Source organism: Juglans regia, chromosome 5 (genome assembly GCF_001411555.2).
Source record: "Juglans regia cultivar Chandler chromosome 5, Walnut 2.0, whole genome shotgun sequence".
Lineage (NCBI taxonomy): Eukaryota > Viridiplantae > Streptophyta > Magnoliopsida > Fagales > Juglandaceae > Juglans > Juglans regia.
The window spans coordinates 2346616-2490794 of record NC_049905.1 but is presented as its reverse complement, the minus strand read 5'-3'; the positions used below and the strand labels follow the sequence as shown (position 1 = coordinate 2490794).

Sequence of the window (144179 nt, the reverse complement as noted above, 5' to 3'; positions counted from 1 at the left end):
AAAGAGAGATGATTTTTATAGTTATAAATGTATAAGTGTCGTGTATTTATTTAAAAATAAATAAATAAATATGAGATCAAAAACTAATTTTTTAATGATATTAGATCTCATTTTTTTAAAAAAAGATTGTGCGGTGCTTGTATAATTCATAATTATATCTAGTATTACTTTATTGTTAACGCATGAAAGTGAGGGAAATCAACAACTTAGCTCAGTTTTCCCCGAAACAAAGCCTTAAAAAATACAGATTTTGGTCCAACTTTCTTTATGGTACATATACATAAATAAAATTTGCTCTAGTAATGATACTCTTGATTATCTTAAATCTTATCATTTTTTATGTGACATATCTTAAATAACAAGTGATAATTAATGAAAATGATCACTTAAAATATAATTAAACGATGAAAAATTGGTTGTCCCTTTAGATTGCTTGTATATACTGATGAACTTCAGGATTGCCATATATGCACAATCTAATCCAATGATCTATCACAACTTCACAACATCTAGATCCGTGAATGAATTCAGTCCATTCGATCGACCACAATTCACCCCTAAAATCTTTTTGAAAAATGATAAATACACGTCACTTTTTATAACACTTTACATAATTATGTTTTAAAATGAAGAATAATTTCGTAAAATACCTTATAAAAGTAGTAGCATTTTATAAATATATTTTTGTTTTAAAATATATGTTATGAAATATATTGTGTTGTGTAACTATCATTGGTCAATTCTTTTTCCATGTAAAGATCCCAAGATGGTGAAATTATTGAGGTATTTCGTTTTTGGGCTGTTAGTCGGATGCTCATTAAAAACGACAAAAACAAAGAAAGAGGTCACGGAAGATGGACCCCATATATGTACAGTTTCAGGTCCATTTATAGATTCAGATAGATCTGTACCCAGGTTCACTAATGAATTCATGAGGACAAAAAAAAGAAAAAGAAAGGAGCTTGTGCATTGAGAAGGGATGATATTTCTTTTTGTTGTTTATTTGTAAACACTACAACATATACTAGTTTTTGTCAAGAGGAACAATGGTCAGAAAAAATATATCCATAGTGACAAAAAGATTTTTCTCACCAAATTGATCTGTGGCAGCTTGGTGGCATATAACCGGTGAAGTAAAGCTCTTTTTTCACCAAAAATTTAACTCATGACAAAAAAATATCTTTCTCCACAACATCAAGGGCAGAAAAAACATACAAAATTTCGTGACAAATAGTACTAGATGGCAGAAATATATATTTTTCACAAAGTATTTTGTCAAAAATACTTATTTATGAAGAAATTTTATCATGGGAAATAATTACTTCCCACAAAAAAAAGTATTTGCCATGAGTTTCATTCGCGGCAAATGCTAAGAGATTTCAGAAAAAAAATAAAATTGTCTAATAAAAAAAAAACACTGAGCCAAAAATAATCATAACAAATAGTCTAATAGAGGCTATAATTATTATATCCGAACCAATGAAAGATTATAACTAACCCAAACAACTACATTTAATTAAAATTTGTTTATAATTAAACTACCTTTAATTTATTTAATCAATGAAAAAATGCATAACTTTCCTAAACTAAGCTCTATCACACAATCCATTGTTCATGCATAGCACACTCAACATAATCAAATCTGTCCAATTATTGGACTTCAAGTTCCTCATGTAAATTCAAATCTATAAACCATTGCATTTAGGTAAAATCTAACATATTTGCCGCCCATACACATACTCAATTTATCAATTATAAAACTTACTAACATATTTGCTGCACATCTACATCAATCCAACACAATTACAAATTTTAAAATTTTAATAAGCTTCATTCATGGCTCCACACAATTCCCAACCTACACATTATTTTTCTTGGTTCATTGAAACCAACACATTCAATGTATAAATCTTGAATTTTATTTATACACCAACCCTAAACACAATCATAAAGATTTATAAGTTTCATTCATGGCTCAAATCAATTCCAACCCAATAAACACAACTTGCCTATGTCCAAGCATTCAAATACAAGATCATTTAATCAAGTGTGCTTATTAATCTAAGAGATAGGGAAATAGAGGTTATACCAAAACTCTTGGGGCTAAGAATGTCTCGGATGGTTGGTGGTGAAGCTGCCCGTAGCCTTGAGACAAGAAAAGTAGCTGTAAGAACAAGAACTTAGCTTAAAGAGGCAAAAATAGCTTAAGATCAAACAAATTATAGGTAAGGAGAAGTGAGAACAATGGAAACATAAAGGTCTGCCATACCTTAGCCCATATTTGTTGTAGTGAGTGAAGCCACTCCATTCCATCAATACATAACACACTTGGCTACTTAGCACCAAATTCATGAATTCCTCTACACACTTCCATATACATAATTTCACTAATAAAACATATAGCATGCTTGCTGCTCATGTAATTTAATCTTGTAAAATTACACTTACTTTAGTTGACCATGCTTGCATATAGCATGCTTGCTGCCCACTAATCTAGCATGCTTGCTGCATATAGCAAAATTAGACTATGTTGAAATTTTCAAGAAAAATCTTTGTCCATAAAAGTATATGAGCAGCAAAAGAGTAAAGAATCCATCTTAAGTTTAAAGCACAGAGAATATCAAACAAGAACATTGATAAAAGGCCTATAGTCTGAAATGGTCATTTCATAAAAAGTTTAATTGCGGAAATGATGACATTTCAGTAACACTACCTTATTTCTTCACTTTTTTATTCTATGGATCCACTGAAATCAATAAATTAAGTGAAATGCAAATAAAAACATACAGTCTATGCCAACTTTAAGTTATCCCTCAAATGCAGAAAGGCATAAATCACAGAAGCATAGTGAAAATAAGTAATAAAATTCATTCTCACTCAAATGCAGTTTCTTCCCTAATGAAAAGCTTAACCATTGATGCTGAATGAATGCTTTTACCTGAATTGAGAATACATTCTCAATAGGCATCAAAAAAGGTTTGTCAAGCTGGCGTACAGGGTCAGTAATGTATTCATCCACAGCATCCATTAATTTCAGGATAGCTTTTTTGCCTATTTCTTCATTTGTACCTTGTAATGCAGAATCAAAATTAATCTAAGTGTGGAAATATATATATTTAAACGACATTCTCAAAAAGCCACCCTACCACGTAGCTCCATTTCCACAAGCTCCAGTAACTCAGGATCGTCAATAGCATCGACCTTATTTAGAAAACACACAAGTGATGGCACACCAACCTGCACAAATGCATTCACAAATCCTCATATAGTTTACTCTAAAAGCACCAAACAATGCATAAGCTAAACAAATATGATGGATAAAATTTACAAGCCACCATTAGAAGGATGCTCACATGGCAAGCAAGCAGGATATGTTCCTTGGTCTGCAGCATGGGGCCATCGGGGGCAGATACAACAAGAATACCCCTATCCAGTGCAGCACCCGTAATCATGTTCTGCAGATAATGATATAGGTGCATGGGGGCATACAAATTTTAGATGAAGAGAAATGCTATAAATTAGAATTGAGGTATTATTAATATTCAAATTGAGTAGATGAGCAAAATAATAATAATGAGAGGTCATATAAGAAGCTATTTGATCGAGTTTTTCATTTTCACCTACTTTTTGTTCACATCCAAACCGATATGTGATTTATTTACATAGTCACAAGGGATGTAAGATGTTTAAACAAACACTCGTAGAAGTAAACATAAGTTAATGATTCATGAAACAAGAATAAGCATATATAGATTGATATAATGTGAAAAGTGAACATAGCTCATTAACGAGTTTGTCCTGCAAAAATACACTAAAATAATTCACTTGAGACACAAAGGTAGGATTTTTACCATGCTTAAGGGCTGGACAGCTAAGGAGGCATCCGGGAGGTGCTCCTGCGTCCATGGGTTGCTCGTGGTGGTCCTGCGTCTTGGCTGGAGGCGGAGATGGTGGCTCACGGCGGCGGGGAAGGCCACTGTAATCAGAAAACCGTGGGGCGTGTGCCGTGGAGACCCGCGAGAGAGACCGTGCGAGGGAGAGAGATGCGGGAGCTGGGGTGGAGCTGGCGGAACCGTAGGGCGGCTGAGGGAGGTGATGGCCACGGCTGGAGACGGCGGAGGTGCACGGATCTGTTGGGATCCGAGAGGCAGAGGGAGAGAGAGAGAGAGAGAGTCGGCGAGAGGGAGGGCTGAGGGGGAACACCCACGGTGGCTCGACGGCACGGGGAGCCGTTCGCGCTGGCGCAGTAGGGAGGAGAGGCTCGAGTCTCGACAGTCGCAGGGAGAGCGAGAGAGAGACAGAGAGAGGGAGGAGACTATCGAGGGGGGTTTTTTGGGGGAAAGGAAGAAACGAGCGGGGGATTTTATTTTAGTAGAATTTCCGGCGGATTAGTATCGCCGAAATAACTTATAACACCGCCGCAAATAAAAATAACCCATATTTAAAACTTTATTTGTGGCGAAAAATGTCGCCGCAAAACATAACAATCTCGTCGCAAAAAACTAATAACTCACGAGAAGGATATTATTCTGGTAAGATGATTTTCGGCAAGAAAATGTCGCCGCAAAAAACTAATTACCTTGTGGCAAAAACTAATAACCCACGTAAGCAACATATTTTTGGTTGGTTTATTTGCGGCGACTATTACTCGCCGCAAAAGCCCTTTGTTTCGTGGCAAAAAATCATTTCCCACAAAGTTTTTCTTGCCAACATGATCTCGTGCCAAAAAGTTTGTATTTTTTTCCACAAATAATTTTTGTGTCATCAGCCTACTATTTGCCACGATGGTATATCATGGAAAAAGAATTCGTGGGAAAAGCCTATATTTGTTGTAGTGAAAAGATACACGATTTCCATAACAACATGAATACTTTTGAGTTTGACTTGATTTTCTACTGAAAATGTCATTTCATAAGTTAGGCTTAACTGTTCTTCGACCCTACTAGACTATGGCTTGAAACTTTGCTCGAAAGTTCACTTGATGCTGTTCAACACATCGCTTAAGTGAATGTTCTATTGTAGGGCTTATCGCGTCATAGACTATATATACATATTTTTCTTATGTATTTTAGAACTCATCAGTAGCCATATATTATAGAGAAAGAAAGAATCTTTTTGTGAAGAATCCTGAGTGTTCATTAGGTATATTGAGACTTTAAGATTAAGGATTTTGTGATTGATATTTTGTACTCTACTTTTGTTAATAGCAAATTCGTTAAGACTGACTTCACCAGTGGGCGTAGTAGGCTCACATTGTGTCGAATCATTTAAATCTTAGTGTTATTTATATGATTGTCATTATTTCTTTTTGTTTGCTTATGTTGTTAGACTTCAAATTAGTCTTTGATAACTGATTTATACCAACAATTACTTTAATTGCAATTACACTTGGGTGATGATACCCATCGTTACCCCCATTAATTTAAGTGTTAGGAACTAAATTCCTAAATATATATCTCAGTACCACATTAGAAAAATTTTATTTATAAGACAGATATAATATACATGATAAAGTATTTAAGTGATATAATTTAATTTAAAATAAAAAATCAAAAAAAGTTATAAATTAAATTTTATCATTTAAATAATATAAATATTATGATCAACCTATCTCAATATAACTCGTAAAACTATATTTAAATAAGGATTTTGCTAGATACAAGCGAGTTCGTGCACCATATCGCGTACCGATGATTTTTTTTATTTAAAAAAAAATGAAAACAATTTTTTTAAGATAAGAAGAAAATCTCATATATCATAAAAATTATTTTCATCTTTAATTCATATCATTTCGTTAAACATATATATTATATATTAATATTAATATACAAATTGATATACAAACTTGTATGCAATTAAATTTTTCCTTTAAAAATAAAGATAGCAGCAAGGAGTGCATGAAATGCATGGTCCCCTACACCATCCCATTCTGCTTCATCTCCTGCAATCGTCCTAGTGTTTCATTAAAAGAAACAATGCATTCTATTCTTCTCGTGTGTCACAGATACCCAACTCAGTTAGGAGTACGGGCTATAGAGAATTTGGGAATCCAAGTTTTGTTGATGTACACGTGTCAAACACCCAGTAAGCGAGTCCTTGGCGAGAGGATTTTGCTTCCTCTCTCTTGCTGGCTCTCTTTAAACCTCCTTTTCGGGAACATGTTTGTTTGTAACGAAAATGCTAAAATTTTCTGCAAAATTATGAATTAACAGCTTCCTGGGCATCTGTGTACCACAATGATACCATCCCCAAGACGGAGGTGGACAATAATGACCGTACACGTGGATGCTAATTATTAACACCATTTATTTGGATGGACAGGGTCCCATAACTTTGGATTCCCAGCTGATTAGTGTCATTCGAGTCATGACAAACCAAAGATGTTCTGGATTCGGAAACAAGAAGGATGTGTCTATTTACAAGCACATACTATTGCAATTCCTTCCTTCAATTAATTACACTTTTCTATGGCAGAAAAAACAGTTCAAAAGTTAAAGTTGCTCTTCCAAAGTTGCAGATCCCTTTCCATTCATTTCCTTTCTTTTTCTTTTTCTTTTTCTTTTTCTTTTTCTTTCTACAAATTTAATTAAGTAGCCCCGATATTTTTTTTTATAATTTAATTTATCTTGTAATTTCCCCAAAAAGGATAGGGGCTTTTATTTTTGTAAATAATTTGATTCATTTTATGTAAGAAAAGTGTTACATTTACAAACAAATATTATAAAAATAAACTTATAAAATAATGTAATTTTATGTAATACATGAGATTTACTTTACAATAAAAATAATTTAACAATATGACATATATATACTGCATTAAATTAAGTCATTTTATAAATTTATTTTTATAAAATTACTAAATTACTAAAACATTTCTGTTCCTGATATATTCAATGTGATTAATTTGCCTCTAGTTAAGTTTCCATCAAAAACAACATCTCGAATTGAAAAATGATTTATACAAGTTTCAAATATTCCTCTATAAAATACGTAGTTTTACAAAAGAATTATTCAAGACTTTATATTTTAGACTTGTAACAAGCATTCTGTTTTATTTTGTCTTTGTTTTAGCTACTCATGTTCAACCTTCAGAAAAGAACGCAAAAGAGTGGTCACAATCAGCAGGCAATGCAGTCAATAGTGCTGTGTTTGGAGGTAGATCTCTCATGATCAGTGGAACCCATCATCTATGACAAGTATGTGGCTTACGCTCATTTCAGACTGCATCAAGCACTTTACAGCCTGTGTTGTGTATACTTTAATTGATCAATTAAATGAATTAAAGATGAAAAACGATATAGAATAATATATATTCAGTATTTTTTTTAAGAACCCAGCTTACAATATTCTATTTTGATATATGCATTTGTACGTAGAGGTGAAAAAAGAGTGAGATATTGAGCAAACGTACATTTGCAAATCAAATCATAAAAAGGATTCCAAATTTCCATATACCATAACAAAAAAAAAAAGTTCTACGTGAATTTTGCATATAGTTTTGAACTCATGATTATACCTTATACCACTCGAATTTAAAACTAAAGAAGTACATATTCAGTCAAAAGCTTAATGTGCGACTGAAGATATATAGTACCACCATATGATCTATTTGAAATTATCATGTACGAGGGGCCGGTCTGATGGTAAAAAGTTATAAATACTCCGCAGAGTTTGAGTCATAATTTAATCTAAAGCATGGATTGGATAGTAAGATGAGATGAGATTATTTTAGATAAGTTGAATAAAATATTATTAGAATATTATTTTTTAATATTATTATTTTGAAATTTGAAGTTGATTTTGTGTATTTTTATTTTTGACTTTTGTTACATGTATTTTTTATTACTTTTAAATATTTTTAAAAAAATTCACAATATTATTAAAAAATACTTGCTTAATCATTGAGTAAAAAAAAATCCAACAGTAGACCTCAGTGGAAGCTACTAGCGGGATGTCCATTTTCTAGTTGAAAAAGTTGAATTGTTTATTATATTTTGTGTGAAAATTTGAAAAATTTGTAATGATGAGATGAGATGTGATCGTTTCTCTATTCAAACATGCGTGAGATAAATGTTTTAACTACAAATAAATTTTATAAAAATAAATTAAAAAACTGATGTAGTTTAATATGATATGTTAGATTGTAAATTTACGTAATTTATTATAAAATAAATCTAATGTATCATATGAAAAATATGTCAATTTGTAAATTTATTTTTGTAAAATCATTTTATAACTGTAACACTTTTTAAAAAAAAAATGCATAGAGATTAATCAGCCTATAGAATTTTCTTATAAACCGGATGGAAGGGATATTAGGACTGAGAGGGCTACGAACGTAGAGCCCATAACCATGACCACGTGGCAGATAACTTCCAAGAAGTTGGAGAGCTAATCCATAGTTGGATGTGATCATCTTAGGGAAGATAACTTCTACAAAATAAGAGATATCCTCCCCGATTAATAAGGAATCATGCAGAATATGTACACAAGAATGATAATTAGAGTCAGTTGCCATCACGTTATGTTTATGTCCTTCTATAATCAACACATGAGAGGTAACAAATACTTTACTCCATCTTTATATATGCTTATTCTCATACTCTATTACTGACTTAAGTATTAGAATCTTTTTAGGGCGACTAATACCGCCTCTTTATTGTCATAGATTATCTGTGTAATTGTTAGTGTGAAATACATCATTTAAACGAGATGTAAAAGGTTTTCTTTCAACTTATTTATAAAATAAAAACATTTATTAAACATATATACTTGAAAATATAAATTAAAAAACTAATACGTCTCTCTTAATCAAAAGATCACGTACTTTTCATATATTCAAAAAATACATAATAATTTTTTTTAAAATGAATTGAAAGGAAAACTCGGCAATAGTCATAGGGAGTGACGGCCAATGTGAAAGTGCGTGTGGAAACTCTCGAGTCTCGCCCTCGCTCTCGCTCTCGCTCTAAACTGAGCACTGGCTCTGGCTCTCTCGAGTCTTATCAGTAAGCCCTCTCTTTCCATTTCTCTCTCTCTTTCTCTTAGCTATGGCTTATTGTGAAGCTACTCGCTTGGATAGCATCGTAGGTCCCACTTCTAAACGTGATAATTTACCTTATCCACCCACTGTCTCTCACGTGCCGCTGCTTCTGTCTCCTCCGCCCCAACCTCTCTCTCTCTCTCTCTCTCCACCTTTTCTCTCATGGATTTATATCATGCCATTGCAGTGGAACAAAGAAACCAGACCCACCTTCACTGATCTCCGCCTTTTTTCTCTCTTTTTTTTCCCTCCCAAATCCCTCTTCTCCCCCTCCATCTCCTTTTGTTCTGTATATATATACAAAAAAAAGGTACGACCAGCTAGTACTATTTTCCGATCCTGATCGATAAGCATTGTATGCACCAGAGGTTCCAGACCCACCGGTACCAAGCTATCAACCATAAAATAACTCCCTTTTGCGCTCGCGCACACACACAGGGGCAGAGGGAAATGGAGATTGGCGCGAGCATGGTTGGTCAGATCAGCAACGTTGAGAGGGGGCAAAATGGTAATAATGCAAATATTGGCTGGGATATCTGGGAGCTTAGTACTTCAAGGTGGGATTGGAGTAGTTGCACCAGTTCGTTGTACACCCCCACCACAGCTACCTCCGATGCCACCACCCTCCCGGCGGAGAGTTTCAGCACCACGCGTCAGGATGTGACTGCCTCTCACGCGCTCCAGTTCCCTCACCACCACCAATTGCAATATTACCACCACAACCACCAGCATCATCAACAGCCGTCTCTCTACTCCGGAGCTGGGTCTCACTGCCAGCCGGACCCACAACTCATGTGCTTGAAGCTGGGAAAGAGGCAGTACTTTGAGGATACTACTCTTTTGGCTAATCGCCACATGGCTGGGTTATCATCATCTGTAGCCGGCAAGAGAGGCAAACCCTATTACGGTGCCGGAGGTGTTGGTATTGTTGGAGGGCCCTCATCCTCTCCATTGTTACCGCAGACGGTGCCGAGATGCCAGGTGGAGGGGTGCCACATGGCCCTTCTGAACGTCAAGGATTACCACCGGAGGCACAAGGTCTGTGACCTACACTCAAAGGCACCCATGGTCGTCGTTCTAGGGTTAGAACAGCGCTTCTGTCAGCAGTGTAGCAGGTAACACAATCATCTCCTCCTTCCCACGGCGTTCCATGTTAATCCTTTTCGGATTTCTGTAAACCTAACCCCCCCACCCCCCGAAAAAAAAGAACCCATATTGGAGCAGAAAATATATATACCATATTTGCAGATCAGTATGAAAAGAACAAGTATATATTACTGGGGCTGATGGGTGTGACTGGGTGAAAACGAGCGCAGGTTTCATCCATTGTCAGAATTTGACGAATCGAAGAGGAGCTGCAGGAGGAGATTAGCAGGGCACAACGAGCGAAGAAGGAAAAGCGCTCATGATTCCGCCAACAGGAACTCTGCTCAAGGTAAACAAACAAATAAACCACTTGTTTCAGCCATTTTTATTTTATTTTATAAATTAATTAGTTTCTTTTTATGGTATTGGCATCAATTTTTCTTTTTAATATCATATATTTATTAGTATGTAACCGCATCATGTATATCTAAACTCTACTGAACTTGTTATTAATTTGTCTCCTAGAGGATGCTATTTTGAGTAACATGACGTAGTACCTGACACAGTTTATATATATATATATATATATGGATTATCTAGGGCAAATCATTGCCAGGGCGGGGTTGAACCCCCAGGAAAAAGCATGCATCAATGCTAGCTCCGGCTTTTAATATCCTGAAACACTCGTTAATATTGATGATGATGATGATGATGATGATGTACCAGTTACTTTTATCCTAAAATATATCTTAACAGATCATAACTAGAAGACAAGTCAGTTTATGAGTTTATTTTTGTATAATTCCCTTGTCATTTATATAGTATTTCTCTTAGTTCTTAATCCATTTATTTACATGCACTGTTGAAGTACTGTTCTTCATCTGACCAATTGACGGACTATGTAGAAAGATCATGATGTCCTTCCATTTCCTTTACATTGTATATCTAGTTATTAAGGTATTATATAATAAATATATTGCACGGCTAATCATGTCCACCATTTAGCTCAAATTACTTATTCTGACAAGAATTATCCATAAAAAGGGGAGGAAAGGATACTATCAGGAGATATTAGATAGTTTTGATGAAGTTCCTTTAAGTGGTAAAATTTACTTGGACACCCCCTAATGCAGGGTGAGTTTTTAATTTCTTTCTATCCTCTTATGTGTATGATAAACCCAAAGCAGGTAGGTTATTATTTTTATCTGATTACATGATGGACTGATCTTTGCTCCGTGCTAGCTGATACTATTTTTCTGCACATGCGTGCAGTACTTCGTAAATTCATTAGGTAGAAAACTTGGGGTTGTGGAGGAGAGGTACGGTCAGCTAGCATTCTAGATTCTAGGTAGATACAAAATATGTTGCCTTAATTTTAAGATTACAAGACGATATAAACGGGCCGGAGATATGGAGACTCGAGACAAGCTAGCTAGACAACACGTTATCATGTATATATTTAGCTAATTATTTATTAATTCATGTATTCCATCCCAAGGGAATACCTGGATTTCAGTCTTGTTAATAGATTATATGCATCGTTTCAAGCATCAAATATAAATATAGCATTAATTCATGCCCAGCTTTTGAAGAATTGAATCGTTAGTTTGTTTTATCAAATGATCATACGAACACAAAGTCATGTATGGAAAATACAATTATATACGCCAAATCCATTGACCATCTCAAAAGTAGTGTTAGAACTGCATCATGCAGATCGAATGATTATAGTCCTAAAGTGAAATGATTTTGGTGTATATATATATATATATAGCATTTGCAAGAACTTGCAGAAGGAATTTCGATAGGGGTAATGTGTTTGAGATAAGCCATGAAAAATGGCGCAACTTATAATTAGAAGTTGTAGTACTAATTAATTAGTCTCTTCCATGTGCACTTCTTCACCTACATGTAGGTAGATCTTATTCGCAACAAGTCAACTAGGCAAACAACTCACGTTACTGCATGCAAATTAGATGAGAACAAGATAACTGAACAATATTGCAAATTTGTTCTCTTGTCAAATTTACAGGTGCGGGATTACTATGCTCATCATCATCATGGTCGACAGGACGTGCTCTCTCTCTTCTGTCATCTAATACTAATTCTTCGGTCTCTCCGGCCGATCTCTCCTCAAGATCCAGTGCTGCACTCCACGAATTAATAGCAGAGCACCGTGCAGGCATCCTAGCTCGGCAGCTCATTTTGGATCAAGACTGGTACACACAAAGCCATGGAATGGAGGACCTAGGCGAGACCCAATTACCAAGGTCATATACCCTCATACCCGGTCAGCAGCACCAGATGTTTCCCGAGCCACATAGTTGCAACCACCAGTTCCATGAAAGTGACACGCATGTGACATTAGACCTCATGCAGGCTTCCAGCTCGGCATTTGGATTACTGTCTGCGAGGGGGAAAAGTAAGGAAGAGGCCGAAGAAGAGTGTTCCAACCTCTGTTTTAGCGGGATCCAGAGTATATCTGTTTTAGCGGGAGGACACCGAGATCAGTGAATGAGACCAACTAGTTTTTAAGGTTTATGACCATGATCATTTATTTGCTTCATAAATTCATCAATCATAATATTGGAGGATACTGTGTACTGAATAATTTCATATTTGGAAAATATTCTCTCATTCTACATATGCTTTCTGATACTACCTGATCATCAGGCACTACGTACGAAGTATAATCGTGATCTATTAGATAATTGACAACCACGAATTAAGGTTATTCGGTATATATCTCTTCCTTGGTCATCTTTTATGTTGTCTTCCGAACGCTTTACAATTAAAAGACACATACCATGCATGAAGACTATGAAGAACACCATGTGAAAGGGCTCCTTAAAGTTGCAAAGAATCGGCAAAGACAAATCTAGCAAGGGATCCACGGCTAGCTCTTATTATTGCAGAATTTATGCCAGACAAAAGTACTTTCTTTCACCGAGTGGATGCATGCTGCATGCATGACCCAAAAATGAATGAGCTCATGTGATCCCCAAATTTTAACCAATTCGACATGAGATCCCAGTACTCCCGAGTTGGATGCTTGGATATATCCATGAATTAGATTTTTTTGAGAGACATTGAACGGACTATATCGTATAGTATAACACTATACACTAGTAGCTATAATATACCATACTATATATAATATACTATATATTATATTATATTATATATTGGTATATTTGGAGGAAATAATTAATGTGTTCAAACAGACTAGTATGGTGTTCGAACATTGAGTGTACTGCATCAGGCTTTGTTCAAATGGAAAAATCTCGTAGAATGTGTTTAGAGGGAAACTTAGCGCCAACGTCCATGGAATATATACCCATTCAAACGGATATGTGGCATACGGAATCAATGCTTCCCTCCTTATTTGTCTTCATTTAAAAGAATTTGCATTCGAACGCTTGCCATTCAAATGGGTAATGGCTGAATGAAAATGAGCTCAATTTAGGCGCTATTGCGAAATTTTTGTGTTCAAACGAGTAGTTGGTACATTACAAATCCTACATGGAATTTATACATTTTCGGCGCTGTGAAAACACCGCAATAACCCATATACTCGTTGCAAATAATTTCTTCCAGCGTTTTTTCCCTCCAATCATATTTCACGAATCACGCGGATTGCAAGAGAGGAGCAGAGAGAGCGACGGGCAGCGAGAGAGAGGAGAGGTTCTAGAGAGAGAGGAGCAGCTTTTTAGTTGTGGTACTAAGGATTTTTTTTTTGTGGATTTTTTTTTTTTTTTTCGAATATATAGTTGTTTTGGAGATTTGATTTATGGTTTTTCTCATAAAGATTTATCTACATGTAGGTATTGGTGATTTGTGGAGATTTATTGGATTGCACAAATTTGAGGTAAAGTTTCTAAATTAGTGTAAGAAAGTTATGGTGAATTTTAGTAAGAAAGTTTGATATGTTAATGTTAATGTAACATTGTTAATGTTTTTAGTATGTTAGTGTGATTTGGGGATGAATAATTTGGTATTTGTGACAAAAATAATTAGTGTAATTAATGTACTTGGGTATTGATGTATTTATGTATTTTGTGTGATTTGTGAAAATAATTAATGTGTGATTTGTGAATTAATTAATTTAATATTGTTAATGTTGTCGGTAATTTATTGTGATTTGGGGATGAATAATATGGTGATTTGTGATATTGTTAGTGATATTGATTGTGATATTGTTGGTTTGTGAAATTAATTTGTTAATTTGTGATATTGATTTTTGATATTGATTTGTGATATTGTTGGTTTGTGAAATTAATTTGTTAATTTGTGATATTGATTTTTGATATTGTTAGTTTGTGAAATTAATAACTTTAATAAATACCCAAATTAAATACCCAAGTGTAATATGAATTATTTGCATAAAATTTTCAAATTATAATAATATTAATTATTTCCATAAAATACCCAAATTAAAATATAAAACATTAACTTGTCCTAACAAAAAATATAAACCAACAAACCAATTTCCTATAAATTAAACACCCAAATAATATGAATTATTTCCCTAAAATACCCAAAAGAAAAAAATACGATTATTTTAAAAAAATACCCAAATTAGAATAATATAAACCAACAAACCAATTATCTATAAATTAAACACCCAAATAATATTAATTATTTCCATAAAATACCCAAAAGAAAAAAGATGCGATTATTTTCATAAAATACCCAAATTAAAATAATGGATCGTATTTTCATAAAATATCCAAATATAAATAATACAAAACAACAAACCAATTACCTATAAATTAAACACCCAAATAATATGAATTATTTCCATAAAATACCCAAAAGAAAACAAATACGATTATTTTCATAAAATACCCAAATTAAAATAATATTTGGATATTTCCATAAAATACCCAAATTAAAATAATATAAACCAACAAATCAATTACCTATAAATTAAAATAATATACTTATGCATTTGTATGTACTTTTGGCATTTAATTATTCACGTATAAATATAGTTTGAATTATTTCTCTAAGTTTATGTTTTATATAAACTAGCGGTTTGGTTTACTACTTAGGAGTCGAATGTAAGTATATATTATTTTGATATGCAATTGAAGCTTAGACCCGTTCGAGAGTTGTGGTCAGAATATTTGGGTACAACTCTTGAATTGTCCAAAGTGAACAGTTTAAGATTTATCTATCATCTATATGACATATATATTCAGTCTAAATTCTTGTGTTAGTTATAAAAATTTTGGTTCAGTATTTCCTTTCATTCTTTGGGTGTGTGGTCTGTAAGTTGCTCGGCCATGAATATGGTCGATGACCTTTTGCGACCAGCATATTTGGAGAATTGTAGGGAAATGCTACCAAAATTTTGATTGACATGAGAGTTTTGGACTGAGTATATATGCAATATAAATAATAGTCTCTCAAATGAGATATGACAAACTACCTTATCAAAATAGAGTCAGCGAATATGAAAAGACCCTTGATAGTGTTTATCCATGAATTAGGTTTTTTTTAAAGACAGTCTTCGAGTAACGAAAATACAATAAATAAAAGTTGGATGCTGTTGGGAGATAGACTTATCTCAACTCATTTCATCTCATTTTATTTAATCATTATAATTTTTTTAAATCTCCACACAAAATAAAATAAACAATTCAACTTTTTCAAATCTCAAAACAAAAATAATATTAAAAAAATATATTTTAGTAATATTTTATTCAATTTTTAACTTTCATCTCAACTCATGATCTCAACTCATCTCATCTCATATACAAAAACAAACATAAGTTTCATTTGGATGTATTTCACTCATATGTGAATTCTAATAAATAGTAATAAACTATTTGTAAAGGGTGATGCTACAGCTCCCGCTGGGGGTGTAGTGTTATTTTATATGTGTTTTATTTAAGTAATTTTTTATATAGATCTTTTATTATTTTAAAATATTTTTAAAAAATAAAATAAATTTAAAACATCATTTAGAAAATATTTTTTTATCAGAAAGTAAAAAAATATATATTAAAAAATACTTTCTTAATCATGAAGTAAAATAAAAAATTATAAAAAATATTTTTAAAAAAATAAAATAAACTTAGAACATCATTAAAAATACTTCCTTAATTAGAAAGTAAAAAAAATTCATTAAAATATACTTTCTTAATCACGAAGTAAAATAAAAAAATATTTTTATGATTTTTTATTTTACTTCGTGATTAAGAAAGTATTTTTTAATAATATTGTGAATTTTTTTATTTTTTTAAAATATTAAAAATTATTAAAAAAATCTATATAAAAAATAATTTTTTAAAAAAAACACATAAAAAATACACTAATCTCTAGCGGGAGCTCCCAGCGGGAGATATAGCATTTCCCATTTGTAAATAGTATAAAAATAGTTGTGTACATGTAGTAATTAATAATATTGATGGAAAAAAGAGAAATACAACATTTGTTCAAGGAAAATGTTTTATACAGTTTCAGAGTGTGCAACTTTCGCACATTTATTTAAAAAAAAAAAGAAGATAAATTTGAGACTTAAATGAAAAAATAACTCATTTTTTAATAATAAATATATATTTTTTCTAAATATAATACATAAGACTTGCATACTTAATGACTTATCTACCATTACTTTAAAGATACCATTAATTTGTAAGTGCTATGGGTTTTTCGAGGAGTGAAATTCTGTGATTGCGTACGATTATTATAATAAATCAGTTCTTGTGGCCATAAATGGTCTCCACCATTAGGGGTGTAACCGATCTAGTCTGATCTGGTTTTGAATAAAATCTAAAATTGAATCGGTATGAACCGGTTTTATATTTTTTAAAACCGATTAAGTACCGGTTATCCTCCTAAACTGGTACTTCCAGTTTTATCGATTTTCTATCCGATTCGGTCTGATTTTCCTATTTTTTTAAAACTATTAGTATAGTTATAAGTTATATATTAGTATTAGTTATAAATTATATATTCAATATTAGTATTAGTTATAAACTTTTAGTATTAATTATAACTATAGTCTATAGTCTATATTAGACTATTAGTATTATTTATAAATTTATATATTGTATTAACAGTTAATGTAATAATTTATAAATTATAATATGAAATTATAAATTAACATTTAATGTATAAATTTATAATTATATATTATATATAAAACTTATATATAAAAATATTTTTTTTAATATTTTTTTTATCAACCGGTCCGGTCCAAAAAATCCCTAAACCGGAACCGGACCGAAATTGGCCAGTTTTCACATTTTAAGAACCGGTTCCAGACCGGACCGATTCAAAACAGATAAAACCAGTCCGATCCGGACCGATTTTCCAATTTACCGGTTTGAATTTACACCCTTATCCACCATAATACTTCTTCCTGATGGATATATTATTGCAATTAAATTTTATAGGTCTCACGTTGAAAAAGTGGGAAAATATAAATTTCATAGGCCGAAAAAGATGGAAAACAAATCTTACAATAAAATACATGATTTTAATGGAAATAAAAAGATTATATATATACACACACACTAGTAATAGGATAACGTCCAAGGGACGTTTGCCTAATTTAGTCAATTAAAAATATTATTATATTTAAATTATGTTAAAACTCTAATTATTTATATAGTTTTATTTTTTAAAAAATATTTAACAAAATTTTATCATTTATTTAATGATGAAAGATTAGTATTTTATAAATTAAATTTGATAGTTTATTTATGATATGATATTTATATTTAATTATCTATTTTAAATTAGTGTTTAAATTTATACCATTAGATCAAATTTAGAGACTTATGATGAAGGGTTAGATTCCAATTCCCAAAACTTTCATTTTCCCTTTCTCCCTCTCTTTCCTTCCGCTGCAACAGCAACGTCTTTCTTCTCTCTCACCCGATCTCCTCTCCCAAGCAGTCGTGCGCCACTGTGCTATGTCATCGGCTTCCCCTCACGTCGGTGACCAAACGCCACCGTCGAAGTCCCTTGGCAGCTCCTCCCTTAGCTGCACGCGAGCAATCCGAAATGGGTCTCAACGCACGGATTCTTCACCCTTGTGCCACCGTGGCTTAGTTCCAGCTCCACTAAGCACCACCACCGAGTTCCCCTCATGCTGTGGACCACTTCCATGAAACTCACCACCTGTAGCTCCTCCCTAGCCCCACCATGCAGTGCCTCTAAAAGCACCGATTTCTCCTCATAGCGTTGCCTTTAGCCAAGCCAACGCCACCTCACCACCACGACGGCCTAGATCTGCCGCCTACAGCCCACAACGCCACCACCAGCCTTCCACGGCACCTCTCTTGCTCCTCCATACCCAGCTGAGCCTCTACCTCTTCCTTTTTGTGATTTTGTAAATTTGTAAATTTTGTGATTTTGTAGAATTATGATGATTTACGGTGAATTTGTGATCATTCTATGGTGATTTTGGTTTGTGTATGCTGTGATTTACTGATCTGTTGTGATAATTTTATGTGGTAATTTTATGATAATTTTGATAAAGAATATTACTATGAGAATGTAAAGAAGGACGAAGTAGGAAAATATAAAATAAGAATATTGTTCATTACTCTTCATTCAGAAACACTATTTGAAGTATAAGAAGATAAGATCACCAGCTAGCCTGTGATCACAGATCCAGACAGGCACTGAAACCCGGCCAACCACTTTTTGGACCTATGAGTTACTTCAGAGGATTATTGCAACTACGAATTACGGTCATTTACTTTTGCATTAATTGGTTCAAAATCATGATGTACTATAAAAGAGAAGTACTACACTTTTATTAATTATAAGATTTATTTTATTAATTATTTTTAAAATTAAAAATTAAAATTTTATAATTTTCAAATTATCAATAATTGAGATGTATAGAAATTATAATTTTTTTTTTAAATATATTTAATATTTTCTATTATAAAATATAATCACTACACGTTAGCGATTCGGAACAAGCTAGTTTTCATAATTATTTTATTTTATGTAATTTCTATATTCTCGGAAAACAAACAAAACCTTAAGCATGCATGCAAGCTTCCTTCGAATTAAGCAAAAAACCAGCAACTAAGCCAAAGTTAAAAAATGATCAGATCAGATCCGATCATATATGGCCCACAATTTAAGTTTCCCCGAAGATGCAACGAGGCTTCCTAATCAAGAAAACTAACCTTAGTGATCACGGCCACCAAACATGCATATAATTTTCACGTGAAATTGACAGACAATATCGATACTACTAAGTTTGAGAATAAAACAAACACCATATTTCAACATCAGTTTAATTCATATATATATATATATATATATATTTATCGACTGGTACGTACCACATGATACAAAAGGCCAAAGGGTACGTACGTACGTACAACTTCATCTTAGAATGTCATGTGCGTGATCACTTAAGAATCATCCAAGTACTCAAAAATCTTAAATACAAAGATTTTAAGATTTCATATCTTCTACCATAATCATCATAAACCACGATTTATGAATTGAAAAAATATTGGCCAAAAAATCGAGATTTCTTATAATTTTTGGCTAAAATATTTTCAATGATATGGAGAAATAAACCAAGTATATGTACTCAATTAAATTAAATATTAACTATGGGTAGTGTTATAAATATAGTAGAGTTTACACGCTCGATTTGTCTATGATCTGACTTTATATTCTAAAAATTATTAAGGAAATCAGCTTGATACTTGTACAAGATCCCTAATTTCGGTATGGTGCAATTAGGGCTGTTCACATGACTTGACCCGACCCGGAAAGACAAGTTCCGACCCGACCCCATATTTATATTTATATTTTTTTAAATTTTTATTTAGGACCCATAAAAGTGCATGGTATTTTTAATTTTTGGGCTTCTTTAATCTTGAATATGACGTCACATGACAACTTCTGATTACTGCACACGTTACATTAATCTTGTGTCGTTATAAAATATAAATGTGAGTTAGATGCAATTTGCCACATTGAAGGTTGGCTTGACATAGACCAAATCGTTTACTGCTAACCAGATTTTTATTCTCCTAGATACTGACATGTTGCCAGAAATTAAAGAAGCAATACCAAATTCAATGTGTTTGAAGCTTCCTTACTTGATGAGGGGTTTGGCATTGTCATCTTGCTGGTGAAACAAACAAACACACTTGAATCTATTATTGGTCGTTAAATACATTGTCTTGTAAACTACTTTTATTATGAGGAATCTCTAACACATTACAAGCTCAACAGAGTAGTATAATTCAAACTCTTATATTCAAATGCCACCTAGAATGTTCTTGCCGAAGTTGGAGTAATTAAAACCAACATTGACCTTCCATTATCCTATATCTAGAGGGTCATATGTGAAATTAATCATGCTTTCTTTATCTTGAACTAGGTTCGAAGGAATTTGTCTGGTTCCAAAAACCATATTTTATTCAATATTATAGAGATTTCTAGCCTTATATCTTTTATATGTCAATCCAACCTTGGCAAGCGTCGCATGTGGAAGTGCCATTATTGTCTCCCCTTGTCTAAAGTTTTTCCTCAAGAAGTTATACACAAAGTTGACAAGAATCTTCTTAAACAAGGATGATTTCTGCTCTGCCACCATTTCTGCTTCTCCCAGGAGATAAACCACACCATTTTCCTTGGCATTCTGCACAAACTGCAGCTCCTCTTCAATCCCCTAGATTGGACAAGAGACAATTTGATTGAAGGAATTTGTTGAGCTAGCCGTATTGAATGAACGGAGGCAACCTCATGGCACCTGTGATGAGCTACGTTGTTGGCCCACTTCCCAGCAGCTTGATATAAACTTGTGGATAAAGAATGCTATTCAATTGCATCCTTCATGCTATTTAAGGAATCTTCACTGGACCTCATTCAAAATATTTTTCAAAGTTATCTCTACATAGAAAAAAAAAATATGTTAAAAATATAATCAATTGAAAGGACTAATAGAGATTGATTATACCAAATGTGTTCACCTCTTTTTTTGTTGGATATTTCTCATAAATGCCATTCATATTTAAACAGAAATTAGCTGATATTCTTTCCTTGGCAATATTCTTGCTATTTGCAACCAGACTGGTTCATGTACCATACCCCATACAGAGGACCATGACATTGAAAATGTTAAGAGAATTGAATTGGATTACTTATTGATTACTGTGGAAGCTATTAATAGTTATTATACGGAGGACCAAGTTCTAATCAGTTCACGTAGAAGGCAAGAACCAGCACAAACATTACAAAGCAAGCCTGAAATTATCATCAGGATTTGGGTTTACCCATCTGAACCATTTTAAAACTAGAGGATCGACTGGTTCTAATTCCATGCAATCAGTAGAATATGTTAAAATTAAACGCTTCTCTCTCTCTCTCTCTCTCTCTCTCTCTCTCTTTCTCTCTCCATATATCACTAGTGGAACCTCTTTTTTATATTAAAACTAGAAATCCACCATTTTGATTTGGGAAATGCACACAACACATTAAACAATCTTCATCCAATTCTTTCACCATCTTAATTTAATCAGCAGAATAAGAAATCTAGATAGAAAAGAACTAAAACCATTCCCAAGTTGGGAATTTAAATATTAATATTATATATATACTATATATTTACTTTAGGTTTGGGCTGTTCTTGACAAAAAAAATTCCATACTTCCTTCACTTAAACCCATCATCCACACCCCTAGCTCCTATTGGGTTCTAAATGCAACCCTATGACCGGGGCAATCATTTCCAAGCGAAACGAACAACTTCACAAAACCTTACTAAACTTACAACCAACATCTTTCAAGTTTTTGCATTATCAAATATGCCAAGAGATTACATTAAATATTACAAAACTTAAGTACCTCTTTTCGATTGTTTGAAAAAATGCAGAAACTCTACCATTACAATGGTGTTCCTTTTGTAAAGAGCTCCAGCTCTGGCTTGTATTCTCATGGCGAGTTGACAAGGTGTGTCGGGTACGAGGTAACCCTGAATGAGTTGACGACAATTTAAAGATGGCTGGATTTGGTGCGCTAAGGCTCAGAAACTGCGCCATGGTTTGACGTCCCACAACATTAGAACCTAGGGAATACTCTTTGTTTGGGTTCAAATCAGCCAACCCAAACCCTAACCCTAACAGTTCAAATAATCCTTACCTGAGAAAGTGAAGATGCGACAGAGAGTGGAGATGTGAGTGAGAGAGCGGCGAAGGCTAGAGTTGTGAGATTCGAGATTCAGTTTGAGAGACTGAGAGAGGACGGAGTTGGGACTTGGGAGATAGAGAGAAGAATCGAAGATGGGGGGGATGGGAGACAAAGACCCGATTATGAGAGAGTGAAGTTCAAACAAAAATGTAACCTTGGCAAACACTGGTCTTAATATTTTCGAGTATCGGCTAATTATCCCGTATCGAACCGGAACAAAACGGAAGCGAAATCATTTACCCATTTTTTTGTATTTCAGGTCAATTAATTCGGATCGAGTCAAAAATTCGGGCTGGGTCGGCAGTACGGTTTAAATGTGGTATTAAGATTAGAGAAAATATAAATGTAAGCCTACTGTTTATGGAAGCCGGCACACACCTAGTATATTGAGTGAAGAAAAAAAAAATTTAGCGGTGAGCTGCGGTGTGCGACTGATGCGCAGCACAGCCCTTAAGATTAGGACTAAAGGCATGCCTCAACAGCTAGCTGGATCGAGTCCACGTTCCCCCCCGCCCCAACTGTACATTTTTTGGTCGCACGTTGTGCTTGTGCAGATCCAACCCACGTTGTGCTTGTGCATTTTTTGGTCGCAATAATTACTCTCTGTACTTTGTGTCAGCCGAAGTTATAATATATGACTTTTTTGGCATGAGTCTTATCTCAAATTGACTAATTATAAAAAATATAATTTTTAAATAGATAAATTTCGTATAAATATTTATAAATAAAAAAAATCCTAACTTAAAAAATATAAAAAAAACTATTTTTTATCAATATAATTTACTTTTTTACAAAAAATTTATAAGAAATTTGGCTGTTATTTCTGATAAAATTAAATATACGTGCCACAAGTTATGGGCATCTGTACAGAAAAGACATTTGAATTCCGATCGAGGCTAATATTACCAGTGCAGTTTCTGCGTGAAATTCAGGGATGTATCCATTTGAAGATCATCTTTACATTTCTGGGAACGGAAGATTAATTTCTACACAGATCCGATAATGAGAGAGAGAGAGAGAGAGAGAGAGAGGGTGATTAGACTTTTGGGCCATCGAGCTGATTGATTTCTGTATAATATAAGTTTGTTCAGTACATGCAATTAAACGGCATGCTAGCTAGCTAGCTTACCAAAGGAAACAGCTTCGGGACGGCTTGACCAGCCAATTTCATTCACTATTAATCCCAACAAAAATAAAAAAATCTATTAATCATTTTAATTTTTATTATTATTTTATTATTTATAATATAATATTAAATAATAATTTATAAATAAAATATAATAAATAATTTTAATCACTTAATATCATATCATAAAATAATAAAAAGATAATAAAAATTAAAATGATGAATTACAATACTCTAAAATCTTTCTTGCTGCATGCATGGCAAGTTTTTACGTTTTTATATATATATTGCGTTCTCGATCGCCCGGCCGGAAAATACACAGTACGTACCACAAAACACTGAATTATATTATGAGTTATCAGTTACCCAAAATAAGGAAAGTCAAAACCTGCAGCCACAGCTCCATCGATCTGCAACCAAACAGACACTATTATGGGAAAGTTTCAGTCTTCCGTCCACAGTTTCCCTGCATCAGCTTTTCCCTAGGTGATGAAAAATGAAAAGTGCAAAAACAACTTGGGAATCTGGTATTTTCCATGCATGGAGGATATAACATTGGATGCTCCATATATATATATATATATATATATAGGATCGATGTTACAAACACCAATCTTGACTAAGCGCCGAAATTCAGTGGGAAAACATGCATGAAAAGTAATCCAGAAAAAGAAAGGTAAATTAAACAAGCCGTGATCAATGTATTATTGCAGATAATCTAATCCTCCTTCCATTTCGACACAGTCACCCACTTGAGAATAAAAGCGAGCTTGACGATGCCCAAGAAGGCGTAGCTTGATAAGGTCGCTGCCTGAAGCAATCCAACGACATTCTTGGAGGCGACAAGGTCACTGTTACCGACGACAATGAGTGAGCTCCGGAGTCCGGCGGTGATCCTATGAGAGGAAAAGAACAAAAATCAATCCAAGAAAACCAAATCCTCCAGCTGCTCAAGATAAATTCCATTTTATTGTTCTTTTAATTGCTCCACCAATTAGTTGCTGATCATACATTCTAGCAATTGCTTAAGAACGTATAACGATCACAATAGAAACGTTGCAATAATGGGTGTTTTCCTAATTTCGAAACTGTAAATAATTCATACATTAATTCATTTTTTCTTTGAACGTTTTTTAATATATAGAGTTCTAGGTTTGAATCATCTGATGCAATTTCAGGTGAACATGAGAGACTTACTCGTCAGATATTTATCAGAGGACGAATTCTTTTGAGCCTTTCCGGGTTGGGATGTCTGATTTTCTTGGTTTTGTTGCTGAATTTTCCGCCGGCGACGATTGTGGTCGGCCAGTCTCTTCCGGCAGCTGCGTTTTCCGTTATCGAACTCCAACAGAAGATGGAATCTGTGAAAATTTGCATGAAACAGTCATCAAGCATTCGTTAACGAATAATGCAGTGATTAAAAAACAAAGAGATAACGTCGCTGCTATTAGTAAGATGTGAAGTTTTACGGACAGAAATGCCGTCGGGATCTCCACATGTACTTGAGCCCCAATCATTGGGCAATTAGAAGCACAACTTCCAGGGCCATTTACGTCCTTACGTTGGCGTTTCAGCTATCTTTGGGATTGAGTCGACAAATTAATGATTGCTCTAGTTGTACATTTCCGTTCTGATGCGAGTGAAAATACGAATGCATGATGAGGGTCTTTCCGTCAATTCATGGTCAAATAGAGGGCATTTTTTTAAGGCTTTAATTAGACAGACAAAACCCAAGGGGTATATTTATCAACAAAAAAATAAAAACCCAAGGGGTATTCTCATCATGCAAAGTCTGCATCAGAAAAAAGACTGAAGAAGGAAGCTCAAAAACTATTATGAAGACGACGATGATGGTGATTCGAGGGTGGTGAAATATGGCAATAAATATGAAGGGTGAATTCCGTCAAATCGACACAACCTACTACACTGCTGGCAGAATCGCTGAGTCAACCCGGCGGTGATGACGGTTGAGGCCTTGGAGTGGTACTCGCAGACCTTGTGACGACGATGGTAGTGCTTGGCTTGGCTCAGATCGGCATTGCACCCCTCGGCCTGGCACCGGGGTGAGTTGGTAGGACCGGACTCGACCTGTCTGGTCCGGCGGTAGACCCGGTTCACGAACTCGTCCTCCGCGGAGGAGAAGTACGTACGGCCACCAAGGTTTAGGCCGAGTCTGGAGACGAAGTCCAAGGGTGGCCGAGAGACCTCTTCGCTCTCGGGGACGACCAGGTACCGGCCGCCTCCTCTGGTTCCGGTGGGGACGGGGAGGGGATCGAGGGAGAGAAGCTGGGTAGGTGGGTAGTGCGACGCGCTGGGTGGGTAGGCCTGTGGGTCGAAGAGGGAGTGGTGGGGCTGGGGATGTGTTTGGGTCTGTTGCGGGATGAAGGGAGAGAACGCGGTGGTTGTGGGTTGAGGGACGTTAAAACTGTTGTCTTGGAATGCTTGGGTGTAGTGGTCGAAGATTTGAGGAGTTTGGTCGGAATCCGAGGCTGGTTCTTGCTCGGCCGAAAGCATGATTGTGCTGGCCGGATTGCCCCATTCGTACTTCAGCATTTTGCCGTCAAACAGTCTCTTCGTCCGGCTGGCTACCACGTTGTTTCTGCGCACGGTAAAAACGAGTTGAGAGAGAGAGAAATTAGTGGATTGGGTAAAGAGAGCTGGAGCTTCCTCTTTTGGAGTGGATGTGTGGGTTGGATTCTATCAACAGTAGAACTCACCTTCCGAAAGAAGTTAGAGCGTGGAACTCAGTGATCAGTGAGAGGATTGAGATCCTCGAAAGTCTGAAGTTGCCATTTGCACAATCTATTCATGCATTAATATATACCATGGCGTGAACATCAAGTTTCTTTCTTTTATTTTCTTCCCTTTCTCTTTGATAAAGGCTTTCCCAAGTACTCCCTCTAAAAAGCAGACCCTTTTGACCATTCAGCTATGTTTTTCTTTCTATAGCTAGCTAGACTCAGGCCGCTTGTTGCAGAGAGAGAGAGAGAGAGAGTAGTAAAGGAAGGGGGGTAGGGGTTGTTTTGTTACGTAATTATTGATGATTTACCCCAGAGAAGGTTACACAATTGCTTGGAAAGTCACTGCAGTGAAATTCTGTGTAACAGTAGTACGTAGGGACGAGGGTCCCTACAGCTACTTCCTAAGTCCAACTAGTTAGGAATGGAGACTTTTGAGTTCTGTTCTCATGTGTGCGGTTCCTCAAATGCATTGCCACGTGGTGAGCTACATATTAATGTCTGGTCCCACCATAGATCTGTTTTTGCCTTTGTCTAATTCACTAGTTTGCAGTCTGCAGAGAAGATCATTACCCATAATTCATGGCTTTATGCATGTAAAGAAGAAAACCTTTACAAGAAAGATTTTTCACACGGCTCGAAGGGATATATAATTTGTTTTCCCATACCAAGCAAGTAACATGAACTTATAATGAATACATTATTAGACTACATCTGAATATTGAGATAATTTCAAATATTTTATAATTAATAATTGTGAATAGTTTATAAATAATAGTAAAGTTTAGAATTAATTATACTTTACTCTCTTCAACTATCACTTAATACACAATATACTTCCGAAATTATTAATTGCATCAAATTAGACCATTTTACTTTCAAGATATCTCAATCCTCCCATTTCGTCTACAACGAGCATTAAATCGAATGGAAGACTCACCCACGTGCTTCTCACATGCTAATCTTTTAATGTAAATATAAAATTACCCCTCATTCCATCGGCTTCTATTTCTTTAAATTGAATTTCATATCCGAAAATCTCTAAACTCCTTGGCCAAACTACTCGAGAGAGGTTAAACTTGTTTGAGAAATTTGATTGAGATTTCAGGTTCATAGTACTTGTCTCAAGGACAGAGCTCTGCTACCTGTGTGTATATATAAGAAATATTTTAACTAGGAGAGATTCACATGATAAAAATAAACTTATAAGCTGACATGACTTAATGTGGTAGTTAGATTGTAAAATAGATTTAACATATTATATGATTTGAAAGATCTTTTTATAAGTATAACATTTTAGATATATATATACACACGGTACTTGGATCGTTCAAATTTCGTAGCCACTTAAGTATTTTTATTCATGGATACAATGGTGTGAACTTTTATCATGTTTCTCGACAGTAAATTAAGGTGCAAAAGTGTATTTTTCTTTTTTAAATCTATGCAAATTAACTAAGATATGACTCCTACATGCGGTAACAAAGCATTAGTCAAATTATATTATGAACCAATATTAAATTAATTATCTTTGTGACGACCATTTTCTTAATACTTAAACCAAATAAGAAAACCCAAAATCGAAACATTCAAATTTTTCATTGAGTTACTCTGATATCTTCTTTGATCATTATCATATATAAGTTTGGATTAACCCATCAGTTTTTGCCTCAAATGGTTGACTCAATCTCTAATAATAAAGCTCCATATTTGCAACAATTACAAAACTTAGGGTGTGTTTGGCTATTAAATCCAACTTAACTCATTTCAAATCAATCATTGATGAGACTCATTATTTGTTCAAATTTTTATCTCAATATATTTCATACATTTCAATTTGAAAAGTTAAATCTATCTCAACTTAAAATATTTACTCAATAAAATTTATAAAATATTATTATTCACAATTCAATTCAATTCAACTCAACTTATTTCAAAATCTGAATACAATCTTAAGAAAAAAAAAAAAAAAAAAATTTCACCACAAACCTTAACTACTACTCTCCACCAAACTTTATAAAGTTGAACTATACAAGCAATTTTTTCTTGTAAATTGATTGAGTCAATTGTCAATGAGTACTCTAGGTCAAGTCCCATCATGGAAACTCCTTAAATTGAGTGGAAGTACTTGGCATGATTGGCTTAGTTGAGAACTTAATTATGTCCAATTTTTCAATAATTTTACATTATTATGCATGTACCCATCTAAGTCAACAGTATATAAACAGTACTATAAAAACTTTAAATTCCATATTTCTATTACATGCAAAATTCCTACACGTGAATCTGTCTTATCCTTTTCAGCAGCAACCAAATTGCCAGACACCATTGTCACCCCCATCATGACTAACGTGAATGTCAGTCCTCCTTATGGTTACCATCCAACAACTCGTTGGAATTGTACCATCAGCCATTACGGGTTTAGAGCATCATCGTTAACTTGACTAAATTCATTTTTAAAATTTAATCGATATCATATTTTTTTATATTTATTTATTCTATTTAAATTTAATCTTCACATTGAATTATCCATTCACTATCTATATAATAATAAAATATTATTAATTTAATAATTTTTTTATTTAATTTATTTTTATCACATTTTATATCTCTACCAATTAAATGTTAATAATAATTATATTCTAATTAAATTAATATTAAAAAATCATATTTTCAAAAGTGATTTAATACTAATAAAAAAAATATTTGATTAAACTCATTTAAAATTTTATCTAAATTCTTTAATTACAAATCAAATAGTATTTTTGTTTGGAGTGAGAAACTAATATTTTAATGTTTGTTTGGAGTGAGAAATTAATATTTTAATATTTGGTGAATCAATTATGGTTCTCCATATTTGGCCAACTACTGTAGTAAAAGTTTAAATTATTTTAGATTTGTCCAATTCAATTTGGGATATTTTTGACATTAATTATATAAATTTTAGCCAACTTCCTTATTTGGCCAAGCCAATTAAGATGCTCTATATCTTTCTATCTTCCCAGCAGGTTGGTGACAGTTTGTCTGTCTTCCTTCCCTATTTTCGTTCTCCTTTTTGTGACTTTAAACTTGAATGATCTTTCTCAATATTAATTAATCCTTTTTTAGGATCTCTGTAATATTATATAGTAGCCAAAAGGCACATGCACCCGGCAGTTTATTCCACTTTCTCCGCAAGAGAATGTTCGGATGCACGTAAGATTGTATGGACTTTTGCGAAAACGGTGGGAGTGAGACACAAAATATGTTGATTCTTGAATTGAGTGAGTTTTTGAAACATGTTTTTATTGTGGTTTGAAAAAATAGTGCTGGGACTATATTTGTTGAATGAATCATGCGTCATGTTTTTCACACATATAGACACGAGACTCTCCCTTCTAATTTTTGTATAATGTGCAAAAAACTGCAAGTTTGTTTAATGTGAGACATCAGATCATCTGCTTAATTCGTAATAAAAGAGCTTTACATTTTAATATACACTATAAGAAAATTATTTATTTGTGATTTCTTGCGAAAATGATTATTTCTGATTAAAATGAGTATATTTTTGTTATAAATATATAGTCATTATCGTTACAAATAATATATCACAAATGCTCTTTTTTTTTTGTAGTGAATACTCTACATCAATCCATATTTTATTTTGTAAGATATTTTTATAGACCAAATATTTCTCGTAGTAGCATAAATTTCTAACATGCTTTTGACATTTAAACTGATACAAGTCGATGAATCATCATTTCTATGACAATTGAACACCGAGAAGAGACGCTACCAAGTCTTGTATATTGCTTCCTTCTTGCAAGCTCCAGCTAGGAACCTCAATTATGGAAATAATAATAATAATAATAATAATAATAATAATAATAAAAAATAAATAAATGACAGTGATAGAGGGTAAATCAAATGGGAGAACTATGAAGGGAAGTTTCTCATTAGAACAGCCAAACCACTTAGAAACCCTTGCTTTTAGGGTACCACAAAATGCCAGGAAGGCGATGTGACATATATAATTATATTATTCAGTGGCCACGAAACTTCCACATTTCTGGAAAAAGTTCAAAACTAGATGGCCCCTCAACCTGACAGAAAAGTTTTCTACTACATGAATTTAGGGAGTAAAAAAGCATAGCTAGCGAAAAATATGCCAAATTCTATCACTCTTTGCTCATATTGTCGCATTACCCATCAACTATCAGGCCAACTCTTGTTTTGCAAAGTATCAAGTTTAAATAGAGATGTCAAATCGTTTTAACGAGTTGTGTTTATATCGTGTCAAGACATATATATTATACTATGTGAGTTAACCTTAACCCGACCTGTTAAGTTTATCGTATCAAAATCTCAAATCCTAACACGACCCATTAATATAACGGGTCGTATCGTGTCAATCCGTTTTAATCCGTTTATGTAAATAGGTTAAAGAGACCTAAAATTAATCCTTTTGAACTAGTTAAGTTTAGTATAATTTTATATAAATGTTAAAATCACAATATCTATAAAAAAAATATAAAACTAACTACAAGTTTAAAATTACAATCCAAACAATAAAAATATCGAAATTAAAATTCCAACAATCTTATTTTTAGGTATAAGGGTATAATTGTAACTTTAACTTTCTTAACGGATTGACCCGTTATCAACCCGTTAAGCAATCGCGTCTTAACGGGTCAACCTATTTTGACCCAAACTCGTTAAAGCTAAATTCTAATCCATTTTTATCGTGTTGTGTTGATGTTGAGTTAACGGGTTGTGTCACATATTGTTACCCCTAAATTTAAAGATAGATGGTTAATGTCACATCATCATAATGAGATGAAAGTGAGATGAGAATGCAGGATAAAGCAACCTCCAAATGTAAAAGAAACTAGCCGAAAGCTGTTATTCATGGTTGTAAAATAAAAAATAGGAGAGAACCACCACCAAATCTAGTGAACAAAACAAAAAAGAAAGCAGCTGCCAAAAGGTATTATTCGTGGTTGTAGAATAATATGTCAAACAAACATGGGAGAGGTACAGCCTCCACCAAGTTTGGTGAACAAAATGTAAAGGGAAACAAGTCAAAAGCTATCATTCATGCCTGTAGAATTATATACCGTACTTTTAGGAGACTAACACCACCAAATTTAAATGTGGAAACATGGTCCCATATAATATGCTATGGGACACTTACCGGAGAGTTAGTTCACAATGGTGTCTGCACATGTTTACATTGTCAGTAATGCAAAGTGACACTGATCACTGAGAACGGCATGTTAACAAAAAAAAGTGCAAGTTTAAATTAGCTAGGATCGAAAACTAAGCATAACCACAAAGATTAAGATGTCAAAAACATAAGCAACTTCTAGGTTTGGTATCATACATATAACTTGTTCTTATATGGGGTTAAATGCTGCAAATGGCTGGAACCCAGCGCCATGAGCAGCAGATCATATTAGGGAAAAATGTTGCAGAACTAGATTATATGTTATTTACAACAGTTGAGAGAATGCTAGAATCGTGAGCTAGAAGGAAAAGAGATGAAAGTTCCATCGTTTCTGCTCAATTGGGGACTCGAGGTGAGGTTACTGCCACAGGATAGACTACAACTTCCTCAATCACACTAGAGTATCTTGTTCTTCTCTTCACCGTTATGTAGTACAACTAAGTATATTTTTCTCTTGTTTGAAAGAGTATGAAAATGAAGAGTAGGAGAAATAGATTTGAGCTAATGATCCTCCTTGACATACATACATACATACAAGTTAGATATATACATACATACAAGTTAGGTGAGATTAACATTGTCAAGGTCCTAATTATTGGCCCATTCAACACTAGGAAGTATACAAATTAGGTGTATATGCAGACATGCATACATACTGAACATACTGAAGCAATAAGTTCTACAAGATCGAATATTGCCGTCAAACAAGAAAAATGAACTTTGGGAGTCCCACAAACCCAATCACGAATATGACCAAAAGCAGTACTTGAAACAGACAACGCACTCATGGTTTCTGTGCGTTGATGATGGCTGCCCCACGCTGCTGCACATTGGTGATGAACTCTTTCTAACCTTTGAAAACCAAAAAAAGAAAAGAAAAGCTGGGATTTTACTTTCATGAAACACACCACTTCCATGACTTTTGAACTGAAAGGATTTTAAGTGTATGAATTCAGTCAAAGTACGATACTTATACATCAAGCAATGCATTACAACTTTAAAATTTTTCAATCAAGTTTGAATAATCAATACCACCTAGATCTTACAAACCGGGATCCATCAAGTACAGTACATGGGTACGTAGGCAAGAGTCGACACCCCAAATATTATCTAAAAGACAGTGTGAGGAGAGCCCAATTCCCCCAGGCGAGAGATACCGATAATCTGGTACTGGAACAAACTACCTCCAAGTGATTCATACATATCAAACCAGAATCAATAAGTAAACAAGTTGGCTATTTGGAGCTAACAATGATCATCAGTGACAAGTTCTCTGAAGGTTTCTCTCCACTGCTGGTGGTGACAGTTGCATGGTTACTGTCGAGTCGAAGAGTGATTGCCCCAGATGATTACGTTCTTGATGTCACTAACATGAACATTTAGCCTCTCAGATATTTGGCCTAATTCTCTGTTATGATCAAGTCATATAAATCATGTGTTGTTTTTTCTTGAGGATAGAAGGAGCAAATTCTTCCGAGATGAGTGCCTTGGTGTTTGCTAGGTTAGCGACGAGCACCTGCATGACAAAAACAATTAAAATGCATCAATTAGCAAACTCGTATTAACAATCTGGCTGGAAAACAACCATTTACAACTTCACTCTACTGATCTTAGTCAGACGAATATGATCTGGATTTTAATGAATATGTCGTAATTGATCTGGCTTTCAACTTTATATAAAGACACACAAGGCTTCAGAGGATCAATAGAAACAAAATTAAAAATCTTCAATTTCAGACAATTTTCTCTAAATGGTGAAATAAAACCAGTGGGTATGCCAGTGATTATGTATAAAAAGTCATAGTGAGAAACTGAATAGAATATTGAAACAAAGTTACATGCTAATAACAACAGAACAGGGGATGCTAAATCTAATCTTAACTTCATGGATATCATTAGTTCAAAGCAGATGTGGCCATATATGCACAAAAAGATAAAAATATGAAGGTTAACTAATACATTTCAAATGAGTGTCAGATGGTTGTAGGAGACACTTAGTATGATACCTGAAATGTGTGGGTGATGAGTTGCAAAAGGGTTTTGTTTAGTCCTGCATTGATTGTATAATAAATGGATTTGGGTTATAAAATGTTATAGGGAGCACTATTAATGACTAGCTCGTTTAGGATATTGTGTAGATGTGGCTAGCGTGTTCTTGAATCATGACAAATAAAAAGTTATGTTTGAAACTCAAGCACTTGCACACAGGAAAGCACTAATCTTACACCTAAAACTCTCACACATCTCCGCAAAATCTTATGTCCAAAAACTCAAGTGTATTAGCACATAGGAAAACACTAATCTTGCATCTAAAAGTCAAGCACAAGCATACACAAATATAAATATTATGTCATCATTAATTCCGATATGACAGATATTACACCTTTCTTGAGCTCATAAAATACGTCATGAAGAATTAATATAAAATTAATTTCATGTGGGCAATTTATGGGGTGTCTCAATCTGCAATCCGCTACTCCAAGGCTGAAGCTTGAGCCTTGTAAACTGGCACATTTTTAGACATCCCAACCTTCCTCTCCAAACCTTCTTTCTGTGGGAATCCATAAAAAATTCCAGCAATATTGACATTTCTACAAGCTTTGATAACATCTGACCCTATAACTTCGGGAAAAGGGGTGCTCTCCTATCTTTTGATTAGGAAAGCGTCACAGGTAGCGACTGTTATTAAAAACACAGGACTCTGCTAAGTGATTCTATCGTTGGGGTTCTTAGGAGCTTCCTGTTCATCCACCACGTTGATTTTTCCTTCTTCTATGAAATCTTGGATTTTTTGCTTCAAAGTCTAGCTTGCATCCGTCACTTCCAAATCATTCCCGTAGGAGGTTCGAACCCAGTTTTTTCTGATCCTTCGATAAAACTGTGGTGGCAACCACACCAGTTGAACCACATCCCTTAAATGACATAAGAAATCTCAAGGGAGGAAATAATTCCATCCACATTGAGTTGGCTCTCAACTCTCAAGTTATGAGGAACGCCTTTTAGTAGAGGAAAGACAGCATCAATCAATTCCATATTCACCCCATTCAAGGCTTCAGCTGCAGGTTCAGTACCAAGCAAGTGCAGAAACATTGGCTGATCAGGGACTAACATGATCCCCTTTCCATCATTCGTACAACAGCATAGCCTATTTGCCTTGTTGAACACAATCATAATATATGCTAAACCCGAAATGAACTATTTCCATGTCTAGAAAAAATGGGAAATCACCAACCTATATAATCAACAGTCAATTATGCTTGCTCCTTGACTTGTAACAACAACAATATATATATCAAGCTTCCCATTCAATCTTCACTCTTTCCAACTATACTTCTCACAGCTATAAGTGCCCACATCATTGTAAAAACATGTAAGATAATTACGATTATCAAAATAACAACACACTTACAATTTTAATGGATTACTTTGGATAATCTATAGAAAGGGAATTTAAACTCGTATTTAAAGAAAAAGACACTTGCCAATAGCTGTGAGGAATCAGATCACATCATCACGAAACATGGATCAAATACAACCATAATTTCAAATGAATCTGAGGAAAAAACTCTGTACATTCTGTTGTATTAGATTTTAAAAACATTGCGACAGAAGTTTAGAGAACTAGGGTCACCATACTATCATTTTAATAGATAGATGCACCAAATCCAATAAATTTAACCAATCATAATTAATGACATTTAAACTTCCATCAACAAAATAGAAACCAATACATAGGTTAGTATCAAAGATGCGGGGAGGAGAGAGAGAGATGGAGTGTTGAGAAATAATCTCATATTACCTGTGGACAAGGTCTTGGGCATATTTATAATGAATGAGCAATCATCTCTTGTAAAACCGGTTTTATGAGATGAGTTAGGTCCATGAATTTTTTCATGGTATCAGAGCCTACCACAGTACAAATGGGGCCCACACTACTTACCCTGTGACAAGGACTAGGAAAAATACTGGTCTGCACGTGAAGGAGGATGTTGAGGAATAATCTTACATTGTCTGTAGACAAGGTCTTGAGCACGTTTATAAGAAATAAACAATCATCTCTTGTAGAACCAGTTTTATGAGATGAGTTAACCCATGAATTTCTTCATAGAGGATAAAGCATGGTTGCACAAATTTGGAGAAATTGAATCTTGACATTTGGATAACATTCACTATTAAGTTTCTATTAATCTGAAAGAAATGTCAAATGAATGTTTCCAAATTCAGCTTAAATTACCAAACATAAAACTGAAAATTGCAGGACTCAGCTATTGAAGTTAGGGATATCATAATGTATGCCTTTGAATCCCAACTGAGTCTCGTGATGATTACAAAACGATTTATTTCCAGCAAAGACACACAAAAATTAAATAAAACAAAAAAAAAGGTATTTCATTGATCAACATGCCTGCAGCACCAGTAACTAGTACTCGACCTTTCGCTGTCTTTAGAGCACTAGTAGTGGACTCAACAAAACTATATTTTGGCCAAAATTTAATTACGTTGCATAAAAACTCACTGTAGTGGACTCAACAAAGTTACAATGTTTTTAACTTTGTTCATTTTCACTGGCCAAATATGTTGAGTCCAAGTTGCTAGCAAAATATTATTTTGGCATAAAAAATTCCTCTTTCTCGCGCCCAAATCCCAAATCGTCATCTCCCATGATCCATTTCGCAACTTCTTTGCTACATCACCCATGACTCCGTTGAAGTTTTCAGATCAACCAATTTCAACATCAACCATATTTGGAATAGTGTAAACCGAAGGTCTTTCTTTCTTTACAATTGCAAGTTCTTGATCTAAAAACGTAAATGCCATTTAGTACAACTGAAGACATCATAGGAATATTCAACTCAAAGGCAATAAATCCATTCACCATCTTTGCATAGAGCTCTATGAAATTCTACTCCTAGATGCTTCCAAAATTTCGAGGGCAAAGTCGAAAATTTCCACTTCAGAACCCTAGCTTCCTATCAGTAGAGAGAGAGAGAGAGAGAGAGAGAGAGAGAGAGAGAATAGTTTTTATAGACAGTTTTGTGTATTTGTCAAAATTAGAACATTCAAATTAAAATTAGAATTAAAATAAATAAAAATGTCAAAACTAATATTTTAATAGAATAGTGATAGATTTAGAGAGTTTGTTATTTGATGTTGTTGAAAAGTGGCTAGCTAAATTTGTAAAAATGAATTTCCTAGTTAAATTTTGCTGAGTCCACCACTAGTGCTCTTAGGAAGCTCCACATATATCTAATAAGCTTCCAAAATAAAGCAATACAAAACAAAACAAAACAAGAAGATCCGTATAAACCAATTCAATATGCTTCATCTTCCAAACAACAAGAGGATCCATTAATGTGTATCCTACTAGATTTCTATAAAAAAAAAAAAAAAAAAAAAACCCTATCTTGGAACATTTATGGATTTTACATTTACATCTTATACGCGATCAATGAAACAGAGAATCTTAACAACATCTGAACAACAAGGCATTCAGGTAACGAACACACTATTAGAATAGATGATAGTATTAGAACAGATGATAGTGCTACGGCATATGTACAGAAAAATAACCTTCTAGAATGAACTGCAGACAATTGATATTGATTTTCTGCAGTACTTGTAACTACTTTTATTCTCTTTTGCTTTGTATAAATACCTGATAAACCATCAATGAAATGCACTGAGTATTGAGCAATACCTTACTCTGTCATGGTATCAGAGCATCAAGACTAGTTGTTGCACGATTCCATGGCCCTGTCCAACCTACCCCATCCTTCCCCAAACACCTCCATTGCCTCCTCCTTCTCCCACATTGTCACCACCAAGTTAACTACTGAAAATTACACCTTATGGAAAGTTCAGATCAAGGCCTATCTTCGAGCTCAAGATCTTTATCAATTTATTGATGGCTCTTGCTCCCCTCCCTCTGAGTTTTTACCCAACTCAACTGAGCCTAATCCAAATTTTTCTTCATGGAAACGAACCGATCAACTTGTTCTTAGCATCCTTTTTTCCTCTCTTTCCGACTCTATCATTGGTCATGTCCTCTCCTTTATAACTTTTCAGGGAACTCTGGTTATCATTGGAAACCATGTTTGCTTCCCATTCTTAGGCCAAAGAATTTCATTTTCATTTGCAATTAACCAATCTCACTCAAGGAACCCAATCAATCACTGATTATTTTGCCAAAGTCTGTTCTCTTGCAGACATTTTAGCAGCTACTGGTCATCCCCTTCCTGATAAAGAATTCGTAACTTACTTGTTAATTGGCCTTGGATCGGCTTATGAATCCTTTGTTACATTAGTCACGCTGAACCCATCTCCTCCCTTGAACTCTATCAACTGCTTTTAGTCCATGAAAGTCGCATGTCCCATTCTACCATAAACTCCCCCTTATTTGATGAGCCCACTGCTCACTTCTCTGCTACTGGTGTGGTTGTAATCAGCGAGGGCGTGGTTCATTTCGAGGTGGACGCCAAGGTCGCAGTGGCAAAGGTCGATCTGCCCCATTTTCTCGCGGCGATCGTTCCTCTTCCCCTTCTTCTCAGGCTCCCGTCCAACCTTTTGTCTCCACCTGTCCCACTTGCTAGGTCTGCAACAAAACTGGTCACATAGCTCTATAGTGTCGCTATCGGTTTGACCTTGCATATCAACTTGAGGCTCCACCTTTGTTCTCCGCCAAGTATACAACACCAAGCTCCTTCTCAAACTCCACCTGGTATCCCAATTCTGTTGCAACCCACCATATTACAAATGACCTCAGCAATATCATCCGAGCAGTATCATGGTGGTGAACAAATCTATGTGGGTAATGGCTCGAATCTTCCCATCGAGCATTTCGGTGACTCCTCTCTCAACTCAAACTCCTCATTTCTTCTTTATAATATTTTACACGTACTGTCCATCACAAAAAAACTTAGTTTTTGTTTGTCAATTCTGAGTTGATAATTGTTGCTTCTTTGAATTTCATACTTCCCATTTTTTTGTGAAGGACAAAACAACCTGGAAGAGCCTCCTCATAGGTCCAACCCGTGATGGCCTTTATGTCTTCCCTTCTGCGATGTCCCCTGCTTCGTCTCCATCCACTCATCTCGGCGAACACACTTTGGTAGCTCAATGGCATTACAGATTAGGCCACATTTCTCTTCAGCTTGTTTCAACTATCTTGCATACCAACCACTTGAAATTTTCGCACAAAGACCCATATTTTCAATGCTCTACGTGTCCTCTTGCAAAGAGTCACCAACTCCCCTTTAGTTCAAGTCGGGCCTCTTACACACGGCCTTTACGATTAATTGTAGCAGATCTTAGGGGCCCAGCTCCCTTTTATTTCTCGTAACGGGTTTTGCTATTATATATCTTTTGTGGACCAATATACACGTTATACATGGTTTTTTTCTCTGAAATTAAAATCGGATGTTTTTCATATTTTTAATTCATTTTTGCCTTATGTTGAACGTCTCTTCAATACAAAGCTCGTTACACTTCAAACCGACTGAGGTGGTGAATTTAAACCACTTACTCCTATGTGCCAAAATCTGGGCATTACTTATTGTTTTTCGTGCCCTCATACCCACTAACAAAATGAGCTCATAAAACGTAAACACAGGCGCATTGTAGAAATTGGGCTTGCTCTTTTAGCCCATGCCTCACTGCCTCTCACCTTTTGGGATGACGCATTTCAAACCGCAGTCTATTTAGTTAATCTTTTACCCAACTCAACCCTTCAAAATAAATCCCCCCATTTTTTTGTTCATCATCGTATTTCTGATTACAATTTCTTAAAAGTATTCGGATGCGAGTGTTAGCCCAATTTAAGGCCATATAATAAAAACAATGTAGTTTCGGTCTAAATCTTGTTTATTCTTGGGCTACAGTGTCAATCACAAAGGACATAAATGTCTGGATCTTACAACCCACAAACTCTATATCTCACGTGATGTTAAATTTGATGAACTCTCATTTCCTTTCTCAAAATCACGGGCCATCCCTCCTTTATCCTCTCAGACCATTCCTCAGGCCCACCTTCCTCTCTTCTCGTCATCCATTCTTGGCCCAGGGCCTGGCCCATCGAACTTATCTTCTTCAACACACTCACCTCCCTCCTCGTCTACATCATCCCCTGTCATTCATGTTACTCCATCTTCCTCTCCGATTCATATTCCTCCTCCCCATCCCTCCCATGTCTCACATCCAGCTTCGGCTTTAGTCCCTCCTTGTTCTCCTATCATTACACGCTCTCACACACATTCTTCATGTCCTCGAATTGCCACAAATGGTACTGTGCCGTACCCATCATGAAGTTGTTTCACCACCACTGTTACTACGTCGGACAACCCAACCGGCTTCTCCATGGCCTCTAAATTTCCCGAATGACGTGATGCCATGACTAAAGAATTTTCTGCCCTCACCCAGAACCATACCAGGACTTTAGTTCCACCCAATCGCTCTTCTAACATCCTTGGATATAGGTGGGTCTATTGCACAAAATTGAAAGCGGACGATTCCATTGAACGAAGGAAAGCCAGATTAGTTGCCAAAGATTACCATCAACAAGTTGTAATCAACTATGATGAAACTTTCAGCCTTGTTGCCAAGTCGCCCACCATCCGTTTGATCCTTGCCATTGATGTAGCTCAAGGATGGCCCCTGCGACATATTGATATTGACAATGCTTTTCTTCACGGTTCCTTAATTGATACTGTTTTTATGCAACAAGCTTAGGGTTATATTGACCCTGTTCATCCCACTTATGTATGTCAACTTCATAAAACCATTTATGACCTTAAACAGACCCTAAGGGCTTGGTTTGCCCAATTGAGTTATTGGTTAGTAGGTTATAGCTTTACTGCCTCTAAAGCTGATCCATCCCTTTTTATCTTTAACCATGGTGATACATGCATCTACCTATTAATTTACGTAGATGATATAGTAATCACATCCACCATTTCTTCTACCTTTGATTCATTTATCTCTGATTTAGGAGTGGCCTTTCCAGTAAAAGATTTTGGCCCTTTGTCTTTTTTTCTTGGATTAGAAGTTGACTATTTGAAAAATGACATCCTACTGTCTCAATGTAAATATATCAAAGACATTTTTACCAAAAGTAAAATGCTTCATGCGAAGCCCATGCCATCTCCCATGGCTGCTTCCCTAAAACTGTCCAAGTTTGACTCTCCAAACCATGAAGATGATCAATACTTTCGTATCATAGTAGGAGGTTTGCAGTAGCTCTTCTTCACAGGACCTGACATCTCTTTTGCTATAAACAAAGTATGTTAGTTCATGCACTCACCAAAATAGCCTCACTAGATTGCAGTCAAGAGAATACTTCGGCATCTCAAGGCCACCATCAATTTTGGCTTGTTCTTCTCCAATACTTCTCCTTTTACTTTGCATGCATACTTTGATGTGGACTGGGCAAGATGCTCAGATGGTCATTGTTCTACTGGAGGTTTTTGCATCTTCCTTGGCAAAAACCTCATCTCCTGTGGCTAAAAAAAACAGAGAACATTTGCGCGATCAAGTACGGAGGCTGAGTACAAGTATCTTGCTTCGACTGTTGCTGAGGTAATCTGGCTTTAAACTGTAATTTGTGAGCTTGGTATTCCTTTATCTAAGGCCCCAACCTTATGGTGTGCCAACACACTCCGTGTTTCCTACATCAGTTCAAAAGATCAGCTTGCAGACGTATTTACAAAGCCACTGGTTTTAGAACATTTTTTCAGATTTCTGACAAGTCTCAATGTGTTGTCCACCCCATTAGACTTGAGGGGGTATATTAGAATAAATGATAGTATTAGAATAGATGATAGTGCTACGGCACATGTACAGAAAAATAACCTTCTAGAATGAATTGTAGACAATTGGATTCTCTGCAATACTTGTAACCACTTTTATTCTCTTTTGTTTTGTATAAATACCTGATAAACTATCAATGAAATGCACTGAGTATTGAGCAATACCTTACTCTGTCACACACTCTGTAAGAAATGCAGAATAAGAGATCTCTCTGATCCAAAGAAAAGAACCCATGCTTCCGTTTGTTTTCGAAGAAAAGTAAGCCTCATTTGTTTTTACAGTTAATCTTAACCCATCTCATCTCAACTCATCTAATCATTTCAATTTTTCTAATTTTTCACCAAAATATAATAAACAATTCAAAATTTTTAAATCATAATTCAACCTTTTTAAATTTCAAAATAAAAATAATATTAAAAAAATATTCTAATAATATTTTATTCAACTTTCATCTTAACTCATCTAAAAAAACAAATTAGGCCTAAAGGAACTTAAAAGAAATTTGTATCTAAAGCTTGAAGCTGTCCTTGGGAGAAAAACACCCGTCAAACCACCTCAATCAATCTAAACAGTTGGCCTAGACTTTAGCCGAGAGGAGGTTTTGTAATGAAGAATAATGATCTCAGATATAAAATCACAAATTTTCTCATTTTCTTGCATATCCTCAGCTACCAAAAAGATAGAACATTGAAAATAAAATCATGCAATGAGAAAAGAATTGTACCTGGCAGTGACTGGAATCCAAACTGAGGTTTCCGCCATTGTTGCAAATAATGGTGCTTAAAGAGAAAGAGATGGAGAGCAAACGTGACGATGATAATGAAAAGTAGAACAATGGTGGATATATAGAAAAATAAAGTAGGGATATCGAGAAAGTAGGATCGAAGAGTGACGGCAATCGATGATATAGATAAGTACGATGATTATGATCAGTAATAAGAATGGGGAGACTGCAACAACACACTTACGCATACATAAAAGAGATGTTAGCGGCACTACACTTTTCGAAAAAGAATAAATATAGATAGAAATCACTATTAGGAGCATTCATTTTACACACATGATGTGACATCATTTAGACCACACATCTCTCCAAGTGAGTGTTGGAAACAATCAACTAGAAGCAGCCATGCAATGAGTGCAAATTATACACTACTATAGTGACTTCTCTTTAGAATTACTCGACGTGCTTTGAGATTTTGAACTCACAACCCTTCCATGTTAGCTTCTACAACGTTAAAAACTTCCCAAATCATTACGTCCTAAATTACAATTTCTTTTCTAAATTTACATCCAAGACTACTAAAATCAACTATTTGTATCTTGAATTATAACAGTTTGAATAGTAAAAACATTTCATCTCATCCTCTTATATATTATTTTATTATTATAATTTTTTAAATTTTTATATAAAATATAATAAATAATTTATATTTTTTAAATCTTAAAATAAAAATAAAATATAAAAAATAATATTTTTATAATATTTTATTCATCTTTTAACTTTTATCTCAACCTATACTTAAATTAAAAAAAAAAATGATAGTATGATTTTGATAATTTGAGGGGTAATAAAAGAGACGATAATTTAAGGATGTAATATGGTATAACCCTTAGATAATTAAAGAAAAAGACCATGAAATTGAATTAAAAATTTTCGCTAAAATCAAAATATAATAATTAAACAAAACTTTTTACAAAATGAAGAAATCTTACGAAACATATTTTTTCCCTTTTCCAAAGGCTGTCATATTAACCTTCTTCACTGGAGAGTAGGGAGCCATTGGGATAGAGCCATTGAGTGGAAGATGATGCAGAGGTTTAAGGCAGCCTTATTGCTGAGGCGCAATCCTCACTTTCCTCGATTCCTCAACCAATACAGAGCCCTCTGCTCTCTTCCGGACAGTGCTGTTACCGATGAACTTGACGACCAAGTCTGTTTCTTGATTACCCATTCGCTTGTTCCCTCCGTTTAATCCAAACCATAACACTCTCTCTCTCTCTCTGCAGGTATTAGTTGAGGGCAAACCTTGGTCCAGAACAGCGATTCTGAACAGACCCTCGGTGCTAAATGCTCTGAGTACCGCAATGGTATGTGCTCCCATTTCTTCATATACTTGTTTTTGTTAAGTCATTTTTCCATATACTTGTGCAAGTGTTTCTGAGCCTTTTATTATATCTTATCTCAATTAGATTGGATAAACGGGTTTCTTTGCGATTTCTTGGCTCTTGGGTTGGGCCCCAAAGTGTAAACCTTGAAATTCAGGTGTTATCTAATATTCAATTGGTTCAGTTGAAGGAATTAATATCTGGGTCTTTGTTCTTCTGGTGTTTGGTTGAGAACCGTTATGTATGATTTGTCTTTAGCACGTAATTCTCTGTATCTTTATTGTTATATGTCCTCCAATTGGTTCAATTACGAGTATTACCTTCATCATTGCTTTACAGTGTTCAGGTGGCCACTATTATGCAGAGTTATATAGCTTAAATTTGCTCCCTAGTGGCTCAATTTTTTTATCTTTTGTTTTCTTAAATAGTGTTTGTGTTGTTCTGTGACACCAATAAGAAAGATTTGTGTCTTGATGATGTATCTTTGGTTTTTAGGGAGCTAGATTGCAAAAGCTGTACACATGCTGGGAAAATGATCCTGATATTGGTTTTGTGGCCATGAAGGTAAAACTTTTGATGTTGAAACGGTTATTGGATCCATATATTTGTAATATTTTGAGTCTGAATCATAATGTTTAGTTGTGATTACTTTTTGCTGAGTATCTACTTAAACATAGTTTTGCATTTTCTGAAGGGCAGTGGCCGGGCATTTTGTGCTGGTGGAGATGTTGTGACACTTTATCATCTCATAAACACAGGCAATAAATTCATCTGGCTTTTCATTTTAAGATTTACCTGGAAAAATTGTGCGCATAAATTTTTCATAACCAAATTTTGCTCTTCATTGTTTATGACTTGGAGAAAGTAAACCTTAATTAGAGGGAGATGGGATGGGGTTGGGTGAACCTAGGTTAGATCCCTTGGTTCACTCTATACTTGTTTATATGTCGAGAATCTTGTTTTGGAGTTGATGTTTGTTTCCATTCAACTTTTGACCTTTGGTTCCTTCTACGCAGGGAAGATGGATGATTGCAAGGAATTTTTTAGGACATTATATACTTTCATATACTTTCTAGGTACATATTTGAAGCCAAATGTAAGTGTTCTTTTTGTTTTTGTTTTTGGTGAAGCATTAGTGGTTAATATACTGTACACTCTTCAGTTTAGTCGGTGCTATATTTCAATCATATCTTTGATATGGTCATTTTTGCAGAGTTTTCTCTGAGGTACTTGGTCCGTTACACTGTGTACTGATCTTTTGCTCAAATTTCTTTAGTAGTTGAACAAATTTTCTTCCTGTTCTTATCTTTGTGGTCTGGCATTCCTCTGGTTCTGTACTTGGATCTATTTAAATTTTCTGGTGCATATTGCATTTGAGAGTTTGTGTGGTATTTTCCTTGTGTACTAATCATAACAAAGTCCCCAAGCCATGAATGGATCTGTCTAATTTTAGCTACACCAATCATAATAGGTATGTTGATTGTAGTGCTGTAATGATCTCCATGCAGGTGGCGCTTTTAAATGGCATCACTATGGGTGGTGGGGCTGGAGTATCAATCCCTGGGATGTTTAGGGTTGCAACTGATAAAACTGTATGTAGTTAGATTGCTTTTACTTTTATCCTGTTCCCGCTTTTCTAGTTGTTCGTTTTAATGATTGTTTTTTTATTATAGTTTTCTTACTGACTTAAATTCTTTTGAGCTAGAATGCACTCCCTACATCAGACTAGTTTATTAGTATTGATAGTATTGTCACAAGCAATTACTTTTGTACCATAGATTATAATATATTTCAGCAGATTTGCTTTGATGATTGCCATTAATGAAAGGTCCGTCTTTCTGAGAGATGAAGCAGTACAATCTTCTACTTTCATTACCATACAAATACAGTAGTGAAAATTATATGTTTAGTTCTTTTGTGGTGATGTGCTTGTGAGAAGTGTTAAATTTCTTACTTGTTTCGCATCTGTCATTTGATGTTCACGTTGTGCTTCGAGAAGTTAAAAAACAGTCCATTCTCCCAAATCACAGGTTTTTGCTACCCCTGAAACTCTCATTGGTTTCCACCCAGATGCTGGCGCTTCATTTTACCTCTCACGTCTCCCTGGTCACCTTGGTATGCTTGCAGTACATTATAGTTTTTCCTTTGTAATCTACTTGCTTACCATTCAATATTTTGCGGCTTGTTTGTTTGATTTGGAGACATTAAGTGAAGTTTTTATAAGTCTCTTTCTTGTCCTCACATCATTCTATGATGATATCAATATTTTAAGAAGTTGAGTGATATACTCGCTGCCCTTTTGTGAATATGCCTCTTATCTTTATGATTTCCCTTGAATTGGAAGAAATATAATGGACAGATGAACTTAAAAGTTTAAAATAGCCTTTGAAATGACATAAAAATACCTTTTTTTTTATTGGCACCGGGTATCTGAGAACAAAGTCCCAACTAATTCCGGGGATGCACAGGCCCTCTGCAAGGAGTTTCCCCGCAAGCGCACTTCAAGTAATTCAAGGGGAAGCATACCACCAAGACCAAGATTTTGACCACTTGAGCCAACCCTTAGGGTTAAAATACTTTTCTTTTTGGGAGAATGGAAGTAAATAGCGTGTGCAAATTTATTCATAGTTTGCTTCTTCTCATTTCTAGAAGCACGCTGTGGCAGTTCATTAGCAATGTTCTTTAAGGCCTAGTTTGGGTACTGAATTATTACCTCATTACTATTCATTATTTTATTATTATTTTTCATTACTTTTCACTACTATTCAATATTCTATCATTATTTTTTCATTACCTTTTTACTACATTCACAGAATACCTAAAAATACCTTATTACTCAAACGCAACCTAAGTGAATTACTTTAGGAATCTTGTGATGATTTTTTTAGGTTCATTGTGCAAAACGATTCCACATGTACCAGAGGCGTGCTACTAATGCAGCAAAAGTTGTTCATTTATCCTTCAAATTGGTCCAAAGTCTTACTATAGTGTCGAGGTATTGTCATGGCTGTTTTTTTTTCAGCGCATAAGGAGCTACACTTGATTCAAGTCCACCATAAGATTAGACTTTCATCAATTATTAGACTGGAAGTGGATGCTAAAATGGAAAAATCTTCTAATCATAAGCTTATGTTGGATATGACAACTAGCTAGGTGGCTTTAGTTCAATGTCTTTTTCCAAGTATTTTATAAGATTAACCTTTTTGGGCACTTTCTGCTCATCAAAGAATGTAATTAGGAATTAATTTTGGTGTTCATAATCAATTAACATCTATTTTTGTTTAAATTTAAAACTTCATATATTTTTTTCCGCAGGGGAGTACTTGGCTCTTACAGGAGACAAACTCAATGGATCAGAAATGATTGCTTGCGGGCTTGCTACACATTATGCACATACTGCAGTTAAGTTTGTTGGATAATCCTTATTTTTCAAATTATCTTTCTTGCTTATGTAACATTAGTATGTATTGCTTCTTTTTTAATGCAGAGGCTTCCATTAATTGAAGAACAACTTGGAAAATTGGTTACTGATGATCCTTCAGTCATTGAAACTTCTTTAGAAAAATATAGTGACCTTGTCTCTCCAGATAAGCAAAGTGTAATTAAAAGGTATGCTTTATTAAACCACCTGATGGAGATATCTTCAGTTATAAATATTTATGATGACATGGAACTCACCAAGGCACATCCTTGGGGATTAATGGATACATGATCATATCTACCAGAACTGTGTATCGGATAATCCCAGAGAAACTCCTAGTGCAGAACCAAACCCAGAATGTCTAAATTTACAGCTCATCCCAAGCCCACTCTTTGACCGCCAAGCTGAATCCTTATGGGTTTCATTATAAATTGAGAAAACCAACCATTTATGTCTCTCTTAAACAGCCATTTAATATGTCATTAACTTTGGGTGAAGCTCTTGACATTAATGCTTATTCCATCTACGATATTTTAACTTTGGAGGGAACTTTTATGTGTTAATATTTAATGCTCATTCTGTCCACCGGATGAGTTAACTTTGCTGAACTTATTCTGCCATTTTTTCTAGGATCGAAATGCTTGATAGAACTTTCTGCCATGACACAGTTGAAGAAATTATCGATGCTTTGGTAAGCATATTTTTCTCTGTATGTTTCTATTTAGTTCAGAGCTATTAACTATCTCACAATGGATTGAAAAGCATTTTGCAGAGGTACATCTTATTTGTAGATAATTGAAGTTTGTTTTTAACTGGTTTACTTCTTTTTTCTTTTTGCCTATATCTATATGTAGTGTGTGCTGGGGTCTTAGTTTCTGACCTGAAGGTTAGGCCTTGTGAGTTGCAGTTGTTGAGTTCGAATATGATTGTTTCTTTATCAATGAAATAATTTATTACTTATCAAAAAAAAGATTATGAATGTCTTTATATAATTATCCAAAATATATTCCTCTAAATTTGAGACCCTATAATATTCTAGATAAAACTTCTAACTGACCATTTAAAATAAATAATTTTATCAGGAGAGTGAAGCAGGTAAAACAAATGATGCATGGTGCATTTCTGCCCTAAGGAGATTTAAAGAAACCTCACCATTAAGTTTGAAGGTTTCTTTGAAATCAGTGAGTTCCTTATCCTCATGGCTTAGCCCTTCTCTTTTTCTTGGTTTTTTCCCTTATGAGAAACAATTTCATTATGATGTGATCCAACATACTGGCTCAGATACGAGAAGCTAGATTTCAGACCCTTGATCAGTGCTTGATCCGCGAGTACCGAATGTCACTCCAAGGGATATCTAATCAGGTTTCAAGAGACTTTTGTGAGGTAGAAAATATCTTGATTTAATTTTAGTAGAACAAACTTTGATAATGTTAATCAATTCATTTGTTATATATTTTCATTAGGGTGTTAGGGCACGGATGGTGGAAAAGGACTTGGCACCAAAGGTATAATCAGCTGCTTGTATTATCTTCATATTTGGACAATTGGAGTTGCATTATTGTCAAGATTATATTATTTTCATGAATAAAAAACGTGTAAATTGAATATAGGTAGTGGCGCAATATCGATAGTACTTGGGTTAAATCATGTCTAGATAATTTTCTACCTATTGTCTTTAAATTTGTAAAACTTCCATGTTTCTTGAATATATGCAGTGGGATCCGCCGAGTTTGGAACGAGTGTCTGAAGACATGGTGCTGCACTACTTTTCCCGGCTTAACGAGTTTGAGCCTGATCTGGAGCTACCCACAAAACTTCGTGAAGCATTCACATAATTCAAGCATTTGTAGGAACGAGTTCCTGGTCGTATGTTTACAAAAGCTCATTACGAAGGCATTTGAAGAAAACTGTCCGAGTTGTAGGAAATTATCAATACAAACGGAAGAACACTCCCACCATTTTGTAGCCTGTTGCCAACTTTGGATGAAAATTTGAAAATTGAAAAATGAAAAATAAATGGGTCACAGACTTTGCATGGATAAGTAGACATCGACTACAATGAATGTTAATGCTTGCAGGAGACACTGATCAAAGCATGTTTCTACCCCTAAAGACTCCTATTTTTTAGTTTTGTTATCAGGGGTCTCGCACTCCACACCCTATCAAAAAATAAAAGAAAAAAACTGTCGGGTTTGGAGTGTGGAGATGAATGATAACTGATGTATAGCAAAATCAACTAAAAGCTATCCGAATTTAAACATCAAATGCTATCAGAAATCGTTAACTGAGAATAATTTTGATAGAAAATCACGTAAAAATGTGTCACATCAATAACTATGATCGGAAATGACAAAATCTAACATTCTCGTTAAATGATGTACTTCCAAACTAAAATGTTACATTGTATATAATTGTTGGCCAAACAATTTATGGTGCCTGTGGCAAGCACAGCACGGATATTATTGCTTTTCATCTATTTGTTCCATTTTAACCAAGGTGCTCCCCCGTTAACTAAACATGTATGTATTGTTACATTGATGCTACGATGGGAAGCCAGTATTGTTGATGTGTTATATTCAAACATTTAAAAAAAAAAAAAAAAAGTAACAGAAATGAAGGAAGAAAATTTTTTGAGTCCTGTATAATAGGAAATTTGAAAATTCTACAAAGGCTGAATTTCCAAATTGCTTTGCTCGCCATTTTTGGGCGCAGATGGTTCGGACTCCTTGTTCTCGCGAGTGTCCATCTCTTGAACCGGTGGAGGGCTAACAACAGTCATGTTAACTGCGGCATTATCAGATAAATGGTTTTTCATCTCCCTGTGCTCCTGACAAATGGCACACCAGTGGAAGCAGCAGTGCACCAGGCAGGGGTCGCATGGCGAGTTCTGCCAAAAAAGAGAAGCAACATAACCAGTCAGCACGCATCCATGAGCACATCTATGAAATACAGGTGATGGCATGTGAAAATGGAAAGTCCCACTTGCTTTTCTGTCCCAAATGAAACTTCAGGATGTTCAGCAATAAAATCAGAAACTCAAAAAGTCATGATCAGTTGTCTAAAGCTGTACATGGCCAAGACCAAGTTACTCTTCTCATCAAATGATCACACTCAGCACATCAGGGTATATAGCTACAGGTTTGTTTGCATGTCTACATGTATCTAAAGAGGCCTGGATAGCTCATCTCTTCGCATCTCCCCTCTGGCTTGAAATTGGTGAATATATAAACTAGTTCATGTGCCAATAATTCCTTGTTAACAAGTGTGAACCACACGAAAAAGTAATTCAACAACAAACCAGCTGCTTTGCACTTTTCCAACAAACCGCATCCATGTTCCCACACCAGAACCATCATCAGATTGAAAAAACGAATGCAAACATAAAACAACAAGAAAAGATTTTAGTTTCAAGAGATCCCACAACTAAATTGAGGTTACTGATTGTAAAGAAACAATATCCAAAATCCAAATGCAGAAGCAAAAATCCTCAAACCAGCCTTTTCTGTTAAAAACTCAGAAGTACCCTCCCCTTGAAAAGAAGTCACAAAAAAGCAGACTTCTCCCAGCAGTTATTCAAAGAAAAAAGTCTAAATCAAAACTGGTGAAACAAAAAAATCTCCCATAAATTCATACAACATAGAGGAAAAACTTTCATATATGTAACAACTATATTTGTTATATTCGGAAAGCTAGATCTAACAAAAGTTATCCATTTCCACATAATAAATTGAATCTCATTAATTATGAGGAAAAGAAATCTTGCCAACTGTAACAAGTGGAAAAACTGAAAGTATAAGTGGACTAGACATGAGTATCTAATTATATGAAGATGATTTCCAAGTTTAACTCTGACTGATCTGGCTTTAGGTTTTTGCAAGTGATAAAATTCAAGATACTATGGAGAGAATATTGAAATTACCTTGAGATGATATTTCTTCTGCAATGATTGTCGAAATAAACCAGTGTAGATGCCACACATCCACCAACTAAATAACAGACCCTCAGCAATGAGAAATGATGTCTTAGGATCAATACCGTGGAACAGAGCTGTTGCTGCTGCAAGTGCAAGTCCACCTTCGACACACATGCCATGACAAACACATGCATTGGTCCATGGAATATCTTGCAAATTTTCAACATTACGCCCAAACAACACACATGGGCAGAAAAGTCCAGTCCAGCCTGCAAAACAACCGCAATGATTTTAGAATGAGCAACATTCATGAAAAAAACACGAGGAAGTTACGCTCCTCCCATTTCTAGCCCTTTTACTGCATGCTCGGAAATCTAAGCAATCTATGATCTAAAAAAATTTAGTGGAAAAATTAATATCTCCAAAATGCCACTGCCTGCCAATACGAATGATGTATCCAATCTAATATTAACAATCAACAAGCACGACTTCTAGAATTACCATAAACATCGATTATGAATTCCATTAGATTGAAAAAATAAAATGAAAGGGCTTATAAGTCAAGATTTGAATGCCAGCTCGATAACAGTACAGCAATGAGGCTCTTACAACTTTCAGTATCTTCAGCACAGCCACAAATCCCAGTTGTCCAATCTTCATCAGCAGGTGGCTGGTAGCTTTCAGGCAGTGGTTGACCACATTCATTACATCTATGAACAACTAACTGAGAAATAGGAGATGAAATCAGCAACTAAAAATAATCCATCAATAAAAATCAAATTGTAAGCGATAACACCATGCATTCTCTGCTTTGGAATGTTAACCTTTTGCGTTGGGAGACGAGGCGCAGGGGACTAGGGGTTTAAGGCAAAGCTGTAGCTTTTGTTTATTGTTGTGGAGTATTCAAAGTTAATACAATGTTCTAGCAAACATCTCTCTCTCCGCATGGCGTTTGTGCAAAAGAATAATATCTAGCAATTGTAGGCAAGTTGCAAAATTGACGCTAAATTTTTTTATAGGTAGAGAGAGATAAAATGCCCACATACAAAAGTACAAAAACTTCTTTTATAAGTAAAAAAATACAGAAACTGGAAACTACGGATGTACAAATCAAATCACTACAAATATAATATTCTCACGACGAAGAATCAACGCTCCATGGTCGAATGCCTTATATTCGGCTGGCAAGAAAAACATCAAAATGGAGCGAGAAATAATAAAGCTTGACCATACAAATAACATATTGCTTTTGACCGTTTCCCAAATAACACTCCTTTCCATTTTTCTAGACAACCAAACAGAGAAAGAGAAAATTCCGTTACAACGCCAAAAAAACCAACAATCACAAACAGAGAATCAAAATCCAAGCAAAACATCGTGCCGTCGATCAACAGAATTCAGTAGAATACATATATATATACGAAAAAATAAAAAGATATAACGATTTCTAAAAAGAGAATTGAGATTTGAAAAATTGGAGGACCTGAGGGACTTGAATGGGTTGGTTAAGCTCTCCAGGGGTGATCTCCTCCAATGGTGCTTGATCCTTCTTCAACTTCACGTACCGCGACTGCAAGTGCGTGGTCCCATCAGCCATCTTATCTCCCCGGAGAAAAGTCAACAAAAACAAAGAGATCAGAGGGAGGAATGTGAAATTAGAGAAACGGATAATGCGAATGGAAGAGGGAAATGGAGACTTCAATGCTTCAAACTATCCTTTAATTCACAGTCGAAATCCGGAGTTTTTATTTTTAGATTATTCTTCTCGCCATTGTCATTTACAGATACAGTTTTGATAAGTTGAAACAGTTTTCGTAGTTTATAAAGGAAGTTGGAGAATGTTTTATAGTCTAATTTTATAAGAGAAATAATTTGTAAAAATGTCATATAGATAAATTATGCGCAAATATTTTATAAAAAAATAGATCATATTTTAAAAAGGTGTATAAAATAATATTATTATCTTAATAAGATTTGCTTATTTTATAAACAATTTATTTAAAATTTATCTATTTAAAATTTATATCTAATATTATTATTTTATAAAAATAAATTTATAAATTGACGTGTATTAATGTAATAAGTTAGATGAAAAAAAAGTTTGGAAAATACTAGATATCCCGCTGGGTCTAGCAAGTGTATTTCTATGTATTTTTTTTATGTTTTTTTTATATAAATTTTATTAATAATTTTAAATATTTTAAAAAATTAAAAAATATTATTAAAAAATATTTTCTTAATCACGAAGTAAAATAAAAAATCATAAAAAATATTTTATGATTTTTATTTTATTTCGTGATTAAAAAAATATTTTTTAATAATTGTTTTTTTACTTTCTGATTAAGAAAATATTTTTTAATAATATTCTAAATTTATTTTATTTTTTTTAAATATTTAAAAATATTAAAAATTTTATATAAAAAATAATTTAAAAAAATACATGTAAAATAATACTACACCTCATCAGAGCCCCCCGCGGGACTGTAGCGTGACCCAAAAAGTTTTAAACTAGATTCACAAAAAAATCTTACGAACTGATTTGATGTGATTCATATATTCTATTTTATAGTAAAATAATCTTTATAATCTAATGAGTCAAATTAAATTAAATTACATTATAAATTTATTTTTAGTTGCGTAAACGAAGCATTTCTCTCGAGTTTTTTCCAAGTTTTTTGTTTAAGCCAGCATTTCTCAATATTAATTATACCGAAAGGATGTGTAAAATTGCGGGGATGAACTTTTTCTTGCTTGAAAATAAGAAACAAATTAAATAATTTATAAATTTTAATTATCGAATTTGGATGAGAAAAAAAAAAAAAATCATCTTCAGCGTAATTACCAAGCACGAACAATCCCATGATTCCCATATTTTAATGAGGTGGTCGAGGTAATTCGACCTCATGCCTCGACTTCTAATAATTTTTTAGTCGATTTCTGTTGCTTCTTCTTTTTTAGATTTTCATAAATTTATAATTAAATAAAAATCTACGACATAACTTTTTTTTTTTTGGATAGAATCTAGGATATAACTTGGGAAGCGAAGAGATGTTGTAGTCAGTAGGGTGGGAAAGAGATGGGAGGAGAAGCCATGCATATCGACCTTCCCACCATTCAGTTCAAAACTTCTTCCTCTAACGTTCCTCCTCTTCCTCCTTCCTCCAATTTAAACCTTCCAGTTTCAGCCACTTATACTGGGTCGCTTAGAACATCTTGTTCTGCTCCCAGCTGCTCCTGCCATGGTGGGAATTCTGGGCGGATACAGACCGTAGATGGGAGAGAAGAAAAAGAAGCGATTGGGTCTCTCTGTAATCGTGTTTTTGCACATGTTCCATCGCAATCGGAGGTTGAAAATGCCGTTGATGCTCTTCGAAAGTGAGTAACAGTGTTACATTTCTGCTTCTTTTGTGATTACGTACGTTTGTGCTTTTCAGATTTTCTTGGTTAAGATTGAAAAGCTTGCATCTAACCACAGTTTCAAGAAAATCCAACTATTTTCTTATCCCATCTCTATTTTCTGCTGCTGCTTTTTTTTTTTTTTCACAAAAAAGGGTCTCTTTTTTCTGCTCTTGGAAATTCAGTTTGAAGATTATTTTAAAGTCCTTGTCAAAACTCCATAAAACATATGATGCATGTTGAATTTTGTGATGGAAATATTGGCATCCTTGGTGTTACTGTGAATGACTGCAGTAGTCGATGAGATCATCTGCGTTCTAGCACAAACTTCTGTTTCTCAAGTTTAACTCGTCTTGGAGGCAAGTTGTTAATCAATTTCGAGGTGTTTGTATGGACAATTGGTTTTCATTCATCATAAAAAAATTTCAAACCATTTTGAATCGAAGATTGATTATTATCTCGTTTAGAGTGTAAATTTTCTAATCATATTGCTATTGCAACCAGTATTATGCTTGGGAATTCCTCATCTGGGTCCCAGTTGAAATGGCTTCAGAAGAAGCTGGATTGTTTTGATGCGAGACTATTGCTGTCTCATGGATACAGAAGAGTTGCTAATGCTTTTCGCTTGCTGCAAATAGATCCTTCTGTCAAGGTACCTTCTTGGTTTTGGCATTACAGTGGCATTCTTTAGACTTGGGAAGGTTCAATCCTCCTTTGGATAATCTCTGATATTGATATATTTCTTACCAAAAGCAATACTAACATGATTGATACATAAGCAAGGGAGGGAGTAAGCAGAAAATGATTGCCTCAAAGATAAGTCCTTTGCAAGTGATTGAACCTTGTGAAAGTCCTACAACAAGACCTTGTTTGTGTTCATGTGATGATGTTGATTTTTTCATGGGGTCTAACTTGTTAGGATCTTTCTCCTTTTATCTCTTGATATCCCACATTGTTTTGACTATAAGGAGTATTATTTCGTCACCACAAATGTTATTCCTGTGGAATTTAGATAACTATCTATTGATCAAGAGATGTGATTTTCTAATACTTCAAAGTGATACTATTCAGTTTGCATTTTTATTTTGTCTGGACGGACAGCAGGCATGTTTTTGTTGATTTATGTTTCTTCAAGGGATCTAAATTTGTTGTAGGGACTAGTGGTTTCAATAGCATCTGATAAATCTGTATGGGATGCGATTATGAAGAATGAGGAGGTTCAAAAACTTCGAGAATCACACTACACAGGTTTGCACTCTGCTCTTCACATATTTGGTTTGGTTGATAGACTTTTTCAATATAGTTTCTTTTCTTTTCTTTTTTTTGGCCAAGGGACTTGTTCAATAAAAAAGTTTCTATCTTCTGTCTAATTTCTGGATGCATCTCAACCGCTAAAAAACTTTTGGGTATTATCTATTGCTGGTGGTGCGATCAATTATTTCAGTAAAGCATACAACTTTAGAGTAGATGTGCAGCGTAACAACATGCAAAATCTTAAGTGCAATAGAACTATGGGAACAAACATTGCTGTTGTCATTGGACAATACAAAACAGCTAAATGGTGGTGCCCTTGTTGCGATTAATTTGAGTTGTTTGAAATTAATTTTCAACCTTAGGTTATCATGAGAATATATGAAGGAGCACCCCGTTAGACCTGAACAAAACTCACAGCATTGGGTCCTAGATTTTAATTGTGATATTTTGCGTCCTGTTTTGGTTGACTCAGTGGTTTATGTTGCTTGATATTGTGTCTTTTATAAAATAGGATAGACTGAAGAAATCGTTTTTTTCCCTCATTCTTGGACTACGTTTGTGATTGAAACAGAGAAGTTGATGATTGCCAAAAAGATATTCCCTAATATTTGTAAAAGAAAGGATAAGATTGTTACTCGCAATAAGTGCTTCTTAGAGTACAGAAATTGGAGGTTAATCTGAATTTGTATTCTGTATCTACTGCCCTGAAGTATCAAACATCGTCACCATGCACAAAGATGATGGAAAATTGTTTTAAGACCTGATTTTGGCAAGATGTGATCAGATAGTCCTTTCTTTTTTGGGTTGTGAGACTTGAGAGTTAACACCTTGGAAATCCTCAATACAAATTTCAGGATACCACTTTAATCCAAAAGTGTGCCACAATAGGTAAAAATCCAGCGATTTTAGATTAATCAATCACTACTCTCACTACTATCGGAAGTTAGACCCTTACCTCTCAATCATCATATTACTCATATGTGAATATTCCAACACTTGCTTTCTAGTTTCCACAACTAATTCGCCTGCGTTTTTCCCCTGCAGGTAATTATGAAAGGCCTCGGGGCGTTAATGAAGAACCAGACTTGGCTACAACCTTGCAGAGGTGGATTTTGGATGTCACAAAAGCAATAGTTATGGAGCTCATTGAGAAGCTTGTGTCACTAGTGGATGAGCTGTTTCAACTTCCTGGAAGGATTCAGCCCACAAGAGATAACAATGAGCAGATGGAGGAAAAAATTAGATCGTCATTCCTTCTCTCTGTTGTGATCCTCTTGATTGTGATTGTGGCTCGAGCCCAGAATGCTTGATCATCAAAACATCAGAGCAAGAATGTGGGATTGATCTACAATACATACTGTACATTTGATCAACATAAAAGAACTACCTTTAAAGTAATTAATTTTCCTCCTTTTATGTATGGTACATGAATTGGAAAACCTTGTTGTTGTTTGTCTAATAATCTCTTGAAGACCTATATCTGTTTCATAAAAGTCTTGAAGGGAAACCCACATCATTATGGGTATGCCCAACTAAATCTTCTATGGCTGCTTGGTATGCCTCCAATTGAAAACCTTTCTATGTACACCTCAGATTGCAAACCCTGCTTCTGAAAGACAGCCAGGATCATCTTCCACTCGCATGATACGAGGTACACGTCCATGGGGGCGAAGAGCCTGATTCATTTCGATAAGATCAGCAAATCGAGTTGATGTTTGTCACGTTGATGTCGTTATTTTGACATTTTTCACCATTGATATAAATATTAAAACCTAAAAGCTCTTCTGCCTAGATAAGCAAAAGAACAAATTAATGTTTATACTTTATGTGCAACTACATTACCCGAAAATGATGTTAAATGTTGTAGAGTCCATGTAATGTATTTAGAGAAATGCTTTTGTTATCTTATAAAAGTAAACTTACAAACTGGTAATTTCATATGATAAATTAGATCTGCTTCACAACACTACTCTTCTCATAAATTTATATCTCTTGATTAGGAGTTTGATCCAAAAGAGTTATTGATGGATTAAAGAATTTGTTTTGCTACTCATCATCCTCATATACTACACGTCATATTTATTTTTATTTTTAAATTTTTTTGTTTTATTTTTTATAAATTAATTGATTTATTATACTTATCATCCACTACATATTTAATAAAAGAAAAAAAAAATTATATATAATTTGTGATGTGAATATACTGAATAGGATTTTTCTTAAAGAATAGCCCAAAAATCAAGGGCCGAGATTTCCACAATTCGAGTGAATCGATTGTTTTAGCCGAAACTTGGGCTCCAGGCCCACAATCTGACACTAGGCTCGCTCGCTTTTTGAATTTCTCAGCTTCCGCGTGCGGCGTCTCCGCCCTCATCAAAGAACCGCATGGGTCGTACGATACGACGTCGTCTACTAGTTCCTTTCAGTTGTTTTTGCTTTGCCGTTAAGAATTCCCTCTCTTTCTCTCTCTCCTCAAATTTCTCTTTCTGTTGGAGAAACGAATCTTCCAAAACCCTTATTAAACGATTTTCATTTCAACTGTTTTTTTCCCCAAGAACTGCTGCCTTATAATTGGAATAATTTTTCAGGTAATACTTCATGTAAGTTATCCGAAATTAAGGGTATATTATTGCTGATTTTTAATTAGTAATTTTGTCTTTTACCCCAAGCTTTCTTTTATTTTTTGGTTGCTTGCTATTAATCTTCCTATGGCTATGGATTTGTTAGAAATTGTTTCCAATGAGGGAAGCGGGAAACGAGGGACGGGGAGAGCCGAGGGCACCGTTGGTTGTGAGTATCGCCTTCTTAATATATTCTCGACGTCGTTAATTTGAAGAATTCTGTACATACTTAGTTTTCTCGCTAATTTGGTATCTAGAAGGTTTTTTAATGAATTGTATTAATATTTGAGTGTAATTGCGGCTGTGGGTTTGGTGGTATTGAATTGCGCTTTGGATTTGGAATCTGATGGAGTTGGAGGGGCCCTAATTTGGAGATTTTGAAAGACAGGACTCCAATTCCTTATTTTTAATTTCTTGGACTTGATTTTCCGCTGGCAAACTTTGATGTAGGCTGTGTTAGTGCTAATTTGTAAATGTCTCCGTGTCTTCAGAATTATGCAGAAAATTTGTTATGCGACATTTTCTTGTTTTCCAATGTACTAGATTGATTGTTGTTAGTTCATTGATATGGATGTTTTGTATTTCACCCTTAGTGCTTCATGGATTGACTGGTCAATATTGCTTTGCTTTCTGCTGAAGCTGTAGCTGGGTGAATCAGGATGTTAAGAGAATATAGTGTGATGTTTTAATGAGATGGGCGACTCTGAAGCCCTTTATGAGAATTAGGAAATCAATCTTCTAGTTTGACCCTTTTGACCGAGAATTTGGGAAAAATTTCCAAATAGAAATGCTAGAACTTGGTAATGATGAATTATACAACTTTTAAAGAAAATCCACAGTTCTTCAAATAATGGAGGAGGTGTGATTGTTTTTGTGAGCGTGGTTTATTGATGGGTCAGTTTCAAGTTATAATGCTCTGAAGTCTCACTTTTTAACTGTAATGCATGACACTTTTTAACTGGAAATTTACCGCCTTTGTCATCTGTTTCATTTTGGAGTCCTACCTGGGTTGGCCATCTCGCCCATCAATATCTGTTGTAATCATTGGGGAGGCTGTTAGTCCTTTGTCTGCTGCATCTTCATCGAGATGTTGTGTTTACCCTATATGATTTATGTTTCTCACTGCAGCTGTCATTATTGTTGCATATTTGTTGGCAAATAAAAGAAACTCTCTTATTGTAGCTATAACTAATTTATTTTCCCTAGTTGATTTATATACTGAATAAGAATTATTTTATATTTTATATTGAATGTATTTTGACTGGGTAAGCTTCCATCTTCAGGCGCCAAATGATGATTTGAAGAATAGTGGCCTCATTCCCCAGCTATTTACCTCTGTACCATCGCTCAATGAGGCTGCCTCCTATATTGCACAAACAACTTCTTTATTTACTGGTTGTTTCTCTGATTTTTCTGGTAAGTTTCCTTACCACATATGTGCATTTATCATCTCTTTCATTTCGTTTTTCTGTTTCTGGCAGAAATGCCTGTAAATACATTGTTTTGTACTCTTCTTCTTTTGACTTTTTCTGTAAATATGTGAACATAAAAACATGCTAATGCAAACTAATCAAACTACTTGAATATGTAGTTGGATTTTTATGACTAAACTAATCAGTTTGATGCATAGTCTGATTATATAAAAGTTCTATAAAAACATTGCAAAAAGGATTTCGGAATTACTTGCTTATGTTTCTATATCTAAGTAATGTTCTGAAATCTCCTTTTCTTTTTCATTTTTGAGCCTCTCCCCACCAAGGAAGCCTATGTATGTGACCTCATCTAGTTTATTTTTTAGCCTTAGTATTGTTTTCATGGTCATCTTCCTTCAATGTTCTATCCCGGTTAATGTTGGAATTAAAGATTGAGTAATTTAACATTCCATCAAACGATTTAGTGCAGATAATCCTTTAAAAGATGTCCTTACTTTCGTCTCTGCATAGAATTCAAAATGCATCATATTTTTGCTTTGCTCATGCCCTTTAGTTACCTAATTGCAAGTTTTTCTTTTTAACCACCAGCTGTTGCCATGATTGAACTTCTATAATTTTTACTGAGTTATTTTGAAGCATTGACGTTGGCTTTCTTCAATTGTATGCTTCTGTTATTTTTGCAGTAGAACCATCCCCTAGAGGTTCTGGGAACTCCATTCTACATGCACATGAATTAATAACGCTTTCTTCTGGACAAACTGGGGGATCTGTGGCTACTACCAATGATCAGCCCTCTTCAAGTGGAACTGCTGCTCCTGTACATGGTGAAATAACAAGAACCTCTTCTGGAGAGTCATCTCCCAATACTAGTGCACTTGTAAGATCAAATGGTACTGGACAAAATGGAATTTCCCTTTTTAAAAGGTATTGATTCTTTAGATACCAAGTCTGAAGATCTTAAACTAAGTTAATTAAGGAAATAGAACATGATTTTAAATATTGACCAGATCCGTCTTAGCGTATAATGAACTTAACAGAATTAATCCTTCATCTTGATAAGTTTAATATGCATGAGCACTTTTCCCAAATATATTAGTTAGTGATTGTCTTTTTGATTGAATCCAAACTTCGGGCATTTCTTGTTGATCCTGAATCATGATTTCCTTTTATGTGTTGCTAAGGTTATGTTTGGATAGTGTGTTGAGATGAGATGAGATGAGTTGGCATGCAAGTTGAATAATATTGTTAGAATATTATTTTTTAATATTGTTATTGTTTTGGGATTTGAAAAAATTGATTTATTTATTATATTTTGTGTGAGAATTTGGAAAAGTTATAATGATTAGATGAGATGAGATAAATATCAGTTGAGATCAACTCTGAATCCAAACGGGGAAAGTTTTTTGTAATGTGACTATTAATGAAAAGTATAAAACTAAATAAGTTAGTAAAATTCTTCTCTCTAAATAGGGAAATGCACGACTTTTGATAGGAATATTTTTCTATGAAAAATGCGAGGGTAGTTTAGGAAATGTAAATAAACATATGTCGGAAGTCCTAAAAAGGAAGACAAGACATTCAAATTGGGACAGAGGAAATGTTAGCTGGGATCAAATGCTTAACTAAAAGAAGCTTGGCTTTAGTTGAATAGGCACCTATTCTGGTTGTGATGGCAGTACGATAGCAGAAGGCCTTTTTTAGGATTAAAAAATGCATTTAGTTCCTTTCTTTCTTTGTTGTGCATCCCTGTTACAAATGCTGGTCAAGGCATCCTGATTGTGTTAATCAATAATGATACTTTCAGCCTTATTGACCGGGCACGACGGACTGTCCATGGGTCTGCAGATGATATAGGGTGGCTACAACGTGCTTCAGGAATGCCACCAGTTGAAGATGGGACCGAAAATTTCATAGAAATTCTTGACAATATCCGGTAGAGTTTGCTGCCCTTCTATTTATATGCCCAAGTCGTCCTTGCATTGTGTTTTGTTGTTATATCAGTTGTTTCAACATCTGTCAGGCATGGTCTGCACAAGTTGCCAAACTCGATGGTGTACCTGCTGGTTCCAGGTAGCATTTGTTATTGAGAGCAATTGTATGAAACTGAGAACCGTTTTTATTTTTATTCTCTGAATAATGTTGTGGAAATTAGAAGTTTAATTAGAACTTTTAAATCCTGCCACTGTGGCGTTCTAGACCAAATATGGTGCTTTTGGCAGGTTTTCACACAATTTAAGCTGTGCTAAGGGAGTAGGTACTATTTTCATAATTTCTTTATACTATTGAATAAGAGTTTAGTTTGGAGACGTCATTATCCATCTAGGGAGCTTTTATCTGTGATAATTGTTTGACCTATCAAATAATGAACTCCAAAACTGCTGTAGTGATGTTTTTTTTATTAGTAAAACCAATGTATTGATGTTACACAATGAGAGGCTCATTTTTAAGATCTATTTGATAATTGTTTTTTGATAAGTAAATAAAAAAAATATCTGCAACTGATATAATTTAAATATCTTCAACTGATATAATTTAAATATCTGCAACTGATATAATTGTAAATTAAGGTTTTGGGTTTTAGATTTAGTGTCAACATGTGGACTTTTTTTGGGGTATTTTGATGTTTTCTTGAGCTTCATGTAACTTCGGGAGAGGGAATGGTCTAATTGGTTCAAGAATTAAAATTTTTAAAACGTCAAATGGCTTGAGAGAGACAGATGGAGGGTGAACATTGAACAGGAAGTTTCATTTTGGACCCTGAGTTCAAGCTGTGCATGACACGAATGCTAGAGTTAGGGATCATTCTTTGATGCCATCCACTGTTATAGTTTCTCTGAATTTTAGTTTCCACTTTAGAATTTTTTGGAACTTTGGTATTAGTTTTTTGCTTGTCAAGTTTGGCTAACTAGGCATTTGGCAGGTCTTTTCAGCAACCATGGACCACTTTATTTTGTTAATACGAAAACGAGTTTCTCAAAGATGGGTCTGGCCTGTCATATTGCCAAGATTCACAGCGAGGTACTTGGTCATGTCAAACTCATCTGCTCTTTCATCATGTTGATTTTGGACTAAACGTTAAGCAATTACTTACCAGGCCTCAGTTGAGAAAAACGCCAGAGAGATAAAAGAGTACATTGAGGAAATCTATTGGGGTTCCAGGAAACGTGTTTTGCTTCTTGGACATAGCAAAGGGGGAGTAGATGCAGCAGCTGCTTTATCATTGTATTGGTCTGATTTGAAAGATAAGGTTGCTGGATTAGCATTAGCACAGAGTCCGTATGGTGGCAGCCCCATTGCTTCTGATATCCTGCGAGAAGGACAGCTTGGTGATTATGTCAATGTGCGGAAACTTATGGAGATTCTGATCTGTAAAGTGATTAAGGTGTGTTGAGTTTTGCTCACTATATTTTCTGCATGTCTGATTTATTGATGTTGCTGTTTTTTCTTTGGGGGGGATGGAATGGGGCGTTGTTCCTTGGTCATACATTATTTCTTGTATTTAAACTGAAAAGAAAAGGAAAGAGTTTTTTGAATTTTACATGCCCTACATTACATGGGCTATTAAATTGTTCCTATATTCATTGTTTATTCTCTTTCTGACTCCCTCCTCTCTTAGAAAATTCACTCTTGTTTCATTTTCATTGTTCTTGGGCATGGATATGAATATATTTTCTTCCCCGGTAGAATATTCATTGATATGATTTCTCATAGTTGCAGATGTGTGAAACCAATTGTCACCTTCTCTTTTGATATTTCTTTCACAATATTTTTTTTTCCTGTATCTTTCAATAAGAGTAAAAGGTGTAGAAATTATCTTTATGTACAGTATCATTGATCTTGTGTTGCTACTCAGGGAGGTAATCATTTAGCTTTGATGTATCAGATGACTGTTCCTAAGTTCATTTAGCGGCTAGACATGCAGTTTGCATGTCCCCATATTTATATACACTTAATTTACTAAAAGGGCCACGTGATGCAGGAGATGGCTAAAAGTGCTAAATACATAAATAACATAAAGTGTCAGAATATGACACCTTTCCCACTTGTGGAAATGCGTGCGAAATACATATAGCTTCTGAAAAGAAAATCATGTTTAGATTTTCGGGTGTTAGGCAAGAGTATAGAATTTTGAATAAATTACTTTTGTTGTAATCTAGACTAGTTTTTCTTTTGTAAGAAACGCTGCTGAGGTGTTCTTGACTTCAGACAATGAAGCTGTGACCGAGTTGAATTTCAGTAACTTGACTTTAATCACTTTTCAAATGAGTCTGCTTTTAAAAAGTATAACTTCTATGTATGGTAGGTTTGGCTAATACATAATAAGAATGATTTATGGGTCACTCCTTGCATGAATAGTTTGACTGAGTAAATATGCCAAAAGCAATTTAATTGTTGACATATCATCTGATGTTCTGAAGGGTGACATGCAAGCTTTGGAAGATTTGACTTATGAAAAGAGGAGAGAATTTTTGATGAAGCACCAATTGCCGAGAGAACTCCCCGTGGTTTCGTTCCACACAGAAGCTGGCATTTCGCCTGCTGTTTTGAGCACATTATCTCATGTTGCACATGCTGAGCTACCATCTGTAGCTGAACCTACAAAACTCCCTGTGGTAATTCCCCTCGGAGCTGCAATGGCTGCATGTGCCCAGCTGCTGCAAATCAGGTATGGCGAGAAGAGCGATGGGCTCGTCACGTGTCGTGATGCAGAAGTCCCTGGATCCATTGTTGTGCGGCCGAAACGAAAATTAGACCATGCTTGGATGGTGTATTCATCATTGAACGATGACCCATCAGAAGCAGATGCCTCCCAAGTGTGTGAGGCTCTTCTGACGTTACTAGTGGAAGTTGGGCAGAAGAGGAGGCATGAATTTTCGATGAAAGATGAATGAGGCCAGTTGTATTGGTTTTCATCTCATTGTCATGAGGTGGTTGTTCTGTCAGCCTCCTGTTTCTTTTCTTAACCACTTTGCTCTCTCTTCTCCATCCAAGCTGAAACTAGTTTAGAGCCTGTTATTTGTTTGTACATATATCAGATACCTTGATAAATAACTGGGGGGGTCCACACGAATTAAAATTGTAGAAAGCAAAACGTGCTGCTATCGAACTGGAAGGGTGTGGATAATGTTGTGTCGATTATGATCCTTTTTCCTCTCTCTCTTTTAATTATTATTATTATTTTTTTTTAAGAAGTTACATATTTGGAAAATTAGATAAAAAATGAAAAGAATAAAACTGATGAAAAAAAAAATTGTTGTTAGTTGTTGGTGAGACCTTCAAAAGAGGGACTACCTTCTAAATTAAAATTAATCCTTTATAACTCCCAAGTCCTCAATCGTTTCCGCTAATATTATTCACAATTTCTTGTTTGGCAGATTTGGAAATTAAAAATGGTGCCTTAATAAAAATAAATGCAGGCCTAAAATTCGAAATTGTTTTTAATTGCAGTTTATCAGATTTCAAACTGCCTATTTAATATTTTAGGAGAAAAAAAATTAGAATTAAAAATTTCTCCGTAAAAGAATTAATAATAATGTTAGATATAGTTATAGAGTATGTAAGTATTGTATAATTGTTTTAAAGTTTTATATTAAAAAATTAATTTTTATTATGTATATATCATATTTAATCATTTTTTTTTAAAAATTAAACAATAATAATTATCACTGCAAATATCATTTTCTTAAAAAATCCTCTTAATAGAGTATTGGTCTGAATGAAGTATTAGTCTTCCATCTGCGTTGACGGGATTGTTGGGGTTTGGTATATCCTACCCTGCTTAGTCGGGGTATGGGGCTTTGTAATCTCTATTGTGGACAGATGTAGTATTTTCTCTAAAGATCTAAGTCTTTAGAGATTTACTGTCTGGACTAGACTATGTCAATCACGAAAGTGTACTAAAAAGATATTAACGATTGTAATTGATTTACTTTTCAAATTAATTTTATAAATCCTCTCTTAATAAAAGTTAACATCCGTTTACTCAAAAAAAATAAAAAATAAAAATAAAATAGAGCTCGCGGCACAGCGGAGACCTTCTGCAACAACCTATTGATCCTCACTCTTTTATAGATAATTGATCCAAGTCAAGGCATGGTGCCCAGAGCTCTTTCCACAGGTTTTACCAATCAGACTCCGCCAAGTCACCAACTTCGCTCCCACTTCTCCGTGACGTAGTCACCAGTCACCACGTTTAGATTCCTCGAACAGGTGGACGAACACAAAGGCCGCCACGTTCAATACCAAAATTACCCTCCTAACTTTCTCAAAATTCCGTGCATGGTCTTTTATAGAATCACACAAAATCTCGCACATTTTTCTCTCTCCTACTTGAGCTTCGGAGAGGTATAGAGAAACTGGAGAAAGTGCGTCGTTTGAGAGAGAAACAGCCTCGAATCCATGCTGTAACACAGAGATAGGGAGGCAGATATAGACAGAGAGCTTTGATGCAGGTTTGGGGAAATTAGGGGTTGGAAGCTAGAGAAGAACATTATTTTTGGTGGAAAGTTTGAATTAGGGTTTTGAGGAATTGATTAGTCTAGGGTTTGTTTCTGTATTATCTAGTTTTGATATTTATATTAGGGGGGTTCTAACCTTTCAGTGGTATGGTAATACCAAATTTTGGTGTTGCTTAATGCTAGTGGAGCTTGTGGGGGGTAGATGCTAGGGTTTCCATGGGGAGCACAGGTGAGCCAGACCGAAAACGGCGTCATTTTGGCTCCATATCACCCACGGCTGCTGCTACTCCTAAGAAGCAACCTTTTTTGCCCATTTCCGAGGACAAAAAGGTTAGGAGCGTTTACTTCCGTAGTTTCTACTTTCTAATTTTTCGAAAGTTATATTGTGTAGCTCAAGAAATTTTGTGGGTTTATTTTGACTTTATAGTGTTTTGTGTATTTGGTACATGTACTTTTATCCTTGTGTTATCTGGCTTGTCTGAAAAATTTATTCAGTTGAGGTGGTTATGAATTGCTAGCTTGTTACTAGCATAGAATTTCCATTTCTAGCTTGAAACCACATTTTATGAATGTTGGATGCTAAATTGGATGACCGCAAATTTGTAGGGATCTTTTTTCTTTATTTCTGGTGGTTATTGCCTTGTATATACTTGATGTTGATTATAATATGGTGCTGTGCTCAGCATTTTTGGCTTCTGGAATTTGGTTAAATTGGTGATAGCATTGTGCTTTTAGCTGTGATGGAGATGTAAAGCCTACTTTTTTAAGGGGAAAAAGTGATCTGGCTGTTAGGATTTTGATCATACAATTGGATCACCAATTTCGGAATGACTTCATCCTTTGTCAGTTGGAACCTACATTTGCATTTTTATGACGATACCATATTAACATGTTCACACCACGCATTTTCAGCTGCTTTGGGGTTGCAAAAAGATAAATGGTCTTCTTCATTATCTTTATAGTTTTTAACTTATGTTTTCCATTTGTGGTGATGTAGCTTGATATTACTGTTCTTCAATATCAAAATCAAAAGCTTGTCCAGAAGTTAGAAGCTCAGAAGGTTGAGTCTTTTTCACTTGAGAATAAATTCTCTCTATTGAAGCTGAAGCAACAACCATATGATTCCACGTTAGCAGTGGTCAATAAGTCTTTGGACAAGGTAATAATTATTTTTGTTTATATTTTTTGATCGGTAATCAAAGATAATATATTCATAAAAATAGGCATAGCCCAGGTACACAGGAAGTATACATGAAAACACACCTAGCTAGAAGAAACAATAGAAAGAAGGAGATCATGGACACTACGTCCGTTACAAACTATAGCCCCCGCCCATAGGAACAATGTCTTAAAAAAGAAACTTTAAGCTCGTCCCTTGTTCTCTCTTGATCATCAAAACATCTAGCATTTCTCTCCCTCCAAATGCACCAACACAGGCATATTGGTATCAATCTCCAAATTGCCGCTACCTGAAAATCTCCGTGTAGTCTTGTCCAGCTAGCGAGGAAATCCACCAATCTCCAAGGCATAACCCAAGACAGTCCGACTCTTAAGAAAACATCATCCCAAACAGCCTTAGCCACCTCACAGTGTAAAAGCAAATGATTGACAGACTCCCCCTGCTTCTTACACATACAACACCAATCTAGAATAATGACCCGTCGTTTCCTCAAATTATCAATGGTAAGAATCTTGTCCAAAGATGCTGTCCAGACAAAGAAGGCTGCTTTTGAAGGAGCTTTCGTCTTCCATATACTCTTCCACGGAAATATAGACAAATCGGGGTTCGTAAGCTTTTGATAAAAGGAACTGACCGAGAAGATACCTTTCTTAGAATGATTCCAATACAACTTATCACCGGAGCCTCTTGGAATACTTACAGAATATAAAGCCACAAAAAACTCCGTAAAAGACTCCAATTCCCAGTCATGGGCTGCCCTAATGAAGTCAATATTCCATTGAGGGGTGCCATTTGCTGAAGAATGGAGAAAGGCAATCGATGCCTCCTTAGCTCTTGCAAGCGCAAAGATGGTAGGAAAAGTATCTCGTAGACAATGGTTACCACACCATATATCAAACCAAAAACGGATACGCGAACTATCGCCTACAACAAAATGTTCCTGCTCACGGAATGTCCCCAAAGACTCCTAATGTTTTTCCATAAACCCACTCCATAAGTGCCTCAAACCTCATTCGAACATCCTCCCCAAGCGTCCCCAAACTGAGAAACTATGACCTCCCTCCAAAAAGCCTCACTTTCATTTTGGTACCTCCACAACCACTTACCCAAGAGGGCTTGATTGAATTTCAGTAAGTGGCGAATCCCCAAACCTCCCTCAGAAATTGGGGTACAAACTGTAGACCAATTAACCAGGTAGAATTTGAACTCTTCCCCCAAACCGCTCCATAAAAAATCCCTTTGTAACTTCTCAATTCTATTAGCCACCTTTGTAGGAAGCGGGAACAGAGACAAGAAATAGGTGGGTAAGTTAGAGAGAGTGCTTTTAATCAAAGTCAACCTACCACCTTTCGACAAGTAAAGCCTCTTCCAAGCAGCCAATCTATGCTCCACCCTTTCGACTACATCATTCCAAATCCTTTCAGATTTAAAAGAGGCACCCAATGGTAAACCAAGATACTTCATAGGAAGTGAAGATATCTTACAACCCAAGGTAGAAGCAAAAATTTCCACATCGGGGACGGCCCCCACTGGCACTATTTCCGACTTAGCGAGGTTAATACTCAATCCTGACACTACTGCAAAGCAAAGGAGTAACGCCCTCAAGTCTTGGACTTGACCGAGGTGTGCACCACAAAAAATAAGTGTGTCATCAGCAAATAACAAATGAGAAATGTTAAGAACACCATTCCCTACCGAAAAGCCTTGGAGTAACCCACCATCCCCTCAATCATCTTACTGAGAGCTTCCATGACAAATAAAAAAAGTAGAGGGGAGAGCGGATCTCCCTGTCTTAGGCCACGAGAGGAGTTGAAGAAACCCACTGGAGAGCCATTTACCAAGATGGAGAAGCGAGTTGAAGTGATACAAAATTCTATCTATTTCTGCCATTTCCCCCCAAAACCACATCTTTCAAGTAAATAAAGAATGAACTTCCAGTTGACATGATCATAAGCTTTCTCCATGTCTAGCTTGCAAAGTAGCCCAGGCTCTTTAGACTTAAGCCGACCATCCAATACTTCATTTGCAATAAGAACCGAGTCAAGGATTTGTCTACCTTTGACAAACGCATTTTGCGGCTTCGAGATTAATTTTTCCACCACCGAGCTTAGTCTATTTGCTAACACTTTGGAAAGAATCTTGTACATCCCGTTCACGAGACTAATGGGGCGATAGTCCCTCACATCCCTAGATCCCACCTTTTTAAGAATGAGGGCTAAAAAGGTGGCATTTAGGCTCTTTTCAAAACTAGCATTAGAATGAAATTCAAGAAAGACTTGCATAAGATCTTCCTTGACCACCTCCCAACAGGCTTGAAAAAAACCCAGGGTAAACCCGTCCGGACCGGGAGCCTTATCACTTGACATACTTCTGATAACATTGCCCACTTCCTCTTCTGTAAAAGGCCTTTCTAACCACCCTGCACTGTGCTGATCTAGAATATTAAAAGTCAACCCATCCACTCTCGGTCTCCAATTATGCTCTTCTGATAATAATTGTTGGTAGTATTGTTGAATGTGGTTTTTGATAACCGTCTGATCTGAAGAAGTTGCCCCATCTACCATCAGTGTATCAATAGCATTATTCCTCCTGTGAGAGTTAGCCATCCTGTGGAAGAATTTCGTGCATTTGTCCCCCTCCTTAAGCCAGAGTACCCTTGATTTCTGTCTCCATGAAATCTCTTCCATCAAAGTAACCCTTTCAAGATCAGCAACTACCTGGTTCTTACGGATTTTGTCAGGATCAGAAAGGGATCTAGCCTCCTCCTCACCTTCCAAGTCCTGTAATTCCTCTAAAAGAGAGCGCTTTTGCTGAAGCACATTGCCAAAAACTTGTTCATTCCACTGCTTCAGGTCCTGTTTCAGCTCTTTCAACTTTTTAGTCATAATGAAACTGGGAGAGCCTTGGAAACTATAGGAAGTCCACCATTGTCTAACCCTGTCTACAAAACCGTCAGTTTTTAACCACATATGTTCAAATTTAAAATATCTTCTACCCCCATTGATGCCTCCACAATCTAAAATAATAGGGAAATGATCAGAACATAAACGGGGTAATCTTCTTTGAGCCACATCCGGAAAGTGTGACTCCCAATCGGGTGTTAGCAAAAATCTATCGATCCTCGACCATGATGGGCAATCACGGTTGTTGGACCAGGTAAAAGTGCCTCCTGATAGTGGAATGTCCATGAGCTCCTGTTCTGAAATAAAATCAGAGAAATCTCTCATGGCTGAAGTGATACGAGAAGATCCCGACCTCTCACTTGGAAAACGAGAAGTATTAAAGTCACCCCCTATGCAACTCGGTAGCTCCCACCAACTGATGATTCCCGCCAGTTCTTCCCACAAGAATCTTCTCTCTGAATCAAGATTAGGGCCATAAACCCCAGCAAAAGCCCACTTAAAGCCGTCTTCTAAGTTGACAAAAGAACAAGACACCGAGAAATCACCCACACACTCTTCCGCCCTTTCCACCACCCTTGTGTCAAACATAATTAGAACACCCCCGGAAGCACCTTTTGATGGTGGGTAGGACCACCCAATATGTTGTCCTCTCCATAAACTGCGAATTACTTGTCTAGTAATAACTTCCAATTTAGTCTCTTGTAAACATATAATGTCCCCTTTCCACTGGCGAAGTAAATTTCTAACTTGGAGCCGCTTATTAGGATCATGCAGCCCCCTCACATTCCAAGAAATTATTTTTGGTTTCATGGGACAACCATCTTCCCCCTCCCCTTACTACGCTCCCGAGTAGAACTCTTCTCACCTCCATCCTCTTTCATAGCCCAATCTAACCTTTTGAGTTCTCTTTCCCTTTTTTTAGCCGAAGCCAATGATTGATCAGACTTTGCTTGGGCATTCACCGCCTCTACAGCTGTAAGTAAGGCCATAAATTCAGCTTCAAAATCCCCATAAGAAATTCCTACCATGTGCTTAATGTCCATTGCTCTCCGGATAACCCAGTCTGACACATTGGGATGAAAGGAATAGAGTGGAGTAGGTTCCTCCTCCCTATCCCTATTAGCCGTATACAGAATCAAAGAACCAGAGTTTTCGAGAGAACCGGACTCTTCTACCACCTGTTCCAACACAATGTTTACTGTTTTCGCAGCCAGGGGAACAGAAACCAGCCCAGAAGGAGCTGACGTCTCTATCTGTGCCTCTACTAAGTCCGAAAATTCAACTACCTCCAACAAGGGAATATGAGACGGCACTGGTAGCGTATTCATCACCAGAGGGTCGTGAGGAAGGCCAGAACATACCGGCGGCGAAGTCTGAGCCACCACGAAAGGTGGCGGCCCCTTCGAAAACGCCCCGTGTTCCAGCGAAGCTTGCGCAGGGCCACTGACTTCGTTGAGGACTTCAGTGAACGTATCAGAGGCTACCGGCGTCTGCGTCTTCGGGTTCTGTTCCAGGGATACCGACGTTTGAGTCGCCAACGCGAGGATTCCGGCAGGACTAATAATCGGATCTTCAACTCTACGACCTACCGACACCACTTTAGGCAGCACAGAACTCACCGGCGGTCCCAACACTGCCACCGTCGAACTCGCCTCCACCGACGAGGAGGCCTGACCCGTCGTCAACGGTAGCGACGACATTGGGCTAGCGCCATGGGCTTCCTTTCGTCTCCACGCAGGCTTCGCACCCTGGGCTACGGGCTGCTGGGTATGAATGGCAGGCCCAGCAGAAATAATTCCTTTCCCCTTAAGCCCATTTTCGACCACAGGCCCATTACCGAGGCCTTCAACTTGGCCCCCCACAGAAAGCTTCTCCCTCTGAAGTCCCTCCTCAACACACCTTTTTAATATACCCATATTAAGTATTAATCCACCCACTTGCTTCTCCATCTCTGCCAACGCCAGTAGCAAAGTTTCCATACTTGGCCCCGACAAAGGCCTGCAAACACTTGCTTCATTGCAGAGCAGCGTCTTCACCAGAGGGCCAGAACCCTCTGCAAGTATTGGAGCTCCAGACAGAGCCTCCTTGTATGAAGAAAAAACTCCATGCCCCTGTGGTAGTGGAGGAGGCAGCGTCCATGGGTGGTTCCCTCTGTTATCCCTTCCCAAAACAGAGGAGGTCGCGGTAGCAGTAGCAGCGATTTCCTTCAACAACTCACCGAAAATCCTCCAACCAACACCTTTCCTCCCTTCTGGAATCACAAGTAAGCCACGCCGTTTCTCTTGACTAAACTCTGATAAGGAGAAGAAACTCCCATATGAGTTGCGTTGTCTCTGAATCACCAACGCATGAGAACCAGTTCTACGCGACCTGATGAAAACAGAGGGACCCTCTGAAACTATACCTTCCTCTACCATGCCAGCCAACCACCCCAAGGAGTCTTGCTCAATGAAGATGTGATTCACCGCGCGACAACTGCTCTCGGTGATTCTCCACCACCTTGCATTCGTCTTCGTAATCTCAAAACATTTTTTATCAATAATAACATTCCTACTCGAATCCATCACAAAACAACTACTCATAAAAACCTGTAAACTCTAGGCTAACCAACACTGGTCCCAACTACACAGCAAACTGGGCAACACACTAATCACCACAAGGAATTATTGCCATTGAAGAGCAAAAACACCAACGAAGCAAAAAAGTGTACGGAGAGAAAACTAGTTTCTAACAGAAAAAACAATAATATTTTTGTTTACATTGCTGTGCTCTTCAATAATCTTGGGCAGTTTTTTTTGATTTTATGTCTGCATAATTGTAGTATATTGCTTGATGGTAATTGTCTCTTTTCTGAGATCAGCTGGTGAATGACTTGGAGTCATTTTCCATCAAAACAAGAGAGTTGAGCAGTGAACAAGATGGCAAACATCTGCCAGTTATTGATGGTGAGGATCAACTGCCTTAAATATTGTTTTGTTTATTCTTTTGTGCTACTTTTATTTCATTGAATGATTAGTTTATTCTGAGTGCCTCAGAATTAGTTTTCTTATGCTTAATAGCCTCTTAGCATTGAAATTGGTTGTTTAGTAAGGAGTCAGTAAAATGCTGTTGCCTCTTCTTCTAGTACCTAATTCCTTATTGAAGTATTTTGTTTTGGTTCCATAAAAGGATGTGAAGGGTACTTTCAAACAAGAAATATTGCTAATCAGAATACCTTTCTCAAAGGCAGTGATGAGACAAGGAATCAAGTTCTCAAAATTCTTCTAATAGACTTATGGAGGACAGCTCCTTTGTGTTTATTGTGGAGTATTCAAAATGAACACAACGCGTGGAATTTTGAAGACTAGGAGATATCCTAATAAGAGTTGTAAATCACGTTGCTTAAATCATCACATGATTTGTGAACCTCCCATTAGCATATAGCTCTTCCGACTTTGTAGATTTTCATATTCTTGTTCTCACTCCCATTCTTAACTAAGTGCCTGTTTGGGATTTGTGTAGGTAATTGAGATTTTACTTGTAGAGTTTTTTAAATAATAATGTACTTATTTACTGATGAAAAATAAAAATGTGAGAGTTTTGTTAAAAAGCTCTACTATTGATAACATACGCCTAAAGCACTTTTAAAATTGTTACGGTGGTTTTCCGCAATCTCTGGAGGTGCTTTTCAACAAAATCTTCAATTTGGAGCTTTTTAAAAACATGGGGTTTTAGATTTTTTTTTTTTGATAAGTAAAAATATTATATATATCAAAAGGAGTAACCAAGTACACTGAATGTATACAAGAGAACACCTTGCCCATAATAAAAAAACCCCTAATAATCCAAAAATCCTATGAAAAACAGCCCAAAATATACCAAACCTGACCTCAACCCCAACCCCAACCCCTTGTTTCCCGTCTCCACAATGCCCTCCCTTTAGACTTCCCTCTAGTTGAGCTACCACCCTTAGCGTCGTAGTTAATTGCCCAAGAAAGACGCTGTAACTCCCTGCTTTTCTTGAAATTTGATTTGGTTTCAAGCACGTGGCTTGCCTCAATCGCAATGATTAGTTCTTTAAATTGGTCTTCACATCCACCATGTGAAATTCTCACGAACTGCTGAATCTCATTAACTTTAGGTAGAATCCAATCCACTCTTGGAGGAAGAGAGACCAGGGGAGCGACATTATCCCCAGTCCTAGTATCCAGCAGCACTCCCGACTCTAGGCATTCCTTTACACAAGGCACCAACGCCAAATCTATATTCAAATTCCATACCATGTTAGCAATTCCATTGGTTCTCTCCAATGGTATGACATCAAGTCCCTTCACCTCTGGTGACCCTTTATGTGCAACTTCAGCGGGTCCTACATCTCCTACAGACCTTGGCAGTATAGCATTTACCTTCAATTCCGACAAGGGAGCCATAGTTTTTTCGGGTACCAAGGGTGTAGTACCGACTATCGGTCTATCCTATATTACCTGAGACGAATGGCATTCCATTACTAATGTCTCTACGCTGATACAAGACGTAGACCCACTTCAAATAGCCCAGATTTCCTTTTGACCCGCCATACTTTCCTGGATTTGGTTACAGGGACAAGGCCGAATCCGATTTTCCATTTTCCTTTATATGAGTTTAAAGGATTTGGGCCTATTTTAGTCTTGTTTCTTACAACCTTGTTGCCTCCAGCTGAAAGCAGATCTATTTTTGTAGACTAGAAAGCTATCGTTGCCTTCAACTTGACAAGTTGGGTTTCCATCTCCTTTAAAGAATTATGCATTGTGACAGGCTGGTTCTGAGGTGTGATCTGCCGACCACTTTCACCAATCCCCTCACTGTGAACCCCCGAAGCATGACCCATCTTCAGAGCTGCCGCATATGATCGCCTCGCCACCATGGATGTATTTGGGTCTTTATGATTCACCTCCAAGTTGATGTTCTCATTCTCATTTTGGTTTTCCTTCTTTGACCCATCAGCAAAAAGCATATTCGTAGCTCTGCATAATTCTGTAGCAAATTTCTCACTAAGTGTTCTTATGTATACTCCCAATGTGCTTGGGTTCTGCCCTAGTGTCCTTTAATGAATATCAATGACATTACTCAGAAGGCCTCCATATTTGTAAGAACCCAAGAAACTCCAAATCAGTAGAGATGGTTGCAAATTTAAAAATTTTGTAATCTTTGAGTGAGCCTTGTTTATATTGTATTAATGATTGGAATGGCTTTCTTTGTTATAGAAACCATTTTCTAATTCAGTATATTATGCAGTAAAACCTCAAATTTCCAGTATTCATTTAAGGACTCCAATAATCAAATGGTGCTTCTGAGAGTTTGTATGTGACATGTTTGTCTTTGTTAGAGTTCCTATAATTCTCGGAAGCAGCAGAACATAGGACAGTGAAAAAATGAGAGACTTGAGATTGTGGTATTCTAAAATGTATCCTATGCTATATTTGTCTAGCCTGTCAAACATTTGTTTATGTGGATGCCGCCTTTTTTGCAATGTGATTGGCGATTCTAATGTGAAGTGTAAGTTCTCTTTCAATCAAGGGCATAAAGTTCGAACTACATGGAGAGTACCTGGAAATGTTATTACTATAATGAATCGTTGTACTCTTTATGATCGCTGCCCCCCCCCTCTTCCAGATTTTAATTTAATCATTGCCATCACTATTGTGCAAATCGACTTGTGGATAAGGCTCTTTTGAAATGCTTTTCAGATGGGGTTCCCTCAACATTTAAGGATGCTTTTCTTAGTCGACTCATAGAAACAGGTGCAACAGAGAATTCTTCTACATATAATTGTGCAAATCATGTGAAAGAAGATAGCGAAACTGCCACTGAAAAGACACAGAACATTTTACGCAACATAGTAGCTGCCATTGATAACCTGCGGTATCTAAAGGATGGATTATCAGCTGCAGTGTGGAAAGAACTACCAGAAGATGGTACGGATTAATAGGGCTAGATGACTTTCACACTTTCTGTTGTGACCTTGTTGGTCCTCAAGTTAGCCCTCAGTTCTATTCATGTACTTCTCCTTTTGCTAGGTGCAAGCAGGCAAAAGACCTCCCATGATTTAGAGAAAGAAGTTAAGAACTTGAGAATGGAATTTAGTGATCTTCATTTGAAGCACAAATCACTTGCAAGGGAATTGCAGAGACACCAAAACGTTCATGCAAAAAATAAAGCTGAAATGAAACATTTAAGAGGTAACTTTCTTATTATATATCTGGTCAGTTATTTACCTCTCAAAAGCATCAATCATATGAGTGAATACTAAATGAGAAATGTGAGTAATTTGGATGAAACATGGGGTAGACTCATTTCTCAGCAAGAAAGTGAGTATTTGAAAATTGAAAATTGAAAATTGGTTGGAATTCAGAAAGCTCACCCCCCCGCCCCCAAGTAAGCTTAAGATAATCTGGAGGCTAGTGGGGGGAGGCAGATATTGGGGCTTGGTATGCATCGATATAGGCAATGACAAATTGATACCATAAGTGTAGCAGATCAGTAGCCTGATCCGAAAAATAAAAAATAAAAAGAAGAAAAGTGTAGCAGATCAGTATCATATATATGCAATATATTTGCCCATACAGTTGCTTTGGCGTGCGTGTGAAAACTGGATTCAGTGTGTCGAAATTCAAAATGCACTTGGCATGAGTCAGATGGCAAAATGTCCTATTGTTTGTCTGCCAAGTATATGACAGTTAGCATTGTCTATTGAATGGCAAGGGTATGCTTCGGATGTAGCAATTTTGGCTATATCACTATTTCTATAACCTATAATTGCGATCCCTGAGCAGCTGTCAGTTACACCATTTACTTCTATTTGAACATTGTATTCAAAATGCATGAAAGATTAAAGTTTTTTTTTTTTTTTTGATTAGTAAAAAAGATTTTAAAGTTTTCTTGTGTCACTAAAATAGCATGCATTGGCAATGCTCTTGTATACGTCCTCTATACTTGGGTTTTTGCTTATTCTTATGACAATAAAATTTTGTTCACCAATTAGAAAAAAAGATTGAAGAAGTTCAGAATTGAAACCTGTGATGAGACTGGAATGCATGGTGTAATAATTTGCAATGATTAGTTTACTAAGACAAATTTCTTGGGATGTGAATGTAGTAGAGTAGATATTAAAGGGCTTCCTAACAATAAATTTTTGTCTTTCCTCTTTTATTATGCATTTTTTTGTAGCTTCTAATGGAGGTGTCTTTTCAAGAAAACTTTTTTTCCTGTGCTGGATACAAATTGGCATTTATGCTTTCCAGTTGCAGTATTAACATAGCCCCCTAAGCAATAAAGGTTTTCCAATTGCATTATTCACGTCATCCTCTTCTTTTGTAGATTTTCTGAATTCTCTTCTTTGACTTAAGAAAATATCTGATGAATTACTTATCATATATATATATATACACACACTTATCAAAAAAAATATATATATATATCTGATGAATTCTTGTTGTTCACTTTTCTTTTCTTTGATTTACTTATAAAAATATCTTTTGTATACCTACAGTGTACTCGGGTGGTACCCCTAGTGCTCTGTAATAATTTGTGGCAACTTTACTTGTAAAAAGAAAAACAAGGGTGATATCATGAATTTCATAAATGTCAACGCATCTGACATACTCATCCAAAAACAAAGGTCATATTCATATTACATGGCAGAAAGAGTGAAGCATATTATTTTTACAAGTTATAAATTATACATTTTTATCAATCTCACAAACGAAATTCAAGAATAAGATTAGTTGATGGACCAAGAAAAATGTCTGGGGATCAACTGCTAGCAATATTTAGAGATTTGAGCCTTCGAGCGCAAGTGTTTATTCTTGAGAGCTTCCCCCTTCGTGCGAGGTGAAGGTTGGAATTATTCTACTCTAGCTTCCAAGTACCCTCTTTTAATTTTTTTTTTTTTTTTTTGTTCACTAAAAAAATGATAGAAACATGTGTGAAGACCATGCATATGCACATTGATCCCTTAAATTGCCTACTGTCCTTCAACATAATGAGACACATGCAATTGGTACAAGTTATGCCATTCTAAATTCCAGATATTTTAAAGCCCCCTCCACCCAACCTGAAAGAAAAAGAGAACCTTTTTTTTCCAAAAAAAAAAAAGACCGGGTTGATGTAGGCATTGATTTTGATGCTCTGCTAGGCGGTGAGTGACTCAATTTTGTTGGTTTTTGAAGAGGAGTTGGAGGTTGCACTTTCAGAGCTAGAAGAAAATAATTGCAATTTAGCATCTCTGAAAGCACAGAGAAATGCTGCAAAAGGGGCATTTTTCCCTATCTTGAATCTAGGAAATAATCAAGGTGCTGGAGATAGAGTTAGAGATACACAAAAGGATCTGCATGATATGGAATCCACTCTCAAAGAACTAACAGTAAGTGTTGACTTGAGACAATTTTATTCCTTTGTCTTGGACTTTTTTTTTTCCTCTCTTGGTCAGCATTTTGAGAAAATTTTAAACTGGAAGAGACGTGCACATTAATTGGGTTGAGCTCCACAGGACCAAGCTTCATGTCGGCTTACAGAACTGAAAGGTCTTCATGATGAAAGGATAAAAATATTGCAGCACTTATCTAGTTTGCAGGTCACTTTCTATTACATTGATGTCTCTGCTGGTGTCATACTTGCAAATACTTCTTTCTAAAGAATCATTTTGAATAACAGTTCTGTTTATCCAGTCACATAATTAGAATGGGGATATTTCATGACAGAACATGTTGAAGAATGTTAAGTGTATTTCCTCTTCCAATGCTTACCTCCTGGTGAGAGATCAAACAGAAAAGTCAAAATCAGAAGTTTTGCAGTATCAGGCCTTATATGAAAAACTACAGGTTGTAACTGGTCGGTAGTTTCATTTATGCCTCCATCCGTCATCTTTTTTGCAAGGGTTTTGGTTCTGAAGCTTACCATACTTTTTCCTTGGTGATTGTAGGTTGAGAAGGATAACATTCTGTGGAGGGAGAGAGAATTGAATATTAAAAATGACATTGCTGATGTTTTCCGAAGATCATCTGCCGTTGCTGATTTCCGAGCTGCTGATCTGGGGATAGAGATACAGAAACAGATTGAGGAGATTAATATGATTGAATCTAAGCTAAAAGAGGCCTCAAGAGAACCAGGTTATAATAAACATGATGCTTTTCTTTGATCATTGAACATGTGCTACTGCATCTCTGAAGGGTTATGCTGCAATAATGATGAAGATACTCTGTGTTGCAGGAAGAAAAGAAATCATTGCAGAATTTAAAACCTTGCTTTCTTCATTTCCTGAAGACATGAGCATTATGCAAAGTGAACTAAGTAAATACAAAGAGGCTGCTTCAGATGTTCATTCTCTCAGGGCTGATGTCCAATCTCTTTCTTGTATTCTTGAGAGGAAGGTTAGTATTCTTATCTGTTCAGTCATATTCTTAGATGCAGTTGAAGAAGCTCCTTTTTTCTCTTAGCAGGTGAAAGAATGTGAAGCCTCATCTGCAAGATCTGCTGACCAAGTTGCAGAGATGCAAAAGCTGCAAGCTTTGGTACGATATGTTCTTTCTCTTGTATCTGGATGCCCCAAACTGTCAAATGGATATATATGTGGAATTTCCGTGAAATATTTCTCATTTACATTTTCACTCGTTCAAGAATTGTACAACTTACAAATGACGTTTTTTTGGAAGTTCATTTATACTGTGGAGGTACCAGTTTGAGTATGTGCTACTTATTGGGGGAAAATAGCTCTGTACGATAATTTTATAAACTTGACCTATACAATGACATTTGTTTTAAGGATACTTTTGTTAATAAGCTAAAAAGGGCACTAGCCAAGTACACATGGAGTATACAAGAAAAAACCCTAGACAGAAAAACAAGATGCATAAACTTGTGAAAACTAAACTAGAAGGACAAAAAATGGCACCCATCAATTGGTAAAGAGCATTCAAAAAGACTTAAGATCCATCATCGACTTCTCAATGTCTTTGAAGTTGTGGCTATTCCTTTCTCTTCAGATACACTACATTGAGTGACGCAAAATTATTTTCCGCAAATATTTTCTTTGGTGACTCAAACTTCCCTTTCCAACTCCAAAATAGACCCACCTGGTGAGGCATAACCCGAGCTAGCCTGAAGAGGCCATTTATCAAACTCCATAGAGAACTAGCTATCTCACAGTGAAATAACAGATGCTCTATGGTCCCCCAATCCTAATTACACACACAACATCAGTCAACTATGACAAGATGCCGTTCTTAGGTTGTCCACGGTGAGGTATTCCCTAACACTAGTTGAGGCTAAATATCCCCTTCTCAGGTGGAGCCTTACTACACCATATGTTCCTCCAAGGAAAGGTGGTGCTATCATGGGAAAAAAGGCATCTGGAGAAAGATTTAACTTCAAACACCTCTTTTTTGGAAGGGCCCCAAAACATGTTCTCACCTCCCACGTCAACTTGGTAGAATATACCTGATTTGTAAATTGTCTGCTACCGATGCTTCCTTGAAGTGTGCTATATAATTAAGTGGTTGGTTCCTATACCACACACCAAACCGAATAAGTGGCTTCAAAATCTGATATTGCTGCTTCAAAGGAAGGCAAAGCAGGCTGAACTACAAGAGTGCATATGGCAGCTATCACACCCATCCCTCCTAATATTTTTCTAAAGACCAGATTCCCCTGCATCACAACCCCGTAGTGTTTGGAGTGAATTTTTTGATCATTGAACACAGGCTCCTTGGAGACATGACTTAAATGAGGAGGCCATCCTCTCACTGGAAGGAATAGCAATTATGGGGAACTATATGAAGTAGAATTTTTTTGTAAGAATCCTATGCCTGTTGATGTTTTTCATTGATGTGTTTTCACTTCCATTCCTTTATCTGTACTGATGCAATCTCCTGTTTGGTACAACACATTCACGCTGTGAGCAGAGTTGTTTTCTTGAGAAAATTATGTTATTTGTTTTCATATTGAATCTTTGGTTTCAAAGGGGCCTGTTTGACCCGTTCTTTATCAATTGAAGTATACAATCTACCAATGATTTGGCTTTAGTTAGTTTTCCTGTTTTCTTTTTCAGGTCCAAGATTTAAAAGAAAGTGATAGGGAGTTAAAGTTGATTTTGGAAATGTATAGACGTGAATCCACTGATTCAAGGTTAGAGATTCTGCACAGATCTTTTTCCTTTAGTTCACATTTATAATTTGATATGCTTATGATTGCATAATGTCAATATGGTCTAACAACTAAATTCTGCATAAAGTAAGTTTTGCGCATTCAGCTCAATTACTTTTTATGGGTGGCTTGGATAATGTGAGGTATATTAGTTAGTGTGTGGTATCATGATGTCACTGTTCTTAGAAGCTTATAAGATCTGCAGGGATGTCATGGAAGCCAGGGACTTGGAATACAAGGCATGGGCTCATGTCCAAACTTTGAAATCCTCTCTTGACGAGCACAACTTGGAATTGCGAGTCAAGACAGCAAATGAGGATGAGGCCATTTCCCAACAAACACTTGCTGCAGCAGAAGCTGAGATTGCTGAGCTGAGGCAGAGACTAGAAGCTTCTAAAAGGTTTGGTTTACTATGATGAGGCAAAACATTTTATTTGACCTGCTGTTACTGTTGAACCTTCTTTTTAGATTTTTTTAACGTTTTTTCAATTCAAATATCTTCTATGAAAACCATTGTGTGCATGTTACTCTCTCTCTCTCTCTCTCTCTATATATATATATATATATATATCTGGGTATCTGGAAAGCTGCTTTCAAAAAAGATCCCGACAGTACCTGGGCTATGCCTCTTTCATATCAATAAAATAACTTATTACTTATCAAAAAAAAAAAAAAAAGATCCCGACAGTAGATAACTCTATTAATCTTAGAAAGGTCATTGATAGGTATGTTTTGTGAACCGAGTAGAACCTGTTTTGCTCCAATGGTTTTTCTGGAGAGCTTTTCCTGGTAGTTGTTGTTCTTTTCCCTTTATACCTTTATTTGGGATATATAGGATGAAGCTTGGGTGGTGGTTGATATGTTGTGGAGTGTAATAGTTTGAATGTGGCTCTGTTATAACTAATGCAAGCTTTTGTGAGGAGTAGATATCATAATGTTTATGGTTGTTTAACAACCAGGGATGAAACTTAGGCTCTGTTTGGCAACACAATTGTTCTCAAGTATTCTTAGACATTTCCTTTCCAAACATCACTCAAAACACAAAACACTTTCAATTTCAAATCTTCAACTTTTTCGTCTAATCATTACCTAATCATTACAACTTTCCTAAACTCTCAAACAAAACACAAAAAACAATGCTACTTTTTCAAGTTTCAAAATAAAAATAAGATTAAAAAATAATATTCAAACAATTTTTAACTTTATAATATTTTTATTCAACTTTTTCTCTCATTTCTCCAAACCCAATAAAATATCTTAACTCAAACCATTTCACTTCTATTCACAGATATACTGAGATATTCTAAGTATCCAAATTGGCCCTTAAGCTTTTGTTTCTAGGATAATGTTTTGAACATTACACTTTGATTGGATGGCTACATCAAGTGTCATTTTCTTTTAGTTTTTTGGATGTTTTAAATCTGGGAGCTATTTGTAATCTTCCAATAGAAGGCCCAAACCACATGGCCTATATTCCAAAAGAACTAGTCAATGATACAATTGGAGCCCCATTGGAACCTTATAAAGAGTAAGAAATCATTCTCAAGCAATGTGTGATCTCATTCACCACCTATCCTTATCCTTATCAAATGGGGTATCTCACTATTGTTACATTCTATTATCTATTTTTCTGTTTTCTCTTGTACCTGGGCTATGCCCTTTGTGTTTTTTTTAATGAACTATTTGACTACTCGTATAAAAAAATATTTATGTTTAGTTGTTCTCTTGTATATTTCTAGTTTACTATGGATCTGCGCTTTGGCATGTTGAATGTATTTTTCTTATCAAGAAACAACCATTAGTTGTTACATTGTTGTGAGAGCTTTGTGTTACGTAAACCTGGTTGGTATTGTGTTTGAAAACTTAAATGCTTCGTTTTATCATTTAGGCCCCATTTGGTTTCATAGATGGTCTCATCCCATCTCATCTCAACATCCACCATTCAAACACAACACTCTTCAATTTCAAATTTTTAGCTTTTCAATTTTTTCATCTAATCATTACCTAATCATTACAACTTTCCCAAACTTTCAAACAAAACACAAAAAACAATTCAAACTTTTCCAAAACAAAAATAATATTAAAAAAATTATATTCTAATAATATTTTAACTTTATAATATTTTTATTCAACTTTTTCTCTCATTTCCCAAAACCCTATAAAATATCTTAACTCAAACCATCTCACTATTATTTACAGATTTCTCATCCCATACGTGTAACCAAACAAGGCCTTAGTTTCCTGATGATCTAGAATATTGTATGTTATACTTTCTTATGTAAGTAATAAAGCTTCCCTAATAATGCCAAAAAAAAAAACAAAAGGTGCATCCAGGTACACAACGTGTATACAAGAGTCATCTATTTTGAATTAGAAAACGGTACAGAAAATCATAAAAACTTAACCTACTAAAGTCTTTAGAGGCTTTCAAAAGAAAAAGAACATAAACTCAGAGTTTTGAGCTCCTTCAATGTCCATTTGCGATCCTCAAAGTTCCTCCCGTTCCTTTCCCACCATGTGCACCATACTGGGCAAGTAGGAATCATGTTCCACACTACTCTTCTGGGCATGATCCAAGTAGGAACCATTTACGTCCTATTTGACCATTGGTTTTTTGTTGTTTAAACATGATAACGGTGTAAAAGAAGTACTTTAAAAATTCAAATTTAATTCTGTTTCAGGGATATTTCTAGACTTACTGATGTCCTGAAGTCCAAGAATGAAGAAAATGAGTCATACTTATCTGAAATAGAGGTTAGTATCCTGGAATCTAAAAAATCTGGGGACTTATAAACAATCATAAAATTGATTTAATTAATGTTGTTTTTCTTCAGTCAATTGGACAGGCATATGACGATATGCAGAATCAAAACCAACATCTGTTGCAGCAAATTACAGAGAGAGATGACTATAACATTAAGGTAATTTTCTATCACGCAATTTTCTTTTAGGGGAAAATACACAAACTCCACTCGAACTACCACCCAATTTGAAATCACTTGCCAAATTATCACCTTCGGCAATCACCCTTCAAACTCTCAAAAAATGCAATGTACCCCCCTTTTTCCCCTAAAATAAAAAAACTATTCTTAAAGAATCTTAAGAAAAAAAAGACAATGCCCTATTACATTCAAAAGAATTAGTTTTTAAGAAAATAAATTTTTAAAAATAAAAAATACACTTATAAGAAAAACATTTTTGAAAAAGCTGAATATTTTTTACAGAAATAAAAATTAACTTTTAAAAATAAAACTGGTCTCTTAGAAAAGGTTTTTTAATTTTTAATAAAAATGATTTTTTAGAAAACATTTTTAATTTTTAACAAATTAATCTCCAGTTTCTCTTGGTTTTTTAACGTCTTTAAATATTTTTTTACAAATTATATATATATTTTTACTTTTTTTATTTGATTGCGTTTGATTCTATTATTTTTTAAAATTTAATTATTTTATAAAGGGTATTCATGTCAATATTTCTGAGGGTGTATATTACAATCTTTTTGTAGTTTGATGGGGTGATTTCCAAAATTGATAGTCTCGGGGGGTGATTGCAAATTGGGACATAGCTTGATTGTGGTTTGTGTGTTTTCACTTTTTTTTACGAGATGATGTAGTATTTTTTGTTCCTTCAGCTGATATTTCTTACTCTTTTGGTTTTAGGTAATGGGTTTAATTCTTGTTATGGATATTAAGTTGTCAGATGTGTGTCATTGTTTTGGTCTAATATTACTGCTCTTACCCCAATAATGTTCATTCTTGATTCCAGAAGTAATGACCATTGCTTCATGAGCCATGGTCCTGCATAAACTATCCCACTATATGGGGTTAAGAGTGATTGTTTTGTATATGTCTGTAATCTAAATCAACTCCCTTTTGGACACCCAAACAAGACTTGATTGACATGCTTTGGACATGTATTGTTCTAATGAAAGATGAAAAGTGAGGGGTTGTGTTGTTTATATCTCATTACAAATAGCGGATTTTTGTTTATGTTCACATGCCCTGCTTGCTCCATATATGGAATTGGTGCTAAGGTCAATCAGGGTTATTACAACAGCCGTCAGCTTATGAAGATGTATGTTGTTTAAATATATAGGTAGTAGGTTCTAATTGTGGTATTAGTGCCAGGATATACGTTGTGGTCCTTTCATACGTTCATAGAACTTGTGTAACTGCATTTAAAGCAAGGTGTTCGAGCTGCATATTGCTGCTACTACAAGACATGATGCATTTGCTGATGATAGACTTGCCCTGTAAATTTCATCATGTTGAGAAACTTTGTGTGTTTTGCCTTGAGTTAAACATTGTACAGCTCTTGTATATGTGGTTGAGTTTCACTTAAACCTATAGGCTATAGCTAGTATTTGTTGACTTTCAGACCTCTGAAACTTCTGTTTCATCATTCATTAATTGGTATGTTACATTGTGGGTTAGCTGTTTATGTTGTTCTGTATATAGAATGTCAATTTATGAAATAAGTGTTTGTTCAGCTGGTATTAGAGGGTGTCAGGACAAGGCAGCTTCAGGATACTCTGATCATGGAAAAACGAACCATGGAGAGGGAGGTTCAGCAAGCGAATGCATCTCTCTGCTTTTTTGACATGAAAGCTTCAAGGATCGAAGATCAGGTATTTTGAGTCATAATTTTGGATTTGAATTGATAACAACAGTGTAAATATCTTGAGTTCAAATGACGCTTCCACTTTAAAATTTTCTCATAACAAAGGAATATTTTGAGTCAAATGTGCTTTGCTTTGCAGTTGAAAATTTGCTCAGAACAAATTCAGAAACTCATAGATGATAAGCTTCATGGTTCATTTACCTTGGAAAGTACACATAAGAAATTGTTGGATGTGAGAAGATCATTTCAGCAGGCACAGGAGTCACTAGAGGAATCACAATCTAAGGTTGAAAAAAGTCGAGTGGAGCTTGTGGAGCTGCAGATAGAACTTGAGAGGGAAAGGTACAGAAAATATTGTGCTTCTTTACTTCCAATTTCTGCAGTGTGTGGGTTTACCTGTCAAAAAAAAAATTCTGCCGTGTGTGGGTGGTGATCAATTTTTCATTCTTGGTCAGGTTTGACCAGAAAAGAATAGAGGAGGAATTGGAAGTTGTAAGGAGAAAGGCTACACGTCTTAAAGCAGAGACAGAGGGCTCATCAATTGTTGAAAAGCTCCGGGAGGAACTTAGAGAATATCGGGATATTCTGAAGTGTAGCATCTGCCTTGACAGGACAAAAGAGGTAAATAAATATTTGATCTGCAATTTTATTATTGTACGGGCTTTAGTATTGTTTTTATCTTGGAGTAAGTGGTTATTGAAGTATGGTTCCCAGTTTAAGAAGTGGATTTGTGAAACACGGAAAATGGAATTTTTCACCTGAAATAGGTTTAATGATGTGGATCACGACTGCTAGTTCCAACCTATTTCACACCTAATAAAGGGCAGCTGAAAACAGTTTCCCCAAACTTTGCTTAGTGCTTGGCTAACAATTTACAGGACACATTTCATACTATATATATGTTGAAAGAGGGTAAGTTTGTTTTGGTTTCATTATCTGCTACACATCCAAAAAACTGTCGAAGATGAATTGGTCGACCTTATTTTTTGCCATTTGGAATTTCTATTTGTTCTATTTCCAAACTGTTGTTTAGAATAGGACAAAAAAAATTATATATAATAACTAGAGTTAACATTTGGTGTGCACTTTAATAATCCTATGCGAATGATTAAAAAAATGGGTAGTTTGAGTTTCATGTTCATTCTTTTTTGTATTCTTGGAGACGAAAAGAGGAAAAAAGGAGAAATCCCAAGTGTTACTGGTGTTGCATGGCAGTTTGTGTTGAAGGCTGCAGATTTTTGTGATTTGCATATTGTTATGATCTAGTAGTATATAACTTGTCCGAAAAAAAAATAAAATGATTTCAGCCTCGGTAAAATAAAAATCCCAAGTCCTAACCCCTTGGCCCAAGTGGTGAAGGCCTTGATTTGGGGTATCACTCCCTTCAAGGTCCAAGGTTCAACACCTCATGGGTGCAAACAATCATTTGGGGTCACACCTCCTGGTGAAAAGCCAGTGATTTAACCAGTTTCGTGTAGAGAAACTTCCGAGGGTGCGGTGCACTGGACTGGGATTTACTTTGCAGGGGTAGGTCCGAAGGGCTCTGCCTTGGAGAGGTTTCCCGACATAAAAATAAATAAATAAATAAATCCCAAGTCCTAGGTGGGGGCTCAACCTCGTAAAATGATAGCAATTGAGCTTTGATGCTTCAGCTCCGTTTTTTTTCATGCATTTGGCAGATCTACCTGTGCAACACAAGTGAGTTAGGAACAGAAGCTCTTTCCCTTTCCTCCTCTTCAGGGATGTTGTGATTGTGCAGATTGGACTAGGGCTGGTTTGGTTACACAACCAAACCATCTCATCTTATCTCATATAATCATTACAACTTTTTCAAACTCCCATACAATATAATAAACAATTTAATTTTTTCAAATCCCAAAACAAGAATTATATTAAAAATTTATAGTATAATATTATTTTATTTAACTTTCAACAAAACATCTCATCTCATCTCATCTGAACTGCACAACCAAACGAGGCCTTAGGCGAGTAGTACTTGGAGAGGCTACTAAATAACTATGGTTATAGTTTTTATGAATTGCTTGATGCAGATGTCTATTACATTGAGGTTTCCTGTGAATAGTCTCCTAAGATCATCTCTTTCCAATTAAAAAAATGTGAAATAAAGATCTTCAATATTGTTACAAGTGTTCCCCCTTGGGTCAAGCTAGAATTCCACATAATGTGATGACGTCAAGTGTGTCCTACTTAACATTTATGCTTTGTTCATTTCTCCTTCTCACGGAGAGAGAATATGGTGTCATGGTAACTTTGGATTAAGGGAACAACTGTTGGTCTATTTACTGGTATTTTGTTGTGCTTTGATGGATGATAATAAATACATATAATTTTTACCGATCAAAAAAATATAAATACATATAATTTTAACGCTGGGTGCTTTCTAGGGGGATGGGATGGGATGGGCACGCAAGTATTCCAGTATGTTTGGAATGAAATCATTGTCTTTGTGTGATTAAGATCTTTTTCCCTCCAGGTTGTGATTACAAAATGCTACCACTTGTTCTGCAACCCCTGTGTGCAAAGAATTATTGGAACTCGGTACCGCAAGTGTCCGACATGTGCCACAAGTTTCGGGAGTAATGATGTCAAACCCGTTTACATCTGACAGGAAGCTGAGAAAACTTTGTTTCCTGATTCTTTATGAGGGGCCTATAACGATATGTTGTGGGGGCATAAGACCTGTTGCACGTGATTTGAGGCTTGATATGGATACAAACAGGTTCACATGTATTGTTATTTAGAGAATTGTAGGAGTAACATTGGCAGAACCCGGTCAAGTTCTTGCCCTTTTTTATCCACCAGTGGAAATCATCTTATTTTTGCTGGTTCTAGGTTCTAGGTTTTATTATTATTATTATTATTATTATTATTTTACTATTGTTTTGAATTTTTAATTGTATTTATTATGTTTGTTTTCTCATTTAACTGCTTGGAGCCCCTAGAAACTAGTTTAATTTGTTGCAGATTAATACGTTTTGACCCAATGCTTATTCCTTGAGACCTTGGAGGATATGCGTGATCAAATGAATTGTTATGCTAATTTTCATTGAAGCAACCTTGCATACGCCACTGGGGTAATAATATGGGATGTCGGATTTCTTTTGTTTCTTTTTGGTCCAAGCATTTCTTTTCACCTTGAAAGAGCTTGTGCGGTGACATTAGATTTTGGCTTGTGCAGTTTTTTAAGTGCATGTAGGTCAGACCTTTGTCAATTTCAATTTTTGTTGTTTTTAGAGCAAGTTATCTTGGTCTGTATAATTGTAGCATGGCACTGTACTCAACAGTAATGCCATTGCCAGGTATTATTTTATCTGAAATATCAAAGCAGTTCCTATTTTTATTATTGTTTTCAAGACACGGAAGTGATTTCTTCTTTTTTATTTATTTTTTATTTTTGGAACTTTGAGGTAAGAGTCGGCTTGATGACCCCTTCCTACTGTATTGATTTGCCCCTTCATTGTCTACCACATAACATTGCTCCATCTCACGGTTCTCTCCAAAATGACCAGATTTCTCATATATCTTGTGAATAGCTCATGTAGAATGATATTTTTTTAAAAAAATAAAATAAAATTAGAAAACAAATAATAGAAAACCAAAAATGTGAATTACCATTTGATACTGGGAAAAGTTACATAAATTACAAGAAAATTATAAAGGGGATATTTTGCTTTATTTATTTAGGGATTCGTGACTTTAAATTTAATAGGTTTTGGGAGTCCCAGATTCCTGTAACTCATTCTATCCCATGGGAGGGTTCCATATTTGAAAGCGAAAGATTTCTAATCAATCAAATAACAAAATCGGGACATGCGATCGAAAGGTGAAAGAAAGAACACAGGTCCATACTTTCTATATTTCAGGAAATTAAAATATGAGCAAGATATATGCAAATAATTTGAACGGCTGCCTCCCGAATAACACATTCAACATCTGAAAGAGATTTCATTTAAAAATAATTTGAACGATATTTACAGGGCCTGGTTAAGCCGGGGAACATATATACTGAGGTCGTAAAACACCATAAGCCATCTCATATCTGCAATATGTCCAAACAGAGACACAGTCAAGCAAGAGGCAATAAAATAGAAGTGCAGTGCCTCCCGTGCAGCAAGCATTTTTGTAAAAGGCAATCAATCAATTGTACTTTGGAATGTTCAATACAAGATGACTTGAAATCAGCTCTTCACTAACCCTATTATCAAGCATCTGAATGTTAACCTTATCAGATGTATACATCTAATTGTGTTTGAAGCCATGGTTTAAGTTGGTATATCCTTATTGGTTTTCAGCAGCAGTCTCGATAATATAAAATCTCATCATCTACACACTAGATTGTCATCAAATCTTGAAAATGACCAATTTTCTGTTCACATTGATAACACTATTGTACAGGATTTTTATTTTTTATTTTTTTAAAAGCAATTTTGTTTCCATTGGGGAACATTTTGAACACTTTTTTATCTCTCGGCAAATATATAATAATTATTTACTATATACAAATATTGCAATGCAAAAATGCACAATTTATCAGGAAATTTGTCAGATTCCAAGTGAAGGAGACTTCTGTCCCACAAAAGGAAATGGAAATTTGCACCAAATGGCTCAGAGACTGACATAACAGCTGAAAAATATAATAATGATGATGTTCAAATGTATAACAGTAATAAATAAAACAACTGAAGATATGCAAAATTATGTTAAGCTAATAGATTATATACTCCAAAGCATCTATCAAAACAAACAGACCTACAGCACGGGATGAAAAGACATCCTACTTTTAGATTTTTACCTATGGGTCAATTGCTGGAGCTGCCAAGATCAAAGTCCATGGTGTAGTCATATTCAATTGTTGGAATTACAGAGGCAACAAATTTCAAGAATAGGAATAGGTACCTGAAGAATTAAAATAGAGGTGATGAGGGGAATGCAAATCATTAACGGAATTATGTAAAAGCTACAAGCACATGAAGCAGCAATTACTAAAATGTACATCTTATCTACCTGCGTACACATTAGTTTCAGTGTCACAATTATTGTTCTTTTATTAGAAAGTCAGTGTCACAACTATTTTGTACTTAACTGGTTTTTCTTAGTTCCATGGTAAGGAGGTTGCAGGTGACTAAGTGTTTATGATTGATAGTTTATGGCAAGACACTGGTGAAAATTTTGACTCACAAGCTTGAGGTAATGTGTTGCTTATTCAGAAGAGAGGGGCAACAAAATCTCAATTTTGTTGTTAGAAATAAGAAATGTTCACAAAGAGTAGTGTGAAAGTCCAATATGGAAAGGACATTATATAAACATTTCAAAGTACATTAAATCATTGTCTCCGACACAATGCAAGTTGAGTGAGGGTATCAGATGTTGGTTGTGTACTAGAAATTCTTTCAGAGGGAACAAATCAAATGCATATTTAACAAAAAAAATGCATACCCATGTGAGACATTTGAGTGTCTGAGGTTTTTTTATTTTTTATTTTTTTTAATTTTTAACTTTTATTGGGGTGGGGGGTGGGTTGGTATGAAATCGAGCAAACGATGGTGAAAATTAAAATTACTTATCAACTTCTGGTTCAACTCCACGTGACATTAGTACATCGATGATCTTTTTCATCACAGCTCCATGTCGACATGGATGCACCGACGCATGCTTCCCAGACATGTGTGGATGGCCCTCAATAGTTACCTGTACCCACAACATTTAACGTTAAAAAACAAATGCATAACAGGGCGGTGCATGAGGAACACAACTGTCCTTTCATTTTTGTGCAGTATTATCACAAACAACTTATGATGCAAACCAGGGCAATTAAAATAATTTACAGGTTGAGGCTTCAGAAAGAATAATTAAGTAATCTAGTCGAAAAGAAACTATTGAGGTAAAAGTATAAGCAAAAGAATATCTATTATGATAGACTGTCAAAGTGGGAATATTCTTAAGTCATAATATTACACAAGGAAGCATTGCTCTTGTATGTGACCCGTGTACTTGGATTTTTGCCTATTCTTATGATCAATAAAATCTTATTACCGATCAAGAAAAAATATTAAACAAGGAAGCCATGAACAGAATCAAGGAGACATAGCATCAAGAAGTATATTAAGCACAGCTCATAGCAGGTAGATGGTGGCTTCATACATGTGGAAAATAGTTTAATTCATGCCAAGACTTACCGTTTTGCGAGCATGATCTTGACTAACATCTTCAAGTACAAGCTCCGGCTCCAAAAGCATCCTTGACTAACACAATTGCAAAGGAGATTTTCTGTAAGTCCTATGAATGCATATTTGAATGGAAAACTTTCCTATAAAAAGGGATTTGAAATGTTTGAATGAAAGCTAATCTTTCCCCCAAGATACATCATATACACCACTTTCTTTTTCCTTTGTGACAGAATATACAATATATACACTTCCTGCTCAAGAAAATTACATTCAAGGAACAAAACAAATGTCATAGTGGCATAGTAAATTCATAAATTGTCATCTAGGCTCATAAAACGAGTGAATGCGTACCCAAAATAGAGTTTCAGCCAGTGTAAAGTACTCGAGAAAAGGGTCTCAAAATGGAAGCCAAAATTCACAAGATAAAACTTAGAAGAGTTTGTGAAGATCTGGCTTAAAACACAATAACTTCTTAAAAAGCATGTTCCATGAATAACATCAGCCACAGGTACTTTATCAGCAGGATTTGAATCCTAAATATATCAGGGAAAAAAATAAAACGACAAAAAAATTAGAAAGGAAAAAGAATGAATTGGGGGGACTGCTATTTGCCTTGACATTGTTCCGTGTTTCACTTTCTTACAAAAAATGAAACCCTAGTTCAAATATTTTCTCCTAACTGATATTCACTATCCTTCAGCATCAACACATTGATCAATGTATACAGTGACCCCAATAATCAATAACTACGATTGACATTCTTTTTTGATAAGCAAAAATATTATATATATATATATATATACACACACACTAGGATTGACATTCAATTAGCAGAGATGTTATTTACCTTGACATGTGAAATATAAATCAGAATAGGAAAGAAATATGTAAATAAGGCAAAGTTGAGCCAAAACTTGAGATGTTTGGGCTCAACGAGACAGACATGTTTGAGCTTGGCTTAATCCGATGCCACCATGAACCCATGCACTTGGCTCAGCTCAGCTCAATTTGTTAGCATATGAACTACAACACCATGACCGAGTCCTAATTCCACGAATGTAGCTCAAGCTTGTTGTTTAAACCATCTTAGTTCGAAAGCAAATGACAACCACCAATAGCAAATCATAATGCTACTAGGAACCTCAAAACAAGTAAGAACACATAATTAATGAGACGAACCTCATCATACCCAGTAAGCCACACACGAGGTGTCTGATAGTACTTATCATACCTGGAAACAAGGCAAAAATTATATAAGATATTAATGGATGGAATGTGTAGAACTAATATTAGTTTTTATGACCTATACACAAATAATAGACTTCTATGTGCAGGATTCCATTTTTTGAGTAACACAAAATTAATTAAAAAGCGCAAAAGGCGCAATCAAGTACATAGAAACTTCTATATATGGAATTCTACTGCCTTATTGAGCATCGAAGTCAATAAGGCAGTAGAATTCTATATATAGCGTCTTTTTTGGGCAATCAACTACGACGCTAAAGGTAGTAGCTCAACTAGATGAAAGTCTAAAGGGAGGGCATTGTGAAGACTCCCACAAGGGGGTGGGGTTGGGTTTTCGGGTAGAATTTTAGTTCTACTGGAAACAAGGGGTTGGGGTCGGGCTTAGTGTATTTTGGGTTGTTTTTCACAGGCTTTTTGGGTCATTAGGGGCTTTCTAAAATGGGCAAGGTGTTTTCTTGTATACATTCAGTGTATTTGGTTACTATTTATACATATAATATTTTTACTTATAAAAAAAAAAAAAAAAGTATAGCCACCACAATTTTTTTTTTTTTATAAGCACCACAAAATTAGAAAAGAATAAATATGAACTATATGTCCCAAAAAGCAAGGCGGTTTCCACCATTTTAAAAGGTAAAAGCAACGCTAGTTTAAATAAAATAAAAAGAAAGGAAAGAAGAAAACAATCAATCGTACGTGACGCTGACATCATAAGTTCGAGTCCGTAAAATATTGTCATCATCAGGTTCCCGAGCAACAATATATGTTGATGGCAGAGTTGCCTGCAGACATAGGTACAAGACGACAACGTAAATTCAGCTCACCAAATAAACTGAATGACAAAGACAACCATTCATGACCCATACGAGTAAATTTAAGTTAAATATAACAATTTATAGTTTAAAAAGAATTAATTATAATGAAACCATCAGGCGCACTTAAGCGCAGACACCTCCTAGAGTCTAGGCACTGAGTGAAGTATAAGCATATGTTTTTTTTTTTATAAGTAAAATACAAAGTAGGAGCATATATTTTTTAAAATAATAATTCCTAATAATAACAATATATTCACAGAATACACTATAAATGTTTAAAAATCATAGTAATAATTTAGCCTATTAACTGAATTTCTTAAAATTTTATGCAACATGACAATCAAGTGATCAACTAATTAAGTAAAACTCAAATATAGCATTCTATATAATTCTCTTGTGCTTTACAAAATATAGAATACCATGATAAAGTAAAACAAAATAAGGTACATGGTAAAATCCTAATATACCCAAAAGGTAATGACCAAAAAGCACAAAAAATTGACCCTGATTCTAAGATAAGCAATACAATGCAGTCCTATAGTATATAATCATCCTCATCATTAAGCATTGGACCATCATCATTGTCATCGAAAGATTTGTAAGTTTGTAACCCTCATCACCTTTTTCATCAACTTTATTTAAACTGATTTCCACACAAACAATAATCGTTAAAATTGATAATCTATATTTTTCTCAAAAGACTACCAAAGCATGCTTTAATAAAGGCACTTCGGTTTTCTATGCACCCCCGGGATTAGTCGGGACGTTGTTTCTAGACACCCAGTGCCAATAAAAATAAAAAATAAAGGCGCTTTGGCTTTTCTAAACAAAGTGCTTCTACCTTGGTGTTTTGCTGGTTCTGCAAATGCACTTCGGTTTCGGTGAGTGCAGTGCTCTAGCCTTGGCACTTTGCACTTTGTGATTAGAGCATTTTTACCAACACAGGTAACACCATTTGTATGGTAGTGCAAGAGCTCCCCCCTCAAGGGGATAGACCCTACCCACCCCTTCTTTTTCATCGAGGGAATGGGGATCTCCATTCTATCCCTTGCATGATGCAAGGGTGATTGCACCACCTCTCTAGCGAAAAGGAGGATCCCTCCACCCCGTTTGGAGTGGGGGATAGAGAGAGCCACGAGGGAGGGGCAAGCCCTTCCCTCCCTTTTTTAAAAGAGTAATTCTACATACAACCGTGAAGTACGTAAACGCCGCGTAATCGCTTTGAAAAAGAGTGCAGTCCACTATTAAAAAATTAATTTTTTCATGTGTCCCATGTTTTATTATTTTTTTCAAAGCGATTACGCAGCGGTTTCACAATTCACGGTTGCAAATATCTCTCTCTTTTTAAAAATAATGAAAAATTATAATTTGATTATATTTAATTTTTTTTAATTTAAATTTCTCTTTTGTTATTTTTATATTTAAAAAAAAAAAATTCCCCATTGTAGCACTACTAACTACCATGTGTTTTATCTCATTGAAGTTAGAGCAAAATATTAATGGAGGGGTCCATTCACAAGCCCTAAGCAAAGTAAGTTAAAACTTAGAAAAACAAGGTAGGCAAACTCTAAAAGAGCCAAAGCATAGGAGAGAGATTAAATCACTGGATCAACAATTAGCATGGCCTAGATATAGTGATGGTAATATTATTATGAAGCCTTGAGCTCCCAACACCCAGATTTGCACTGAATAGGAAGACAACCAATGGAAAACCGCTCAACTTTTTCTTCCAACCATAAGAAAGAACGAGAAAATGTTTTAAGATTATGTATGAAGCTTAAAACTGCTCCAACGTAAAACACTGAAAGGATGTAGCAGCATCATATAACCAATATAGGTTTATATCTGACTTTAGTATTCCATTCATTTATGTAAAATAAAGGGAAAAAAACCATTCAAATTACTAACTCTCAACAGTCTATAATAGCATGATTGTATCCTGTTCATCAAATGCTTTTCCAGATATCACATATTGCTAAGTACAGCAATATGAACACTAACGTAACACTACTAAGCTCCCAACACCCCACCCCCCAAAAAGAGGAAATAAAAGCAAAAGAGAAAAAACAAGTAGATCAGCCATGACATTTAAATCCTTGAACCAGTACTTACCCGTGTAATAAAACATCAAATCATCCACTACTAGTTTAGAAGAATACAACATAGAAAAACTTACAGCATCTACTTCAACAAGGTTGTCGGGTTCTTCATAATCGGCCATGTCAGGAATATCTTCTTCATCCTGATCACCAAATTCTGAGACGATCGGCTTCACAGCCCTCTGCTTGCTAATTTCTAAAGTCTCCATAGAAGGCAAGTTTTCCACCTCGTCACTTTTATCTTCAAAAAGGTAAAAGATGGCTAAGTGTATATTTGACTTGGATTTTTATGTACACTAAAAGAGGTATTGTACCCTTGGGCTTCCCATGAGTAGCCAACCAGCCATCGTTGTCTTCATTATCAAGAAGAACCTCCCCACCTGCCGCTTCGTATTCCTCTTCAACAGATGCAGCCCTTCGTAGACAAGGGACTGAACAAGAATGACCAAATTATCATCATTATAGTCTTATTTCTCAAAAGCACTAATTAGGTAAAAAAAGACAAAGTGAAAAAATTACCATTTCTAGTAATTAAGAACTGCTTTTCAGAAGGTAGGTACGACTTCCTCTTGCTTGGCTCTCCTGATTCCCTGATGCGATAACATCCACCGAAAGCAATCCAATACAATTAAGTTCAACATAATTTGTACGTCTTGTTAATTTATACACTCATTTTTCAGATCATATAAGGAATAGGAGAGAGAGATAGATACCAGGACCAAGTGGGGCATTTAGAGACGAGGTTATCACCAGCGATGATGAACTCGGAGACGCTGAGAACGCCTTTCTCTTTGAATGCGGATACTGTGCGGTGGGACGTGATCCTCTCTACGGTCCCCTTGAAGGCTTCGTGAAGCCTCTGCGTCAGAGCCATCTCTCTCTCTCTCACACAAATAAAACCCGAGGAATTTGAAAGAGAGAGAAGGCAAGGGAATCGGAATCGGAATTGGAAACCCTAGCGACTCGTCGGGACGATCAGAGCCTTCCGGAGTTCTGAGAATTGAGAAATTCCCTTCGTACGCAAGACCAATTAAAAAGAAAAAAGGGGAAAGAGTGAGAGACTATCCAATCCGATGGGGCCGGTACATTTCTGTGGCCTGTGGGCTCGTCTTTCTTTATACATACCTAATTTTTAATATGGACTGGGCTCGGTTTGACAAAAGGGTACCCCAATCTGGATCCGGCCCATTCAGTCGAATCTCCATTTTATTATCATATTGCAAGTATATTTTATTTCATAACTTGCCAAGACCATTTTTTTTTTTTTTGATGAAGAGATCGGGCCACATGTCCATAGCGACCCTTCCTCGATTTAATTAATAAATTCTCACTTATGACAGAAGAAAACCATCATTACAAATCCAACCAATTCCACAAAATTACCAAAGAAAACAAAAGTCAAAAAACAAACGTTACATGACCAAAACAAACGTCAAAACAAACTGACGTGAATATTGCTACCTCTGCATTATGTTTATCTCAGCACTTTCTACTGTATGGAAGTTCAGACTTATCAGTTCTTAAGAAACCTCTTAACAGAGGAGGAACCAAGTCTAAAGGAACCCAAGAAGACATAGCATCACCATCATCTAATGCAAGACGGGCCAGATAGTCTGCCGGCGCATTTCCTTGTCTATAAATGTGACAAATAGTGAAGCATTTTCCTCTAATCAGTCCCATAAGTTCATCCCAGTAGTCCTCAAGGTACCAGATAGGACACCTACAGAATCCAATTGACCATAATCATTGAGTCCAACTCAATTTTCACATTGTTCAATCCAAGTTGGCAGATGAATCTGACCCCTATAAGTAAACTCATGAATTGTGCATAATTATTTGTCCCATTGGCAAGAGGAAAAGAAAAAGTCTTTATCAAGTTTCCATTAGCATCCCGTAATATACCCCCTGCCCCTGCACTCCCTGGGTTTCCTCTACTACTTCCATCAGTATTTAATTTAATCTAACCTTGTTTCAGCCTACTCCAGTATACAACCTTCAATTTTCTTTTGTATAGACCTTTCGGATGGATATTCAACTCAGCCTACACCTCCGAATCCATAGCTGCCAAGTAACAACAACATGAAGGATTCCAAGTAGCAGTCCACGGTTTGATTTCCTTGATGCTCTATAGTACCAACCGTTCACACCTTCCGCCCAGGATACAAACTCAGTTCTCAACATACCCACTTGGCTAGCGCATCTCCTCCAAATTTCCTTAGCTACATCACCTAGAAGTAAGACATGATTCTAGTCTTCATAAGCCTTACCCACACAATAGTCACACCTAGAGACAAGGGGAATACCAGTCTTTCTAATTCTATCATCTACACTAATCGCTTTGTTTAAACACTTCCACATTGTAACAATCATCATCTTTGGAAGACACGGGTGCCAAAGCCAATTAGCCCATCTTATTTTTGGGGCTCTTCGTCTTATACATTCCCAGGTAGTCGAAGTAGTGAAACTTCCATCCTCCTTAGGCAACCAGATCAACCTATCTGCACCTTCCTTACGTCCACTCAAGGAACTCACAATTTCTTGAGCTTTTTGATTACCAACCAGCTGACATAATAGGTCCAAGTCCCATCCAACATCCAGCCAACATTCCTTCAGTTTTAGACGAGGCATAGAAACAGGAAACCTAGAGGCAACAAGCTCCTCTCCCATCCACTTATCAAACCAAAAGGATATGTCTCCCTCCTTAGGCTTCCATTTAGAATTATCATAGACACAGGTAATGCAGCTCCTCAACATCCTCCAAAACGAGATCCTTTGTTAAAAGGTGAAAGTGAAATATGATCCTTTTTCACATATTTGGCTTTGAAGAACTGAGACCATAAGGAATCAATTGTCAATAACTTCCAAGCCAGCTTCATATGAAGCGATTTTTGAACATCTTGGAAATTACGAATACCAAAACCCCTCTCACTAGTCGGAAGAGTCATCGAATCCCATCATTTCCAATGTTTCTTTGGCCTGCCATCATTATACCCCCATAAAAAATTACTTAAGGATCGATTTAGAGCAACAATAACAGACTTTGGCACTTGGAGAATAGAGAGAATATGAACCGGAATGCCACTAAGCACATGCTTCAATAGTAATAACCTCACTCCACTAGAGAGAAGCTTAGACTTCCAACCACCTATTCTCTCCTGAATCCTCCCAAGGATATCATCAAAGTGCATGCCCTTAAGTCTACCAAACACCATAGGGACGCCTAAGTATTTAAAGGAAGAGTTCCTTCGGAGAAACCAGTTAGTCGTAATAGATGTCATTTTCTAGCTGTAGAGATATGATTAGAAAAAATCAAAGATGACTGTTCCCTACTAATCTTCTGACCAGACCACGTCTCATAAAGTGCAAGAGAATCCGAGATTGCCTTAAGGGAATTTTTACTATCATTTGAAAAAATGACGATATCATCTGCATATAGTAAATGTGAGACAATTGGGGCACCTCTCGGAAGTGAGAAAGCACCAATAATTCCTTCCTTATACTTCTTCTTCAATATTCGGGATAAAATTCCCTCCACCATGATGAATAAATAAGGAGAAATAGGGTCCCCTTGTCGCAATCGCCGAGCTCCTTGAAAGAAACCTTTTGGCATGCCATTCATCACCACTGAGAACCATGGAGAAGAAATACAATGCCTTACTAAATTACAAACATCTGTAGAGAATCCAAACGCTGCCATCACATGAATAAGAAAGCTCCAATCAATATTGTCATATACTTTTGCCGTATCAACTTTCAATACAACATTACCCCATCGAACAGGCTTATGGAGACTCTGAATCAACTCATGTGTCAAGCTCACATTTTCAAAAATACTTCTTCCAGTAATAAAAGCACCTTGTTCCTCAGAGATAATCCTAGGAAGTAAAGGTGATAATCGACCTGCAAGGACTTTAGTGCATACTTTGTAGAAAACCGAACACAAACTGATTGGCCGAAATTTATCAAATCCCTTGGGATTGTCTACCTTCGGAATGAGAACCAGAAAAGAAGCTGTAAACTCTCTAGGGATGACTCCCCCCTCTAAAGAAATCATGTACAACAAGGAGCACATCATCTCCAACAATATTCCAACAAGCTTTAAAAAACCCGGATCCAAATTCATCCGGACCTGGGCTACTATCAGTAGGAATGGAAAACATTGCATCTTTTACCTCTTGGATTAAAGGAAGCTCTAAAATGGCCAGTTTTCTTCAAGTGTCACCACTTGTTCCACCCATGGAGCTAAGTCAAGAGCTAGCGGCTGATGATTAGACTCCAAGAATGCCAAGACCATTTTGTTATGCTTTGAGTTGATTTAGGTCAAATAACCCATGTTACAAGTTTAAGTCATGATCCTCCCAATTCACTCTTGGCACCTCAATCCTCATGATGTACTTATGAAATCATGTAAAAGGAATACAATTTAACACTTCGAATAATCTAAGCTAATGGTAATCTTATCTATAGGAGAAGGGTTTTATTAAACAATGCACTTAAAATACATACACTACAACATATAAGATTTTTTGGGACAAAAATTTTTGTCCCAAAAAATTGGGATTTCGTCCCAAAATATTTATTAGAACAAAAAAAAAAAATCATCCCAAAGTTGTTCCAATAATAGTGATCCAAAAGATATTTTGAGATGAAAATATCAATTTCGTCCCAAAAAATATATTTTGGGACGAAATTGAGCAGAATCGTTTGGTCAAGCTGACACAAATTACTCTGTTTGGCTGAATATAATTGTATACTATCGAATTATTGAATGTCTCAAAAATTTAAATTGATGAGAAATAATAAATTTGCTTATTTGTTATTTTTAACAAATACAAACCAATGTTGGTTTGGTATATAAAACATTGGGGTATATAGATATTGTTCACTAGGTTATTCATTTTTTTTTTTTTAATTCTTAAGTTTCAAAATCCAATGAAATTGATCCTTTGGCTTTCAATTTTGAAAGAAAATGAACATTTTCACACATATTTCAGCCATATATATGAACCTCACTGACAAACCGCGTACGTGTTAGTACCAATCATATTTCAAACACCATCTATAAATAAAAGTTATATATACGTACGTAATGTTCATCCATGTATACGTACATATATAGTTGCCATGTCATATAACACATTATAATTTGCCACATCTTAAAAGAAACAAGATACCAAAATTAATCAAGCCTTGATTGAAACAAAATCCTTGATTTCCTCGTGCAAAATCACCAACCACAAACTGATCTCAAACAACGATGTATCGCATAATATCCAAACTCATCAACTCTCTACCTAAGTTAGTGTCTGTCCTCCTTAAAACTTCAAATGAGGAGTAGAGCGAGTAAGATGGACATATATGATTTAAGAGTAATGTTATATGTACTTACACTTTTACTTACACTTTTATTTACAAGATTTATTTTGTTAGCTTTTTTTTTTTAATTCAAATTTCATAATTTTCAATATAACAATGATTGACATGTTGAAAAGTAATTTTTCTTAAGTACATTTAGTATTTTCCATTATTCAAACTATATTAATTAGAGTAATACTATACACTACATCACTATCTTACTTTCATCTCACTATGTAAGATGTGACATATTTATAATCATTGTATGATAAATGATCATTTAATAATAATAAATATACCACATCTTATATAATGAGATAAAAATGAGATGGTGGTGTGATGTATAAAATTTTCTTATTAATTATGAGATATTATTTAATTACAAGATGCGGTTTTTTAGCTAGCATCAATTAAATAATTAACTAGCTTTCCATGAAACATGGCATCAAGGAGATATTCCATGTGTTTCTGCCATCCTTCCAAGATCATCCATCTTCTTTTTCCATTCTCCTTTTAATACATATATAGCATGATGAAGTACGATATTGGACAGTGTTAATTTGTACGTTTAATCAATTTTAAAGCACCCTTTCGGTGGGGGCGAAAATGTGTGCTTTCTCTACATGATATAGTACGTTCTTCAAGAGACATCATGATGTCGGCCTTTTTAATGAGTTGGATACATTTGAAAACCTTCATCTATTCCGATCATTAATTTATAAATGGTAATCTCATGTATAGTCGTAAAGTATATAAATATCTTATAATTATTTAAAAAAATAAAATTTATTATTGAAAAATTAATTTTATTTTTTCATGTGAATCTCGTATTTATTCACATTTTTTAAAAATATTACACAACGATTACGTACTTCACAATTATAAATATTATTTCTAATCCATAAATATCCCACCGTTGAAGATATTAAAGAGCTAATAGAAGCACATAACAAGATAGGAATGAGTTTACAAGCAATAATTACAACTAGAAGCAAGCCCAAAAATCAATAGCTAGGGAGCCATGCATTTAGTTATTTCCTAATATACAAGCAATATTCCAACAACAAAAGAGGAAAGATTCCATTTTTACAAGTTCATTGAAGTTAGCATTGTCTTCCGCCCAAACTAGCAGTGGAAAAATTAAATGAAAATTATCAAAACCAATACTCCTATGATCAGATAATATTGAAAATCTATAACTGTTCTTCATTTTTTTATTGGCATCAAGAACAACATCTCGACTAATTTTAAGGGCATCAACTCTCGATAATAAGTTTTCTGTAAATGCACATTAGATAATTTAAAAGAAAAATCCTCCAGTCCTATGGTCTCGAAAGATTGTTTGTATCTAAGTGAATTCGAATCTTAGGCCTGGTTTGTATAGTAAGAGACTTTCATCACATCTCATATCATCTCATGATCTTAATATCTAAACACCACACACAAACACTTTTTCAATTTTAAATATTCAACTTTTTCATCTAATCATTAGAGTTTTTTCAAATTTTTAAATAATACACAAAAAAAATTCAAATTATTCAAATTTTAAAACAAAAATTATATTAAAAAATTATATTCTAATTATATTTTAATTTTATAATATTTTTATTTAATTTTTTCTTTCATTTTTTAAAAATTTATAAAATATTTTAATTCAAATTATTTCATTATTAATCATAAATTATTTCACTATTATTTCTATATCATCTTACGTTCTCTCACCATTCAAACTAATCCTCACACCAATAGCATACCACTAAAATTAAACAATTCTTCTACGTACAGGCAAAACGGCATACCCATTGCGCACCGAAGGATGACATGGCAGGGGTAATTATATAATTATACAAAATTAAAAAATTAAAAAAAAAAGACTTAGAATAGGGAAAAGAAGTTCTTCGTCTCCCCCAGACTGAACCTTCCCTCCCTCCCCGAAATCAAACAATTTGACAGCTTTGGCCTCCCCAAATCTCTTCCTCAACGAAGCCCACTCGATTTGTTTAGTCATATTCGCTGTTTGGTTGCTGAGAAATTGTGGCAAAGCAAATGAAGAAAAATTCTATTTTTTTTTATATATATTTGTGGAAAAGAAGAAGAACAGCGTGGAGGGAGGGGAGGAGTTGTCTTCATTGTACCTTCTCTCTGGTCTGTGTATTACCATTTCGTGGAAATAGGAAGATCGTGAAACATTAGAGACTAGAAGATTTGATCTCTCTGCATTTTCTAGTTACCAAATCATCTATTGATTTCTACTGTATTTGAAGCATATCATTGCAATTTTATTGGGATGATGATTTTATGAGAAGTTTTTCCATTATAATTTTACAGTGAAAGCAAATGAAGAAAAATGATTTTTTTTTTTTATTTGTGAAAAAGTAGAAGAATGGCGTGGAGGGAGGGGATGAGTTGTCTTCATTGTACCTTCTAAATAGGAGCTTTCGATAGTTTGAAGAGAAGCAAACTACATGTGCTTCGGAGCAAATGAAAAAGAGAGAAGCGGATTTCAACCAAAGGAGAGAAGCATCGAACTAGAGAAGAAGAAGGGCTCGTCTCCTTCGGTTGTTCAAAACTTTGTGTATTTGCCAATTATTTTAATTTCACTTCAAATCCCGCCCATACAAATGAATTCAACCGGGAAACTTATATGATTCTCAAACGATTCATTTTATTAAAACTATTTCATGTCAACACTTTGATTCGTATCGGTGTGCATAACCGCTTGTCTTCTTACACTTTTCCAAAATTAAAACCTTTGCTGACCCATCTCCTAGAGCCGATCTTTCTGCATGCATTAATTGCTGGCCATTTTTACTATGACTACACGTAAATATACATCCCTTTGAAAAGACACAAAGTCAAAAACTGTGTGGACGATTCACTAATGCCAACTGGGATCAGACGTGGAAAATGCTGATACTAGCAGAGCTGAGGAATTCAAGTCCACTTGATCTTTCACAGTGGTCCAGACATGCAGCAATTTAATGCTCCGTAGAGATGAGACTATTTCAGTTCCGTATAAACGTACGTACATGTCTCTGCATGGGTTGTCCTTTGCGTTTGATAATTTGCAGCTCAATGTCTGATGATGAGGCGGACAAGACCAACCCCCAACATGTTCTGCTCTTGAGACCGATGGCACGTGTACTTATTCCGCCGCGCGTTATCAATTAATTTGACACTGAAAAATAATCAGATGATCAGTACGTACGATGTGGGCACTGTTTTCATTTGGAGTGTCATTCATACGTCAATATTACGCTGAATACTATCTAATTTGTTGCATTAATTTGTCATTCCAACGTCAACATTACGCTTAAAACAATCTACTCTAACTTTTACGTACATCATAATATTCTTGAATTATGGAAATTTTGTTCCCAAGAATTTGAAAGTTCTGGTCCGAAATCATTTTCCCCAGCTAAAGCATTGGCAATGGCCAAGTATAAATTTTGACTAAAATTTTAAGTTTTAACTAAGGTTAAATTTTTTGAAGAGGTTAATTTATATTGAATTAATTATTTTAAAATTAAAATAATAATATAATATTATATATTTTAATAATTTTTATTTTTATTTTACAAACATACTTCATATATTAATTAATAATTTAATTTTTACTCTTCAAACAAATTATTTAACATGAATAAGAAAGGATTGGAAGAGAAATAGAAAGAAGGGAGAGAGGAGACATGGGAGTGACTGAGTGAGTGAAAAAAAATAGAAATACTTTTTAATAAAATACATATTCTTTTGGTTGGTGAATAATAACTCACTAAATATAATTTTGATTTTTCATTTACAGTAGATCATAATAACTTGACTTAAAGTGATTTGTCTAGTCCATTAATACAATTGATTTTAAAAAAATTTAGTCAAAATTTAGAATTGGCTGACATTTGACTATCAATGCTCTTATATAGTTTACATATATATATGAATATTATATATATTCTCATCTCTCGAGGATTAAAAAAAGTCTTAAATATTTACTGTTTTAAGAATTAGATATTTGCTAATAACCGGCGAAACAATTAAGATTAACAATTAATTATATAGCAATTTGATTATATATATAAATGAGAAGTGTTATAACTATAAAGAGATCTCACGTATAAAAGTAAACGTACAAATTGACATGATTTCATATATATGATATGTTAAATTTACATTACAGTAAAATTAATTTTACAATCTAATACACTATGTCAAACCACGTAATTAGTTTATGATATCTCTTCGTGGCTAAAACATTTCTCTATATAAATATGTTAAAATAAATAGATCATTTAGTAAAGGTTTACATCAATTACATATCTTATTCAGTCTCTAATATTGTCCAATTTTATATATACATATCAACTAACTGATCTGATAATTGGCTTGATAAATAAAGACAGTTTTTTAGAATTTCAATCAATTTAGGGGGGCATCCAACATATTAAGAATATAATATAAGTAACTAAATCTATTTTTTTCGCATCAACTTAATCTTTTAAGATAATTGATGATTTCATATGATATTAGAATAGAAGTCTTGAATTCAAATTCTAACTCTACACTCTATCCCATTTAATTAAATATTTCACGTGTTAGACTCACTCATTGAGAGAAATTTAACCCATACGTGAGGGAGGTGTTAAGAATATAATTTAAATAATTTAAATATATAATTTTTTATTAATTTAAATTTTTAAGATAAATAGTAATTTCATATAATTTTATTATACTTACGAGTCAAATAATAATTAGAAGCCTACACATTTGTTTTAAGTGGCAGACCATATATGAAAGGCTAACTTCAAAAAGTGTACAGCTATATAATTATTGTACTAGCTAGTTAAAGGGAAATGTACTTCTAAGTACATAATTATAAATGTAACTAGCTAGCACACTCATAGTATAGTATGTACTACGTACAGGCAGCTGTGTCAAATCTAAGCATATATAGAATTACTGTATTTTTGATTTGCATGTGATGAAATGCTTAAAGATATTGAACATGCATGGTAATCAGCATTGTTCTTCATAAACAAATAAAGGGCTGATCTCTCTCTCGCTCTCTCTCTCTCAAACAGAAAACAAAACATGCATGAAAAGCATACAAGTATCTCATGATTTGAGCATGCAAAAGCGTTTGAGGCACTTCTTTCCAAGTTAAAAGGGAAAATGAAACTTGATGCTCTGCGCTTTTCCCCGCGTCCTGTTATAACTCCAATAAGTTCCGGCTGACCGTAGAACTCGAGGTCTTGCATGCGTACGGCAAAAAGAAAGAAAAAGTAAAAGGAAAAAAAGAGATATTTAATTACCCGGCCTTATTAATGCATGCAATTATATATCTCGCGATATTGTTCCTCACGAACCTTAATTAATTAGTAATATTAGCTATTTTGACCAGAATATTGAAAGCATGATGACTGACAATGTTTGTATCATGATTATTAATTGACGTATTATAATTAATCTCATAATTATGGATACCTTGATCGGTAATAATGATCTTGTACGCGACTACAGATCATGATTGTCCTTCATTTTCATTTAGTCAATTGCCAGGACACGTTATTAGGGTAGATCGATGCATGCATGCATGGACTGATCATGATCACATATATATATATATATAATAAAGCTAATGTCGACCAAAATTGTCTAGCAGCTTTGTTTGTCTTTTCAAATAATGAATATGCAGTGTCCTTATAAGTTGTATATATATGTGTTAATATTAATTCAAGCTAGAGATAATGAATTAAGTACCCCTTTATCGGTCAGAGATTCCCCCACCAATAATAATAACTGGCAGCCGCCGGTGGCCGTTTAAAAATAAAGGTATGTATATTATAGTAACTATAAAAAAATTATTTATTTTTTATTAATTAATTCTAACAAAATAACTATTTATAATTAAAATGAATATATTTTGATCACAAATAGTCTTTTTATCGTAAATAAATGATAGCAAAAGTTTATTTTTCTTGTACGTAGTGAGTAGTACTAGATCTTTAAAAATTATTTATATTTAAATAATTAGATTATATACAAATTAAGAACCCCATAACCCATTTAATTTGTTAATTTTAAAATTAATTAAATAGGTTAGATGAAAAAACGACTTGATATATATATATAAACTATATTATTATTATATATATAATAGAATGAGAGTAGCACACTATTCGTATTCCTAATTAATCAGATCCAGATGCATGGTATTGACGTACAATTAATGATCCAACACAAGAACATTATGAAAATGGCAAGAGGATCGATCGGAAGAAGCTCGAAATTAAGACAATTAATTGACGGTTGTTTAATTGGGATTCAGTACTCGACAAATTAGTAACCAAGCATATGCATGAATGAAACGTACGTCCTCACGTAATTAATTATCGCGCACCAACTACTTCTTGTGCAAGCTGCCTAATTAATAGCCGTGATCAATCTGGATATATATATATATATATTTATATATGTATGTATGTATATCTTGATCTCTACCATGAGTAAGTACCTCGTCGACATTGTCGGACGACTAATCCAATAAATAGTCGCAGCGAACGCTTGTCACTATCAGATAGTTAGATTAACACCATTTTAGTTGTGATCAAGCATATCATAAAAAAGAAATTCATGTGTGTACGTATACATAGATTAATCTAATTCCGACCCAATATTTTTTCCTCATACAAGTGTCATGAGATTCCAAAGTTTATCTTTCCTTTTGTCTTTTCTTTTGTCACGTTATTTAGAAGTTTGCACAAAATTAATGGTACAAAAGTACCGCTTCCAATTTTTTTAAAACATTCACAGCTAGATGATCATCACCAGCTAGCTAGCTAGATCAATAATTAATAGATATTCGTGGGTCAATAGCCATAACTTATCATTAATGTCTGCACAAGATTAATTATATATATATAATATAATATACGTGGGGCAAGCTAGGCCGGATGATCATGATGATCATCGATCGAGAGATTATATTTTGTCTCTAATGAAGTTGTAGCAAATGGCCAAATGAAGTGTGGCCAAAATGATGGGAAAAATTAATGAATGTGGCCGGGGAAGATGATGATGAGGATGATGATGAAGTCACTTATATACCCACTAATACAAAGTGGCTTGAATAAGTCTAATTGGGTGAATAGAGACCGTTGATTTGCTAATAGACTAGATGATCATGCTGTCACCTAGTTCGGGTACACATGACATGTGTGACGTCCACTGAGCTTTGGGAATCCAGATTATTTTTCTTCTGCTTAATCATGGCAGAAAAAGTGATCATGTAGGCCATATGAAAAAAAAAAAATAATATTCGAAAATGGCACCATGATCGAAACCATTAATGTAGCACACTATATATCATCTAGCTAGCTTTATATTTCAAAGCATAATATAAAGGAGAAAGAGAGCCTCTATGGAAATTATGCTACAAGCTGATTCATCTCATCTTATGGGTGTCTTTCCAACTAAAAAGGGAGAAAAGAAAGGGAAAAAAAAAAAAAAGTTAAGAAGGGTATCTAGATTTATCAATTTATGTTGGTAACTACTTTAGGGTCAATCGATCATATCAAAGCTTCATCAAAATGTACGTTAGAGACCTAAATCTAGCAAGGTGCATGGTTTTGATCTTTGGAAGTCAGTTTCCCTGCAACCGACTATCCCCCAAAAATAAACATAAATTACACCTCATAAAAGCACCCGTAAATGAAGAAAATGGATTATTGAATAATAATATTATTCCAAATGCACTCATAGATTATTAATTTCTCATTTATTATCTAATGCTCATGATATAATATTACAGTAAACCTTTTTTAGGAATGTTTTAGCCACAAAGGTAAACTCACAATATTATATCTGATGATGTGAAATGAAAGCGAGAAGAAGAAGATCAGATGTAACCACTCCTGCAAATCCAAACCGAGCCATATATATATATATAGCAGACTGCAAGACTGAAAAATCCATCCAACCCATTTGGAAAATATTCAAACAACATTTTCCCAGGTGGGGGGGTTCTTGGTGCATGCGTATGTCTCGTAAATTATATATATGCTGATGATGATCATGAACATCAAGCTGGTTAATGCATGTTGACAAAAGATACATATGATCTCTAGCTATAAAATATATATATAGATAGCTAGCTAGCTATAGTAGTACTACTTATACTCCCATAAATATGAGTCTTCAAGCCGAAACACAGTATCTGCAGCACACAACTGCCACATCGACGAATAATAGCACAGTCCGTGATGATCAAGACTTAGATCCGTTCCCTTGATGAAAAGATCCGGCAAATCAAACAATGTGTTATCCTCATCGGTACAAGGTGAACATATTGTTGATTCTTCTGTGTTGTCCATGGACAAAGTCGCCGATATTGATGACTCCATGCCAGGAATCGGCTCCACTTGGCTTCTAATTCTTGGCTCTTGTACAAATGTGGAAGCAGCCGCCTTGGCGGCGGCGGCTTGGATGTCCTTTGGAGACTTGGTTACCGGCCGGGGAAGTTCTTGTGCCAATTCAGGGAAATTTAGATAAGCAGAAGCACCTTTGATTGCCAGCGCCGCTACATCATGGGCTCGAGCTGCCATTTCTGCTGTCGGGTATGTTCCAAGCCATATTCTCGATTTCTTCCTTGGCTCCCGGATTTCAGACACCCATTTGCCCCAGTTACGCATTCTCACTCCCCGGAATGTGGGGTGCTTGCCGTCATCATTGCCGTCTGTAGTACTACTCTTCGGCCGTTTCCTATGATCATGATGATCTTGATCATCTTCATGATTGTCCAAGCTGTGATGATCTTGAGCCGCTAATGATCTTGATCTCGACCCTTTGGGAGAACTCTTCGTGTTTTTGTTGGCACCTGAATTGTTCTTGGTTGTAGAACTACCACAAATCGTTGAAGAAGAAGAAGAAGAGGAGGAGGATGAGCTGAGCAAGTTGTGATCATGAGCAGCGCCACTCTCTAGGTTGATATGTTCTTCCATGATGGATGCTAGATTCTGTGTGTGTGTGTGGAGGTATATATAGATGAAACAATGCGAGTGATGGTTGCATAAAAGTAGAGGTGTTGAGCTTTTATGACCCATTAATAAAATAGAATATTAAAAAAATGAAAAGGAAAAAGAAAGACAAATAATACAAAGAGGATTGGGGTCCATTGGCACAAGGAAGACCAGTTCAGCTAATTTGTTTCCCATGTGAGAATCGAATAATCAGGCTTTCATGAGATGAATAATATTAATATACGTACACTTTTTTTTTTTGGTCATGGCTTAAAATTTTGGGAGATCAAACTTCTAAATTTTAAGAAAAAATCTATTTTTTTTTTAATTCAAGGATAAATATTGAACTTTAGCAAAAACTTTAAATACAGATAGATATATATATATATATATATATATCTCTCTTTTTAGATTTGGGTTAATTTTTCAAAAATCTGGAGGGCATATATATATATATATAGAAAAATTATATTCTCATCAGTTACTATTTATCATCCCATATTTCATGAAAAATATTTTATATTTTATGAAAAGCACATCGGCCTCACACTCTATAAAAAAGTTATAGGTGTGAGGTGTGAGAATAAATAATATATATATATATATATATATGTATGTATATTTCTAGCTAGCTAGTAAGCAAGCTTCCAGCTCCGCCATGGCCGAATGTAATGTAAATTTTGGCCTTTTATATCAGCAGGACATGAGGGGTAGGCCATAATGTTTTGCTCGTTCATCAAACCCATGAGTTTCACATGAATACATTTAGGGTACTGCCCCCCAAATTTCAGGGGTCCTCCATAATTAAACTCACCATTGATTTGCAGGTCCACACGATCACACACACCCAAACAAAATCTTTTATATTTAATTTCTTATCTGTATATATAGTACATATATAACTAGAGTATTATAAATACGTACCCACAAAAGTAAATTAATTAGAAGTATCCTAAGCTGGTTGATATGTGTCATCTTCAACTTCAAATAAACAATTAATTAATTTTATATACATATATTATGATCTGGCCTCTGTGACAATTCCTTAATTGTCCCCAAGTTCTTCGATCTTCTTCTTGGATATAATTAATACAATATTATTAAAGTTCTAGACTTTCAACAGTTCTAAATTAAATTAGCTGTAAAACAGTGTAAATTGAATAATGCTATTAATATGGTGACGAAATGAGCACGACTAATTATGTGCCACGGTACCCATATAATTATAAGTTGCTTGTAGAAAAGTATTAATTATATATAAATAGGTAGGTTTTATTTTATTTTTTATTTTTTTGTATTTTTTTGTCGATGAAGACAGTTGATGAATGCTACATCCTAACATGCACATGATAAATAAAAAGTAACTATATAGATTGTTATATATTCCCTATAAGAAATGTGCTAATTAATTTTTTTGTCAAATTGGCTAATTAATTATACATGACTCTATCAATCATGCACCATTGGTTAATTTTTTTTATTTTTTATTTTAATTTTTCTAAGGAATAAGACTAGCTAGGAGGGGATCAAATATGGAGTAGATCGAAGTCTAATGCTCATGTACACGGTGGCCATCACACGTGATGCACATGATGCTGGACCCATTGCCGGGTTTTCTATTGATTAATGGAAAGTTAGTCAAGCAATTATCTAATTTATTAATTTATGATCATCCCATAATCTTAAAAATTGCAACCTATAATTTGATGGCATTTGGATGGTTATAAGATAAAATATAGCGTTTCTTGAGATTATGTATAAAATATCGCTAGCTATAGCTACCATTATTTTACATATATATAAATATATATATATATATATATATATATATATATACATATATAATTGGGTACGTAATTGCATTTGTCTCCTTAAGAAAGTCATATATCTTTGTCTTGTCCTTTTTATTTTGTCTTGTCCTCTCTAACAGTACTACTAGTATTAATTAGTAGATAATTCGCAAACTAAGTAATGTTTGTATTAATTAATTAATTGTAAGAAATACTTGCGAATTGAAAATATCATTATTCTTCAATATATAATAAATTTCTGCCCTCAAAAAATCATATATACATCGATCGCCATAGGAATAGTATATGCATTATATACACTTATAATCAGAGTAATACTACATACAATATTTATAGAATGCGCAATTGCAGTGCAGTCGTTTTGAAAAAGAGTGAAATATAACATTAAAAAAATTCATTTCTTTTCATGTAGGTTCAATATTTATTTATTTTTTTAAAGTAATTGCACGACGTTTGTGCATTCACGGCTTCTGTACTTTTTTTTTTAAATTTTTTTTACTTAGTGATTAAGTAAGTATTTTTTAATAATGTTGTATTTTTTTACGTTTTAAAAAAATATTTAAAAGTGTTAAAAAAATACATGTAAAAAAAAGTAAAAAAAAAAAAAAACACAATATTTACACTAACAGTAGCTCCCAACAGGAGCTGGAAGCGGTAGCTGTAGAGCCACCCTTTTCTAAAAGTGTGCGTTTAAAGATAAGTCTAAAGTACTTATTTCATTTAGGTCACGATCAAATTGAACTTAATTTCGAGAAGAAAAACTTTTCTCATCAGCCACTATTCACTATTCACCATCCAACACTCTACACCTTATGAAAAATACTTCCATATCTTATGGAAAATACCTCTACATCCTATGAAAAAACTATATATAAGTGTGTGGTGTGAAAGTGAATAGTATATGATGCATAACACTCATCTTTCGAAAATGCACTTAATTAAAATTTACAAGTTGAGCTGGCTCAAATGTACGTTGACTTTGACTTCCAACTCGAACTTAACTAATTAATTTGGCAAACATAAATTACTCTTAAAAGAAAAATTCTCGAATCAAATCAATTCGTTTCAATATACATGATTGCGACCTCATCACTTCTAATTCCGGAGTTGACTTCTACATAATTGTAGACTTGTAATTTTACATAACTGCATAGTTATGGAGTATTTTGGTCAAGATCATGCTCTTAATTTAGTTGACATTGAGTCTGAATTAATATTAATGGTTTATAACTTATAAGTTCATCCTCTAAATTAAATTTATACCCAAAGTCCATGCTTCAAGAATATTTTAATATATCATCGATTGTCCTTGTTAAAACTAGCTAGCTCGCGACTTTGACACTTTCTTCCAAGTGAGGTAATTATATTCATCTGATCATGATCAATTACGACTTCTACGCCATATATTTAAGTTCCAAAATTCTTTGTTGGTTAGGCCTTTTAATTAAAACGTAGCACGTAGATATAGATATATCATTACAAAGAAAATATTTATATATGACTAGTTATTTGCGACGAAAACACTATAAGAAAATTGCTTATTTGCAGCCAGTTAATTCCAGCAAAATGACTATTTACAGCTAAAATAAATCTGTTTTGGTCACAAATAATCTTTTCGTCTCAAATAAATGGCCACAAATACTCGTTTTTCTTGTAGTGAAATAACAATTTCCTATTAAAATGAATGATCAATTCTCATCATATTTAAGTTCCAAAATTTTTGGTCAGTTAATTAGGCCTTTTAACACACACATGTATATATAGATATATCACTACAAAAAAAAAAAAAAAAAACGCTTATATGTGATAAGTTATTTGCAATAAAAATAACCATTTCATATTAAAATGAGTCAATTCTTGCATTTTCCAAGACTTATAACATTTGATAATACCATGTGAATTGTTAGAAACATGTGAAGCATATGGCTAACCCAATAACAAAAGTTTCGTAAGGGAAAAAGAGCAGGCTACCATGAGATAAAAGATATTCTTTCTAAAGAGATTTGATTCAGAACTATTATATGTCCAAAGTCTAATATTGAAATAATTTCAGAGATTTGTCTTGACTTTGTCCGTGTCAACAAACAATTCAAAATGGATTCGAATGGAAGGGAAAGCCAAATTAATCGGTTAATTAGGAGTATAGGCTGAGGAGTGTGAGCAGGAACAAAAGCAAGCTGGAATTGGTAGTCGCTGGGGTAGGCACCCAAAGGAAGAAGCAAGAGTCACTTCAATCGCTACAAGCAAGAGGCAGGAATCGATAGTTGATCTTTATAAAAGGTACACAAGCAATCGCCACAGGAACTAGCAGCGGTATAAGTATAATGCACGCGGAACCACAGGATCTCCTTCGCCTTGCAAGCAACCTCCACCGAAACTATATTATATATATATATATATATATATATATATATATATATATATATAAAGCAAGCAGCTGGATTAATTAAATTTTAGATCTATATTAGCGTCGGTACTCAAGGGTATGGCGCCCGTCAAGCTAGCCAAGGTAATTAATGCTTAAATTTTGGTTATTGATAAATATCATGTACTTGATTTTAATTTATTGATTATAACTTTTAAAAAAATGATAGTTGCAGTCGTAAGTGTGCAAGTGCCACACAATCACTTTGAAAAAAAGTGAATAAATACAGGACTTACATGAAAAAAAATAATTTTTAATAGTAGATCTCACTCTTTTTCAAAACGTGTGACTGCACGACGCTTGCACATTGTAATTTTAATACTAACAAAAGCTTTTGTGATCTACACGTGGGGAACTCTAATTATTAGTACTTTTGTTTGTGAAGCTGAAAACTTTCATACACCTAAATAATTTATAAATTTTATGGGCCCTTGATTTTGAATTCATACGAGAATCATGCTGAAAAGGAAGTACTTCCTTATCACCGGAAAATGATAGGAGATGTCCATGCCACTAGCATGCAATAGATGCTTCTCGGAAACTCCTACCAAGAAGTGTACGTACGTAGCTTCAATAATTCAATTGATCCATGGAGTAATAGTCAAGATCTCCTATCTAGGGTTGGGCATGGAGTAATAGTAAAGATCTCCTATCTAGGGTTGGGCGGCGGGACACCGGTGCCTCCTGCCATCCCGCCTAGGTAGCACGGACAACCTTGAAGTATCTCGCCCGCAAATTTTGAAGGAGCTAGGGTGGGCGTGGGTGTGGGCCTAGTCCCGCTTGCATTATACCCCGCCTCAGCCCAACCCAACAATATTTATAAATATATATATGTACATATATATTAAAAAACAAATTCCTAAGTATAAAAACAAAAAGGCCTAAAATCATTCTACTCTCTTCTCTTCTCTTCTCCTCTCTCTCTTTTTTAAATGCGTATCCTCTCATCTCTCTTCTTTCTCTTCCCTCCTTCTGTGAGTTCTTCTTTCTCTCCTGATCCTCCTATTTTTCTTCTCGACGTCTTGTTCTTGAATGGTTGTGGTTCCTTTGCTCAAACTATGGTCTTGTTGTGTGTTGTAACGGTGATTTTATTTTATTTTTTTGCCATGTCACTGTTTGTACTTTGTAATTTCTTAGATTTATTGTTAGATGAAAGATTTGTGGATTTTAGGGATGGATCTGTAGATTTGATGTTGTATTTTTTGTTGTTTTAGATTTTTTTGATTGTTTTGCACCGTGGGTGGGCAGTGAACGGCAGGGGACAAATGGACTAGGATGCCAATTCACCCCCCGACATGCGGACGGGGTACCTAGCCCACGGGGTACGGGGACGAATTCCAGGGCTGGCAAACCCCATCCCCTGCCCTTGCATGGGCAGGGTGCGGGAAGGGCCCTGGGGGTGCGGGTAGAACCCCTACTCCTATCATATAATTTATATTGCAATTTGCCAAACTTAATATTATTTGATGTATCCCATTCAAATTAATGTCTTTATCAAACAAATTTAATTTTAAATATTTTTATTATATAAAAAGTCATCATGTGGAGTGTATTTTTAATTATACTGACTTAAAAATAAAAATAATTTTTCCCTTTTTGAAAATTTTCTTTTTATTCGACGTTTAATTGCATGAGCTGATCTAGTTAGGCATTGTTTCGGAATTTGATAACATATATCATATTGGGACGTACGCGTGATCGAGACATCTAATTAATTAATAGTGGTCGTTCCTACCAGCAAAATGCAGATCATTTGGCAAGTATTCCAGATTAATCTAACGTTTGATCTCTGAATTTAATTTTGGAGATGGAAAGAATATGATCCTTTGAAAAAGAAGAAGAATTAATATTAATCCATGCAGTTCGAACCATTTATATATACTTTTTTCAAAGAAGCCGCATATGATCATTGATCAGAAGTTTATTATCGATATTTGTGGACTTTAGCAAAACAAGAGATTAGTTTTATAATTCTTCGTAATTAAATTCTGTACTGAAAATGGATTAATACAAGAAATAATGACAAAGTGATCATAATTATTTCACAACCAATTGACAACTATATAATAAAATAATAATTTTTAAATAAATTCGTTTAACTTTTTTTTTTTTTTTTTCAAATCGATCGATGCGTGTAAATTTAAAAATAATAAAATCTTATTATGAAACTCATGTGAATAGTTGTGTATAAATTGTTTTTGTATCACTTTCTCCGTAATCTCAATTTTATATATCTAGTCATATCAGTCCTATATATATATATATATGTTAATTATTAGTAGATCGTTACCCTACTTAATGTGTCTTTTCAAAACAATATCTCACTTTCAAAGTTGGAATGCACCTTCTTTTTTGGAGTCTAATCAATTTAAGGACATGGCTGGCAAGAAACCGCGTGGATATAGCTCAAATCTGCATTGTCAATATAGGAAGCTGAGTGAAGACGTTAAACCCTCGACGTATTTGCGAAGACAAGCCATTTTTGTCATGGACCTTTGAATTTTTATGCCAACAAGTCATTTTCTTCAATTTTCACCGTCAAACCTCCGATCACCTCAGGTTTAAAAGTTAACTTAAGATAGCGGGCAAGATTAGGGTTCCATTCCAATTAAAATTATATATATACTTATTGGATGAGATCATGTGTTCCACATGTAATGAATCAACCAATCATTAATTTTTTTGTATACATCCAACATTTTCTTATAACAAATTAACAATTCCCTTCCAAAAAAAATTAACAATCAAAATATGATGTCTTAGATAGGGCTTGTTTGGATGTTTGAAGTATCTAAGTGCAGTTCACTTTTAGATTTCGTACAACGGCATCCAAACACATGTTTTACCTTTATTGAGTGTTCACTTTTGAACTTCATGGGACCCACAATTAACAAACATAACTTTTCCTTTCTATTTCGTGTTTCCATCTCTCTATGTTTCTCTTTCACCTTAACAACCCATCTCCTTCTGTAACACCCATTCCCGTAGGTTAGGAGTGTCACGTATTTTTTATAAATAAACTCGACAAAGAAATCTCATATTTTATAAATAAAATTAAAAATTTGTTTTGTAGAAAAATATCTAATAAAATGTCTTAAAAAAATTAAATGAATAAACTGAATAAATTCATGTCATAAAAACAAATTTTATTTTAGAAAGTCTGAAATTAAAATTAACTGCTCATTCTAATCCTGGCCTGCTTACTCATAGTCATCATCCTCACCTGGGTGGTTAAAAACATGAAAACAAACTAAAATGAGTGGAAGACTCAACAAGAAATCCATCACAACGTAAACATAATGAATATAAGATTTTAATAAAAGTTTTCATGTTGAGAGTTTAAATTCATGACTGTTCATACTGATGCTTATGCTATGCATGACGGATTTAACTGAATTAACTGACTGATTTATCTGATTTAACTGATTGATCTGACTGACCAACACACTTAACCCTGTGTGCGAGGTTGTGCACCGGCCCCACGTCCTGCGGCCGCGAGGGGAGCCGTTGATAGTATTCTGACATACTTTGGTGGACCACGCTTGAGCTTGTGGCTTGCACATCTACCCTGAGACTGAACTGCATTGGTACAATGCATCTGAATGGTCATCTAATTAACTGATCTTATCTTATCTTGCACTTGAACTTAAGATGGCTTATGTGTCTTATACACATGAGATGCATGACATATTACATACATAATCATAATTTCTGAATTTAAACATGATGCGGAATGACATAATCGTATGCTATGCTGAATGACATGTTTGTATATGACATGAGTGATGCATAAATAATGGTTGGAAATGAACTGGCTTGAATAATACTTATATATAAGCTGAACTCTGATAATCTTAATTTGTGATCAAATTTCTTACATCGCTGCGCTTTTTCTTGAATATCACTTCGTAACTTGACACCTATACGCAATAATAATTATTACTAATTCTGTTTGGGAATAATATGTACTAATATCCTACTAAATTAAATTCACAATCTACAAGATAGTCAAATACATATTTTGTTTAACACCATAATCAATAAATCTTGGTATTTAAATTACTTAAATACTAATAACATATTATAATTTAGTAGAATACTTGAGCTATTTTAAATAAGTCATAAAACTTCAATTCTTAAAATAAGTTTCCTTTCTTAACATAATTATTAAATCTTATAAGAAATCTAATAAATATTAATATCATTTTAATGCTCTTAATATATACCTTTATTTTAATTTTTACAATTTTAATAGCATAATTATGTCAAAATCTATTATAATAACCATAAAGATTCATTTCATACCATAGCTTTAAAGTATTTAAAATAAAAGATTAGGCACTTACTATCTACTATAGATATTTAATTGTAAAATTAATAATAAATAATATAGTTTAAAATTCCTTAATTGTTTCCTGTAAAAAGAGTTTTTTGTAAAATAGAGTTTATGGCTAAACAAATGTAAACCAAACTCAAATTAAAAAACAAAGCCCAAGATTTCAGGTTAATAACTTTAAAGAGTAAACTTAACCCAAAATATAAGTATGATAAAAAACAAGTTCAGCGTAAATCCAAGTGATTTTCCATGGCTTACATCCAAAGGGGTAGCAACGTAACCTTAAAATAATCTTCACTATAGTGTATAGGAAAAATTACATGGCAACATTTTAAAGCCTAAAGGGTATTTGTGTAAAAGTCATAACCTTTGTATGAAGCAACTTGAAACAATAACTAAAGCCGACTAATACTGTGAAAAAGAAAACAGAGGGTAACGAAGAGAGGCGTGTGATAACAGGACTCACCGAGAGGGGCTGCAAGGCACGGTGGTTGGCGGGGTGACTAGAAGTGGACTGTGACGCGGCTGGGTTCCTGAGCAGGGAGGTGCGACACCATGAGAGAGAGAGAGAGAGAGAGAGAGAGAGAGAGAGAGAGAGAGAGAGAGAGAGAGAGAGAGAGAGAACTGTAAACCAGAAGACTTTAGGAAGAGAAAAATGATGACCAACGACGGTGGGCTTACTAGAAAGGAGTGGGTGCGACGGAAAAAGATGGCCGGCAAACTTTGTGTCGTTGGAAAGGTAGTTTGGCATCTCTTGAGGTGGCTACCGTGGAGAAGAGGCGACTACTCTGTTTCGGACGTGGAAAAACAGAGGTTCACCAAAATGGTTCCATGAAGAGGGTGAGTTTGAGGCTTACTGTGTTTGGGGGGCTCTTGGCCTTGCACGGTGGTTGAGAGTGGGGGAAGGCTCACAGTGTGGAAGAGTTCAGCAGTGGGGTGGCTCATGGCTTCGAGTTTTCTCTTCTCGGATAAGGGGTAAGCATAATTTGTAAATGTAGATGATTGAAAAAAATAAAAGGAAACCTAAAGGAGTAGAGACGTGCATGTGCATGGGAGTGGAGACGTGCGGAGTGGAGAAATTGCTCATCAATAGAATCGATTTCCACTAGAATGTTAACAACTAATACTGAGAGACGTACGAGATTGGAGGTTTATAGTGTTTATTTCAGAGGCTAAAATCAAGAGATGAGGTTCGGTGGAGATAGGAGGAACTAAGAGTTGAATTCAAACCAAAATTCATAAAATCTGATAAAATCTAGTAATAGTTATTAAAATTAAAAAAAAAATAACAGAAAACTCTAGTAATTTCAATCAAAAAATTATAATAGAAATTATTAAAATAAATAAATATAAAATCTGATAAGATTATAATAATAATAATAATAATAATAATAGAAAAAAAAATGTAACTAGGAGATTTACTTATATACCCCAAATCTATGACTAATATGTTACACCTTCTCCAATCTCAAAAGCCACATAACAAGACCCCGAAAAATCGAGAAAAATAATGGAATGAAACTGAAGCTAAGCTCGGGTTATTGTATATGCCAGACTTGTCTCTCATTTTTGGACCACCACCAGCAAACTCCCATTAATAATAATAATAAAAAAAAACAAACATAAAACAATTGTAACCACAGATGTGGGCATTGGCTTTCATTTTTTTTTAAGGGTTGTGTCGACTTTCTCATGTCAAGTGAACAATGCAACGAAATGGCGGGATCCATATGTTTTACAACTTCTCATAAATATATCTAAACTCATCTTAACATCCAAACACATCTAAACTCATCTTAGATGAGCCTCACAAAACTTACACCACTATCTCAACTCACTTCTATTCATAAAGAGCTCAACTCAACATCCAAACGCAGCCTTAAACTCTATTTAAGTGCGTTGCGTTATCTGTCGTAAATCCTAACTGACAGGGTTAATTTGAAGGAGAATTTTTATGCCAAAGACAAGCCATTTTCTTCAGTTTTCATGGCCAAACCTTCGATCACCTCATGTTTAAAAGTTCACTTAAGTTCGCGGGCAAGATTAGGGTTCCATTCCCATTAAAATTATGTTTATTAGATGAGATGATCACGTGTTCCACATGTAATGAATCAACCCTTCATTAATTTTTTTTATAGGCCAAACATTGTTTTTATAACAAATTGACAATCAAAACACGATGTCTTAAATTATATTTAAGTGTGTTATGTTATCTGTCCTAAGCCCAAATTGACAGGGCTAATGTGGATGGGAGTACTTATGCCAAAGACAAGCCATTTTCTTCAGTTTTCACGGCCAAACCTTTGATCATCTTATGTTTAAATGTTCACTTAAAATCGTGGGCAAGATTAGGGTTCCATTCCTATTAAAATTATTCTTATTAGATGAGATCAAGTGTTCCACATGTAATGAATAAACCATTCATTAAATTTTTTGTATAGACCAAATATACTCTTATAACAAATTAACAATCACAATGCGATGTCTTAAACTCTATTTAACTAATTTGGATGTCTATAGTTTTGCCAAAACCAAAAACAATAATAAAGCAATCATGTCATCATTTGATCTTTACACAATGATTCGCATATATGGAGATTATTTTTTTCAAATTGCAAATCATTTTTGTTCACGTTACAAAAATTTACTTATTTGTTGCCAGTTATTTCTTGAGAAAATTATTATTTTATGTTAAAATGAATATATTTTTATCCCAAATAGTTATTCTTATCGCAAATAATATGTGCTACATGTCTTTTTTTTTGTAGTGTTAGTATAGTCAAGTCAAGACGTATGTCCTAATGATAAATGAGAATAGAATGTACATATTAATGATGTGATTAATGATGATTAGAAAATTCCTTTGCCCATCACCTCTTATATGATCGTCTACTAATTACCAAATTAAGTTCAAAAACTCTATAGGAAACTGGCGTGGGGAATCACGGGGAAACAGCGTCCCACGTGGAAAAAAGAATACGACTCCGTTTTATGTTTTTGTTAGTCTTCTCTTTTTATTTTCATATGAGTTTTGCCCCATCTTTTTTCATCTTCCCTCCATCTTCCCCTTTGCCCCATTTTCAAACCTCTGTCTCTGACCTTCCATGGCTAAAAACTCTTCTTTAGGTACCAAATCCAAATGTGTGTAAAACAAATGTGTCAAAAAGAAAAGAAAAGAGAGAGATCCTCTTGAGGGTTTTTTTTATTAGCGAGTGCAATGGAACTAAGACAAAACCAATGCAAAAAAAAAAAAAAAGAGAGAGAGAGTCAAATCGTCAATGATAGTGAAAAGCAGAAAGAGAAGAGAGCTAATGGGAGATAGAAGCAAAAACAAGAGATTGAAAGAGAAGTTTAGAGAGAGAGAGATCACAGATGAAGATAGATTGCAAATGGAGTGAGAAAGATGATGCACAAAGAAAAAATTACAATCGTGGTCACACTTTCTGTGTGTGGGTGAGAGGGGGAGAGAGAGAGTAGTTATATCTCCATCTCCCTTTTGCTTTCCTGAAATTTCCCTCTTTCATTTTCGTCGTGTTATGTTTTGATTTTTTTTTTTAATTTTCTTTTAATATATAGGCTGATGTGTGACAGCCGATTATTCATGGTTGCGCACGCCAGTTGTCTGTAGCATTTTTGAATTAAGTTTCCTACCTAACTTACAGCTTTTTGAGTCTATCTGACATCTCCTTTTAACTTTTTTAGATTGTGAGAGTGTTTTATTCCTTCTCATCTTATCATTTTTATTTTTTTAAATTCTTACATAAAATATGTTAATAAATAATTTAATTTTTTTAAATTTTTAAATAATAATAATATTAAAAATAATATTTTATTTAATTTTTATCTTTTATCTTTTATCTTAATTAACTTCATCTTAACTCACTGCCGAAATCGAATGTTATTTAATTCCCTCCCTTCAATCAACAAGAGTTTGTCAGAATATATAAATCCAAATTCTGTTTTCCAGTGAGGCATTAAAGCAATCTATAATTACTTTGAAAGAAAACTTAAATATCATTTAATATATATTCGTATATAAAACATGAGAGGTTTCTTTTTTCCTACGCTGTAAAATTTGAGAATTTTTTTATTGGTGTCAGATTAGAAAATAAAGTTTCGACTAATTTTGAAAACTTGAAAAAAAAATTTCAGAAATACAATTCGGATAATTTTCGATGGTTTTTAAAAATAATTTTCACTAAAAAAGACTTGAGGCTCGGTTTAGATACAAAATCAATCTTAACTTATTTAATATAATCATTATAATTTTTTAAATTCTCACATAAAATATAATAAATAATTTAAATTTTTTTAAATCTTATAATAATAATAATATTATTAAAAAATAATATTATAATAATATTTTATTTAATTTTTAAATTTTATCTTAATTTATCACATTTCAACTAACCGTACCAAAAATAATTCTCACATTTTAAACTTTGATCCGGGTGGTAAAAGTGTTGGTACTCTTGGTTCTCTTGAAAACTATGCCCCACACGCATGTGTTAATTGACTCTATGGAAAGTTGAATTAATTAATCACAGACACCCTATACTTTCTTTTAAAAGTGGCCGGCAGCAACTACTTTTGCAAAGCTTGAATGGCCTGGAAAACTACACCCCTCCGAGCTACGAAAATTTAACATTCGTAAATTAATTTAGACTGAATTTTGATGTTGAGCTGAGCTTAATTTTTTATAAATAGTAATAAATTGAGTAGTAAAGAAAGTTATGTAAAGTTCATTTAAATTGAGTTTAAAATATATTTAGATATTAAGATGAGTTTAATATTTTTTATGAAAAATTTAAAAAAATTGTGAGTCATACTATAAAGATATATTAAGTTGAAAATTGTTGTTAATTCTACGTGTAAGGAAGTTTTGAGTTGAGATGAGTTTAATAATTTAAGAATTGAATATTTGAATGTTAGAATCAGTTTAAAAATTAGACTGAATTCAATTGAATCTTACAAACAAACGAAACCTTAATGAACTACCAAAATACTAGTCGTGGTGGTACGTACGGCATACAACTACTACTGTTAGATATCAATTCGATATATATATATATATATATATATATATCTCATTCTGTATTTTAATTTAACTTCAAGGTATTAATTAGCCTGAAAACGAGACACTCTCTAAGCCGCAAGGAATGTACGGTACTACTTGCTGATCTTAACTCATCAAAAATAGAGGCGGGAAATTAAAGGAATTGGACAAGTGAGTTAATTAGAAGATATAGCTATTAGATGGATGGGCCATCTTTGTCTACATAGCCTTGAAATTAAATCATCTTTCTTCCATATTCATCATGTGCTTTGTCGATCAATTGTCATTATCATGCATGAAGCTGTGGCCCTCCAAAAATCTCTTAACAAAATTAAAATTAAAATAATAAAGAAAGCCCTTCATTCATTTGAAACCAATCCATATATATCAAGCATATGTGACATGAATTTTATGTATGTTTTTTTTTTCTTTTTATAGAGCATATATATATATATATATATATATATATATATATATATATCCAGAAGACTGGATGAGAATTTGGTCCTTAATGTCATTCGATCCAGAACTCAAACTACGTACTTTCATGAATAATACTGAAAAGGTTGTGGTGCTAGCTTCTCCAAAACCTAGTTTGGTGTACACAACATCATTAGAATGAAGATCAAGTTCATGTTCTTGTATATTTGTCCAAGATAATTAACAAGCCTGCCTAAATTAGAATGATTATATATGGCCTGACAAGAATAAGGCCGGAAGTTGTTCTCAGCGCGCATGTCATTTCTTAAGTTAGATTGATCAGACACCAACCCCCCCACCCCCCCGATTCAATATATATATAATTGGTATGCTTTTGGCAGATAACTCTATGTATTTTTGCAAACTAGTTGATTGAATCTGTTTTGCAATCTGTATTTTTGCAAACAGATTGCATGCAGCATCAGCTAGAACTGGGCTGCAAGCAGCAGATGACAGCTAGAGGTGGATATTGGAGTGTGATTAGGAAATCCGGCCGGGGGATTTAACACAGAAAGCCAGGCTGTATCTAAGTCATGTAAAGGCCTGATAAAATGTAGAGTTAGAGTTCGAACTTAGAATCTTTATTATGATATTATGTGAAATCACTGCTTCTCCAAAAACTTAAATTGATAGAAAGAGATAGATTTAATTATTTATATTTGTCACCCAATTATTGCAGAAAATGTTAAATATGATCACCACATGGTATCAGCTACAATAAAAGCTAACTAATCATGTGTAATTTATGATGTTACAAACAAATCCCTGGCCTATGCATGGTTGGAGAATGAAAGTATATGATCAAACAAAGCCCTCCGGCCACAAGGTAGGAAATGCATGGCAACCACTAGTGGAATTACTGATTAGTACAAGGCTTTGAGCCAGGCAAATTCCATAGACAAGGCGAAAAATCCTTTATTGAAAGACGAAAGAAAAATTGGCGCCACACATTATCAACTCATGTAATTCACAGTACCTTACCTTCAAATAATAAAATAAATATTTTTTTCCCGAGAAAATAGCAAAATAAATAAATTATCATCCTTTTGCCACGAAAATTTAACATTCTAAATGTTGATGGCTGCCATTATTCAAAGAATAATACGAACATTATAATTAAGATGGCTGCCATTAATTATTATTGCACGCGCGTGTGAAATTATGCATGGCCCAGTTCTTTGTTTCCTGCAACGCTTTATCTGCATTATGCAGATCGATCTGAGCGCAATCCAAACATGAAAGAAGTTTATAAAGAGAGAGCTTGGTGACTTAATGGACATAGACTGATAGATCACTAAAAAGATAGATTTCTATTACAGAGTTTTAGTACAAATAACAGCAGTTACAATAATTTATATTCCACCCAATAAATTAACTAGTACTACAAATTTCAGCCACCTGCAACACAGAATAACAACAGTGGCAATGACAAATTATCTCTTTAAAGGGCTTGGAGGTGGCTCAATATGATCAAACACGTCTGTTGGGAAGCCATCAAAGAAGCTGCCCTTGGTATTAATGGGGTTGCCAATTTTTCCATTGGCATCGTTTCTGAAACTTCCAACGGGTTCAAATAATTGAGGCCCAATGGAAACTTTAGTTCCATTTCCGAGCCCAGAAGAGTCCAACGTTCCAAACATATCAAATATACTGCTGGGGTCTTCAACTCTATCCATTAATTCTTGGGTTTCTGGTAAGAATATTGTGAGGTGTGGTTGGAGTTGTGGGATCTCAGAAAGAGGGGTTTGGGGTTGGAACTCTATGCATGGGTTATTGTCAGCCGGGGAGAATCCATGATGAATAAGGTCTGTATTGAAATTATGCAACTTAGGGCTAACAAGATCTGGTATAGCCACCATTCTGATCATTTCAGTAGTGTTGTCGATGCAGGATGATGAGCATGACTGAGCCCTTGACGATGATTCTCCCTCCGATGAGGAACTCATGAACTTTGGAGCCTATAAATAAATAGGCAAAAATTTTTCAAGGAAAAAAAAATATTAGGAATAATAAACTAATGTTACTCATCAATCATTTTCTCATCATCCTATGATGTGGCATTAGATGATTGAAGACTATTTATTATATTTTTCTTATGAACTTATCATCTAATGTCACATTATAGAATGATGAAAAAATAGATGATGAATAGATTTACTTATAATAATAATAATAAAAAATTTAAAAAGCAGTCAAAATGAAGGAAAAATAACGTGGCCATTTAGCATTTGATCTCTTGTAACATTCCAATGGTTCAGTAAATAATATTTTAGTTTAAAAACTCCAAGTCAATAATGGTTTTGCATTAGACGCTCTGAAATGAGAGTTTAAATTTAATAGATAGCTTTTCTGTACATTTACCTCCAAAGCAGGACAACTTATATTAGACCCTTGACAACAACCGTGGCAAGACTGAAGCTGCCTTTTGTACTTCTGTGATTTGGGGGGTGTTTCTGAAGTCTGCAGAATCCTTGCTAGCCTTTTTTGCCTGCTACTCCAAAAGTTCTTCACATCATTATCGGTTCTTCCTGGCAGATACGTTGCAATTTTGGCCCATTTGTTCCCAAACTGTGCCTGCAACTCTATCACCACCCTCTCTTCCTCTAGTGAAAATTTGCAGCCACTGAGGGAGAGACGCCCAAGGAAGAAAGAAAGAAGTTAGAGAACGCCCATGATCTCCCATTTCTTGGTTATAGATCACACATGCATGTTATGAAACATAGTATTTACAACAATTGGAGAGGAGAGAATTAATCCATTATTGGCGTTTTCATCAAATACGAGCACATTGGTGGGAGAGTACTTTCATAGATCCATGGTTACAAGATTACATGCATTACAGTGACAACAATTGGAGAAGAAGACAACCCATGATCAACATTTTCATCAAACATCACCATTTTCATGGAAAGACAACTGATAAGAAACATTATTATACATAAAAGTATAATTGAAGAGAAACCCATCATGAAAATTCTGAGTTAAGTAACAAAACATATAGACATAAAGAGAGACCTCAACGGCCCGCCCCGCGGGGGGTAGGGGTATTAGAATATCTGAACCTATGGCACATATTGACAAACAGAAGGTGAGCATCACTCGTGCCATTGCAGCAACGGAAGTAGCAGAGGATCGCACATGCAATACATAACAGCAGTCTACCGCATCTTCTAGAAAGTAACAGTAGGAAAATCAGTTATCATTCTCTACGGTTTTTGTAACAAACCAAATATTCTTTTATTCTCCTTTATCGTGTATAAATATACACATCATGTACAGAAACAAATAAATGAAGAATATTCTAGAAATTCATTCTCTCTAACATGGTATCAGAGCCAACTTCATCAAGTTTAGCAACCGGGGGGGTGTTGTTTGCTTACTTCTTCAAGTTGGGTCTAAGTTTATTGACCCAACGAAGGCGGCATGACTTTCCAGTCCTCTGCAGCAGACCATTGGATCGAATGGAGCTCCAGTCTCTGGGGCCATACCTTTTCACATGGTTTAGCAGCACTTCATCTTCCTCTGCCTTCCATGGCCCTTTTCTTATACCCACATGATCTCCGTAACCTTCCATTTCTCTCTGCTCTCACTCTCACTCTCACTTTCAAATTCCCAAGTCTATCTCTGCAACATCCACTTTTTTCTCTGAAAAGGCATTTGGTTTTCGATCTCCAACTCTTGACTCTTCATGTATTTTCCTCATCTTTGTTATGGAGTGACGGTTAGTGACGGTTATTCCCACTTCCCTGAATGGAAGCGCCCCGCATACTCGAGTACCGACTTTTTCTCATCTTGTATAATGCCATGCGAAGTGACAGAAATGTCCCCTCCCCTGATGCCGGCTTTATGGATTTCAATTACACAACGGATGCAAATAAAAGGGAATTGATATTTATAATTTTAGAATTTGTAAATTTTATATTTTTTTTATAAAAATAGAATCTATTATTAAAAAAATAATATTTTTTTGTGAATTTTAAATTTATTTATTTTAAAAAAAAATAGTGTGTGAGATTTGCATACTGTAAATATCATTTTTCTGTTGATTTGCGTGCAATCCCTCTTTTCATTCTTGGTCTCTTGATATTAAAATGGCTTATTAATTAGGACTGTTCACATGATCCGACCCGAATTTGGAGCTTCTCGTCCCGAAATTGTACACTTCCGTTCAACCATTCCCGACCCAAATTTCTGCAAATAAGGTGAATTTCAAACGAAATCGAGTTTTCCACCCAAAATCGATTCTTCTTCTTCTTCTTTTTTTAAAAAAAAAAAAATAGTAAATGACTTATTTAGTCTTAATGAAGAGTCAACACATTTTTCTCCTTTTAAAAATTATTTTTGAATTTCTTGATATTTTATTAGATTATCTTTATTTTGCTTACATTGGTTTTAGTTTATTTAATTTTTTAATCAAGGATATTTATACCAACTCTTTTTAGAGACGCTATTTCGATCAAATCTTATGATCGCATTTAAATCCTTCAAGAAATAATTAATTAAAATTAAGAAAAATAAATATAGCACGAGGCAGAATGGGTGTGAAATGAAAATATTTTATTGAATTTGGTTTGGATATTGATTTGACACTATACTCGCATTGGTAGCTATACAATATGACATACAGGTTGTTTATAACTATATCAGTTTGTCTTGATTAAATGTCTTTGTGGTTAAGATATTTTTTTCTTTTAAATTTGGGCAAATTTTGGTCTACTGCAGTGTACAAGTTTGCGAGCAGCAGTTTTTAAATGGAACTTCAAACACTTCAATACAGACAGACAGACAGACAGACAGAGTCTGATCCACTGATCGATCGATACTAAAAAACAAAGTCATAAACTTCCAAAATAAAAATGTTTAGAAAATCCTACGAATTATTTAGCTGGATGCGATGATCCATTAGTACCGCATCTAAATTACCTAGGACTCCAACAAACACTACCACAGATGCTTTAAGCCTAGTCCTTGCCAAGGCGCTTGCTGATGAAATTCCACAAAGTCACAACCAGTACAATAATTCCAGCAACAGTAGCAGTGCCTTTAAAAAAGTCTCAGAAATACACCTTAGTCAAGGTTCCTACCAGACGATTCCAACTGCTCCTGGAGTACACATTAAGCTGTTGACGGAGGTTGTCGTAATGGGGATTTCGAGGTAGTGCAATCTCCAGACCGAGGTTGTTAAACAGTTTCGTCACAGCAGCGTTGGAACCTAAATTGTTATCAATGATCTCGTTTTCAACAAGCAACATTACATCTGCTTCAGTTGTGATAAGATCATCCAACAGCACAATGTAATCGCAGATGTAAGTTTTATCTGGATAATGGCACTGCTCCAAGGCCATCAGGTTTCGGAAAAGATCTTCGGTAGTGTCGTCGACACGAAGGGGTGGGACTTCCAAGCAACGTTGCACTTGGCGTTCCAAGCAATCGCTTTTCAGGAAGGGTAAGCAAGACAAGAGCCATGAGAGATTGAAGCACGGGAACGTTTCTAAGCATTCATTGCTCGGCAAATTTATATCAAGTAAATCTCTTTTTAAATCTGGCTTAGTGAATTTCAACCCTGCCTCACCAAGCTTTGTTGCATTATATCTAATTCCATCACAAGGTCTAAGCTTTACTTCAATGGGCTCTGATGTTGGGCTTGGGTTTTGTGGAAGGAAAAAATATCTCACCAAATCTGTGAAATGCTTTACGCTTCGGTCCTGTGGACAACGATTCACCAAATCTTTGATATGATCTGTTGACCGATTCTTATTCATGAAGACGTTCGTGAGTGGGAGTCTATCATCTTAAGAGTCATTTAAGTGGTCAAACACTCTTCCATCAATTTAAACTGATCCCATGAAAATAGGATCACGTGGGACACGTAAACCCGAAATTTGATGGAGATTTCGGCTATAAATACATGTGTTTGGTCCCCAAACTCACTGACTCAATTCGCTTCGGTAATACACCATCTAAATAGAGTAGAGAAGAGTTTGGAAGAGCCAAACACAGTGAGAACCGAAACTTTTACAGTGAATTGCATCAATGACTGGAGGTAAGATTTCTTGGCATTAAACCCTTTAATTCTCATTTCTAAAGTGTTATTCCGTATTAGAGAATTTTATTTAAGTCTAACAGTTGGTATCAGAGCATTAAAATTCTCTGTCTTGATGTTTAAATTCAAAAACCCGAGTTCCTCTGTTTTTGGCCGTGACTTGAAAAAATTTTTTGGGTTTTGATTTTAGGACGTTTTTTATTTGAAAGAAGTTTAGAAATCATAAAGAAATATTTTTTCTAAGCTTTCTGTGATTAAAAACATGATTTTTGACGTGAAAAACACTGTAAAAATGCGAAAATCGCGCTGCGCCTGGAGGTAGAAGACAACGCGAACGACATGTCGTTTTCAGGCTTGTTGAAAACGACATGTCGTTTTCAGCAGCTTTTGTTTCATTCGGTTCTGCTAAACGACAGGTCGTTTTCAACTTTGATGAAAACGACATGTCGTTTAGCATAAGGTTTCTATTCCCGTATACTACTAAACGACACGTCGTTTTGTTTCGGAGCCCGTTCGGTATGTAATGACAAAAATGACACGTCGTTTTTCAATTGATGAAAACGACATGTCGTTTTATTCGGTAGTCGTTTATCAAGCATGAAGATAAACGACATGTCGTTTTGAATTTCAGTAAAACAACATGTCGTTTAAGAGCTGTGTCTGTTTTAAGGATATGGGAAAAACGACACGTCGTTTTTCCTTTTAGAAAAACGACCTAGTAGTGCCGTCGAAAAATTGTTTGGGCTTCACAATATTGTTCTGTGCGGGTGGTCATCAGGTGAGAACGAGTCAACAGCGATTCAGATGGCAAGGCAGTAGCGGATGGAGCAGGAACCAGAAACGGCGTTGACAATGAAGGAACTGAAAACAGGGGAGAAGACTCAATCGTCGCAGCAAAGGAAGAGGATAAGTGAGACGCTGACGTTTCGGGGGGATCCGTATGCGACGTCGTAACAGGAGATGATGGAGGAATATAAACGGCAGGGTCAGAGTGGTCGTTTGAGGACACTAGAATTGGTAGCAGAGTGGACGACACTGTAGGATGAAATTTGGCAGGAACTAAAGGCAGTGTAGGTGTTGTGAATGGAAATAAAGACTCATAAAAAATTACATTGCCAGAGTCAGGATCAAGGCATTTGTAACCTTTTTGCGGGTTACTAATGCCAATGAAGACAGACACATTTTTTGGACTTAAAATCCAACTTATGTTTGTTAAAGGGTCGGAGATAGGGATAGCAAGTACAACCAAAAATCTTAATGATAGAAAAATCGGGTGCTTGATGAAATAATTTTTCAAATGGAGATATGCTGAGAGGAGCAGTTGGAAGACGGTTGATGAGATAGGTTGCCATTAAAAAGCATCATCCCAAAAACAATGAGGAGTATAACTTTGAGATAATAAGGATAAACCCATTTCAACAACATGTCGATGTTTTCTCTCAACATAGCCATTTTGTTGCGAGGTGTAAGGGCAAGAAATACGATGTTGAATTCCCACTTGGTGAAAATACCGATTAAGAGTTTGAAATTCATCACCACAATCAGTTTGGACACATTTTATTTGACGATTAAATTGAGTAAAAATGGTCAAGACGTCGGATTTATTTGCAAGAGGATAGAGCCAAACAAATTTGCTAAAATGATTAACGAATGAAACATAATATTTATTGCCTTTTGTGGATAAAATAGGGGATGGACCCCATACATCAGAAAAAATTAAATCTAGAAGATGATATGAAATAGATTGAGAAACTGGGAAAGGAAGACGATGGCTCTTCCCTTTTGCCGAACAAACACCTGGTATTTTATTGGAAGAAACTGGAAGAGAGAATTTAGACACAAGATGCTTGACGGTTTGATAGGTGGGATGTCCCAAACGACGGTGCCATACTTCCAAAGAAACACGTTGACATAAAAAAGATTGAGACGGTGAAGAGGTCGAGATGGATGAGGGGAAGGGATAGAGTCCATCTTTAGGCGTGCCTTGCAGAAGAACCTTCTTCGTAACCTCGTCCTTCACAAAAAAATGAGATGAGTGGAATTTAATAAATACATTATTGTCTTTGGTAAATTGGCTCACATAAATAAGGTTCTTTTTAGTTTGTGGAACATGTAAAATATTGTGAAGGGTAAAACCAGATTGTGAGGATTTAATCTCAGAGGAACCAATGTGAGCAATAACCAAACCTGCCTCGTCTCCTACTTGAATTTGATCCACACCATTATAGGTCTCAGCATGGAGATTCAAGTTCTGAATATCATTAGTAAGATGGTTGGTGGAGCCGATGTCGGGATACCAACTCATATCAGCTGAGGCTTGTGGCACTGTAAAAAATGCAGACATGTTGTTCGGCATGTTTTGATAAGCCTGATCAAAACGATAAAAGCACTTGATGGCGAGATGTCCAACTTTGCCACAGATCTGGCACATTGGGCGATTACCACCAGAAGACCCATGACGACCACCTCGGCCCCTATTATGACCACGCGAACCGGAGTACGATGGGGCACGATTTGGGTAGTGTGGCTTACCAGAGGGGCCACGGGATTGGTTAGTAAGGGTGACGACGTTGGCAGAACCAATTGTAGCTTCAACAACTTGATGATGTTGCTATAAGCGTAACTCAAAGTCGAGAAGATGACCAAAGATATCTTCAAGCTCCATGGGATTATCCTGTGTTTGAATGGACCTAACAATAGGATCATAAGAAGAGTCTAGGCCACCAAGCAAATATGAGATAATTTCAGTGTCTGGAAGTGGATGTCCAATGGCTGCAAGAGTGTCAGCCAGTGACTTCACACTCTAAAAATAATCTGAGATGGACAAGCCCCCCTTCGTGATAGTAGAGAGTTGTCGCCGAGTTGTCGAGAAACGAGCTCGAGAATGAGAGGAATACATTTTTTCGAGTGCAGACCATACCTCTAGAGACGTGGTAACACCAACCACTTTGGCAAGAATACTTTCCGATAAAGAGGACATGAGAATACTCAAGACAATCTAGTCTTGGTCAAACCAGTAAGTAAATTCTGGATTGAGAAGCAGAGGGGCTGTAGTGGACGAACCAACTGCAGGGTTTGAAATATATTGGACAGGTTGAGGACGATTCCCATTAATATAGCCAAAAAGATGTTGGCCTTTGAGATATGGAGTGATTTGAGCTCTCCATAGCAAGTAGTTGTTACTACTCAATTTGATAGTCACCAAGCTTTGGATGCTGGGGGGGTAACGGGTGTGTTTGAGAGAGACGAAGTGGAAGAGGATGCCATTGACGTTAGTCACGTTGGCTCTTAATACCATAAAACAAAAGGTGATTTGCTGTGTTATATAATTTGCAGGTAATGGTAACAGACGTAGAATTTAATTTGCTGCAATACAGACAGACAGACACAGTCGACTCTCCACTGATCGATCGATGCTAAAACAAAGCCATAAACTTCCAAAAAAAAAAATGTTTAGAAAAACCCAGTCCATCATACACTACAGATGCTTCAAATCTAGTACTTGCCAGCACTCCATCTAAGCCTAAGGAGCCTCTGGAAATTCCACAAAGTCAAAACCAATACAATAATTCCAGCAACAGTAGCAGTGCCTTCAAAAAAGTCTGAGAAATACACACGAGCCAAGGTTCCCAACAGACGATTCCGATTGCTCTCGTAGTACTCATTAAGCTTTTCACAGAGCTTGACGTAATGGGATCCACTTTCTTCAATCTCCAGGCCGAGGTTGTTAAACAGTTTCGTCACTGCAGTGCTAGAACCTAACTCGTTAACAATGATCTTCTTTTCAACAAGCAACCTTACATCTGCTTTCGTTGTGATAAGATCATCCAACAGCACAATGAAATCGCAAATGTAAGTTTCATAAGGATAATGGCACTGCTCCAAAGCCATCAGGTTTCGGAAAAGACCTTCAGTTTTGTCGTCTACCCGAAGGGGTGGGACTTCCAAGAAACGTTGCATATGCACCAAGCAAGTGCTTTTCAGGCATGGTAAGCATGACAAGAGCCATGAGAGATTGAGCACCGGGCAGCGTTTTATTAAGCATTCGCAATTCTTCTCCCGAAATTGTATTTGAAGTAAATGTCTTTCTGAATCTGGCCTAGCGAGTTTCAACCCTGCCTCGTCAAGCTTTGTTGCAGTATATAGGGGTTTAGTTCTTTTCACCAAATCTGTGCAATGCTTGGGTTCGGGTTCGGGTTCGGGTTCGGGCTCTCGTGAGCTTGGTTTTGGATGGCAACAACATCCCATCCAATCTGGGAAACACTCCTTTACATGACCACACTTCTTGGAATTTTGCCCTTCTTCTGTTGGTGGACAGAAAAAATATCTCACCAAATCTGTGAAATGCAGGGGTACTTTGGGCTCTGGTGAGCTTGGTTTTGGGTCTTCTTGTCGAGGGCAACAACATCCCATCGGAGCTGTGAAACAGTACTGCTTTACATGATCACTTGACTTCTTGGGCTTTGGCTTCCAATGTTCATAGAGATCACCAAAAAACCCATAAGAGAGGTCAAGAAGAGTCTGTTTTTTTGTATTGGGTTCCCCATTTTGGTGGCATACATTCAGCTCAACATTACAGTATAACTCCTCAAGAACAAAGAAAGGAAGCTGATTCTCAAGTAGAAGCAGGTCATGCTGTATGCCGCGTTCCATGCACGGTTGGCTAAATATATAATCATTTTCATGAGCCTTCGAGTTTTGAGAATCTTTTTCAACATGAGCCATTGATTTTTCATATTTCCTACAAAAGAGCTCAAGTATAAAGATTGCATCTAGTAGAATCATCGTTACAAACTCTTTACTGCCGAGTCGAAAGTTCTCTGAATAGCAATGGCGGATTTTCATTTCATTGGGCATGATGATATTGCATGCAAGTTCCTCGGCGCTCTTCGGAGTACGATTACAGAAATCTGTAAAATATCTGAGTTTTTGGTTCTCCATGTCCTTCAACTCTTTTCTCATGCAGAGATGAAAAGGGCCGATAGAAACCAACCGAGGGGTGTAGGCCTTTTTTTTTACCTCGCGAAGTCTCTTGGGAACCCTATAGATACAGCACCCAGGCCAACGAGGCTCTGGTGCCGGTGGAATGTTACGAATGTGGATGGTCAGCTCTTCGCATCAATCAGGTCCTTCTTTTTTAGTGGAATCATTGTCTGTGGTTGCAGGACTGTCCGTCTTTGCCATCCCTCAAGTTCCTTTTCCTAGTGACAATAAAGAGATAGCAACATCACGAGTTTTGACATCATATACCTTCAAATATGATCTCTTATTAGGGATTTGTTATAAAACGATAATCGGATCTGAGTTTGAACCCTTAAAAAAAAAGGGCTTTGTTCTTTCTGTTAGTAATTAAAGGTTGAAATAGCTGTAGCTACTAATCCGAAAATTTCAACTAACAGAGTACTCAAAAAATGGAAGAATTAAAGGTACGTACCTACAAATTTTGGTTGCAAGAAATGCTTGAAAGTACGTACTTGAAGAAGTCGGATTATTACTCTACTCGACCAACGTTAACGTACGCTATCTTTTAATCCCTTGCTCAATGCTCTGATTGTGTATCCTTCGTTCTTCCCTCAGACGCATATATATAAGGCTGGTCATGTAAACAGTCCGGCTATTAATTGATTCATTTACTTGCATGCATACCTGTTTTGGACACTATGAAAAATATCAGAATTCTTAATATTTCTAGTTTCTTACTTAAACATCATTTAAACACAAAAATATTTTTAAATTTAAATTTTTAAAATTATTATCGAATTATTATTTAAATACAAAATCAATATAATTTTTTACAAAATTTGAAGATACTCAAAATGTCTAAACATGCCGTTAATGTTTGATTTAAATTTAATATAAAATAGAGTTCTAAAAATAATTGAAAAAAAAAACTAATTGTATATACATCATCACATCTGGACCAAATAATTGAAAGGAAAATGGTAAATAATACATATTTGTTTTTAAAAAAAATTCGTAAATAATACATATTATAATTTAATGATCGCACCGGCCTTATCCTGATGATGCGGTGTTATCCATCCACCTTGTCATTTTCGTGCATACGACATGAACACATCAGCTATATTTACAAAGAGACTAATACTATATACAGTTTTTATTTGAAGATTGTAATATAAATTTAGATAATTTTATCTTTAAAATTTTTTAAAATTATAAAAATATTCCTTCTAAAATGATATTTTTTCTTATTACTCTTTAAGAAAAATTATAAATATACAACACTTTTTATTACTCATATTTTAACTCACCACACACCAGATGGCTTGATCCAAAGACCATAAAGAAGAGCCAATACACAATTATCTTATTTAATAAAAGAGGTTCAGTACCTGTCTGATCAAGCCCTTTTCAAATTTTGATCTAAATTTATGGCGTTAATAAAAGAGAAATAGTTAAATAAAATAAATCTTATGAAATTTATTACTATCAATAAAAATATTTTGAGTATAATTAAATGACTAATCAATAGTACAAAGAGCTATTTTTTTATTTATTTATCTCTCTTTTGAAGTTCTCAAATTCGAATAATCACTTAAACAAATCATTTTTTATAATATTCCTTGACAAGTAAGGTTAAATATAATTTTAAAATATGTAAGTCAGTATATTCTATTTAAAATAAAGTAAAATTTACTATTAAAAATTTAATTTTTTAATAATAAATATCACATTTATTCATTTTTAAAAAAAAAATATACAAAATTTAAGCACCTTAAAATTAAAAATATTAATTTTCATTCATAACATTTAGGTTGCATTTGGATGTTGACTTGAGTTGAGATAGTAGAATAAGTTTTGTAGGGTCCACCTAAGATAAGTTTAAATGTGTTTGGATGTTAAGATAAATTTAGATGTATTTATAAGAAGTTGAAAAATGTTGTGTAGTCTCTCTTTCATTTTCAAATTAAAAAAAGTTTTGTGGGATCCCGACGGTGCCCCGTGTGGCGGTAGGAAGCTTCCCCAGACGCGGCGGCGAGAGAAACTCATACACGGCATAAACAGCGCGTGAGGTTTGCACGCTGCTCGTATGGACAGATTTCTTTTGCAATCTTGAAGATCGGTGCCTGGAGATATTGATGACAAGGTGCGTGTTGGACCTTGCTCTCCAAAAAGCGACAGATCGACTAGTTTTGGTGCTAACGAGTAAAAGCTAACTAGAAAAATGAAAAAAAAAAAAAAAAAAAAGGGCCTTGGCAGAGATTTAGGCTAGCGAGGGAGGGAGGTAGGTGGAGCCGAAGCTCCAACCCTCCTCCCCCCAGCGAACGGATCGAAGTCTTGGAAGCAGCGATGAATTTATAGAAACGAGAGAAAACTTTCTTAGGTGAGAGAAAACTTAGACCGTCTAATTACAACTAATTCTTAATCGTAAAGTAAAGAGGTAGGTTTTTTAAAAATTTTATAATTATTTTATAAGTCGATATATTTTAATAACATATATCATATTTATTTTATACTAAAAAATTTTTATATTCTAATATACTACATCAAACTAATTTATAACATAATCTTTTATAATTTCCTTTCATGTATTAGGTATTTCCCTTTTAATATAATTGACTATTTTTTCAATCAAATAATTTAAATCTAATCAATTAAGTATCTTATAGTTATAGTCTCTCAGATATTATAAAAATTATTTTTGGTGTAGGAGTGTGAGTGAGGATTTGTTAATTATATTAATCCATATAAAGTTTGAAGCATTAAAAAAATATAAATATGTGCCAAAGAGCTTTTCTACTAATTATCTCCACACACCACACACCACACATTTTTATTTATTTATTTATTTATTATTTTTTAATTTTTAAAAAATATTTTTTAGTTTTATTCTTTTTAGACTAATTGAATCTTTCAACTGATCATTCATATATCACACAATTGTGAAGAGAAAAAAATAATAAAAAGGTATATTATATAATATGTGAAAATAATGAATATAATTTTTCACATTCCAAAAAATGGATGGTTGGTGTAATGATTGCAGGCGGAACCACCTATATGGTTGGAGCCCCCGAAACATTTTGGGAATTAAAAAAATAGACAAATTCTCTTATGTCTATAAAATCATTTTTACCAGAATCCAATTTTTTTAAAGTCTCAATTGATTATACAAATGAGATGAGATAAGAAAATTGTACTTAAAAAATTTATTTTTTTATGTGTCAGTTATTGATATAGTAAAAGTTATGAAATTTGAAATTCAAACTTGAATTTAAAAAAATATTAACAAAATAAATTTTATACGTAAATTGTAAGTAGAGATGGGTCATCAACTCATCTCAACTCATCATTACAACTTTTTCAAATCCCAACACAAAATATAATAAACAATTCAACTTTTTCAAATTCTAAAATAATAATAATAATAAATAATAATATTCTAACAATATTTTATCATCTCAACTCAACTCAACTCAATTCAACATCCAAACGCATCCAATATTATTAATTCAAACATACATGTTTTATGTCGTAAGAGGCAAAACATTGGATTCGGAAATAGAGATGGAATTTTCAATATTGAAGTCGGTCATAATTTTTATATCAAGTCCAATTGGAATCAGAAGCCCTTTTGTTTTTACGAATACCGATATCCAGTTTCAACATTATTTCCTGTATGAAATAAGATATATATTAAATATACAATTATTTCATAATATGATCATATATTATATAACTATATTGGAAATCTATAACTTTTATTTAGTATTAGTATAAGTGTTATTAATTTTATCATAATATATTTTGGTATAAGGTAGCGGTGTGTGCATTTGGTGATCTCGACGGAAGATCTTATTACCGACAAGGGATTGTTGCATTTATGACAATATGAATGGACAAGATTTTAATGTGAGTAGGGTTGTTCATCTGGATTCCGGACCGGATACCTGGATATACCTGACCCAGAACCCGGGTATAGATGTTTTTTTTAATTTAGTTTTTCACTTATCAAAACACTTATATAGCATATATGTTTTGGATAAAGTCGCATTTCCTCACTTTAGACAATAGTTTTGTACTTTTATATTATGATAGATAGTTTGAAACAATTATTGTATGGATTAGTTTCTTAGAACATATGGTTTTTGCAAAGACAAGTTCGGGATTTATGTAATCTCCATAGGTTTTTTCCCGTTTATAAAGATATTTCTGCAGAATGGTTATTAATATAATTGAGAGTACTCTTTCTCTTACTTAAAGAAAAGTACCGTGCAGTTCTTTTTAAAAAAGTGAATCCGCTATAAAAGAAAATTATAAAAAAACTATTATTTTTTAGTAATACGCAGACTTCCACATTTTAAATTTGTGTGTAACATTTCTGTTATAAAATATATGTGCATGGAATTTTGTTTAGGGTCTCTATTGGATAACGCCATCACGGTTGATGGTGAGTTGAAATACAACTGTCTTCGTGTCATGATTTGCTGCTATCATTTGCTACAGTTGGAAAAATAAAGATTATATTTAATATGGAGGTTCACACGATTTGATTTACAGGAGGGTATACTCCACACAATTTGGTTGTTGAGGAGCTCAATATTGTATGGATCATGAATGAGGTTTTGGTGATGTCATTCTAATGACGCCCTCTTCGCGAATTAAATGAGACTATGTGTACAGCCTAATTGATGTGAAACATGCTCAAGTCTATTCAATCAGCCAGCTGTGTGCATGTGTAGCAATAAATATGTTAATTTTTTTTATTTTATGTGTTTTTTCCTATAATTTTTTAAATCACTTTCAATATTTTAAAAAAATTATCACAAATTCATTTTAAAAATTTTTAATTTTATTTTTAACATTTAATTTCAGAAAATAGTATTTTAGTTGTAATATGTGCAATAATCGTATCTAGCTATTCTAAATTAAGAGCATCCCCATCTCATTTCCTATATCACTATTATCCTTAAATTATAAGAAAAATTTTAGGAAAAAGCTCAAAAACCTCCTCTCATCCCATTCCCTATTTTAGAATTTTGATTTAGGAAATGAACAGTAGTTCCCTAAATATAGGGAATTACTATTCATCCCCTAAATCATTTTTTATTAATATTTTATTCAAATAAATAAAATAAATTCTTTTTTCAATCAACTACATTTTCTCTTATACTCATATTTATTATACTTTTAAATAATATTTTTAAAAATAATTTAAATAATTACTAAAATATAAAAATAATAATTTTAAAAATATTATTAAACCCTTAAAAAATAATTTAAATTTTTATTTAAAATATTCACTATAATAATAGTTCAAAACATAAGAAAAAATATTAAGTAGTGAAGTTTGAAAATGGAAGTGAGAGAAAAAAATAATAAAGTAATAATAGAATAATATTATTTTAATAGAATAGAGAAAGGATAGGGAATGGGATATAGAAGGTTTTTTAAAAATGAGTAAAATTTAGGATAAAATTATAAGGAGTGTCCTTTTTAACTAAAATTTAAGAAAAAATTTAAGGAATCGAATGGAAATCCTCTAACAATCATTTGTTAAAAGGATATACTACATTACAACTAAGTCTTAATCGTGAAGTAAAGTGGTAGGTTTTTAAAAAAAATTATAATTATACTCCACACAATTTGGTTGTTGGGGGCTCACGATGGATGATGGATGGTGAGTTCAAATACAATTGTCTTCGCGTCATTTGCTGCTATCATTTTTTATAGTTGGGAAAATCAAAGTTCATATTTAAGCACTCAATGAATTGATCGATTCTGTATGAGGTTTTGAGGGTGATGTCATTAAGTTTGTTTTCAGAAAACATTTCATTTCATCTCATCTCATATTATTTAATATAATAATTACAACTTTTTCACATTCTAATACAAAATAAAATAAATAATTCAACTTTTTTAAATTTTAAAATAAAAATAATATTAAAAAATATTTTAACAATATTTTATTTAACTTTTTAATTTTAATTTCAATTCATTTCATTTCATTTCCGAAAACAAACTATTCCTAAGACATCCTATTCGCACATTAAATGAGACTCTTAATTCACTACTATAGTTGTCCATTATTGATGGTGAAACAATCCCAAGACTCTTCAAACTGTAGCAACAGTAACAACAACTATTGTAAAACAGTAAAAGTGATATTAAGTTGCCGCCAACAATTACAAATGGAGAAATTCTTTGGATCTCGAATTCGAATCCAAAATTTATACCGAATGAGATTTTTTTTAAATTTTTTTACCGAATGATTAAAAAAATATTTTTTTAATGATATTATAAATTTTTTATTTTTTTTAAAATTATTTATGATGATTAAAAAAATACATGAAAAAAAAATGAACAAAAGCTGAAAAAATATTACACTATTCGGGACAAATTTTGGATCCCAAATTTGAGACCCGTAGCTAGGGGTGTGCAGAATTCCGAGAATTCCGACTCCGTCCGACCTCCGCTCCGATGCCAACTTCGACGGAGTCGGAGTTGTCGGAATTCGGAGTAGCTCCGAATAATTATTCGGAGTCGGAGCTCGAAGGAGCTCCGACTCCGACTCCGAATTTTTTTTTAAACCCAGCTCCAAAACGACGTCGTTTTGGAGCTGGGTTTAAAAAAAAAATTATTGAACGACACCGTTCCACTTAATATGGAACGGCGTCGTTCGGAAGTTCTTTCTTGAAGGGGCTTCTTCTTCAGGAATCAGAACGTCGTTCCTCACTTCCTCTTCCTTTTCACTTCTTCTTCTTCCTTCTTCCTTCTTCACTTCTTCTTCCTCCTTCACTTCTCTCTCGCGTCTCCCGTCCCAGTGACTGAACCAGTGAACCCTCCGTCTCGCATTCTTCAGAACACTGTTCGTCGTTGCTCCTCCCTGCCGCCGTCCCTCTGTTCAGCTTCCAGCCTTCCACCTACGGTGAGCCCTAAATTTATGAGCCCTAAATTTAATTCAAGCACGTCTCTTATGAATTGGAGCCACAGTTATGATTCTTGTGATTCTTGTGTATTGAATATTCAATATAGTCCCCAACACGGCGCTCAAAAACATGAATTTTACATTGTTTTGAAGACTTGCGCTCGAGCGAGGTGTCGAGCGCAAGTCGAGCGCACGTTGTATTGAACATTGGCTCGAGCGATATGTCGAGCGGAAGTCAAGCGAACCTCTCTGGAAGAGTTCTGCTCGAGCGCTACGTCGAGCGCTCATCGAGCGAAACTCTCTGTATGGATTCTGCTCGAGCGCGACGTCGAGCGCAGGTCGAGCGATCCTCTCTGTATGGATTATACTCGAGCGCCACGTTGAGCGCACGTCGAGCGAACCTCTCTGGATGGATTCTGCTTGAGCTTCACGTCGAGCGCACATCGAGCGAACCTCTCTGTATGAGTTCTGCTCGAGCGCCACTTCGAGTGCACATCGAGCGAACCTTTCTGGATGGGTTCTGCTCGAGCGCTATGTCAAGCGCACGTCGAGCGAACCTCTCTGTATGGCTTCTGCTCGAGCGCACGTCGAGCGCACGTCGAGCGAACCCATCTGGATGGGTTCGTCTGAGTCAAGCGCACATCAACCGAACCTCAATGTAATAATACATCGATACATGTATTATTATGATACAATAATACATGTCCTATTGTATAATACAATAGCCTAGTTTATTTTTAAACTAATTTTTTGCTTCTAATTTAATTTTTTCAGCTTCATTGATTGTAATATGGATCCTAGACATAGTGGAGATGATCGTCCACAAGGGGATGTGGCGGATGCCAATGCTACAACTCCTACACCGGTGGGTACTTCCACCCCTAGAGCCACATCTAGGGCAGCTACATCTAGGCCAGCTACATCTAGAGCAGCTACATCTTGTGCGAGTAGTCGACTCCCACTCCCAGTTGATATAGAGGATGAAGATATGTTCAACGAGGAAAAAGATATGCCCATTGAGAAAGATCAACCACCACGACTTTCTAAAAAGAGGTCGTGGACATGGGAGCATTTCACCAAAATTCCTGGTGAAATTGCGAACCCAGTGGCAAGATGCCATTACTGTGGATCACTTTGTGGATGCCATTCGAAGAAGCAAGGTACCAGTGTGTTAATAGCACATCTAAATGGTTGCCAACGATATAAGATAGCGAAGGGATTGCAAGCCACTGATCAGACCAACCTCAGTTACCAAACTTCTACAGCCACTGATGGTACACAGACTAAGAAATTGGTCATCCCTCAATACAGTGAGAAGATGTTGAGGGACATGCTTGCAGAGATGATAATTACTGAATACTGATGAGATGCCATTTACCACAGTCGAGAAAAGAGGCTTTCGAAAGTTTCTAAATTTTGTTGAGCCACGATTTCCCATTCCATCACGGTATACAGTGATGCGAGATTGTATGAAGAGGCATGCGAAGGACAAGGAGGAGATGAGGAAGATGTCTATTACCACTGGCCAGAGAGTGTCTTTTACGACTGACACATGGACTTCCATACAGAACGTCTGCTACATGTGTATCACAGCACACTACATTGACAGTAAGTGGATTTTGCATAAAAAAATTATTGGTTTTAAAGAAATTGTGGATCATAAAGGTGCATCCATTGGGGCGAAGATGGATGATTGTTTAAAGGACTGGGGAATTCGAAAAGTGCTGTGTATTACAGTTGACAATGCCAGTGCGAATGAAACAGCAATTGATTGG

The 144179-nt window shown here is 35.0% G+C and overlaps 12 protein-coding genes across 15 annotated transcripts; 5 read left to right on the top strand and 7 right to left on the bottom strand.

Moving 5' to 3' along the window:
* The first annotated feature begins 9245 nt into the window (after window positions 1–9245).
* On the top strand, window positions 9246–12851 carry LOC108987797 (squamosa promoter-binding-like protein 7). The gene is made up of 3 exons (XM_018960809.2): window positions 9246–10158; window positions 10360–10478; window positions 12162–12851. The coding sequence occupies exons 1-3, from the start codon at window positions 9401–9403 to the stop codon at window positions 12641–12643; spliced, it is 1359 nt and encodes a 452-aa protein (XP_018816354.2). The 5' UTR covers window positions 9246–9400; the 3' UTR covers window positions 12644–12851.
* A 10855-nt stretch (window positions 12852–23706) lies between these two features.
* On the bottom strand, window positions 23707–26411 carry LOC108990526 (squamosa promoter-binding-like protein 8). The gene is made up of 4 exons (XM_018964525.2): window positions 26158–26411; window positions 25359–26039; window positions 24638–24801; window positions 23707–24336 (listed from the first exon to the last, which is right to left on the bottom strand). The coding sequence occupies exons 2-4, from the start codon at window positions 25991–25993 to the stop codon at window positions 24185–24187; spliced, it is 951 nt and encodes a 316-aa protein (XP_018820070.1). The 5' UTR covers window positions 25994–26039; window positions 26158–26411; the 3' UTR covers window positions 23707–24184.
* Window positions 26412–42918: 16507 nt separating this feature from the next.
* On the top strand, window positions 42919–48821 carry LOC108990518 (3-hydroxyisobutyryl-CoA hydrolase-like protein 1, mitochondrial). Its single transcript, XM_018964516.2, has 14 exons — window positions 42919–43119; window positions 43196–43276; window positions 43790–43858; window positions 43989–44052; window positions 44311–44390; window positions 44803–44886; window positions 45325–45409; window positions 46610–46695; window positions 46782–46903; window positions 47346–47406; window positions 47798–47896; window positions 47997–48098; window positions 48179–48220; window positions 48431–48821. The coding sequence occupies exons 1-14, from the start codon at window positions 42994–42996 to the stop codon at window positions 48548–48550; spliced, it is 1221 nt and encodes a 406-aa protein (XP_018820061.1). The 5' UTR covers window positions 42919–42993; the 3' UTR covers window positions 48551–48821.
* Window positions 48822–49077: 256 nt separating this feature from the next.
* Window positions 49078–52444, bottom strand: LOC108990512 (cell number regulator 6-like). Its single transcript, XM_035689967.1, has 4 exons — window positions 52112–52444; window positions 51238–51352; window positions 50635–50897; window positions 49078–49602 (listed from the first exon to the last, which is right to left on the bottom strand). Exons 1-4 carry the CDS (start codon window positions 52223–52225, stop codon window positions 49378–49380), a joined length of 717 nt encoding a protein of 238 aa, XP_035545860.1. The 5' UTR covers window positions 52226–52444; the 3' UTR covers window positions 49078–49377.
* A 1189-nt stretch (window positions 52445–53633) lies between these two features.
* LOC108990502 lies at window positions 53634–56755 on the top strand. The gene is made up of 4 exons (XM_018964498.2): window positions 53634–54003; window positions 54529–54676; window positions 55179–55272; window positions 56323–56755. The coding sequence occupies exons 1-4, from the start codon at window positions 53705–53707 to the stop codon at window positions 56586–56588; spliced, it is 807 nt and encodes a 268-aa protein (XP_018820043.1). The 5' UTR covers window positions 53634–53704; the 3' UTR covers window positions 56589–56755.
* A 943-nt stretch (window positions 56756–57698) lies between these two features.
* LOC108990498 lies at window positions 57699–64479 on the top strand. Of its 2 annotated transcripts, none has more exons than XM_018964490.2 (9): window positions 57699–57866; window positions 58006–58068; window positions 59183–59315; window positions 60016–60256; window positions 61137–61265; window positions 61353–61402; window positions 62253–62350; window positions 62427–62714; window positions 63751–64479. In XM_018964490.2, the coding sequence occupies exons 2-9, from the start codon at window positions 58018–58020 to the stop codon at window positions 64222–64224; spliced, it is 1464 nt and encodes a 487-aa protein (XP_018820035.1). In that variant the 5' UTR covers window positions 57699–57866; window positions 58006–58017; the 3' UTR covers window positions 64225–64479. The 2 variants fall into 2 exon arrangements, with proteins under 2 accessions (XP_018820035.1, XP_035546390.1); XM_035690497.1 differs by having other exon boundaries at window positions 57699–57878.
* Window positions 64480–65652: 1173 nt separating this feature from the next.
* On the top strand, window positions 65653–88392 carry LOC108990481 (E3 ubiquitin-protein ligase BRE1-like 1). 3 transcript variants are annotated; one of them, XM_018964476.2, is made up of 19 exons: window positions 65655–66120; window positions 66788–66949; window positions 72734–72818; window positions 75579–75806; window positions 75909–76070; window positions 78060–78253; window positions 78380–78463; window positions 78591–78710; window positions 78812–78998; window positions 79099–79259; window positions 79329–79400; window positions 80936–81012; window positions 81236–81430; window positions 83712–83784; window positions 83865–83951; window positions 85520–85657; window positions 85790–85992; window positions 86106–86271; window positions 88145–88392. In XM_018964476.2, exons 1-19 carry the CDS (start codon window positions 66007–66009, stop codon window positions 88274–88276), a joined length of 2640 nt encoding a protein of 879 aa, XP_018820021.1. In that variant the 5' UTR covers window positions 65655–66006; the 3' UTR covers window positions 88277–88392. The 3 variants fall into 3 exon arrangements, with proteins under 3 accessions (XP_018820029.1, XP_018820021.1, XP_018820012.1); XM_018964467.2 differs by having other exon boundaries at window positions 79326–79400; XM_018964484.2 differs by lacking the exons at window positions 85520–85657; window positions 85790–85992; window positions 86106–86271; window positions 88145–88392 and adding an exon at window positions 84536–85476 and having other exon boundaries at window positions 65653–66120; window positions 79326–79400.
* Window positions 88393–89495: 1103 nt separating this feature from the next.
* Window positions 89496–97019, bottom strand: LOC108990471 (autophagy-related protein 3). Its single transcript, XM_018964448.2, has 10 exons — window positions 96711–97019; window positions 96517–96587; window positions 96312–96428; window positions 96075–96238; window positions 93780–93865; window positions 93018–93069; window positions 91848–91913; window positions 91232–91359; window positions 90464–90567; window positions 89496–89710 (listed from the first exon to the last, which is right to left on the bottom strand). The coding sequence occupies exons 1-9, from the start codon at window positions 96869–96871 to the stop codon at window positions 90471–90473; spliced, it is 942 nt and encodes a 313-aa protein (XP_018819993.1). The 5' UTR covers window positions 96872–97019; the 3' UTR covers window positions 89496–89710; window positions 90464–90470.
* Window positions 97020–109371: 12352 nt separating this feature from the next.
* Window positions 109372–110345, bottom strand: LOC108987558 (ethylene-responsive transcription factor ERF034-like). The gene has a single exon (XM_018960489.2). It carries the CDS (start codon window positions 110343–110345, stop codon window positions 109515–109517), a length of 831 nt encoding a protein of 276 aa, XP_018816034.1. The 3' UTR covers window positions 109372–109514.
* Window positions 110346–125822: 15477 nt separating this feature from the next.
* On the bottom strand, window positions 125823–128237 carry LOC108990457 (transcription factor DUO1-like). The gene is made up of 3 exons (XM_018964428.2): window positions 127852–128237; window positions 126833–127094; window positions 125823–126429 (listed from the first exon to the last, which is right to left on the bottom strand). The coding sequence occupies exons 1-3, from the start codon at window positions 128043–128045 to the stop codon at window positions 125905–125907; spliced, it is 981 nt and encodes a 326-aa protein (XP_018819973.1). The 5' UTR covers window positions 128046–128237; the 3' UTR covers window positions 125823–125904.
* Window positions 128238–129525: 1288 nt separating this feature from the next.
* On the bottom strand, window positions 129526–130233 carry LOC108987548. Its single transcript, XM_018960482.1, has one exon. The coding sequence runs from the start codon at window positions 130231–130233 to the stop codon at window positions 129526–129528; it is 708 nt and encodes a 235-aa protein (XP_018816027.1).
* Window positions 130234–133949: 3716 nt separating this feature from the next.
* Window positions 133950–136081, bottom strand: LOC118343645 (UPF0481 protein At3g47200-like). Its single transcript, XM_018964321.2, has 2 exons — window positions 135949–136081; window positions 133950–135715 (listed from the first exon to the last, which is right to left on the bottom strand). The coding sequence occupies exon 2, from the start codon at window positions 135474–135476 to the stop codon at window positions 134010–134012; it is 1467 nt and encodes a 488-aa protein (XP_018819866.1). The 5' UTR covers window positions 135477–135715; window positions 135949–136081; the 3' UTR covers window positions 133950–134009.
* Between the last annotated feature and the right edge of the window lie 8098 nt (window positions 136082–144179).

Bases quoted from the DNA above. Each gene is read 5' to 3' on its own strand.
- LOC108987797 (XM_018960809.2), top strand. From the start codon at position 9,401: ATGCACCAGAGGTTCCAGACCCACCGGTACCAAGCTATCAACCATAAA. The intron at 10,159-10,359 runs GTAACACAATCA...AAACGAGCGCAG, and splicing joins TTCTGTCAGCAGTGTAGCAG to GTTTCATCCATTGTCAGAAT. The intron at 10,479-12,161 runs GTAAACAAACAA...TCAAATTTACAG, and splicing joins CAACAGGAACTCTGCTCAAG to GTGCGGGATTACTATGCTCA.
- LOC108990526 (XM_018964525.2), bottom strand. From the start codon at position 25,993: ATGCTGAAGTACGAATGGGGCAATCCGGCCAGCACAATCATGCTTTCG. The intron at 24,802-25,358 runs GTTGTGTCGATT...AAATTTTCACAG, and splicing joins TTCTGCCAGCAGTGTAGTAG to ATTCCATCTTCTGTTGGAGT. The intron at 24,337-24,637 runs GTAAGTCTCTCA...TTCCTCTCATAG, and splicing joins CTCTGATAAATATCTGACGA to GATCACCGCCGGACTCCGGA.
- LOC108990518 (XM_018964516.2), top strand. From the start codon at position 42,994: ATGATGCAGAGGTTTAAGGCAGCCTTATTGCTGAGGCGCAATCCTCAC. The intron at 47,897-47,996 runs GTGAGTTCCTTA...ATACTGGCTCAG, and splicing joins TGAAGGTTTCTTTGAAATCA to ATACGAGAAGCTAGATTTCA. The intron at 48,221-48,430 runs GTATAATCAGCT...GAATATATGCAG, and splicing joins AAAAGGACTTGGCACCAAAG to TGGGATCCGCCGAGTTTGGA.
- LOC108990512 (XM_035689967.1), bottom strand. From the start codon at position 52,225: ATGGCTGATGGGACCACGCACTTGCAGTCGCGGTACGTGAAGTTGAAG. The intron at 51,353-52,111 runs GTCCTCCAATTT...CCTATTTCTCAG, and splicing joins AACCCATTCAAGTCCCTCAG to TTAGTTGTTCATAGATGTAA. The intron at 50,898-51,237 runs GTAAGAGCCTCA...GTTGTTTTGCAG, and splicing joins TGCTGAAGATACTGAAAGTT to GCTGGACTGGACTTTTCTGC.
- LOC108990502 (XM_018964498.2), top strand. From the start codon at position 53,705: ATGGGAGGAGAAGCCATGCATATCGACCTTCCCACCATTCAGTTCAAA. The intron at 54,004-54,528 runs GTGAGTAACAGT...TATTGCAACCAG, and splicing joins GCCGTTGATGCTCTTCGAAA to TATTATGCTTGGGAATTCCT. The intron at 55,273-56,322 runs GTTTGCACTCTG...TTTCCCCTGCAG, and splicing joins TCGAGAATCACACTACACAG to GTAATTATGAAAGGCCTCGG.
- LOC108990498 (XM_018964490.2), top strand. From the start codon at position 58,018: ATGAGGGAAGCGGGAAACGAGGGACGGGGAGAGCCGAGGGCACCGTTG. The intron at 59,316-60,015 runs GTAAGTTTCCTT...TTATTTTTGCAG, and splicing joins TTGTTTCTCTGATTTTTCTG to TAGAACCATCCCCTAGAGGT. The intron at 60,257-61,136 runs GTATTGATTCTT...TGATACTTTCAG, and splicing joins GGAATTTCCCTTTTTAAAAG to CCTTATTGACCGGGCACGAC.
- LOC108990481 (XM_018964467.2), top strand. From the start codon at position 66,007: ATGGGGAGCACAGGTGAGCCAGACCGAAAACGGCGTCATTTTGGCTCC. The intron at 78,711-78,811 runs GTTGTAACTGGT...TGGTGATTGTAG, and splicing joins CCTTATATGAAAAACTACAG to GTTGAGAAGGATAACATTCT. The intron at 86,272-88,144 runs GTAAATAAATAT...TTTTCCCTCCAG, and splicing joins GCCTTGACAGGACAAAAGAG to GTTGTGATTACAAAATGCTA.
- LOC108990471 (XM_018964448.2), bottom strand. From the start codon at position 96,871: ATGGCTCTGACGCAGAGGCTTCACGAAGCCTTCAAGGGGACCGTAGAG. The intron at 93,866-96,074 runs GTAAGTTTTTCT...CTATGTCTGCAG, and splicing joins ACCTTGTTGAAGTAGATGCT to GCAACTCTGCCATCAACATA. The intron at 91,914-93,017 runs GTTCGTCTCATT...CAATTGTGTTAG, and splicing joins GGCTTACTGGGTATGATGAG to TCAAGGATGCTTTTGGAGCC.
- LOC108987558 (XM_018960489.2), bottom strand. From the start codon at position 110,345: ATGGAAGAACATATCAACCTAGAGAGTGGCGCTGCTCATGATCACAAC.
- LOC108990457 (XM_018964428.2), bottom strand. From the start codon at position 128,045: ATGGAAGGTTACGGAGATCATGTGGGTATAAGAAAAGGGCCATGGAAG. The intron at 127,095-127,851 runs GTAAGCAAACAA...TCTCTCCCTCAG, and splicing joins CTTAGACCCAACTTGAAGAA to TGGCTGCAAATTTTCACTAG. The intron at 126,430-126,832 runs GTAAATGTACAG...ATTTATTTATAG, and splicing joins TAAGTTGTCCTGCTTTGGAG to GCTCCAAAGTTCATGAGTTC.
- LOC108987548 (XM_018960482.1), bottom strand. From the start codon at position 130,233: ATGAATAAGAATCGGTCAACAGATCATATCAAAGATTTGGTGAATCGT.
- LOC118343645 (XM_018964321.2), bottom strand. From the start codon at position 135,476: ATGAGAAAAGAGTTGAAGGACATGGAGAACCAAAAACTCAGATATTTT.